Here is a 144,179-nt window from a genome sequence, read left to right as displayed (position 1 = left end):
AGTTCTGTCTCAGCTTTAGGATGGCACAGAGAAGGTAATTTCCTACTTCAGTAAATCTATGAACAATCATGAACAGCGGTATTGTATCACTAGAAAGGAGCTGTTGGCTGTGGTTTGCGCCCTGAAGAATTATCATTGCTACTTGTATGGCCAGGAAATACTCCTGCGGACGGACAATGCAGCTGTAACATGGATGAGGAATCTGAAGAACCCTACCGGCCAGGTAGCTCGATGGTTACAAGAACTTGCTACATACAATTTGTCAGTGGTACACCGTCCTGGACTTAAACACTCCAATGCCGATGCTCTTTCTAGGCGCCCATGTAACACCTGTAGACGTCAGCAAAGCTTGGATGATGAACATGGCGCCGAGGAGTGTGGTGATGTAGAGGAATGTAACTATGTCAAAGCTGTTACCAGGGGTCACAAAAGCAAACAAATTCAGGAGACTATTCGCAATCAAGCTCTGCTGCCAGGTTGGGAGCCAGAAGTTATTCACCATCTCCAACTTCAGGATCCAAAGATATCCACGATAATGGTTCATAAGGAAGCTGATGAAGTCAGACCTGAATGGAGCAGCATTTCTGGGATGACAAGCGACGTGAAATGTTTGTGGCGCCAGTGGGAACGACTTGAGATTAGATCTGGCATGCTATACAGGAAGTGGCTGAATGACAATGGGGGATCTTGCCTTCAACTTGTAGTTCCTGAAGAGAAGAAACTGGAAGTTCTGAAATTTTATCATGATGTTCCAACAGCTGGTCATTTGGGAGTTGAGAAAACTTTGGAGAGAATAAAAACCGCATTCTATTGGCCAAATATGAAAGCAACTGTTGAAGAATATTGCAGGACCTGCGGATGTTTTGCACGTAAGACAGGAAGAAACAACAAACCTGCTCCTATGAGGCAATTTATTACCGGTGGACCTATGGAGAGAATTGAAATTGATATCCTGGGTCCGTTGCCTTTGACAAACAAGAATAACAGATATATTCTAGTAGTTTGTGATTGTTTCACAAAGTGGACAGAGGCGTATCCTCTGCCAAACCAGGAAGCTATAACGGTGTGTAGGGTGCTTGTAGATGAATTCATTTGTAGGTTTGGAACTCCACTCCAGATACACTCAGACCAGGGTAGGAATTTCGAGTCCGAGACTTTCCAGCAGATGTGTAAGCTCCTGAAAATAGACAAAACAAGAACAACAAGTATGAGACCACAGAGTAACGGCAATGTTGAACGCTTTAATCGAACACTGACAGCTATGTTGACAATGTACTGTGAGAGGAAACAGTCCACATGGGATGAGTTGTTGCCACAGGTCATGATGGCCTATCGGTCGTCAGTTCACAGCAGTACCCACAGGACTCCAAACATGATGGTCTTTGGTCGAGAGATTGTGATGCCTCTGCAAGCTGTTGTCGCCCAACCTGAAATTCAGACAGATAATGAAGATGATGAAAATGAATATGTTCTTAACTTACAGAAAACTCTTAGCAAGACTCACGAGATGGCCCGTAAAGCATTGAAACGGAGCAGTGAATATCAGAAGAGACAATATGATGTACGAGCCAGTAGGAGACATGGGTTGGATGTTGGTCAAGTTGTTTGGTTGTATGAGCCATTACAGAAGACAGGTGTTTGTAAGAAGCTGACATGTGCATGGAAGGGTCCTTGTGTAATCCTGGAAAGGATTGATGATACGACATATAAGGTCCAGAGGTCAGCGAAGAAGCAACCAAACTTGTACCATGTTGACCGCCTGCTTCCATATAAAGGACGATCATTGCCGGTGTGGGTTAAGAAATTATTGAGGGAGGTTAGAGCAACGGAGTGACGCAGTTGCAGTATTTATTTGTTGACGGAGGACAGTTACGGACTGGGCTTGCCGTATTGAACGCATGAGGTGGAATTCTATTCTAGCTCGGAAGTATTGACTGTATGCCTAGGTGCCGCGCACACGCTAGAGGAAAAGAGAGCTCTCGATGGATGTGCGACTGGCTTGATCACCCAGTCGGGTCTCATCCGGCTCGGCAGGTCCATAATGGCGTTGGATAGCCGAGCAGTTAGTCATGTAAAGCTTGAAGCTAGAGGGGAGTAAAGAATTGCCACGCGTTTTATTTTGTTGTAAATATGTAGCTGATATACTGTATGATTGTATTAACCAGCCTTCCTCTTCGTCCACGCCGTGTAGATGTATCAAATCCGTGTAACCGAAGAATCTCGTTGAGTAGCTTACCCGAAGATGTACCACCTTAGGGATGCGTTAGGTTAGATTGATGAAATTAACTTAAAGATCAATTGTATCTCATTCACAGATGACTTCAACTGTTACGAAGGTGTTCACCTGCTGGTTGTGCTCATCACACACATCATTTCCTTCAAACCGAGATCTAAAGACTCACTTGATGTCGTCACCACACTCTGTACTACGAGTAGTATGCCCCTGGTGCTATGACGAGGAGAAAACATTCCGGAGAGTAGCAGATTTACAGCCCCATTGTCAGAAGAAGCATAAGACGTTTTTGAAAGCCACATTAGATGCTTTCCTGACAGAGGCCAACGGGTTCTGGTTGTCCGTCCACCCGGAGGACTACAGAAGAGTAGTCACCCCTACTAGGTGGGAATCTCCTGAGGCGTTGCAGGCTAGGGAAGCTGTTCTAGATTGGCTTCGGAAATGCCGGAAGACAGACAAGACGCAGACATCATTCCGGTCAGGTTGGGACACGTCCCGCCGAATCCAGAGGTCGCCATCGACCGAGAGCCAGTTTGTGCCAGACTACGACGAAGACACCAGGGGATATTCACCTTCCAACCCCCAGATAGGTGCACCGGATGTTATCATCGGGCATATATCCTTAACAAGCCGCCACGCCAAGGTAGAGATGTATTCCCGGGACCAGAGGACCTTCTGGTCCATTGAGCTGGAAGAGAAGGCTCTACAGAACAGCACGACCATGGCCAGCCTCGCCCGGAGGATATCAACGACAGTTCCTTCAACGCTGTCCAGTACACCAGTCCGGCGGGTACTGAAAGGAAGTCAAACAGCTCTCCGGCTTAAACTATCGGCGGTGCTGGGTATTGCCCCCAAGGCCATCAAGACTCTCATGCAGGGTGAGATATCAATTCCGGTCGCTCGCCGTCGTCATGGCAGTCCGTCCCCAGCAAAGAGAAGGAGACTGGAACCAAGGGTGGAACCAAGGGTTGAATCAAGTGGAGATAAAAACGGAGTGCTCACTGCAGAGGCCGCCGGGGAAAGGGACTAACAACTCAATGAGAATCAAAGCCAAACTGCAGGAGACGTGTGCGAGGTCGCTTGTTCATCTATGCAGGAAGCCAATCTCCCAGATGACTCCCATGAGGAAGTTATGAACCTCAGTGTGGATGGTGATTCATCTGAGACAAGACCCGTTGTTAGGCCAGAAGAGGCAGTGGAAGCCCCAGAGACAGCAGCAATTACACCAGTAGTTTTGCAGAAGACGGAAACCAAGCTATCTTCCGAGCCCCAAGACTTGTCCAGTACTGCTGTACTTGATTTAAGTCGTCCAGTCAGCAGGTCCGAGGATGGTGGCAGCCAGGAGACAGTCCTCGACCTCCGTCGCATTCCAACACCAAGCGCTCCACCAGCCAACATTAGCGACAGTAGTGTACCAACAGCTGACAACCCAAGTAGATGCAAGGGAGTAGCCAACGAAGAGAAGGGTCGTCACCAACCAAACTGTGATGGAATGAGAGCGCAGCACATGTTAAGAACGGGATGCATGCCATTAGTTGCTCCATCGAGAAGAGCTTGGACTGAGAAACAGACAGTGATATCTTCCATTAGATGGCCGCCTCTTGGCTGGAAATCGTTCACAGCGGACCAGAAGCTGAGGGCCTGGGAGTTTGCAGCCATGACACTCGAGAGAGGCGTGACTGACGAAGTCGTAGTACCACGCAGTCGGGGAGATCTTCTTGACAAGTATAATATGTTGGGCCTACCTGGAACAGATCTGCCGCCAGTAGAAGGGGTGACCAGGAAATCTCGCTACTATACATATGAGGCCTTGAGGGAGATCATTAACTCTCGTCAGCACTCTCCAGATCAACTGCTGTTCCTGAGACAGGTTGAAGCCTCATCATCGATTAGGGACCAGTCCACAGACTATCTTGTTGACATATTAGATAAGGCTGGGGTACCGTTACGCCTTTAATCTGGTCTGCCCTCAACCTTGATGAGACAACAATGGGAGCTGTGTTTAAGGTACAGTCTGCCCTCAACCTTGATGAGACAACAATGGGAGCTGTGTTTACATATTAGATAAGGCTGGGGTACCGTTACGCCTTTAATCTGGTCTGCCCTCAACCTTGATGAGACAACAATGGGAGCTGTGTTTAAGGTACAGTCTGCCCTCAACCTCGATGAGACAACAATGGGAGCTGTGTTTAAGGTACAGTCTGCCCTCCACCTCGATGAGACAACAATGGGAGCTGTGTTTAAGGTACAGTCTGCCCTCAACCTTGATGAGACAACAATGGGACTGTGTTTAAGGTACAGTCTGCCCTCAACCTTGATGAGACAACAATGGGAGCTGTGTTTAAGGTACAGTCTGCCCTCCATCTCGATGAGACAACAATGGGAGCTGTGTTTAAGGTACAGTCTGCCCTCAACCTTGATGAGACAACAATGGGAGCTGTGTTTAAGGTACAGTCTGCCCTCAACCTCGATGAGACAACAATGGGAGCTGCGTTTAAGGTACAGTCTGCCCTCCACCTCGATGAGACCCTAACGGGAATTGTGTCTAAGGAACAGTGAACTTATCGTGGATGGTGAAGGAATATCTGAAATTAACAAGAACTTTCATCAATAGATAAAATTCGGGAGAATTTTCAGCTTGGGAGGGGGGAAGTTGTAATAAACGTGGGACTTGTATTTACCAGTAACGTTTATACTCTGGCCATTTGCAATGTGCGTGTGTGTCATGAGAGATTCTGATCGTTATTTAGATCTTAGGATACCAAATTAATGTACATGGGAAATGTTGGGAAGTCAGGACATAGATTTTTACCTATATATATATTCACATTATAGTAATAGTTTACCGATAATCACAGTTGTGATGCATCTAGTGGATTTTCGTGGACGACATGGATTTGTGAACTGAAGGAATTCGGAGCAACAAAGTCTGTTAATCTTCTTATTTTATATCAAAATAGACTTTCGTCAGTTGGAAGGACTTATACATACTTGTGATATTGGATTCTCATCCTGATACTACAACCTGGAAGTGTAACTGAGGCGTTATCGTCAGTCTATGCGCGATTACCAGAGTTGTCCGATTCGCGGGCGCCATCTTTGTTTATGTAGTGACTAAGTAGCAGAATAGGGATAAGGAAAGCCTGGCTAAATAACTTATTATACTATATAGTAATATCGTAAGAGTGATTTGGAAGAATGTTGTATCAAAGTGTGAGAACGATGCGTTGTGTAACGCATACATTTAGAGTAAAGTATGCGGACTATATTTCGTGTCAGAGAGCATCAGTGTACTTCCGGTACTATAATAGTATCTATACCAAAGTGCCGGACAAGTTAGTAGAAACATTGTTATTGTGTAAATTCTGACGGACACGTTATATTCTAGTACTTTATTATGTGTAAATTAATCGTAGATCAAACGGACATGCGATAGTTAATTACTTAGAGATTTTGTCATGTTATTGATTTTATTGTCCGGCGAAGAGATTATTGTACGGCGCCGGACAAGCGGCGATTGGTCAGATTCGGTCACGTGATCGCTGGAAAGTTTATATAAGCGCGCGATTTCAACTGTCTTGTCAGATTTGCTCAGCCAGCGACAGCAGCATACACTGATACGGCAAGGTACTTACCCTAACATAATGGCTTGGGATTTTTGGATATTATATATATATTCAATAGGTTTTTATATACCTATACATAAATGAGTCAAAGAGAAAGTAACTAAATTCTAAATAAGATGAATATTTCCTCTTAATTCGTGGAGTTATCTCCCATTTACTAATACTATATACCGAGGTGGTACATCCGGTCATTCCACGTTTCTATATTCAAAACTATGATGGTATCTGACCAGTCAACGCGCCCGTATATTCGTCATATGTCAATTACAATGCTGTAGAGCTATCTCCTACTACACTAGCGACTTTGAGAGAAAGAGAGAGACTTAGAGGAAGGCCAAAACTGTTATGTAATTTTAAACATGTTCCACCTAAATAAATTGATAGACTAAAAAGAAGTTTGTCTATTGTCTTTGAGAAGCGGCCTTGGAGGGATCAACGAATCGGCTAATTCCTGTTACAAATGGTGTCAGAAGTGGGATATCAGACTTTTTACGATATCTAGGATACGGACCTCGCCTTGACAACTTGCTAGTGTAGTGGAACTTTGTACATATTTTTAAAGTTATCCAACTTATGTTATAGTTATCCGAGTCTTACAATTTATGATGGCGAACTCACCGGATCGCGACATAGTTTTCCGACATGACATGGAACCTGATGAGCAAGGTCAAGGGGACAGGGATGATATAGCTAATGATGAAACAGTGGAATTTGAGGAATTCGAAGACGCATCTGGCTATGTAGAGCCAAATCGCATTCCAGAGCCAAGTGGTCGCTTCCAACCAAGGAAGACTATCCAGATGAAGCCAGAGAAGTATACAGGGACTGAAGACTGGCAGGAGTACATATCCCATTTTGATGCATGTGCTGAACTTGGTAGATGGGGAGACAATGAGAAAGTATTGGCCCTAGCAGCATGCCTTCGTGGACCAGCACGAACCTTTTATATCAGTTTGCCTTCGGCCGACCGGAAGACATACCAGAGTCTTATTGATAAGCTGGAGTTACGATTTGGGAGTTCTAGACAACAGAATAGGTGGCTGTCAAGGTTTGAAGCTCGTAAACGCCAACCAACTGAAACTATTGCTGCCCTTGGGGATGACCTTCGACAGATGTCACAGCGAGCCTATGTAAATCTCAGTGCAACTGCACAGGAAGCGTTAGCTTTGAATCAACTTTATAAAAGCATTACTTTAGAGATGAAATGTCGGTGTATTGATAAAGATTGTAAAACTGTAGAACAAGCTGTAGAGGTGGTGGAGAGATACGAAGGAATTCTTGGAGAAGATGACAAGAAGAGGTCAACAGTTAGAGCAGTCAGTGAGCAAACCCAACACTCCCAAGACAATATGCCAGTTGACAGATCAAGCAACTCTGGAGGAATAGAAAGTATGCTTAAAAGGCTGGAGGAACGACTTGCGAGACTTGAGAGTGGCAATAAGAAGTCATACCGTGGCACCGGACAACCGAACGGGAACCGGACTTGTTATATCTGTCAATCTCCAAATCATTTCATGAGGGATTGTCCTGATAAGAAGAATCCAAGTAATAATCAACAGATTCAGGGAAACTCCAATCCGTCAGCTCAGAGGGCCTAGGTATGACGGAAGAAAGGCCCAGCGGAAACGAAAGTGTGATGTGGCTAGGAAATGTTGGAGAACCATACAAGAAATGGGACAATGGCCTATACATACAAGGAAATCTTTGTGGAATTCCTGTAAACTTTTTGATTGACACCGGCTCAACAGCTACTTTAATCCCGACATCTGTTTTCCATTCTTTAAGCAGTGACTACCATCTTACCTCAAATTCACGAAGGTTGTTAGATGTAAATGGTAATGAAGTAAAAGTTCAAGGCCGTACGGAACTTGATATCCTAATTGGCGATACCATATATCACACACCCGTTACTGTTTGTGACATCAATGGGGATGCCATACTGGGACAAGATTTTCTTCTGAAACACATAACCAGGATAGATTATAGGAAATTGGCACTTTGTACAAACACCGGCGACATTCCTTGTTGGCTTGGCGGAGAAACACAGATGGTATGTAAAGTTTCTGCAACTGAGACTACCGTAGTTCCACCTTTTTCACGTGTTGGTGTACCTATTTCTATATCGGGTTCAACTCATTTAGCTGATGCTGGACTTATTGAGATGACGACGGATACTTTTGCTGATCAAGATGTACTCTTGCTTCCAGGCATTGTCAATACTCGTATGGAAGAAAAGTCTGTAACTATTGTTAACTTTGGGAGTGTACCCGTGACCTTGTATCCAAATATGCGGTTGGGAACCTGCGAGTCCTACTATGAGGAAGCTGCCCCAGACATTGTCCAGGCTGTGACATCCGCAGAGTATAACGACAACCATTCCAGTGACCAAGAGGTTCCATCGCATTTAACAGATTTGCTGGAGAGAAGCTCTGTTCACATCTCAGCTGATGAGAGAAGACAATTGGCGTTATTGCTGACGAAATATGAGAATGTTTTCTCACAGTCATCTAGTGATCTTGGCCGTACAGATAGAGTTCAACATAGAATCAATACTGGAACTGCCCATCCCATACGCCAACCAACACGCAGACTACCCTTTGGTAAGCGGGACATCGAAAAAGCAGAGTTGGAAAAGATGATAGAACGTGGTGTTGTAGAACCCTCAAGTAGCGCCTGGTCCTCGCCTATCGTTCTAGTTTCAAAGAAGGATGGTAGTACTCGGTTTTGTGTGGATTATCGGAAACTGAATGATGTCACAGTAAAAGACGCATACCCTTTGCCTCGGATTGACGAATGTCTAGATTCTTTATCCGGAGCAAAGTGGTTCAGTTGCATGGATCTTAATTCGGGATTTTGGCAGATAGGCATGAATGAAGAGGATAAAGAGAAAACAGCCTTTTCCACCAGTCAAGGATTGTACCAATTTAAAGTTATGCCTTTTGGTCTGGCAAACTCACCATCCACATTCGAAAGACTCATGGAGGATGTATTGCGTGGACTCCAGTGGGAAATTTGCTTGCTGTATATGGATGATATTATTGTACCAGCTGTCAGTTTTGCACAGACCCTATCAAGACTTGAGTTTGTCTTTGTGAGACTACTCAATGCCAATTTAAAGCTAAAACCATCCAAATGTCATTTCTTCCAAAAACACATCCAAGTCCTAGGCCACGTTGTCTCTGAGGAAGGAATACACACAGATCCAGCAAAGGTTGATGCAGTTCAGAACTGGCCCAGACCCACTAGCACAAAAGAAGTACGAAGCTTCTTAGGACTATGCAGCTATTATCGTCGCTTTGTTAAAGGTTTTGCTAACATTGCCCGTCCGTTGCATAAGATAAGTCAAAAGAACCAAAAGTATCACTGGAACGATGATCATGCATCAGCTTTTCAACAGCTAAAGGCAGCCTTGGTTTCTCCACCAATTTTATCATATCCTATCCCCGGTGTAGGATTCATCCTCGACACTGATGCTAGTGATCATGCAGTTGGAGCAGTTCTGTCTCAGCTTCAGGATGGCACAGAGAAGGTAATTTCCTACTTCAGTAAATCTATGAACAATCATGAACAGCGGTATTGTATCACTAGAAAGGAGCTGTTGGCTGTGGTTTGCGCCCTGAAGAATTATCATTGCTACTTGTATGGCCAGGAAATACTCCTGCGGACGGACAATGCAGCTGTAACATGGATGAGGAATCTGAAGAACCCTACCGGCCAGGTAGCTCGATGGTTACAAGAACTTACTACATACAATTTGTCAGTGGTACACCGTCCTGGACTTAAACACTCCAATGCCGATGCTCTTTCTAGGCGCCCATGTAACACCTGTAGACGTCAGCAAAGCTTGGATGATGAACATGGCGCCGAGGAGTGTGGTGATGTAGAGGAATGTAACTATGTCAAAGCTGTTACCAGGGGTCACAAAAGCAAACAAATTCAGGAGACTATTCGCAATCAAGCTCTGCTGCCAGGTTGGGAGCCAGAAGTTATTCACCATCTCCAACTTCAGGATCCAAAGATATCCACGATAATGGTTCATAAGGAAGCTGATGAAGTCAGACCTGAATGGAGCAGCATTTCTGGGATGACAAGCGACGTGAAATGTTTGTGGCGCCAGTGGGAACGACTTGAGATTAGATCTGGCATGCTATACAGGAAGTGGCTGAATGACAATGGGGCATCTTGCCTTCAACTTGTAGTTCCTGAAGAGAAGAAACTGGAAGTTCTGAAATTTTATCATGATGTTCCAACAGCTGGTCATTTGGGAGTTGAGAAAACTTTGGAGAGAATAAAAACCGCATTCTATTGGCCAAATATGAAAGCAACCGTTGAAGAATATTGCAGGACCTGCGGATGTTTTGCACGTAAGACAGGAAGAAACAACAAACCTGCTCCTATGAGGCAATTTATTACCGGTGGACCTATGGAGAGAATTGAAATTGATATCCTGGGTCCGTTGCCTTTGACAAACAAGAATAACAGATATATTCTAGTAGTTTGTGATTGTTTCACAAAGTGGACAGAGGCGTATCCTCTGCCAAACCAGGAAGCTATAACGGTGTGTAGGGTGCTTGTAGATGAATTCATTTGTAGGTTTGGAACTCCACTCCAGATACACTCAGACCAGGGTAGGAATTTCGAGTCCGAGACTTTCCAGCAGATGTGTAAGCTCCTGAAAATAGACAAAACAAGAACAACAAGTATGAGACCACAGAGTAACGGCAATGTTGAACGCTTTAATCGAACACTGACAGCTATGTTGACAATGTACTGTGAGAGGAAACAGTCTACATGGGATGAGTTGTTGCCACAGGTCATGATGGCCTATCGGTCGTCAGTTCACAGCAGTACCCACTGGACTCCAAACATGATGGTCTTTGGTCGAGAGATTGTGATGCCTCTGCAAGCTGTTGTCGCCCAACCTGAAATTCAGACAGATAATGAAGATGATGAAAACGAATATGTTCTTAACTTACAGAAAACTCTTAGCAAGACTCACGAGATGGCCCGTAAAGCATTGAAACGGAGCAGTGAATATCAGAAGAGACAATATGATGTACGAGCCAGTAGGAGACATGGGTTGGATGTTGGTCAAGTTGTTTGGTTGTATGAGCCATTACAGAAGACAGGTGTTTGTAAGAAGCTGACATGTGCATGGAAGGGTCCTTGTGTAATCCTGGAAAGGATTGATGATACGACATATAAGGTCCAGAGGTCAGCGAAGAAGCAACCAAACTTGTACCATGTTGACCGCCTGCTTCCATATAAAGGACGATCATTGCCGGTGTGGGTTAAGAAATTAGTGAGTAAGGGAGGTTAGAGCAACGGAGTGACGCAGTTGCAGTATTTATTTGTTGACGGAGGACAGTTACGGACTGGGCTTGCCGTATTGAACGCATGAGGTGGAATTCTATTCTAGCTCGGAAGTATTGACTGTATGCCTAGGTGCCGCGCACACGCTAGAGGAAAAGAGAGCTCTCGATGGATGTGCGACTGGCTTGATCACCCAGTCGGGTCTCATCCGGCTCGGCAGGTCCATAATGGCGTTGGATAGCCGAGCAGTTAGTCATGTAAAGCTTGAAGCTAGAGGGGAGTAAAGAATTGCCACGCGTTTTATTTTGTTGTAAATATGTAGCTAATATACTGTATGATTGTATTAACCAGCCTTCCTCTTCGTCCACGCCGTGTAGATGTATCAAATCCGTGTAACCGAAGAATCTCGTTGAGTAGCTTACCCGAAGATGTACCACCTTAGGGATGCGTTAGGTTAGATTGATGAAATTAACTTAAAGATCAATTGTATCTCATTCACAGATGACTTCAACAGTTACGAAGGTGTTCACCTGCTGGTTGTGCTCATCACACACATCATTTCCTTCAAACCGAGATCTAAAGACTCACTTGATGTCGTCACCACACTCTGTACTACGAGTAGTATGCCCCTGGTGCTATGACGAGGAGAAAACATTCCGGAGAGTAGCAGATTTACAGCCCCATTGTCAGAAGAAGCATAAGACGTTTTTGAAAGCCACATTAGATGCTTTCCTGACAGAGGCCAACGGGTTCTGGTTGTCCGTCCACCCGGAGGACTACAGAAGAGTAGTCACCCCTACTAGGTGGGAATCTCCTGAGGCGTTGCAGGCTAGGGAAGCTGTTCTAGATTGGCTTCGGAAATGCCGGAAGACAGACAAGACGCAGACATCATTCCGGTCAGGTTGGGACACGTCCCGCCGAATCCAGAGGTCGCCATCGACCGAGAGCCAGTTTGTGCCAGACTACGACGAAGACACCAGGGGATATTCACCTTCCAACCCCCAGATAGGTGCACCGGATGTTATCATCGGGCATATATCCTTAACAAGCCGCCACGCCAAGGTAGAGATGTATTCCCGGGACCAGAGGACCTTCTGGTCCATTGAGCTGGAAGAGAAGGCTCTACAGAACAGCACGACCATGGCCAGCCTCGCCCGGAGGATATCAACGACAGTTCCTTCAACGCTGTCCCGTACACCAGTCCGGCGGGTACTGAAAGGAAGTCAAACAGCTCTCCGGCTTAAACTATCGGCGGTGCTAGGTATTGCACCCAAGGCCATCAAGACTCTCATGCAGGGTGAGATATCAATTCCGGTCGCTCGCCGTCGTCATGGCAGTCCGTCCCCAGCAAAGAGAAGGAGAGTGGAACCAAGGGTGGAACCAAGGGTTGAATCAAGTGGAGATAAAGACGGAGTGCTCACTGCAGAGGCCGCCGGGGAACAACTCAATGAGAACCGAAGCCAAACTCCAGGAGACGTGTGCGAGGTCGCTTGTCCATCTACGCAGGAAGCCAATCTCCCAGATGACTCCCATGAGGAAGTTATGGACCGCAGTGTGGATGGTGATTCATCTGAGACAAGACCCGTTGTTAGGCCAGAAGAGGCAGTGGAAGCCCCAGAGACAGCAGCAATTACACCAGTAGTTTTGCAGAAGACGGAAACCAAGCTATCTTCCGAGCCCCAAGACTTGTCCAGTACTGCTGTACTTGATTTAAGTCGTCCAGTCAGCAGGTCCGAGGATGGTGGCAGCCAGGAGACAGTCCTCGACCTCCGTCGCATTCCAACACCAAGCGCTCCACCAGCCAACATTAGCGACAGTAGTGTACCAACAGCTGACAACCCAAGTAGATGCAAGGGAGTAGCCAACGAAGAGAAGGGTCGTCACCAACCAAACTGTGATGGAATGAGAGCGCAGCACATGTTAAGAACGGGATGCATGCCATTAGTTGCTCCATCGAGAAGAGCTTGGACTGAGAAACAGACAGTGATATCTTCCATTAGATGGCCGCCTCTTGGCTGGAAATCGTTCACAGCGGACCAGAAGCTGAGGGCCTGGGAGTTTGCAGCCATGACACTCGAGAGAGGCGTGACTGACGAAGTCGTAGTACCACGCAGTCGGGGAGATCTTCTTGACAAGTATAATATGTTGGGCCTACCTGGAACAGATCTGCCGCCAGTAGAAGGGGTGACCAGGAAATCTCGCTACTATACATATGAGGCCTTGAGGGAGATCATTAACTCTCGTCAGCACTCTCCAGATCAACTGCTGTTCCTGAGACAGGTTGAAGCCTCATCATCGATTAGGGACCAGTCCACAGACTATCTTGTTGACATATTAGATAAGGCTGGGGTACCGTTACGCCTTTAATCTGGTCTGCCCTCAACCTTGATGAGACAACAATGGGAGCTGTGTTTAAGGTACAGTCTGCCCTCAACCTTGATGAGACAACAATGGGAGCTGTGTTTACATATTAGATAAGGCTGGGGTACCGTTACGCCTTTAATCTGGTCTGCCCTCAACCTTGATGAGACAACAATGGGAGCTGTGTTTAAGGTACAGTCTGCCCTCAACCTTGATGAGACAACAATGGGAGCTGTGTTTAAGGTACAGTCTGCCCTTCACCTCGATGAGACAACAATGGGAGCTGTGTTTAAGGTACAGTCTGCCCTCAACCTTGATGAGACAACAATGGGAGCTGTGTTTAAGGTACAGTCTGCCCTCAACCTTGATGAGACAACAATGGGAGCTGTGTTTAAGGTACAGTCTGCCCTCCATCTCGATGAGACAACAACGGGAGCTGTGTTTAAGGTACAGTCTGCCCTCAACCTTGATGAGACAACAATGGGAGCTGTGTTTAAGGTACAGTCTGCCCTTCACCTCGATGAGACAACAATGGGAGCTGCGTTTAAGGTACAGTCTGCCCTCCACCTCGATGAGACCCTAACGGGAATTGTGTCTAAGGAACAGTGAACTTATCGTGGATGGTGAAGGAATATCTGAAATTAACAAGAACTTTCATCAATAGATAAAATTCGGGAGAATTTTCAGCTTGGGAGGGGGGAAGTTGTAATAAACGTGGGACTTGTATTTACCAGTAACGTTTATACTCTGGCCATTTGCAATGTGCGTGTGTGTCATGAGAGATTCTGATCGTTATTTAGATCTTAGGATACCAAATTAATGTACATGGGAAATGTTGGGAAGTCAGGACATAGATTTTTACCTATATATATATATTCACATTATAGTAATAGTTTACCGATAATCACAGTTGTGATGCATCTAGTGGATTTTCGTGGACGACATGGATTTGTGAACTGAAGGAATTCGGAGCAACAAAGTCTGTTAATCTTCTTATTTTATATCAAAATAGACTTTCGTCAGTTGGAAGGACTTATACATACTTGTGATATTGGATTCTCATCCTGATACTACAACCTGGAAGTGTAACTGAGGCGTTATCGTCAGTCTATGCGCGATTACCAGAGTTGTCCGATTCGCGGGCGCCATCTTTGTTTATGTAGTGACTAAGTAGCAGAATAGGGATAAGGAAAGCCTGGCTAAATAACTTATTATACTATATAGTAATATCGTAAGAGTGATTTGGAAGAATGTTGTATCAAAGTGTGAGAACGATGCGTTGTGTAACGCATACATTTAGAGTAAAGTCTGCGGACTATATTTCGTGTCAGAGAGCATCAGTGTACTTCCGGTACTATAATAGTATCTATACCAAAGTGCCGGACAAGTTAGTAGAAACATTGTTATTGTGTAAATTCTGACGGACACGTTATATTCTAGTACTTTATTATGTGTAAATTAATCGTAGATCAAACGGACATGCGATAGTTAATTACTTAGAGATTTTGTCATGTTATTGATTTTATTGTCCGGCGAAGAGATTATTGTACGGCGCCGGACAAGCGGCGATTGGTCAGATTCGGTCACGTGATCGCTGGAAAGTTTATATAAGCGCGCGATTTCAACTGTCTTGTCAGATTTGCTCAGCCAGCGACAGCAGCATACACTGATACGGCAAGGTACTTACCCTAACATAATGGCTTGGGATTTTTGGATATTATATATATATTTCAATAGGTTTTTATATACCTATACATAAATGAGTCAAAGAGAAAGTAACTAAATTCTAAATAAGATGAATATTTCCTCTTAATTCGTGGAGTTATCTCCCATTTACTAATACTATATACCGAGGTGGTACATCCGGTCATTCCACGTTTCTATATTTAAAACTATGATGGTATCTGACCAGTCAACGCGCCCGTATATTCGTCATATGTCAATTACAATGCTGTAGAGCTATCTCCTACTACACTAGCGACTTTGAGAGAAAGAGAGAGACTTAGAGGAAGGCCAAAACTGTTATGTAATTTTAAACATGTTCCACCTAAATAAATTGATAGACTAAAAAGAAGTGTTGTCTATTGTCTTTGAGAAGCGGCCTTGGAGGGATCAACGAATCGGCTAATTCCTGTTACAAATGGTGTCAGAAGTGGGATATCAGACTTTTTACGATATCTAGGATACGGACCTCGCCTTGACAACTTGCTAGTGTAGTGGAACTTTGTACATATTTTTAAAGTTATCCAACTTATGTTATAGTTATCCGAGTCTTACAATTTATGATGGCGAACTCACCGGATCGCGACATAGTTTTCCGACATGACATGGAACCTGATGAGCAAGGTCAAGGGGACAGGGATGATATAGCTAATGATGAAACAGTGGAATTTGAGGAATTCGAAGACGCATCTGGCTATGTAGAGCCAAATCGCATTCCAGAGCCAAGTGGTCGCTTCCAACCAAGGAAGACTATCCAGATGAAGCCAGAGAAGTATACAGGGACTGAAGACTGGCAGGAGTACATATCCCATTTTGATGCATGTGCTGAACTTGGTAGATGGGGAGACAATGAGAAAGTATTGGCCCTAGCAGCATGCCTTCGTGGACCAGCACGAACCTTTTATATCAGTTTGCCTTCGGCCGACCGGAAGACATACCAGAGTCTTATTGATAAGCTGGAGTTACGATTTGGGAGTTCTAGACAACAGAATAGGTGGCTGTCAAGGTTTGAAGCTCGTAAACGCCAACCAACTGAAACTATTGCTGCCCTTGGGGATGACCTTCGACAGATGTCACAGCGAGCCTATGTAAATCTCAGTGCAACTGCACAGGAAGCGTTAGCTTTGAATCAACTTTATAAAAGCATTACTTTAGAGATGAAATGTCGGTGTATTGATAAAGATTGTAAAACTGTAGAACAAGCTGTAGAGGTGGTGGAGAGATACGAAGGAATTCTTGGAGAAGATGACAAGAAGAGGTCAACAGTTAGAGCAGTCAGTGAGCAAACCCAACACTCCCAAGACAATATGCCAGTTGACAGATCAAGCAACTCTGGAGGAATAGAAAGTATGCTTAAAAGGCTGGAGGAACGACTTGCGAGACTTGAGAGTGGCAATAAGAAGTCATACCGTGGCACCGGACAACCGAACGGGAACCGGACTTGTTATATCTGTCAATCTCCAAATCATTTCATGAGGGATTGTCCTGATAAGAAGAATCCAAGTAATAATCAACAGATTCAGGGAAACTCCAATCCGTCAGCTCAGAGGGCCTAGGTATGACGGAAGAAAGGCCCAGCGGAAACGAAAGTGTGATGTGGCTAGTAAATGTTGGAGAACCATACAAGAAATGGGACAATGGCTTATACATACAAGGAAATCTTTGTGGAGTTGTTCCTGTAAACTTTTTGATTGACACCGGCTCAACAGCTACTTTAATCCCGACATCTGTTTTCCATTCTTTAAGCAGTGACTACCATCTTACCTCAAATTCACGAAGGTTGTTAGATGTAAATGGTAATGAAGTAAAAGTTCAAGGCCGTACGGAACTTGATATCCTAATTGGCGATACCATATATCACACACACCCGTTACTGTTTGTGACATCAATGGGGATGCCATACTGGGACAAGATTTTCTTCTGAAACACATAACCAGGATAGATTATAGGAAATTGGCACTTTGTACAAACACCGGCGACATTCCTTGTTGGCTTGGCGCAGAAACACAGATGGTATGTAAAGTTTCTGCAACTGAGACTACCGTAGTTCCACCTTTTTCACGTGTTGGTGTACCTATTTCTATATCGGGTTCAACTCATTTAGCTGATGCTGGACTTATTGAGATGACGACGGATACTTTTGCTGATCAAGATGTACTCTTGCTTCCAGGCATTGTCAATACTCGTATGGAAGAAAAGTCTGTAACTATTGTTAACTTTGGGAGTGTACCCGTGACCTTGTATCCAAATATGCGGTTGGGAACCTGCGAGTCCTACTATGAGGAAGCTGCCCCAGACATTGTCCAGGCTGTGACATCCGCAGAGTATAACGACAACCATTCCAGTGACCAAGAGGTTCCATCGCATTTAACAGATTTGCTGGAGAGAAGCTCTGTTCACATCTCAGCTGATGAGAGAAGACAATTGGCGTTATTGCTGACGAAATATGAGAATGTTTTCTCACAGTCATCTAGTGATCTTGGCCGTACAGATAGAGTTCAACATAGAATCAATACTGGAACTGCCCATCCCATACGCCAACCAACACGCAGACTACCCTTTGGTAAGCGGGACATCGAAAAAGCAGAGTTGGAAAAGATGATAGAACGTGGTGTTGTAGAACCCTCAAGTAGCGCCTGGTCCTCGCCTATCGTTCTAGTTTCAAAGAAGGATGGTAGTACTCGGTTTTGTGTGGATTATCGGAAACTGAATGATGTCACAGTAAAAGACGCATACCCTTTGCCTCGGATTGACGAATGTCTAGATTCTTTATCCGGAGCAAAGTGGTTCAGTTGCATGGATCTTAATTCGGGATTTTGGCAGATAGGCATGAATGAAGAGGATAAAGAGAAAACAGCCTTTTCCACCAGTCAAGGATTGTACCAATTTAAAGTTATGCCTTTTGGTCTGGCAAACTCACCATCCACATTCGAAAGACTCATGGAGGATGTATTGCGTGGACTCCAGTGGGAAATTTGCTTGCTGTATATGGATGATATTATTGTACCAGCTGTCAGTTTTGCACAGACCCTATCAAGACTTGAGTTTGTCTTTGTGAGACTACTCAATGCCAATTTAAAGCTAAAACCATCCAAATGTCATTTCTTCCAAAAACACATCCAAGTCCTAGGCCACGTTGTCTCTGAGGAAGGAATACACACAGATCCAGCAAAGGTTGATGCAGTTCAGAACTGGCCCAGACCCACTAGCACAAAAGAAGTACGAAGCTTCTTAGGACTATGCAGCTATTATCGTCGCTTTGTTAAAGGTTTTGCTAACATTGCCCGTCCGTTGCATAAGATAAGTCAAAAGAACCAAAAGTATCACTGGAACGATGATCATGCATCAAGCTTTTCAACAGCTAAAGGCAGCCTTGGTTTCTCCACCAATTTTATCATATCCTATCCCCGGTGTAGGATTCATCCTCGACACTGATGCTAGTGATCATGCAGTTGGAGCAGTTCTGTCTCAGCTTCAGGATGGCACAGAGAAGGTAATTTCCTACTTCAGTAAATCTATGAACAATCATGAACAGCGGTATTGTATCACTAGAAAGGAGCTGTTGGCTGTGGTTTGCGCCCTGAAGAATTATCATTGCTACTTGTATGGCCAGGAAATACTCCTGCGGACGGACAATGCAGCTGTAACATGGATGAGGAATCTGAAGAACCCTACCGGCCAGGTAGCTCGATGGTTACAAGAACTTACTACATACAATTTGTCAGTGGTACACCGTCCTGGACTTAAACACTCCAATGCCGATGCTCTTTCTAGGCGCCCATGTAACACCTGTAGACGTCAGCAAAGCTTGGATGATGAACATGGCGCCGAGGAGTGTGGTGATGTAGAGGAATGTAACTATGTCAAAGCTGTTACCAGGGGTCACAAAAGCAAACAAATTCAGGAGACTATTCGCAATCAAGCTCTGCTGCCAGGTTGGGAGCCAGAAGTTATTCACCATCTCCAACTTCAGGATCCAAAGATATCCACGATAATGGTTCATAAGGAAGCTGATGAAGTCAGACCTGAATGGAGCAGCATTTCTGGGATGACAAGCGACGTGAAATGTTTGTGGCGCCAGTGGGAACGACTTGAGATTAGATCTGGCATGCTATACAGGAAGTGGCTGAATGACAATGGGGGATCTTGCCTTCAACTTGTAGTTCCTGAAGAGAAGAAACTGGAAGTTCTGAAATTTTATCATGATGTTCCAACAGCTGGTCATTTGGGAGTTGAGAAAACTTTGGAGAGAATAAAAACCGCATTCTATTGGCCAAATATGAAAGCAACTGTTGAAGAATATTGCAGGACCTGCGGATGTTTTGCACGTAAGACAGGAAGAAACAACAAACCTGCTCCTATGAGGCAATTTATTACCGGTGGACCTATGGAGAGAATTGAAATTGATATCCTGGGTCCGTTGCCTTTGACAAACAAGAATAACAGATATATTCTAGTAGTTTGTGATTGTTTCACAAAGTGGACAAAGGCGTATCCTCTGCCAAACCAGGAAGCTATAACGGTGTGTAGGGTGTTTGTAGATGAATTCATTTGTAGGTTTGGAACTCCACTCCAGATACACTCAGACCAGGGTAGGAATTTCGAGTCCGAGACTTTCCAGCAGATGTGTAAGCTCCTGAAAATAGACAAAACAAGAACAACAAGTATGAGACCACAGAGTAACGGCAATGTTGAACGCTTTAATCGAACACTGACAGCTATGTTGACAATGTACTGTGAGAGGAAACAGTCCACATGGGATGAGTTGTTGCCACAGGTCATGATGGCCTATCGGTCGTCAGTTCACAGCAGTACCCACAGGACTCCAAACATGATGGTCTTTGGTCGAGAGATTGTGATGCCTCTGCAAGCTGTTGTCGCCCAACCTGAAATTCAGACAGATAATGAAGATGATGAAAACGAATATGTTCTTAACTTACAGAAAACTCTTAGCAAGACTCACGAGATGGCCCGTAAAGCATTGAAACGGAGCAGTGAATATCAGAAGAGACAATATGATGTACGAGCCAGTAGGAGACATGGGTTGGATGTTGGTCAAGTTGTTTGGTTGTATGAGCCATTACAGAAGACAGGTGTTTGTAAGAAGCTGACATGTGCATGGAAGGGTCCTTGTGTAATCCTGGAAAGGATTGATGATACGACATATAAGGTCCAGAGGTCAGCGAAGAAGCAACCAAACTTGTACCATGTTGACCGCCTGCTTCCATATAAAGGACGATCATTGCCGGTGTGGGTTAAGAAATTAGTGAGGGAGGTTAGAGCAACGGAGTGACGCAGTTGCAGTATTTATTTGTTGACGGAGGACAGTTACGGACTGGGCTTGCCGTATTGAACGCATGAGGTGGAATTCTATTCTAGCTCGGAAGTATTGACTGTATGCCTAGGTGCCGCGCACACGCTAGAGGAAAAGAGAGCTCTCGATGGATGTGCGACTGGCTTGATCACCCAGTCGGGTCTCATCCGGCTCGGCAGGTCCATAATGGCGTTGGATAGCCGAGCAGTTAGTCATGTAAAGCTTGAAGCTAGAGGGGAGTAAAGAATTGCCACGCGTTTTATTTTGTTGTAAATATGTAGCTAATATACTGTATGATTGTATTAACCAGCCTTCCTCTTCGTCCACGCCGTGTAGATGTATCAAATCCGTGTAACCGAAGAATCTCGTTGAGTAGCTTACCCGAAGATGTACCACCTTAGGGATGCGTTAGGTTAGATTGATGAAATTAACTTAAAGATCAATTGTATCTCATTCACAGATGACTTCAACTGTTACGAAGGTGTTCACCTGCTGGTTGTGCTCATCACACACATCATTTCCTTCAAACCGAGATCTAAAGACTCACTTGATGTCGTCACCACACTCTGTACTACGAGTAGTATGCCCCTGGTGCTATGACGAGGAGAAAACATTCCGGAGAGTAGCAGATTTACAGCCCCATTGTCAGAAGAAGCATAAGACGTTTTTGAAAGCCACATTAGATGCTTTCCTGACAGAGGCCAACGGGTTCTGGTTGTCCGTCCACCCGGAGGACTACAGAAGAGTAGTCACCCCTACTAGGTGGGAATCTCCTGAGGCGTTGCAGGCTAGGGAAGCTGTTCTAGATTGGCTTCGGAAATGCCGGAAGACAGACAAGACGCAGACATCATTCCGGTCAGGTTGGGACACGTCCCGCCGAATCCAGAGGTCGCCATCGACCGAGAGCCAGTTTGTGCCAGACTACGACGAAGACACCAGGGGATATTCACCTTCCAACCCCCAGATAGGTGCACCGGATGTTATCATCGGGCATATATCCTTAACAAGCCGCCACGCCAAGGTAGAGATGTATTCCCGGGACCAGAGGACCTCCTGGTCCATTGAGCTGGAAGAGGCTCTACAGAACAGCACGACCATGGCCAGCCTCGCCCGGAGGATATCAACGACAGTTCCTTCAACGCTGTCCAGTACACCAGTCCGGCGGGTACTGAAAGGAAGTCAAACAGCTCTCCGGCTTAAACTATCGGCGGTGCTAGGTATTGCACCCAAGGCCATCAAGACTCTCATGCAGGGTGAGATATCAATTCCGGTCGCTCGCCGTCGTCATGGCAGTCCGTCCCCAGCAAAGAGAAGGAGAGTGGAACCAAGGGTGGAACCAAGGGTTGAATCAAGTGGAGATAAAGACGGAGTGCTCACTGCAGAGGCCGCCGGGGAACAACTCAATGAGAACCGAAGCCAAACTCCAGGAGACGTGTGCGAGGTCGCTTGTCCATCTACGCAGGAAGCCAATCTCCCAGATGACTCCCATGAGGAAGTTATGGACCGCAGTGTGGATGGTGATTCATCTGAGACAAGACCCGTTGTTAGGCCAGAAGAGGCAGTGGAAGCCCCAGAGACAGCAGCAATTACACCAGTAGTTTTGCAGAAGACGGAAACCAAGCTATCTTCCGAGCCCCAAGACTTGTCCAGTACTGCTGTACTTGATTTAAGTCGTCCAGTCAGCAGGTCCGAGGATGGTGGCAGCCAGGAGACAGTCCTCGACCTCCGTCGCATTCCAACACCAAGCGCTCCACCAGCCAACATTAGCGACAGTAGTGTACCAACAGCTGACAACCCAAGTAGATGCAAGGGAGTAGCCAACGAAGAGAAGGGTCGTCACCAACCAAACTGATGGAATGAGAGCGCAGCACATGTTAAGAACGGGATGCATGCCATTAGTTGCTCCATCGAGAAGAGCTTGGACTGAGAAACAGACAGTGATATCTTCCATTAGATGGCCGCCTCTTGGCTGGAAATCGTTCACAGCGGACCAGAAGCTGAGGGCCTGGGAGTTTGCAGCCATGACACTCGAGAGAGGCGTGACTGACGAAGTCGTAGTACCACGCAGTCGGGGAGATCTTCTTGACAAGTATAATATGTTGGGCCTACCTGGAACAGATCTGCCGCCAGTAGAAGGGGTGACCAGGAAATCTCGCTACTATACATATGAGGCCTTGAGGGAGATCATTAACTCTCGTCAGCACTCTCCAGATCAACTGCTGTTCCTGAGACAGGTTGAAGCCTCATCATCGATTAGGGACCAGTCCACAGACTATCTTGTTGACATATTAGATAAGGCTGGGGTACCGTTACGCCTTTAATCTGGTCTGCCCTCAACCTTGATGAGACAACAATGGGAGCTGTGTTTAAGGTACAGTCTGCCCTCAACCTTGATGAGACAACAATGGGAGCTGTGTTTACATATTAGATAAGGCTGGGGTACCGTTACGCCTTTAATCTGGTCTGCTCTCAACCTTGATGAGACAACAATGGGAGCTGTGTTTAAGGTACAGTCTGCCCTCAACCTTGATGAGACAACAATGGGAGCTGTGTTTAAGGTACAGTCTGCCCTTCACCTCGATGAGACAACAATGGGAGCTGTGTTTAAGGTACAGTCTGCCCTCAACCTTGATGAGACAACAATGGGAGCTGTGTTTAAGGTACAGTCTGCCCTCAACCTTGATGAGACAACAATGGGAGCTGTGTTTAAGGTACAGTCTGCCCTCCATCTCGATGAGACAACAACGGGAGCTGTGTTTAAGGTACAGTCTGCCCTCAACCTTGATGAGACAACAATGGGAGCTGTGTTTAAGGTACAGTCTGCCCTTCACCTCGGTGAGACAACAATGGGAGCTGCGTTTAAGGTACAGTCTGCCCTCCACCTCGATGAGACCCTAACGGGAATTGTGTCTAAGGAACAGTGAACTTATCGTGGATGGTGAAGGAATATCTGAAATTAACAAGAACTTTCATCAATAGATAAAATTCGGGAGAATTTTCAGCTTGGGAGGGGGGAAGTTGTAATAAACGTGGGACTTGTATTTACCAGTAACGTTTATACTCTGGCCATTTGCAATGTGCGTGTGTGTCATGAGAGATTCTGATCGTTATTTAGATCTTAGGATACCAAATTAATGTACATGGGAAATGTTGGGAAGTCAGGACATAGATTTTTACCTATATATATATTCACATTATAGTAATAGTTTACCGATAATCACAGTTGTGATGCATCTAGTGGATTTTCGTGGACGACATGGATTTGTGAACTGAAGGAATTCGGAGCAACAAAGTCTGTTAATCTTCTTATTTTATATCAAAATAGACTTTCGTCAGTTGGAAGGACTTATACATACTTGTGATATTGGATTCTCATCCTGATACTACAACCTGGAAGTGTAAACTGAGGCGTTATCGTCAGTCTATGCGCGATTACCAGAGTTGTCCGATTCGCGGGCGCCATCTTTGTTTATGTAGTGACTAAGTAGCAGAATAGGGATAAGGAAAGCCTGGCTAAATAACTTATTATACTATATAGTAATATCGTAAGAGTGATTTGGAAGAATGTTGTATCAAAGTGTGAGAACGATGCGTTGTGTAACGCATACATTTAGAGTAAAAACGTATGCGGACTATATTTCGTGTCAGAGAGCATCAGTGTACTTCCGGTACTATAATAGTATAATCTATACCAAAGTGCCGGACAAGTTAGTAGAAACTTACCCTAACATAATGGCATTGTTATATATAATATTCAATAGGTTTTTATATACCTATACATAAATGAGTCAAAGAGAAAGTAACTAAATTCTAAATAAGATGAATATTTCCTCTTAATTCGTGGAGTTATCTCCCATTTACTAATACTATATACCGAGGTGGTACATCCGGTCATTCCACGTTTCTATATTCAAAACTATGATGGTATCTGACCAGTCAACGCGCCCCCCGTATATTCGTCATATGTCAATTACAATGCTGTAGAGCTATCTCCTACTACACTAGCGACTTTGAGAGAAAGAGAGAGACTTAGAGGAAGGCCAAAACTGTTATGTAATTTTAAAACATGTTCCACCTAAATAAATTGATAGACTAAAAAGAAGTTTGTCTATTGTCTTTGAGAAGCGGCCTTGGAGGGATCAACGAATCGGCTAATTCCTGTTACAAATGGTGTCAGAAGTGGGATATCAGACTTTTTAACGATATCTAGGATACGGACCTCGCGCCTTGACAACTTTGCTAGTGTAGTGGAACTTTGTACATATTTTTAAAGTTATCCAACTTATGTTATAGTTTATCCGAGTCTTACAATTTATGATGGCGAACTCACCGGATCGCGACATAGTTTTTTCCGACATGACATGGAACCTGATGAGCAAGGTCAAGGGGACAGGGATGATATAGCTAATGATGAAACAGTGGAATTTGAGGAAATTCGAAGACGCATCTGGCTATGTAGAGCCAAAATCGCATTCCAGAGCCAAGTGGTCGCTTCCCAACCAAGGAAGACTATCCAGATGAAGCCAGAGAAGTATACAGGGACTGAAGACTGGCAGGAGTACATATCCCATTTTGATGCATGTGCTGAACTTGGTAGATGGGGAGACAATGAGAAAGTATTGGCCCTAGCAGCATGCCTTCGTGGACCAGCACGAACCTTTTATATCAGTTTGCCTTCGGCCGACCGGAAGACATACCAGAGTCTTATTGATAAGCTGGAGTTACGATTTGGGAGTTCTCTAGACAACAGAATAGGTGGCTGTCAAGGTTTTGAAGCTCGTAAACGCCAACCCAACTGAAACTATTGCTGCCCTTGGGGATGACCTTCGACAGATGTCACAGCGAGCCTATGTAAATCTCAGTGCAACTGCACAGGAAGCGTTAGCTTTGAATCAACTTTATAAAAGCATTACTTTAGAGATGAAATGTCGGTGTATTGATAAAGATTGTATAAAACTGTAGAACAAGCTGTAGAGGTGGTGGAGAGATACGAAGGAATTCTTGGAGAAGATGACAAGAAGAGGTCAACAGTTAGAGCAGTCAGTGAGCAAACCCAACACTCCCAAGACAATATGCCAGTTGACAGATCAAGCAACTCTGGAGGAATAGAAAGTATGCTTAAAAGGCTGGAGGAACGACTTGCGAGACTTGAGAGTGGCAATAAGAAGTCATACCGTGGCACCGGACAACCGAACGGGAACCGGACTTGTTATATCTGTCAATCTCCAAATCATTTCATGAGGGATTGTCCTGATAAGAAGAATCCAAGTAATAATCAACAGATTCAGGGAAACTCCAATCCGTCAGCTCAGAGGGCCTAGGTATGACGGAAGAAAGGCCCAGCGGAAACGAAAGTGTGATGTGGCTAGGAAATGTTGGAGAACCATACAAGAAATGGGACAATGGCCCGTATACAATACAAGGAAATCTTTGTGGAATTCCTGTAAACTTTTTGATTGACACCGGCTCAACAGCTACTTTAATCCCGACATCTGTTTTCCATTCTTTAAGCAGTGACTACCATCTTACCTCAAAATTCACGAAGGTTGTTAGATGTAAATGGTAATGAAGTAAAAGTTCAAGGCCGTACGGAACTTGATATCCTAATTGGCGATACCATATATCACACACCCCGTTACTGTTTGTGACATCAATGGGGATGCCATACTGGGACAAGATTTTCTTCTGAAACACATAACCAGGATAGATTATTATAGGAAATTGGCACTTTGTACAAACACCGGCGACATTCCTTGTTGGCTTGGCGGAGAAACACAGATGGTATGTAAAGTTTTCTGCAACTGAGACTACCGTAGTTCCACCTTTTTTTTTTTTTTTTTTTTTTTTCACGTGTTGGTGTACCTATTTCTATATCGGGTTCAACTCATTTAGCTGATGCTGGACTTATTGAGATGACGACGGATACTTTTGCTGATCAAGATGTACTCTTGCTTCCAGGCAATTGTCAATACTCGTATGGAAGAAAAGTCTGTAACTATTGTTAACTTTGGGAGTGTACCCGTGACCTTGTATCCAAATATGCGGTTGGGAACCCTGCGAGTCCTACTATGAGGAAGCTGCCCCAGACATTGTCCAGGCTGTGACATCCGCAGAGTATAACGACAACCATTCCAGTGACCAAGAGGTTCCATCGCATTTAACAGATTTGCTGGAGAGAAGCTCTGTTCACATCTCAGCTGATGAGAGAAGACAATTGGCGTTATTGCTGACGAAATATGAGAATGTTTTCTCACAGTCATCTAGTGATCTTGGCCGTACAGATAGAGTTCAACATAGAATCAATACTGGAACTGCCCATCCCATACGCCAACCAACACGCAGGACTACCCTTTGGTAAGCGGGACATCGAAAAAGCAGAGTTGGAAAAGATGATAGAAAACGTGGTGTTGTAGAACCCTCAAGTAGCTGCCTGGTCCTCGCCTATCGTTCTAGTTTCAAAGAAGGATGGTAGTACTCGGTTTTTGTGTGGATTATCGGAAACTGAATGATGTCACAGTAAAAGACGCATACCCTTTGCCTCGGATTGACGAATGTCTAGATTCTTTATCCGGAGCAAAGTGGTTCAGGTTGCATGGATCTTAATTCGGGATTTTGGCAGATAGGCATGAATGAAGAGGATAAAGAGAGAAAACAGCCTTTTTCCACCAGTCAAGGATTGTACCAATTTTTAAAGTTATGCCTTTTGGTCTGGCAAAAAACTCACCATCCACATTCGAAAGACTCATGGAGGATGTATTGCGTGGACTCCAGTGGGAAATTTGCTTGCTGTATATGGATGATATTATTGTACCAGCTGTCAGTTTTGCACAGACCCTATCAAGACTTGAGTTTGTCTTTGTGAGACTACTCAATGCCAATTTAAAAAGCTAAAACCATCCAAATGTCATTTCTTTCCAAAAACACATCCAAGTCCTAGGCCACGTTGTCTCTGAGGAAGGAATACACACAGATCCAGCAAAGGTTGATGCAGTTCAGAACTGGCCCAGACCCACTAGCACAAAAGAAGTACGAAGCTTCTTAGGACTATGCAGGTTAGCTATTATCGTCGCTTTGTTAAAGGTTTTTGCTAACATTGCCCGTCCGTTGCATAAGATAAGTCAAAAGAACCAAAAGTATCACTGGAAACGATGATCATTGCATCAGCTTTTCAACAGCTAAAGGCAGCCTTGGTTTCTCCACCAATTTTATCATATCCTATCCCCGGTGTAGGATTCATCCTCGACACTGATGCTAGTGGATCATGCAGTTGGAGCAGTTCTGTCTCAGCTTCAGGATGGCACAGAGAAGGGTAATTTCCTACTTCAGTAAATCAATGAACAATCATGAACAGCGGTATTGTATCACTAGAAAGGAGCTGTTGGCTGTGGTTTTTGCGCCCTGAAGAAATTATCATTGCTACTTGTATGGCCAGGAAATACTCCTGCGGACGGACAATGCAGCTGTAACATGGATGAGGAATCTGAAGAACCCTACCCGGCCAGGTAGCTCGATGGTTACAAGAACATACTACATACAATTTGCAGTGGTACACCGTCCTGGACTTAAACACTCCAATGCCGATGCTTCTTTCTAGGCGCCCATGTAACACCTGTAGACGTCAGCAAAGCTTGGATGAAGAACATGGCGCGCGAGAGTGTGGTGATGTAGAGGAATGTAACTATGTCAAAAGCTGTTTACCAGGGGTCACAAAAGCAAACAAATTCAGGAGACTATTTCGCAATCAAAGCTCTGCTGCCAGGTTGGGAGCCAGAAGTTTATTCACCATCTCCAACCTTCAGCGATCCCAAAGATATCCACGATAATGGTTCATAAAGGAAGCTGATGAAGTCAGACCTGAATGGAGCAAGCATTTCTGGGATGACAAGCGACGTGAAAATGGTTGTGGTGGCGGCCAGTGGGAACGACTTGAGATAGATCTGGCATGCTATACAGGAAGTGGCTGAATGACAATGGGGCCATCTTGCCTTCAACTTGTAGTTCCCTGAAGAGAAGAAACTGGAAGTTTCTGAAATTTTATCATGATGTTCCCAACAGCTGGTCATTTGGGAGTTGAGAAAAACTTTGGAGAGAATAAAAACCGCATTCTATTGGCCAAATATGAAAGCAACCGGTGAAGAATATTGCAGACCTGCGGATGTTTTGCACGTAAGACAGGAAGAAAACAACAAACCTGCTCCTATGAGGCAATTTATTACCGGTGGACCTATGGAGAGAATTGAAATTGATATCCTGGGTCCGTTGCCTTTTGACAAACAAGAATTAACAGATATAATTCTAGTAGTTTTGTGATTGTTTCACAAAGTGGAACAGAGGCGTATCCTCTGCCAAACCAGGAAGCTATAACGGTGTGTAGGGTGCCTGTAGATGAATTCATTTGTAGGTTTGGAACTCCACTCCAGATACACACACTCAGACCAGGGTAGGAAATTTCGAGTCCGAGACTTTTCCAGCAGATGTATATGGTCAGCTCCTGAAAATAGACAAAACAAGAACAACAATGTATAGAGACCACAGAGTAAAACGGCAATGGTTGAACGCTTTAATCGAACACTGACAGCTATTTGACAATGTACTTGTGAGAGGAACACAGTCTACATGGGATGAGTTGTTGCCACAGGTTCATGATGGCCTATCGGGTCGTCAGTTTGCACAGCAGTACCCACTGGACTCCAAACAACTCCAAACATGATGGTCTTTGGTCGAGAGATTGTGATGGCCTCATGCACAGCTGTTTGTCGCCCAACCTGAAACATTCAAGGACAGATAATGAAGATGATAGAAAACGAATATGTTTCTTAAACTTACAGAAAACACTTAGGCAAGACTCACGAGATGGCCCGTAAAGCATTGAAACGGAGCAGTGAAATAATCAGACAAGAGACCAATATGATGTACGAGTGCCAGTTAGGAGAAATGGTTTGGATGAAGGGACAAGGTGTTCTTTGGTTGAATGAAGCCATTACAGATAGAACAGGTTGTTTTGTAAGAAGCCTGAAAAACATGGTGCCTGGAATGGTCCTTGTATGTAATCCTGTAAAGTAATAGATGATCACACGTACATTTTAAGATAAGGTTCCAGAGGTCAGCGAAAATGAGATATTCTATACAATACGTCGTCGTCCATCAACTCTCAGGACATTGTAATAACATTATAAAAAACAATGAGATATTCTACTACAATACGTACGTCGTGTCCATCAACTCTCAGGCCATTGTATAACATTATAAAAAAATGAGATATTCTACACAATACGTCGTGTCCATCAACTCTCAGACCATTGTATAACATAAAAAATGAGATAATTCTACTACAATACGTCGTGTACCATCAACTCTCAGACCATCTTCTGCAACATTATAAAAATGAGATATTCTACTACAATACGTCGTGTCCATCAACTCTCAGGCCATTGTATAACATTATAAAAATGAGAGTTATTCTACCCACAATACGTCGTGTCCATCAACTCTCAGGCGATTGTATAACATATATAAAAATGAGATATTCTACCCACAATACGTCGTGTACCATCAACTCTCAGGCCATTGTATAACATTATAAAAAATGAGATATTCTACTACAATACGTCGTGTCCATCAACTCTCAGGCCATTGTATAACATTATTAAAATGATATATTCTCTACTACATTACGTCGTGTCCATCAACTCTCAGGCCATGTATAACATTATTAAAAAAATGAGATATTCTACTACAATACGTCGTGTCCATCAACTCTCAGGCCATTGTATAACATTATTAAAATGATATATTCTACTACAATACGTCGTGTTCATCAAACATCAGGCCATTGTATAACATTATAAAAATGAGATATTGTACAACAATACGTCGTGTCCATCAACTCTCAGGACATTGTATAACATTATAAAATGAGATATTCTACCAGAATACGTCGTGTCCATCAACTCTCAGGCCATTGTATAACATTATAAAAATGAGATATTCTACTACAATACGTCGTGTCCATCAACTCTCAGGCCATTGTATAACATTATAAAAAAATGAGATATTCTACTACAATACGTCGTGTCCATCAACTCTCAGGCCATTGTATAACATTATAAAAATGAGATATTCTACTACAATACGTCGTGTCCATCAACTCTCAGGCCATTGTATAACATTATAAAAATGATATTCTACTACAATACGTCGTGTCCATCAACTCTCAGGCCATTGTATAACATTATAAAAATGAGATATTCTACTACAATACGTCGTGTCCATCAACTCTCAGGCCATTGTATAACATTATAAAAATGAGATATTCTACTACAATACGTCGTGTCCATCAACTCTCAGGCCATTGTATAACATTATTAAAATGAGATATTCTACTACAATACGTCGTGTCCATCAACTCTCAGGCCATTGTATAACATTATAAAAATGAGATATTCTACTACAATACGTCGTGTCCATCAACTCTCAGGCCATTGTATAACATTATAAAAATGAGATATTCTACTACAATACGTCGTGTCCATCAACTCTCAGGCCATTGTATAACATTATAAAAATGAGATATTCTACTACAATACGTCGTGTCCATCAACTCTCAGGCCATTGTATAACATTATAAAAAATGAGATATTCTACTACAATACGTCGTGTCCATCAACTCTCAGGCCATTGTATAACATTATAAAAATGAGATATTCTACTACAATACGTCGTGTCCATCAACTCTCAGGCCATTGTATAACATTATAAAAATGAGATATTCTACTACAATACGTCGTGTCCATCAACTCTCAGGCCATTGTATAACATTATAAAAATGAGATATTCTACTACAATACGTCGTGTCCATCAACTCTCAGGCCATTGTATAACATTATAAATTATATTTCTACTAAAAATACGAGTCCATCAACTCTCAGGCCATTGTATAACATTATTAAAATGAGATATTCTACTACAATACGTCGTGTCCATCAACTCTCAGGCCATTGTATAACATTATAAAAATGAGATATTCTACTACAAATACGTCGTGTCCATCAATCAACTCCCAGGCCATTGTATATCATTACAAAAATGAGATATATTCTACCAGAATACGTCGTGTCCATCAACTCTCAGGCCATTGTATAACATTATAAAAATGAGATATTCTACTACAATACGTCGTGTCCATCAACTCTCAGGCCATTGTATAACATTATAAAAATGAGATATTCTACTACAATACGTCGTGTCCATCAACTCTCAGGCCATTGTATAACATTATAAAATGATATATTCTACTACAATACGTCGTGTCCATCAACTCTCAGGCCATTGTATAACATTATTAAAAAAATGAGATATTCTACTACAATACGTCGTGTCCATCAACTCTCAGGCCATTGTATAACATTATAAAAATGAGATATTCTACTACAATACGTCGTGTCCATCAACTCTCAGGCCATTGTATAACATTATAAAAATGATATTCTACTACAATACGTCGTGTCCATCAACTCTCAGGCCATTGTATAACATTATAAAAATGAGATATTCTACTACAATACGTCGTGTCCATCAACTCTCAGGCCATTGTATAACATTATAAAAATGAGATATTCTACTACAATACGTCGTGTCCATCAACTCTCAGGCCATTGTATAACATTATAAAAAAATGAGATATTCTACTACAATAATACGTCGTGTCCATCAACTCTCAGGCCATTGTATAACATTATAAAATGATATATTCTACTACAATACGTCGTGTCCATCAACTCTCAGGCCATTGTATAACATTATAAAAATGAGATATTCTACTACAATACGTCGTGTCCATCAACTCTCAGGCCATTGTATAACATTATAAAAATGAGATATTCTACTACAATACGTCGTGTCCATCAACTCTCCAGGCCATTGTATAACATAAAAAATTATTCTACTAAAAATCGTGTCCATACAAAACTCTCAGAACTTGTATAACATTATAAAAATGAGATAATCCTATATCTACAATACGTCGTGTCCATCAACTCTCAGGCCATTGTATAACATTATAAAAATGAGATATTCTACTACAATACGTCGTGTCCATCATCTCACTCTCAGGCCATTGTATAACATTATAAAAAATGAGATATTCTACTACAATACGTCGCCGTCCATCAACTCTCAGGCCATTGTATAACATTATAAAAATGAGATATTCTACTACAATACATTGTGTCCATCAACTCTCAGGCCATTGTATAACATTATAAAAATGAGATATTCTACTACAAATACGTCGTGTGCCATCAACTCTCAGGCTATCTGTATAACATTATAAAATGAGATATTTCTACTACAATACGTCGTGTCCATCAACTCTCAGGCCATTGTATAACATTATAAAATGATATATTCTACTACAATACGTCGTGTCCATCAACTCTCAGGCCATTGTATAACATTATAAAATGAGATATTCTACTACAATACGTCGTGTCCATCAACTCTCAGGCCATTGTATAACATTATAAAAATGAGATATTCTACTACAATACGTCGTGTCCATCAACTCTCAGGCCATTGTATAACATTATTAAAAAAAAGAGATATTCTACTACAATACGTCGTGTCCATCAACTCTCAGGCCATTGTATAACATTATAAAAATGAGATATTCTACTACAATACGTCGTGTCCATCAACTCTCAGGCCATTGTATAACATTATAAAAATGATATTCTACCAGAATACGTCGTGTCCATCAACTCTCAGGCCATTGTATAACATTATTAAAATGAGATATTCTACTACAATACGTCGTGTCCATCAACTCTCAGGCCATTGTATAACATTATAAAAATGAGATATTCTACTACAATACGTCGTGTCCATCAACTCTCAGGCCATTGTATAACATTATTAAAAAAATGAGATATTCTACTACAATACGTCGTGTCCATCAACTCTCAGGCCATTGTATAACATTATAAAAATGAGATATTCTACTACAATACGTCGTGTCCATCAACTCTCAGGCCATTGTATAACATTATAAAATGAGATATTCTACTACAATACGTCGTGTCCATCAACTCTCAGGCCATTGTATAACATTATAAAAATGAGATATTCTACTACAATACGTCGTGTCCATCAACTCTCAGGCCATTGTATAACATTATAAAAATGAGATATTATACTACAATACGTCGTGTCCATCAACTCTCAGGCCATTGTATAACATTATAAAAATGAGATATTCTACTACAATACGTCGTGTCCATCAACTCTCAGGCCATTGTATAACATTATAAAAATGAGATATTCTACTACAATACGTCGTGTCCATCAACTCTCAGGCCATTGTATAACATTATAAAAATGAGATATTCTACTACAATACGTCGTGTCCATCAACTCTCAGGCCATTGTATAACATTATAAAAATGAGATATTCTACTACAATACGTCGTGTCCATCAACTCTCAGGCCATTGTATAACATTATAAAAATGATATTCTACCAGAATACGTCGTGTCCATCAACTCTCAGGCCATTGTATAACATTATAAAAATGAGATATTCTACTACAATACGTCGTGTCCATCAACTCTCAGGCCATTGTATAACATTATAAAAAATGAGATATTGTACTCACAATACGTCGTGTCCCATCAACTCTCAGGCCATTGTATAACATTATAAAAATGAGAAATTCACGTACAATACGTCGTGTCCATCAACTCTCTCAGGCCATTGTATAACATTATAAAAATGAGATATTCTACTACAATACGTCGTGTCCATCAACTCTCAGGCCATTGTATAACATTATAAAAATGAGATATTCTACTACAATACGTCGTGTCCATCAACTCTCAGGCCATTGTATAACATTATAAAAATGATATATTCTACTACAATACGTCGTGTCCATCAACTCTCAGGCCATTGTATAACATTATAAAAAATAGATATTTTACCACAATACGTCGTGTCCATCAACTCTCAGGCCATTGTATAACATTATAAAATGAGATATTCTACTACAATACGTCGTGTCCATCAACTCTCAGGCCATTGTATAACATTATAAAAATGATATAATTCTACAAATACGTCGTGTCCATTCAACTCTCAGGCCAGTGTATAACATAACATTATAAAATGAGATATTCTACTACAATACGTCGTGTCCATCAACTCTCAGGCCATTGTATAACATTATAAAAATGAGATATTCTACTACAATACGTCGTGTCCATCAACTCTCAGGCCATTGTATAACATTATAAAAATGAGATATTCTACTACAATACGTCGTGTCCATCAACTCTCAGGCCATTGTATATAACATTATTATAAAAAAATGAGATATTCTACTACAATACGTCGTGTCCATCAACTCTCAGGCCATTGTATAACATTATTAAAATGAGATATTCTACTACAATACGTCGTGTCCATCAACTCTCAGGCCATTGTATAACATTATAAAAATGAGATATTCTACCACAATACGTCGTGTCCATCAACTCTCAGGCCATTGTATAACATTATAAAATGATATATTCTACTACAATACGTCGTGTCCATCAACTCTCAGGCCATTGTATAACATTATAAAAATGAGATATTCTACTACAATACGTCGTGTCCATCAACTCTCAGGCCATTGTATAACATTATAAAAATGAGATATTCTACTACAATACGTCGTGTCCATCAACTCTCAGGCCATTGTATAACATTATAAAAATGAGATATTCTACTACAATACGTCGTGTCCATCAACTCTCAGGCCATTGTATAACATTATAAAATGAGATATTCTACTACAATACGTCGTGTCCATCAACTCTCAGGACATTGTATAACATTATAAAATGAGATATTCTACTACAATACGTCGTGTCCATCAACTCTCAGGCCATTGTATAACATTATAAAAATGAGATATTCTACTACAATACGTCGTGTCCATCAACTCTCAGGCCATTGTATAACATTATAAAAATGAGATATTCTACTACAATACGTCGTGTCCATCAACTCTCAGGCCATTGTATAACATTATAAAAATGAGATATTCTACTACAATACGTCGTGTCCATCAACTCTCAGGCCATTGTATAACATTATAAAAATGAGATATTCTACTACAATACGTCGTGTCCATCAACTCTCAGGCCATTGTATAACATTATAAAAAAATGAGATATTCTACTACAATACGTCGTGTCCATCAACTCTCAGGCCATTGTATAACATTATAAAAATGATATATTCTACTACAATACGTCGTGTCCATCAACTCTCAGGCCATTGTATAACATTATAAAAATGAGATATTCTACAATACGTCGTGTCCATCAACTCTCAGGCCATTGTATAACATTATAAAAATGAGATATTCTACTACAATACGTCGTGTCCATCAACTCTCAGGCCATTGTATAACATTATAAAAATGAGATATTCTACTACAATACGTCGTGTCCATCAACTCTCAGGCCATTGTATAACATTATAAAAATGAGATATTTTACTACAATACGTCGTGTCCATCAACTCTCAGGCCATTGTATAACATTATAAAAATGAGATATTCTACCACAATACGTCGTGTCCATCAACTCTCAGGCCATTGTATAACATTATAAAAATGAGATATTTCTACTACAATACGTCGTGTCCATCAACTCTCAGGCCATTGTATAACATTATAAAAATGAGATATTCTACTACAATACGTCGTGTCCATCAACTCTCAGGCCATTGTATAACATTATAAAAATGAGATATTCTACAACAATACGTCGTGTCCATCAACTCTCAGGCCATTGTATAACATTATAAAATGAGATATTCTACTACAATACGTCGTGTCCATCAACTCTCTGGCCATTGTATAACATTATTAAAATGATATATTCTACTACAATACGTCGTGTTCATCAAACATCAGACCATTGTATAACATTATAAAAATGAGATATTCTACTACAATACGTCGTGTCCATCAACTCTCAGGCCATTGTATAACATTATAAAAATGAGATATTCTACTACAATACGTCGTGTCCATCAACTCTCAGGCCATTGTATAACATTATAAAAATGAGATATTCTACAAATACGTCGTGTCCATCAACTCTCAGGCCATTGTATAACATTATAAAAATGAGATATTCTACCAGAAAACGTCGTGTCCATCAACTCTCAGGCCATTGTATAACATTATAAAAATGATATTCTACTACAATACGTCGTGTCCATCAACTCTCAGGCCATTGTATAACATTATAAAATGAGATATTCTACCAGAATACGTCGTGTCCATCAACTCTCAGGCCATTGTATAACATTATAAAAATGAGATATTCTACTACAATACGTCGTGTCCATCAACTCTCAGGCCATTGTATAACATTATAAAAATGAGATATTCTACTACAATACGTCGTGTCCATCAACTCTCAGGCCATTGTATAACATTATAAAAATGAGATTTTCTACAATACGTCGTGTCCATCAACTCCCATGCCATTGTATAACATTATAAAAAATGAGATATTCTGCTACAAATACGTCGTGTCCATCAACTCTCAGGCCATTGTATAACATTATAAAATGATATATTCTACTACAATACGTCGTGTCCATCAACTCTCAGGCCATTGTATAACATTATAAAAATGAGATATTCTACTACAATACGTCGTGTCCATCAACTCTCAGGCCATTGTATAACATTATAAAAATGAGAAATTCTACTCTCACAATAACGTCGTGTCCATCCAGGCCAATACGTCGTGTCCATCAACTCTCAGACCATAGTATAACATTATAAAAATGACGTCGTCACATCAACTCTCAGGCCATTGTATAACATTATAAAAATGAGATATTCTACTACAATACGTCGTGTCCATCAACTCTCAGGCCATTGTATAAAAATTATAAAAAATGAGATATTCTACTTGTTTACATTGCCATACTACAATACGTCGTGTCCATCAACTCTCAGGCCATTGTATAACATTATAAAAATGAGATATTCTATACAATACGTCGTGTCCATCAACTCTCAGGCCATTGTATTATAAAAATGAGATATTCTACTACAAATGATATTCTAGGCCATTGTATCTGAGAAAATGATGATATACTACAATACGTCGTGTCCATCAACTCTCAGGCATTTATAACATTATAAAAATGAGATCTACACAGAATCGTGTCCATCAACTCTCAGGCCATTGAATATTATAAAATGAAAATTCATACATTAAACTCTCAGATGTTATTATAAAAATCTATTCATTCAAATACGTCGTGTCCATCAACTCTCAGGCCATTGTATAACATTATAAAAATGAATATATTCAGAATACGTCGTGTCCATCAACTCTCAGGCCATTGTATAACATTATAAAAATGAGATATTTACTTACTATATTCTACTACAATACGTCGTGTCCATCAACTCTCAGGCCATTGTATAACATTAAAAAAATGAGAATATTCCATACTTGTATAATACGTCGTGTGTCCATCAACTCTCAGGCCATTGTATAACATTATATGAGATATTCTACCAAATACGTCGTGTCCATCAACTCTCACTAACATTAATAGATATTCTAAAAATACGTCGTCAACTCTCAGCCATTGATAAATTATAAAAAATGAGATATTCTACTGAATACGTCGTGTCCATCAACTTCACATTGTATAACAACATCTACTACAATACGTCGTGTCCATCAACTCTCAGGCCATAATAACATTATAAAATGAATGAGAATTCTACTACAAATACGTCGTGTCCATCAACTCTCAGGGCCATTGCATGATATTCTACTACAATACGTCGTGTCCATCAACTCTCGGCCATTGTATAACATATATAAAATGAGAGATTCGTTCTACTCAAGTCGTGTGTCCATCAACTCTCAGGCCATTGTATAACATTATAAAAATGAGATATTCTACCAGACATACGTCGTGTCCATCAACTCTCAGGGCCATTGTATAGGAGTGACACGTGCCAATGTCGTAAACTCTCGACATTTATAACATTATACAAATGAAGTTGGCCTATGAGCTTACGGCGTTTTACAACTCTCAGGCCATTGTGGATAATTATAAAAATTACAAGATATCTACTACCATACGTCGTGTCCATCAACTCTCAAACCATTGTATAACATTATAAAATGAGATTATTACGTTCCAACTCAATTGTAAACATTCGATATTTTACTACACAATACGGTGTCCATCAACTCTCAGGCTGCATGGTAAAAATATATACGAACAATGAGCATGCCCACGTGGCTTTTACCAGGAATGATAATGGGGTTCAGTTCATTTTGATTCGAAATATCCTTTAGTCGGTTCAGTCTTCCTCCAACTCTCATGACACCGTTTGAATCAATGTATGGTGAAAGCGAAATGATGGGACTGTCACGTCTCAGTTTTTCTTCCCTAGTAAGTTGCATGAAATCGTCCATATAGAAATCCTTTTGAGTTTCCATAATGATCAAGCTCTTGGCCTGGTGAAAAGGGACGGAACCCCTGTAATCCTGATAATTATTCGTATGTTGAGTGCTGTTCGGATTCGTTTTCTTACTGAAAGATCTAGCGACGTGTTTGAGGATAGATATGCTACGTATCAGCGAGATCCAGTCGGAGAATTTCTCAAACCGATGCGAGCCGTGGTTGGTGGCTGGCTTCTCCGAAGTATTGGTTTTCACAACCTGGACCAGGGGCCTGATTTCTTTAGAAAGATTAGAAAGTGTCAGGAATGGAGGACCTTTCAGCCAGACACTCCCTTGAATTTTCGTTGACGGAATGGAACGTGTACCCTGATCGGCAGGATTCTGGTCGGTGCTTATGTACAGCCACTGTTCTGGTGTAGTGATCCTTCTGATCCGTTCAACCCTGTTAGCAACGTAGACGTAGAATCTTCTGGTCGTGTTATGGATGTACCCAAGGACCACCCTGCTATCGGAGTACAACTTAACCTCGTCGAACTCGATTTCGGAGTTGTCCAACACAGTTTGCAGGATTTGAGTGGCAAGGACGGCCGTGCAAAATTCAAGGCGGGGTATGGTATGTCATTCCATCGGCGCAACCTTAGCTTTTCCTAATACATGAGAAATATGAATCTTGTCCTCGTAGTCAAAAGTTTTGAGATACGCTACGGCTGCGATAGCTTCGACAGAGGCATCAATAATATGTGCAGTTCCTTTCTGACCTCGCTGCGAGGATTGGCAGTGTACGTGCGTGGAATACAAACGCCTTCCAACTCGCGCAAAGATTCCCTCCAGGTCTCCCATTCACCCTTCGACTCGTGAGGTAGGGGGTCGTCCCAGGCCAAGTCCTTGGCGTTCATCAACTTCCTGAGGAATAGTTTGCCGCGGATGATGACAGGGGGCAGGAAGCCAAGGGGATCATAAAGGCTGTTGACTGTGGACAGGACGCCTCGTTTAGTGAATGGTTTTTCCTCGGCAGAGACTTTAAACGTAAATTCATCAGAGACGATATCCCAGTATATTCCCAGACTTCTCTGAAGCGGGGGTGATTCAGAATCGAAGTTCAAGTCCTGTAGGTCTTGGGCTAGATCGTCTGAAGGAAAGGCGTCCATGACCATGCGAGAGTTTGACGATATTTTGTGAAGTCGGAGATTGCCTCCCTCAAGGAGGGATTTCTGTGTCCTTTTCAGGAGGTCGATCGCTGATTCGGCATCAGGACGGGACGATAGGCCATCATCAACGTACAAATTGTTGTTGACGAATTCATAAACGTCCTCACCATATCTGTCCTTGTTGATTTCAACTGATTTCCGAAGGCCAAACGTTGCTATGGCCGGTGAGGGGGCGTTGCCAAATGTATGTACCTTCATCCGGTATACAGTCAGTGGTTTGTCTGGGTCATTTTCAGAATGCCAGAGAAACCGAAGAAAGTTCCTGTGTTCTTCCGTAACAAAAAAACAGTGAAACATTTGTTGAATGTCTGCTACAAAGGCCACTCTTTCCTTGCGAAAACGAACGAGAATACCGAGAAGGCTGTTGGTGAGGTCAGGTCCTGTGAGAAGAGCACTGTTGAGGGAGACGCCTTGGTATGTGGCCGAGGAGTCAAATACAACGCGAATCTTTGATGTCTTCTTCTTATGGTATACTCCAAATATGGGTAGATACCATTGTTCCAATGAGTTCGAAATAGGTGGCGCTATCTCTGCATGACCACGATCCAACATATTCTTCATGAACAAACAAAAGTGTTCCTTTTTTTCTTGGTTCCTTCTTAGGTTTCGAGTCAAGGATTTGGCTCTGTCCATGGCTTGTGACTTGTTGTTCGGAAGGGGCTGTCCATTGCGGCGAAAGGGGAGAGGGGCTTCCCAGTTTCCGTTTTTATTTCTTTTGATTTTTCCTTCCATGATTTCCATAAATTCTCTATCTTCGACGGAAAGGCCAGGCTTGTCGTCGTCTGGGGTCCTACGAAAGACCGAGTCATTTACGTGGAGTGACCTTGTGCATGGTGCCAGGATTGTAGGACGACCCTTTCCGAGTATTTGAGTTTTACTAACTTGGACGAAGTTCGGATCATGGGTGATCCCTAAGCAGACTTCTCCGATGACAACCCATCCTAGATTTAGTCTTTGGGCAAAAGGAGTGCCTTTGGGACCCAGACGCTGATCTAATACGTGATGGGCTTCAATGAGGTCACGGCCTATAAGCAGCATGATTTCTCTCCCATCATGGAGTTGCGGGATATCCTTTGATATGTCTCTTAAGTGATAATGATACAAAGCGACTTCTGGGGTTGGTATTTCATCCCGGGCATTAGGAATCTCGTTACATTCAATCAGAGTAGGTAGGTTCATGCTTGCTGATCCATCCGTGGATTCGATCATGTAGCCAGATGCCCTGCGTCCAGAAGTAACGAATTGACCGGAACATGATGAGATCACGTATTCTGATTCACAACCGCATTCCTGGAATGTTTCAAAGAAGCTTGTGGTAGCTAGCGACCTGTTACTTTGATCGTCTATAATAACATATAGGAGTATTTGGCGTGGAGATTCTTTGGGGTAGACTCTAGCAAGAACTGTCTTTGCGCATGATTTTCCGTTTTTGTTTTTACCACACAACTGTGTACATTTGGCATTAACATCCGATGAAATATCCTTGCTTGGTAGATCCTCACCACCATGGTCGTTCACGATGTTGGAAAAAGAAGGTTGTCCTTTAGTAGTCGTGCTAGTTGGGCTAGAAACATGTAGGGCAGTACAGTGCGAAGTACTTTTACAGCGGGAACAGAACACAAATTTTTCTTTGCAATCTTTCGCAATATGGCTTTTTGCCTTGCAACACCGAAAACAGATACCCTTTTCCTTCATAAACTGGCGCCTTTCTGCTATTGGTTTTTGTTGGAAGGCTCTGCATTCATTGAGGGTATGTCTAATATTATGAACAGGACACAGGTTCTCCTGTTGAATATAAGGCTGTGAGATGTTATCACTCTCGGATGGAATGTCTGTTTTCCGTGTAGATACGAGAGGAATAGTCGATTTCTTGCCTTTCTCGGTGTGTACCTGAGTTTTGTTTTCATTTTTGTAGATTAGGCTAGGCTCGTTGGCTCGACTACTAAATTCGAGCACAAAGTTGCAGAAAACCTTGAATGGCGGGAATCCCACAGTGTTATCCTTCTTATAACGTGCCGCGCGATCTGTCCACTTGGATTGCATGTAGGGGGAAGTTTCTCAACAATACGCCGACTGATGAGTCGTAGTAGGCCATAAGGGAACAGTAGTTCCCTTGCTCCTTTATTGATTCAATCTCTGATAGGATATCCGCTAGATAATATAGGCGTTTTGTGTCTTTATCATTAAGTTTAGGGAAGTTTGTGAGCTTATCACCCATCGAGGCCTCAACAAGTTCTGGGGCACCATATCTCTCATCGAGTCGTTGCCAGACCCTGATGAGTCCGGAAAATGGGTTGGCGGCATTAGAGGATCTAAGGCTCTCAGCGTGTCGTTTTGACTCGTTACCGAGATATTTTACGAGCAGTTCTATTTCCTCGGCTGGGGTCACTTCCAGGTCAGAGATAACTGCTTTGAAACCACTTTTCCATTCTAAGTAGTGTTCTGGCTTATCATTATAGGTTGTTAGCCTGTGAAGAAGGAGATCTCTTTTCATTATATATTTGGTAATTTCACGCATGCCGGATGAAGTGACAGTATCTGTTGGGTCGGACTCCTGTTTGCGATTTAAGTCTAGGTTTGGCGGAGAGTGAGGTGCATTGGTAGAGAGGAGTAGTGGCGATGCATAGGTGCGAGAGGCACATGTTGGGGGATCAGCCTCAAGTTCATGGTTCGATGCCGGAGCATAGGGACGCTTGTCCGTAGGTTTCAAACCTAGTTGCTTAGGAGGACTGAACTCCTGAGCCGTAGCGCGTAGTTCACTGATAGGGCCCAAAACATTTTCCCGACCGTTAGAATTAGGATTCATATCAGGTATGGGCTCGATGTTTGAGGGTTGGTCCTTTTGTATACTCACGTTACAGACAGACTGTTCATTAAAATGTTCCTGTATGTAATGTTCAGTACGTTTTATCGAGTCCAGTTCTGGCACAGAGCTTAATCTGGTACTGCCCTCGCCTTCAGAATCTTCTTCGCAGGCTCTTAGATTTGCTTGGGCAGCTGCGACCTCCTTTTTCTGATTTAGAAGATGAATGTCTGCAGTGAGTTGTGCCTTCTTTCTGTCAGATGTAGCTTTTTGTTTTGTATCTTCCTCCTCAAGTATAGCTTTCTGCAGCTTAAGTTTGTATTCAAGTTTTTCGAAGTCTAAGCGAGCTTTAGCTTCCAGGGCTTTGGCTCTGTGCCTAGCTAGGCTTGAGCTGGACTAACTTCGCATGCTGGTACCAGAGTTACTACTTCTTACAGATGACTCTTGTAGTACATCGAGAGATTTACTGGTTTTAATTGAAAGGGGTTTGTCCACTGTGCCCTTAATGCTAACACAAATATGGTCAATCTCATTTAAGACTGTAGACATCTTAGCTTCTATACTATTATGTATCATCTTTTGTGACGTGTATTCCAGTCTGCTTTCTTCTGTGTTTTTTCTCTCGAGGAATTCGATAATACAATGTATATGAGAAGCATAGATCTTGGCTGTGCGAAGAAGATTTTCACGGTGTTGAAGCACGAGGCTTGTGTTAGTTTTTGAACTGGTGGCATAGTTCAGGATTACACTTTCTATATCATTGCGAATAGATCTTAACTTCGCGGTATCACTTTCTATATCATTGCGAATAGATCTTAACTTCGCGGTATATTTCTGTATTTCCTGTTCATATATATCTTGAGCCTTTTCTGTAGGTTTAATGACACGACGCTCAGGGTTGATATGAGGGGACTGAAATAGCTTGTTAATTTCATAATTTTCCTCCGAATTATCGTGTGATGGTTCAGCACTGAGCTGGTTCTGAGAGATAGTATGATCAGGGACAGTTTCTGAGGTAAGTTCGTTATATGGGGGCCGCGAGGCGCGAGTAGACGAAATATCACTCATGTTTGGGGCGAGATGTATCGGGGTTTCAGTGTGACGAGTCCTACTTTCGTCTAGGTTTTTTTTTACTGTACTGACAAAGTCTGGGTTCTAAGTTTTCAAATTCTTTATTCAATTTCTTTTGATTGTCAGCAGCTCTGTCCTGAGACAGAGTAAAAAACTGTAAACAGAAACAAACATAGTATTACCTTACAGTAGCGTGTAACACGTTTTCAGTTGACGCTGAATTAAGCTATAGCTATGTAAACAACGCGGCATAGTAATACGAATGTAAATCACACAATTAGAGATAATATCTTATAGAGTATCATTCACAATCACAGTTTGTATTTACCCTTTAGACGATTAAGGACTCTGTTGTAATTCTGTCCAAAACATGACGTTTCTCTTTCCCAGTTCTTTTTCGTGCGGTCGATAAAAGACCACTTCCGGAACCGGACTCCGTAATGGGTATTCCGGAATTTAAATTTATTACAAAAGGGTGAGACACGACATACAACATTATAAAAATGAGATATTCTACTACAATACGTCGTGTCCATCAAATCTTAGGACATTGTAAAACATTATAAAAATGATATTCTACCAGAATAAGTCGTGTTCATCAAATCCCAGACCATTGTATAACATTATAAGAATGAGATATTCTACTACAATACGTCGTGTCCATCAACTCTCGGGCCATTGTATAACATAATAAAAATGAGATATTCTACTACAATACGTCGTGTCCATGAACTCTCAGGCCATTGTACAACATTATAATATGATATATTCTACTACAATACGTCGTGTCCATCAACTCTCAGGCCATTGTATAACATTATAGAAATTAGATATTTTACAACAATATCTAATTTCTATCAATTCGCAGGCCATTGTATAACATTATAAAATGAGATATTCTACCAGAATACGTCTTGTCCATCAAATCTCAGACCTTTGTACGACATTATAAAAATGAGATATTCTACTACAATACGCCATGTCCATCAACTCTCAGGCCATTGTATAACATTATAAAATGATATTCTACCAGAATACGTTATGTTCATCAACTCTCAGGCTATTGTATAACTTTATAAAAATGAGATATTCTACTACAATACGTCGTGTCCATCAACTCTCAGGCCATTGTATAACAGTATATAAATGAAATATTCTACTACAATACGTCGTGTCCATCAACTCTCGGACCATTGTATAACATTATAAAAATGATATATTCTACTACAATACGTCTTGTCCATCAACGCTCAGGTCATTGTATTACATTATTAACAATTCTACCATAATACGTCGTGTTCATCAACTGTCAGGCCATTGTATAACATTATATAAATGAGATATTCTACTACAATACGTCATGTCCATCAACTCTCGGGCCATTGTATAACATTATAAAAATGAGATATTCTACTACAATACGTCGTGTCCATCAACTCTCAGGCCATTGTATAACATTATGAAAATGAGAAATTCTACCAGAATACGTCGTGTCCATCAACTCTCAGACCTTTGTACAACATTATAAAAATGAGATATTCTACTACAATACATCGTGTCCATCAACTCTCAGGCCATTGTATAACATTATAAAAATGATATTCTTCCAGAATACGTCGTGTTCATCATCTCTCAGGCCATTGTATAGCATTATAAAAATGAGAAATTCTACCAGAATACGTCGTGTCCATCAACTCTCAGACCTTTGTACAACATTATAAAAATGAGATATTCTACTACAATACGTCGTGTCCATCAACTCTCAGGCCATTGTATAACATTATAAAAATGATATTCTACCAGAATACGTCGTGTTCATCAACTCTCAGGCCATTGTATAACATTATAAAAATGAGAAATTCTACCAGAATACGTCGTGTCCATCAACTCTCAGACCTTTGTACAACATTATAAAAATGAGATATTCTACTACAATACATCGTGTCCATCAACTCTCAGGCCATTGTATAACATTATAAAAATGATATTATAGTGTCCATCAACTCTCATGCCATTGTATAACATTATTAACAATTCTACCACAATACGTCGTGATTATCAACTCTCAGGCCATTGTATAACATTATATAAATGAGATATTCTACTACAATACGCCATGTCCATCAACTCTCGGGCCATTGTATAGCATTATATAAATGAGATATTCTACTACAATACGTCATGTCCATCAACTCTCGGACCATTGTATAACATTATAAAAATGAGATATTTTACTACAATACGTCGTGTCCATCAACTCTCAGGCCATTGTATAACATTATATAAATGAGATATTATACTACAATACGTCGTGTCCTTCAACTCTCGGGCCATTGTATAACATTATGAAAATGAGAAATTCTACCAGAATACGTCGTGTCCATCAACTCTCAGACCTTTGTACAACATTATAAAAATGAGATATTCTACTACAATACATCGTGTCCATCAACTCTCAGGCCATTGTATAACATTATAAAAATGATATTCTTCCAGAATACGTCGTGTTCATCATCTCTCAGGCCATTATATAGCATTATAAAATGAGAAATTCTACCAGAATACGTCGTGTCCATCAAATCTCAGGCCATTGTATAACATTATAAAAATGATATTCTTCCAGAATACGTCGTGTTCATCATCTCTCAGGCCATTATATAGCATTATAAAATGAGAAATTCTACTACAATACATCGTGTCCATCAACTCTAAGGCCATTGTATAACATTATAAAAATGATATTCTTCCAGAATACGTCGTGTTCATCATCTCTCAGGCCATTGTATAGCATTATGAAAATGAGAAATTCTACCAGAATACGTCGTGTCCATCAACTCTCAGACCTTTGTACAACATTATAAAAATGAGATATTCTACCAGAATACGTCGTGTCCATCAACTCTCAGGCCATTGTATAACATTATAAAAATGATATTCTTCCAGAATACGTCGTGTTCATCATCTCTCAGGCCATTATATAGCATTATAAAATGAGAAATTCTACTACAATACATCGTGTCCATCAACTCTCAGGCCATTGTATAACATTATAAAAATGATATTCTTCCAGAATACGTCGTGTTCATCATCTCTCAGGCCATTGTATAGCATTATAAAATGAGAAATTCTACCAGAATACGTCGTGTCCATCAACTCTCAGACCTTTGTACAACATTATAAAAATGAGATATTCTACTACAATACATCGTGTCCATCAACTCTCAGGCCATTGTATAACATTATAAAAATGATATTATAGTGTCCATCAACTCTCATGCCATTGTATAACATTATTAACAATTCTACCACAATACGTCGTGATTATCAACTCTCAGGCCATTGTATAACATGATATAAATGAGATATTCTACTACAATACGCCGTGTCCATCAACTCTCGGGCCATTGTATAGCATTATATAAATGAGATATTCTACTACAATACGTCATGTCCATCAACTCTCGGACCATTGTATAACATTATAAAAATGAGATATTTTACTACAATACGTCGTGTCCATCAACTCTCAGGCCATTGTATAACATTATATAAATGAGATATTCTACTACAATACGTCGTGTCCATCAACTCTCGGTATAACATTATGAAAATGAGAAATTCTACCAGAATACGTCGTGTCCATCAACTCTCAGACCTTTGTACAACATTATAAAAATGAGATATTCTACTACAATACATCGTGTCCATCAACTCTCAGGCCATTGTATAACATTATAAAAATGATATTCTTCCAGAATACGTCGTGTTCATCATCTCTCAGGCCATTATATAGCATTATAAAATGAGAAATTCTACCAGAATACGTCGTGTCCATCACCTCTCAGACCTTTGTACAACATTATAAAAATTAGATATTCTACTACAATACATCGTGTCCATCAACTCTCAGGCCATTGTATAACATTATAAAAATGATATTCTACCAGAATACGTCGTGTTCATCAACTCTCAGGCTATTGTATAGCATTATAAAAATGAGATATTCTACTACAATACGTCGTGTCCATCAACTCTCAGGCCATTGCATAACATTATAAAAATGAGATATTCTACTACAATACGTCGTGTCCATCAACTCTCGGGCCATTGTATAACATTATAAAAATGAGATATTCTACTACAATACGTCTTGTCCATCAACTCTCGGGCCATTGTATAACATTATGAAAATGATATATTCTATTACAATACGTCTTGTCCATCAACGCTCAGGCCATTGTATTACATTATTAAAAAAATGAGATATTCTACTACAATACGTCGTGTCCATCAACTCCCATGCCATTGTATAACATTATTAACAATTCTACCACAATACGTCATGTCCATCAACTCTCAGGCCATTGTATAACATTGTAAAAATTGGATATTCTACCACAATAAGTCGTGCCTATCAATTCCGTCGTGTCCCAAGATCCACTAAACATCAATTTCAAGTTATCAAACATTTAAAAAATCTTAGTTGTCAGCAGAAATATTTAAAAAGTATTTAGTGCTGAAATAAAATAAATACTTTTGGAATTTTTCATCAGTTTTCTGAACTGAACTTCACAAACCCAATATTTACAGGCAAAATCTGCATATGATATCTATTCTAATATTTAAAGATGCTCCACCGCCAACAAAGCATAAACGATATTCATTAATTGAACAATAATTGGTGTTTAATCTTGTATAAATATATTTAATTAACACATTAAAAATAATATGAAAGAATTAATTTTGATTTTGGTGCATGCACAATCAGTATTTCATTCCATATAGGACATAGTGTCACAGATTTTTTTCGGGATGCAAATAATTATTTTCAATATTTTTATCTTGAAGTAAAATCAGAAGCTCAAACTTTTCAATGGTGGTAATGAGGTAAAGTAAGTAACTTTTGTAACTGATGAAAATTACAAAGTCGCCTGTTTTTGTTTTTGATAGCGAAAAAATGACGTTTGTCAGCGGTGGAGCATCTTTAATTAATTAGGACTTAAACAATGAAAATAGGAATTTTCACCCTTTGTCCGATTATAGGACAAAGGACGTTTTTATGATAAATTTGAAGTGGTAGATCGTTTTTGTTCTATCCTAATTCTTCATTCGACATCTTATCTTAATGATATGCATCCGATATCTTTGAGATATTTTTATATTTTCACGCATTTTCTCAATTTTGTACGGAAATACAATCCAGGTTACATGTTTAAATACAAAAAGGAGACTTTATTCTCATTATCACATACAATTGTGGGACATATCAAAATTTTAAGCTTTCAACTGTTCTAGTTTTTGATAGGTTTCGATAAACAAATGAAATAATATCGAGTTTTTGAAACGATTTAGCACGTACCCCTCTCATTTTTTTGGGTACGATTTTTCCGGAAGTAGATATCAAACAAACGGGGCCGGATCCCGTTACCATACAGTGAGGACGGCGGAACAAAATGGCGGCCTCTACTGGATTTTTGGAATACATTTTGACGTGAAATTCTTTGTTATGTAGGTATTTGTAGACATGTGATAAAACGTATCTTAAATTTGTGTTCATTTCATATGAAATTTTATGAAACTCGTCTCGAAGTTTTAATTTTTGCTCGTTAAGGATAGCAAAATATAAACTTCTTAGACTCGTTTCATAAAATCTCATATGAAATGAACACTCATGTAAGATCCTATATATCTGTAGATGGAATGTTAAGATACAACGATGTAAGTCTCTTTTGTCTGCCCAGCAGTCCTACCTTTTAGACCAGAACCCTATCACCCACACAAAGCTTGGATTCTTATACACGGGCATCATAAGTAGCTTTATTCTGCTCAGCTTGCTTACCAGCAACTTAAGCTGCTGTGTTATAGGCATTATTTAGCCTTTGCCTTAGGCGTCATGACCGTTGTCTGACTCACCTATACCCAGAAATGCGTCAAAGGATAACCTTGAAGATGTTTTCAAAACCAACCTTAGACCTCTATAAGCTCAGGAATTTTACACATAGCAACATAAGTGGCCTTGTGGTCTCGATAGGAACTAAACCAGCTACTGGCCTCACCTCAGTTTTCCTCCTAATACACCTACCGCACCTCTCTACCTTGTCTTGGACATCTTTTTCCAACCATGACCAATAAAATATACGCCTAACTAACAATAGGGTTTTGCGAGGTTGAACATAGAGTAGAGACGCTAACCGAGTCTGCGAGTGGCACTGACACTGTGGCAGCTTGGCAAAGGTGTCTGCGAAAACCGTTGGGGAGCGAGAAAACCCGTCTGTATCAGAGTTGTTCTTCCAAGGCCTAAACGATATAGTGAAGAAGGTAGCTATCCAGTGCTGGTTCATGGCATCTAACTTGCCTTAGTGAGGCCACAAGTGAGTGGATTATTCTCAGTTATCATCTGAAATTTTATACCATAAAGGTAGTCATGAAATTTATCGATGACTGCCCACTTTAATGACAGAAAGCTGGATCATTCTTTTCGCCGGACCGGAGCCCCCTACTTGCGTATGCTATTTAAATTTTATATTTTCTCATGCATGATGCATGAGCGAGACCTATGCTGCAATCTCATTGGCTGACTGAAATGAAAAGTTGTTATGCTCCTTTTGGGGCACCTCGTCATTTTCCTTTGGCGTAATCCACACGTCAGAGACACCCGAAGAGATAATGGCATGATGGATTTCGATCGGCCCATATTTCTGTTATAACGGGGCTGTTATCGTCTTAGTGACGGCACTTTGTATATATGTGTAGGGTGATTTTGAAAGGAAAATCATTGCTCTTCCATACGATACTAACCGTTTCTGTATATGCTAGAAATGTAATGTTTGAGCCGCTAAAGCTAGGCGAGGTATACGTTTTGTATCGGTGAACTTTCCACCATTTACGTTAGAGTATGATTTTTACCGATTTTTGGTCTAGACCTATAAAACGTCTAAAATGGTCTTAGGGCACTCTGGTGGGTCCATAATTATGTAAACTGTAACTAATTCTCAGATCATTGTGCGCGAAACTGCATCAGTAACTTCCTAACATAGGTGATAGGCTGATTAAGGACGTTCCGAACAGTGATCGAATGCGCCATTCGTTCGGACCTCCTCGGGTCAATGCATGCATTCGGAACTGCACATGAAAACTCTTTTGTGACTAAGATTATGAAGAATAGCGATCTATGTATCATCCGTCTAACGATATCTTACCTTTTAACGTTAAAATCAGGATAGTATAGTCGATAAACGAAGTATTTGTCGATATTGTACTTAGTTCGGTTTGCCGAAAGCTTGATACCGGGTGAAAATCAAAGTTTGTACGGTAGGTGTAGGACCTAGTTTCGACATGGGCCTACAAGAAAAAATAATATTATCAAATATTTTAATTTGGCAAGGCTAATATAACATAAAGCTACATGTATCTTTTGAGATGCAAATTACATAACTCATACAAACGGACTAATATATGCCGATACGGTCTTGATCTTGTACTGAATAAAATGAGATTTCATAACAATCAAGTGATGAAAATATTTTCAGTTCAACTCCGTATTATATCTGTGATGTAGAAACTAAACATGTACATGCAGGCATAGACTAATTATTTTCCTGTCTACAGTAATGAGCTGAACGTAGATCGAGGATTCAGAATAAGAGATTTTTTTCTTAGGCGTACACTTGCCGTATAGTTTATATCGAGGCTCCAAAAATCTGTTTTAGTTTACTTCGGATAATAAATATATATCTACATGTATTAGATATGCAGATATTTCCTCAAAAAACATACAAAGACATACAGTTGTGTATGATGACATCGATTTTATCGACATTGTTGTGATCAAGTTGAAGTTATCAACTTCGATCGTTGTCACGTAGACGCTTTTCATCGCTACAATTTTGGCGCCAAATTCAAATTTATGCTTGAATATGTGCCTCAAACGACTATTGAAGCTAAGATATCTTGACGATGGAAAGATAGATTTTGATAAAATATTTTTAAACAATATAAAATCATGGATTGTCTAAAGGGTAATTGAAGTAGAATCTTTACACGGAATTTTCCATATTCATTTTTCAGATATTATATCCAGGCAAAATAATGGCTTATTTGTGCCATTTCTTAGCTTTGTATAGCATCAAATCGGTGACATCGAGACATAAAATTAACAGGTATAACAATTTATATTATCCTGCAACTGTCCCACATACTGACCGATAACTACTGCCGGATAAACTTGTGCTTTATCCGTCAATACGATATGCTTTATCCGTCAATACGATCACGTGAATTTGTTCCATATCTGACGGAACTTTTTCTAACTTGACCCAGAACTTGAACTTTCCGGTGAATGAAACGTCATTCAGTCCCGCTAAAACGTGACGTCACATTCATCGAAATGACGTCATTTTTACGATATCGAAAATCTCGTATGGCGGTGTCGTCTTTTTCTTGGCTCATGACAAAGGTATGTATTGTTAAGTAATTCTTTAATGGGTATTGGTTGTTATTTGAGTATTTTCCTTTCCTTTCAGTGATATATCACCCTGAATAGAACAAGTACTGATTGTAATGGACGCCATTACATAGTCCCCCAAACGCATCCCCAATTGCAACAAATCAAGAATGCAGTTGCACAGTGTATATGAACATCTTGTGAGAATTTTGATGTACTTTGATATAGGAATTCAGGTTCTCCTAAAATGTACATAACTTACATAACTCGGTGATCATGACCCAGGACCTGGTCATGCCTTGTACCTGCGTAAATTTTAAGTGAAAACCCCCATTTACCAATTTTCAATGAATTGCTGACGAAAAATTGAAAACAGGAAGTTGGCCCCGCGACAATCTTATAAATTGTTTATCATATTGATCAGTATCCCTTAATACCCCTATATTCTAATTTTTATTGAAATCAGAGACCAAAATATAAAAACAGGAAGTTAGTCCAGCGGCCATCTTGGAATACCAAAAATCTTTATGAAAATCTCTTTATGTTGTTCGCCATCCCTTAAAACCTCTGTAGACCAATTTTCGTTGAGATCGGAGATCGAAACCTGATGAACAGGAAATGAGCCAGCGGCCATCTTGGAATACCAAAATCTTTACGAAAACGTTTGCATGTTCTTCGCCATCCCTAAATAATCCAATAGACCAATTTTCATTGAGATCGGGGACCGAAACCTGAAAACAGGAAGTGGGCCAGCGGTCATCTTGGAATACCAAAATCTTTAAAAAAAATGTTTGCATGTTGTTCGCCATCCCTTAAAACCCCTATATACCAATTTTCATTGAGATAGAAGACCGAAACCTGAAAACAGGAAGTGGGCCAGCGGCAATCTTGGAATACTAAAATCTTTACGAAAATGTTTGCATGTTGTTCGCCATCCCTTAAAACCCCTACAGACCAATTTTCTTTGAGATCGGAGACCGAAACCTGAAAATAGGAAGTGGGCCAGCAGCCATCTTGGAATACCAAAAATCTTCACGAAAATGTTTTCATGATGTTCGCCATCCCTTAAAACCCCTATAGACCAATTTTCATTGAGATCGAAGACCAAAACCTGAAAACAGGAAATGGGCCAGCGGCCATCTTGAAATACCAAAACCTTTTCAAAATTGTTTGCATGTTGTTCGCCATGCCTTAAAACCCCTACAGACCAATTTTCTTTGAGATCGAAGACCAAAACCTGAAAACAGGAAGTGGGCCAGCGGCCATCTTGAAATACCAAAACCTTTTCAAAATTGTTTGCATGTTCGCCATGCCTTAAAACCCCTATAGACCAATTTTCATTGAGATCGGAGACTGAAACCTGAAAACAGGAAATGGGCCCTGGCGGCCATCTTGGACTTCCGGTCCCGAAAAAAAAAAACCTTTATGCACCACCCCACACCCTATAGAGTCTGTCTACCAAGTTTAGTGATCATCGGCCCAGTAGTTTCTGAGAAAAGCTGCAGAAACCCGCGCGGCGGAAGAAAGTGGAAGAAATAAGAATAAAAATAATAATAAAAAGAGTAATTACTTACATAATATATACTAATAATAATAAAAATACTGTTAGAGGTATCTTCATAATTTCAACTGTTCCGAATTCAGAATTATTTTTTTAGTGTTCCAGCAAAATTAATGTATTTTATTTTTCTTACTTTTTGAGAAAATCAACTTTTTATGTACCTGTTCCTCCGATGCAAAAATTCCCTTGGAAGGCCTTTATCCCTACGATGTTGATTCCGGTTGAAAATAAGCGTTCTGACGCCCTTCGAATTTGCGAATTCAAACTCAACAAAAGTAGCGGAACAATATCAATAAACCAGATATTTTCAGCACTAATATCGAGATTAACCAGGCATAAAACTCGATACCAGGTAATTAGAATTTCCTGTAACAGTTGCGATATGAAAATATTGCGATATGAGTAAATAAATGATTAATTTCTTTATTCTGATTACCATTTCTAAATTTGACGATTTGATCCCGAACATTCCAATGACGTAACTTTTTTGTCCTCTATGAGCCCGGGTGATTCGACCTTGCAAGCTGACGTTTTGAAGGATTGAATAAGCATTTATTTGTGGTATTATGGTGGCAATTTGCACTCATATACAGCTTAACATAGTTTAAAATAATAGTGTTACTTTATCGTGAAACATTTCATCATTTAAACGTCACTTTGACAAAATGAAAAAGAAACAGTAGGCCTACGTAAGGCTACAATTTCAATCTTACAGCGTTTGTGGATACAGTGCTTCGTTTAGTAAATGAAATTCATGAAATATTGCACAAAAACATCATTAACATGCTTCTGAAACATATAATTAATGATTCGCATTGAATATGTTTGACATTGTGTGTAAAAAATCTCTTTTGGTCTTTCGCCGTCGAAAACCGATGAAACCGCGGTACCACTGGGTTGCGAGCAACTATCGTGATTTTTTCGTGTTTTTTTTTCTTATTCATTAAAAAAGAAGCGATATTTGAAGACTTAAGACTATCTGTATTCCAAACAAATTCGGCAATAGCATAAATTCATTTTTTATATTTGAGTTGAATGCATCAAATCGGATCTGTTCCCGACATCGACTATGCATTGTATTTTCATGCAACTTAGTAGAATTTTACGATGCATACGCAGTAGAAAGATATAATCTAAAAAAAAATTGCATTGTACAATTTCCCATTGCATATAACTTTGATATTCCACGGTATAAAATATAAACTGTCGTTTTCTCCGTATCAACGTAACACGAGCCTGTGCTTCGTCTCGGCGAAATCTAACTCATTCCCCTCAGGGGGTGTCTTCACCGACGTTCGAGCATTTCAGAAAAAAAATCAATAAAATAACAAACAAAGATTAACAACAAAAAACTTTTTATAAATATATAAAGATATATAAATAATTATATATCTGAGGATTTCCATCGGATACACCGTCAGTATCTTACAGTAGGCCAGGACGTATCCTTGATCATGAATAGGTCTGTTAGTTTTATTTTGGTGTTGACATGGAAAGACGGGATAACTCCTGTCTCCTGGACATTAAAACAAATCATTTATTACATCTAGGCAAATACTAATTTGAAAATTTCATATAACGCCTGCAAGGAGACGTCCTAGGCTATCGCTACCCACAATGCACTCGATAGTTGTCTTATACAAATGTATTATGTAACTTTTCATCGATAATTTGATCCAGATATATCTGTCTTCGACAATTATATTTAGAATTATGAATATGTAGAAGGAAAGCGTATACAAGATAAAAAACAACCCATCTCAACTGTTATTCTGGGACCGTGAAATGTAATATTGGTCACCTCAGCCCAAGCACAGGGGCACGCAAATTATTCATCATGTAAAATAATTGCTATGTACGTCATGTCCACATGACTAAAAATTGCGAAAAATGAATTATATATTATGTAAATATCGGTTAGCTTGTAATTAACTTACATAATATATAATAATAATAATAAAAATACTGTTAGAGGTATCTTCATAATTCCAGCCGTTCCGAAATGAGAATGATATTTTTAGTGTTCCTGCAAAATTACTGTATTTTATTTTTCTCACTTTTTGAGAAAATCAACTTTTTATGTCCTTGTTCCCCCGATGCAAAAATTTACTTGGAAGGTCTTTATCACTACGTTGTTGATTCCGGTTGAAAACAAGCGTTCTGACGACCTTGGAATTTGCGAATTCCAACTCAACAAAAGTAGCGGAACAAAATCAATAAACAAGATATTTTCTGCACTGATTTCTGGATTAATCAGGCATAGAACTCGATACCAGGTAAGAAGAATTTCCTGTAACAGTTGCGATAGGAAAATATTGCGATGTGTGTAAATAAATGTTTAATTTCTTTATTCTGATTACCATTTCTAAATTTGACGATTTGATCCCGAACATTCCAATGACGTCACTTTTTAGTCCTCTATGAGCCCGGGTGATTCGACCTTGCAAGCTGACGTTTTGAAGGATTGAATAAGCACTCATTTGCGGTATTATGGTGGCAATTTGCACTCATATATACAGCATAACATAGTTTAAAATAATAGTGTAAGTTTATCTTGAAACATTTCATTATTTAAACGTCACTTTGATAAAAAGAAACAGTAGTGGATACAATACTTCGTTTAGTAGATGAAAGTCATGAAATATTGCACAAAAACATCATTAACATGCTTCTGAAACATATAATTAATGATTTGAATTGAATATTTCGCCGTCGAAAACCAATGAAACCGCGGTACTGGGTTGCGAGCAGCTATCGTGATTTTTTCGTGTTTTTTTCTATCTTATTCATTAAAAATGAAGCGATCTTTGAAGACTTAAACATTCACATGAACTATCTTAAGTCCATAACGTTTCGGCAATAGCATTCATTTTTTTTTATATTTGAGTTGAATGCATGAAATCGGATCTGTTCCCGGCATCGACTGTATAGGCCTACATATGTACCTGCAGTTATCGTGAGTTTTCATGCAATTTAGTAGAATTTTACGATGCATAAGCAGTAGGCTCGATCGAAAGATATAATCTTAAAAGATAGTATTGTACAATTTCTCACTTCATATATAAGTTTGATATTCTATGGTAACGTTATAAAATAAAATGTCGTTTTCTCCGTATCAACGTTAACGTAACACGAGCCAGCTGTGCTTCGTCTCGGCGAAATCCGACTCATTCCTCTCAGGGGTGTCATCAGCGACGTTCGAGCATTTCGGAAAAAAATCAATAAAATAACAAACAAACAAAGATTATCGTATACCAGGTATATTAAAGAACAACAAAAAACTTTGTGATTTGTGATCTATGTGTTATTATCATTTTTTCACATTTCTTCATGTTGAAACAACAGCTACATGCACATTACATTTACAAAAGATTTTTTTCCTATTAGGAAATACTAAATCGTACATCATGAAATGTTTGCTATTAAAGATAGGTGATTAAAACAACAATGTTATCTGCTTCTAATAAAAAAATCATTGTATATAGAAAAGCAGAATCTGGCTTAGTGTTAACGTGCAGATCTTCTGATCTTTCGATTCTCACCACCGACGACAATTTTCTTTTCTTTTCTTTTATATATCATGCAAACATGACTATTCAAACTATTCACAAAATCTTGTGAGGGCTACGTACATGTACAGGTAGCTATTACTACAAAAGAAATAATTATATATCTGAGGATTTACATCGGATACACGGTCAGTATCTTACAGTAGACCAAGGACGTATCCTTGAATATGCCTGTTAGTTTTAATTGGTGTCGACACGGGAAGACGAGATGACTCCTGTCTCCTGGAAATTAAAACAAATCATTTATTTCATCTAGGCAAATAATAATTTGAAAATTCCATATACCGCCTGCAAGGAGATGTCCTAGGCCTATCGCTAGCCACAATGCACTCGATCTTGGTCTTATACATATGTATTATGTAACTTTTCATCGATAATTTTATCCAGATATATCTGTCTTCGACAGTTATATTTAGAAATATGAATATGTGGAAGGAACGTGTGTACAAGATATAAACAACCCATCTCAACTGCTATTCCGGGACAGTGAAATGTAATATTGGTCACCTCAGTCCAAGCACAGGAGCACGCAAATTATTCATCATGTAAAATAATTGCTAATTACGTCATGTCAACATGACTGAAAATTGCGAATAATGAATTACATGTATGTATATATTATGTAAATATCGGTTAGCTTGTAATAATAATAATAAGAAGAAGAAACGGAGCAAAAACAATATGCCCCCCCCCCACTTCGTTTGGGGGACATAATTACGGTTACTGTTCAAATTTGTGAATGCGCTTATTTATTTCCCACGGCAGTAAAAAGAAGTACACTCTCATTCGGTTAAGTGAATGAATCTTTACCTCCGCATCAAAGAAGCGTCTCGCTTCGAGCGAAACAAAGTAAGGAACTGTCAATTTGCTTTCGTTTTGAAAGCCATAATGGTGGCAGGATAAACAGAATACACGGTTAGTATCTTACAATACAAGTTTTATTTTGGTGCTCGACACGGAAAGCCGATATGACTCGGCAAAGCCTCGTCATCTCGGCTTTCTTAAGTCTCGCACCAAAATAAACCTTGTATTGTAAGATACTAACCGTGTATTCTCTATTTATCAGACAATTACACTTTATGATATTCAATATATAAGATGTTCTTTATAAAAATATTACCGCTCGATTTCGGTCTAATAATATAATTGTGAAAAAAGTCATTTTTTAGGGGGTAGGGGTATAGAAAGGCTAATTACTCAAAAATTCCGTGGTCATTTTTTTATATTCTTTCATCATAACCCAAACAACTGTTTTATTATGTGGACAAAAATTAAAGAAAATTAAACGACACTATTTTTTGAAATTAGGTGTTTAAGTTGCAAAAATTGGCCCTTTTTAGGCCTAATTTACACGCATTCGCGTGAAAAATTCACAATCATTGTATTTTTAAGAGTGGAAACGACATTGAGGTCATTGATAGCCATATAAAATTACATATTAAAGATAAAAAATGTTGTTGTTGTAATATTTCAGTCAATTATCAAGCTTTGAATATATGTATGTAAAATTGTATTTTGAGAAAAACAGACGGTAAAGTAGGGTTATTGAGAGTACAATATTTCCAAAACCGCACGGTCAAATTTCAAATAAAAGCCTTAATAAACAGTTTATCAACCAATCTTTCAGTGAGCAAATTTTAAAGAAAATTAAACGAGAGGAAATTTTTAGGCCTAACTGTATCGAACCACCTTAAGGCCGCTGTTGTCGCGTTTTTTGGAATAGTTGAATATGATGTAGATTCATCCGTAGAGACCCCGTTACTGATAATCATTATACAACTCGCAGTAATTTATTTTACACCTATTAAATGGTAAGAACTCATTTTGACCCCCCTCTTGAATTTCATGATATTTATTAAAAAGTGTTACCTTTCGAAATGGTTCTGATCAGACTCGATAGTTCTGCACATGTACTCCAGTACATGAATGTCAAAGTGACTGTGATGCGTATGGGTAGATGGGAGCTGCCGTTTAAGTAGCCACCAACTATGTTCTCTAAATAACTTCGCGATGGCCCAGAGGTCATACACATTAATTTTGGTATAAACTGTATTTGTGCCAAGTTTCATGCTTTTATCAATCAAAATGTGCCAATTTATACAACACAATGTTGTCAAAGCCTTACGAGGATATCTCATTAACTAAAGGAAGATATCTCAATAATTGAAGAAGGATATCTCAATAACTGAAACAACACAGTGTTGTCAAACTCTTACGAGGATATCTCAATAACCGATACAACACAATGTTGTAAAATTAAACCATTAAGAGGATATATCTTGTACTGAAAAAACACAGTGTTGTCAAACTCTAACGAGGATATCTCAATTACTGATACAACACAATGTTGTCAAACCCTTACGAGGATATCTCAATAACTGATACAACACAGTGTTGTCAAACCCTTACGAGGATATCCCAATAACCGATACAACACAATGTTGTCAAACCCTTACGAGGATATCTCAATAACTGATACAACACAGTGTTGTCAAACCCTTACGAGGATATCCCAATAACCGATACAACACAATGTTGTCAAACCCTTACGAGGATATTCCAATAACCGATACAACACAATGTTGCCAAACCCTTACGAGGATATCCCAATAACCGATACAACACAATGTTGTCAAACCCTTACGAGGATATACCAATAACTGATAAAACACAGTGTTGTCAAACTCTTACGAGGATATCCCAATAACTGATAAAACACAATGTTGTCAAACCCTTACGAGGATATCTCAATAACCGATACAACACAATGTTGTCAAACCCTTACGAGGATATCCCAATAACCGATAAAACACAATGTTGTCAAACCCTTACGAGGATATCTCAATAACCGATACAACACAATGTTGTCAAACCCTTACGAGGATATCCCAATAACCGATACAACACAATGTTGTCAAACCCTTACGAGGATATCTCAATAACTGATACAACACAATGTTGTCAAACCCTTACGAGGATATACCAATAACTGATAAAACACAGTGTTGTCAAACTCTTACGAGGATATCCCAATAACTGATAAAACACAATGTTGTCAAACCCTTACGAGGATATCCCAATAACCGATACAACACAATGTTGCACAATGTTGTCAAACCCTTACCAGGATATCCCAATAACCGATAAAACACAATGTTGTCAAACCCTTACGAGGATATCCCAATAACCGATACAACACAATGTTGTCAAAGCCTTACGAGGATATCCCAATAACCGATACAACACAATGTTGTCAAACCCTTACGAGGATATCTCAATAACTGATACAACACAATGTTGTCAAACCCTTACAAGGATATCCCAATAACTGATAAAACACAGTGTTTTCAAACTCTTACGAGGATATCCCAATAACTGATAAAACACAATGTTGTCAAACCCTTACGAGGATATCCCAATAACCGATACAACACAATGTTGTCAAACCCTTACGAGGATATCTCAATAACTGATACAACACAATGTTGTCAAACCCTTACAAGGATATCCCAATAACTGATAAAACACAGTGTTTTCAAACTCTTACGAGGATATCTCAATAACTGATACAACACAATGTTGTCAAACCCTTACGAGGATATACCAATAACTGATAAAACACAGTGTTGTCAAACTCTTACGAGGATATCTCAATAACTGATACAACACAATGTTGTCAAACCCTTACAAGGATATCTCAATAACTGATACAACACAATGTTGTCAAACCCTTACAAGGATATCCCAATAACTGATAAAACACAGTGTTTTCAAACTCTTACGAGGATATCCCAATAACTGATAAAGCACAGTGTTGTTAAACCCTTACGAGGATATCTCAATAACTGATACAACACATCTCAATAACTGATACAACACAGTGTTATCAAAACCTTAGGAGGATATTTCAATCACTGATGAAGGATATCTCATGAACTAATGCAACACAATGTTGTCAAACTCTTACGAGGATATCTCACTAACTGAAGGTGGATATCTCACTAACTGAAGGTGGATATCTCACTAACTGAAGGTGGATATCTCAATAAATGATACAACACACGATTGATCGTTTTAGAATGTTTTTATTCCATGTGGTGTACAAAATTCTGTAACACTAATATAGTCTATGATAGAACACACAGATGTTTACAATACATATTCTACTCTATTCCATTGGCATTCAGTGTCCTTTGGATAATAGTACAACATGGCGCCTATTTAAATGATCGATATCATTCTTGATTACTAAAGATTTCATTCATCGACGAAATATCGATAAAAAATCAAAATGAAGTCTCAGACTTTTCGTAAAGAACAGGTTATCTAAAATTATTGTCAGAGAGCAATAACTCAATTTTAGAATACTCCGACATTTGGTTTTAATAGCGCATCTGTTTCGATATAATGATGTTAATGTAGTCTAAATAAATATCAGTAAATTACTGTGCACGTACTATTCGGTTGTATTTTGTGATATTTTCGCTGTACTTTTGAGTTAACAACCGATTGATATAATTAAAGATGCTACATCGCTGACGAATGTTATGTTTTTCCATCAAAAACAGGAGCAGACGAATAAGCGTATTTCATTAGTTACAAAAGTTACTTACTTTACACTATTACCACCATTGAAAAGTTTCAGCTTCTTTTTCTACTTCAAGATAAAATATTAAAATAGTTATTATATCCCGAAAAGAAATCCATGGCACTATGCTCTTTATGGAATGAGGTACTAATTGAGCATGTACCAAAAGCGAAACAAATTATTTTTGTATATTTTTTTTTGTGTTGATTAGTGATACATCGTTTATGTTCTGTCGGGGGTGGAGCATCTTTAATACAGGATATGGGCTATGAGATATTCTCTTTAAGGCATATCGTGATTTTATAATAAAAAAGATAATCCTGAAATTATCATCCGCTAACATAACCAGCTATATATATTTGGTGTATTGGTGCACAAGTCATTACTACATCAGTATTCCTGTACAACCGGACATTCCAACAAGATGCGCACTAGAGTAGAGAATACAATATTAACGTCCCCTATTCTTTAAATGATGCATTGCTGTAATTTGCAATAGGCGATATTTATGTTAATATTGACATTATACAGACTGATAGGACAAGGCGGTCTGTTTATTTCAGTAATTATGGTACAGTATAATTAGTCTCAGCATGTCCCCAGTAAAATGACAAACACATGTTTTCAGTTCTGAACACTATGCTTCATGATCACCGAATTTCAGATTTCCCTAATTTGCTCCTTCTGCAAATGATATTAGGAGAATTTTACCAAATTGTGGCATGTCGTCTCTGAGTTTTGTACTTCCCAGCCAGATAGAGATCTGTCCTGAAGGCTTCAGGCCATGATTGTTATTTTCTGTTTTAGGTCAACATGATAGTAGGTTTTAGGTCACGAGAGTGAAAAACAAACACAAATAACAATATACTTGTGCATCTTGGAAAGTAATATTTCATTCGGTTAAAACAATCTAATTTTGGAAAACAATGTTCAAAAAAATCGGTACAAATTCAAACGCCTAAAACCTTGAATTCGTCAGGAAGATTTTGTGTTTTATTACCATGTGTGTATTTTTGCGCCTGGGTAGTAGGTTTCAGAAAATCACGTGGACGTAAAACAGAAAAAGCACACCCGTGGCCTTATTGTGATGTGAGGACGATCACAGCCGCCCGCCCAGCTCTATCACCTGCATTATATATATCACATTATAACATATCCACTATAATCAGTATTTCACAATATCCAGTATTTAAATTACAAACAATGTTATTTACAAAGTTTTGCTGTGTATTTACAATGTTGTACGATATTTACTATGTATTGAACTACTCACAACAACTGCTATTAGGAATGCCCCCACACAAACCATCTTTTGTTGTCTAAGACTCACATCAATGGCCGTTAAGATCATTGCTCATTAGATCCACAATCAGAAAGTAATCTCCCCATATACAGTTACATCGATACCTCAACTTCTAAATCTAGAAAATGATAGATGGATATCTATTTCATCATACTTATTAAAGTTATATGTGCCGTATTTTTCGTACTCACGAATCAAGACGAGCTTTTAATATGTTATTCATCACCAAAAATTACCGACTTTTTGAAAATTACAGTGCTTTCAATGCATAGGTTTTAATTTTACATGTACAAATAAGAGCTGAAAATGATTTTTGGCAGTACTGCCAAAAATCATTTATTTACATCAATAGTGAAGTGAAATGAGTACATACGGTGAGGTCATGAAGTTAAATTGTGGTCTACAATTTCATTACACATTTATACAATGTTTGTAGTAATTGTAAAGTGACCTCTGCAGGTATGTTTTCATTTCAACATATTTAAGGCATAAAAACAACAATTTTACAGTACAAAATTTCTGTGATATAACTAACGTTTATAAGTCATGTGAAGCCATTTGAATGGTTTTTACAGCTTTATTCATCAAACCTTATGGTATTTAATACATTAATGATGAAAAAATAGCATGTCAAAATTATAGCCCAGTTACGGCACATGTAACTTTAATCTTCTCCGAAATAATTTCTCCTCAGAATTGGTAATTACGAGTAGAACCTCATGGTTACCATCAGTCATATGTCTACTAATACTGTGTTTCATCATCTAAAATGATACACCCCATTGATTAAATACAAGCATTAAAAAACCCAGAGGTAAACTTTTAAAATGTTATAGGATGAGGAATAGAAACGCCATCCACGATAAGAGGAAATATTTTTCCTTCGTCCTATTTTGATGTTCAGATAAACAATTCAGAATGTGTCCTTCTCCATATCTTAATATTGATATAAACAATTCAGAATATGTCTTTATATCGTAATATTGATATAAACAATTCAAAGCCTGTCCTTGTATCTTAATATTGAGATAAACTATTCAAAACATGTCCTTATATCTTAATATTGATATAAACAATTCAAAGCCTGTCCTTATATCTTGATATTGATATAAACAATTCAAAGCCTGTCCTTATATCTTAATATTGATATAAACAATTCAAAGCCTGTCCTTATATCTTAATATTGATATAAACAATTCAGAATATGTCTTTATATCTTAATATTGATATAAACAATTCAAAGCCTGTCCTTATATCTTAATATTGATATAAACAATTCAGAATATGTCTTTATATCGTAATACTGAGATTCAAAGAATTCAAAGCCTGTCCTTATATCTTGATATTGATATAAACAATTCAAAGCCTGTCCTTATATCTTAATATTGATATAAACAATTCAGAATATGTCTTTATATCTTAATATTGATATAAACAATTCAGAATATGTCCTTATATCTTGATATTGATATAAACAATTCAGAATATGTCTTTATATCGTATTACTGAGATTCAAAGAATTCAAAGCCTGTCCTTATATCTTAATATTGATATAAACAATTCAGAATATGTCCTTATATCTTGATATTGAGATAAACAATTCAAAGCCTGTCCTTTTATCTTAATATTGATATGAACAATTCAAAGCCTGTCCTTATATCTTAATATTGATATAAACAATTCAGAATATGTCCTTATATCTTGATATATGTCCTTATATCTTGATATTGATATAAACAATTTAAAGCCTGTCCTTATATCTTAATATTGATATAAACAATTCAGAATATGTCTTTATATCTTAATATTGATATAAACAATTCAGAATATGTCCTTATATCTTGATATTGATATAAACAATTCAGAATATGTCCTTATATCTTGATATTGATATAAACAATTCAAAGCCTGTCCTTATATCTTAATATTGATATAAACAATTCAAAGCCTGTCCTTATATCTTGATATTGATATAAACAATTCAAAGCCTGTCCTTATATCTTGATATTGATATAAACAATTCAATGCCTGTCCTTATATCTTAATATTGATATAAACAATTCAGAATATGTCTTTATATCGTAATATTGATATAAACAATTCAAAGCCTGTCCTTATATCTTGATATTGAGATAAACTATTCAGAATATGTCCTCATATCTTAATATTTAGATAAACAATACAGAATATTTATTTCATATCTTAAAATTGATAAAAACAATACAGAATATTTACTTCATATCTTAATATTGAGAAAAACAATTCAGAATATTTACTTCATATCTTAATATTCAGAAAAACAATTCAGAATATGTCCTCATATCTTAATATTGAGATAAACAATACAGATCAATGTTGTGGTAAATGACTAGAGGAGTGTGCTTTTTACTACCTTTCTCTTACATTTCGGTACTTTATGCTTGTAAAACTTTATGGTTACCATGGAAACAGTTCCCACGTGAAGACTGTAATGGCATGTGATATGTGAGGTAGCATTGGGATATAAAGTTGTCGGTGATGGTGTAAGACAACGTCTGATTATCAGTGAAAACTAATTAATTGACACAATGCCCATTCACATTTCACGCCATTTTAACTTATGAGTTATCGTCGGAACAGTGTCAAACACATCTTCATTCAGAACGTCAGACGGATCTCAGAGTGGGATCAATGGTTGTGTTCTAAGACGTCACGTGACTTCACGGTTATTTAAGACAACAGGTGACATTATGGTGGTTTAGGTTGTCCCATGACTTCATCATCATGCTTTATCAATTCCATCTAATTAGATGTATGACGTCACATGTTATCCGACATTGAGCTGACCCATGGATCAGGACTTACGTCACGTGGAATCAAATTGCGTCACATTGGTGTAGGAATCCGGATATTCACGTCTCCACCAGTGTAATTATGACGTCATATCAACCAGGTGTTGCCTGGTGTAGGATAATGCTATATGTCATATGATTGAGTGACAGTAGTGATATTCCTGATAGCGCTATGAATCCTTTACAGTTTTATACAAGATGCAGCTCACAGCTCAAGACGACAACAAAAGTTTCAATGACGTCACGATACGAATGACGCCATGCTGATGCTGTTTGAGGACTAAATTCTATTGGTCTTTGCTGATTACGACTGATGCTGTTAAGGACTAAAGTCTAATGGTCTTTGCATAACTACACAGCTGCATAGTTCTACAGTTACAACACAGATCTATACGACTACGTCATAGACTACGGGGTTCTGTAGTATAATAGGATTCATTGGAGCTCGCACATACGCTTCGCAGTTACAAACTCTTCAACATTCGAGCTTCCTTAGTCTCACCATTTACAACAAAATGTCCATCCGTTTAACATTTCCGAAACTCAACATTAAATACAAATTATTTCTTCCTTTAAACCATTTTCCATTCCTAACTTCATAAAGATGCTACTCAGGAGAGTTCTCTCCCTTCCCGTATAGGTCCCGCTACCATGGTGAGTGTATGACGTGCTCCCTGTTATTTTCCCGCTCGTTTATCCACGATATTCCAGGCACATGTTACATCACTATAAAACTGTGTCGGCTGACTAAGTGCAAGAATTATACCCGGTCTCCAATCGCTCCACCATTCAGCCTGACATCAGTCCAGTTCGAGGCTGTGTGTCGATTTCTATCATTTTTAGGTGTCACCAGAATACGTATTCTCTAAAATATATATATAAGATAAACGTTACTTCTACAGCATATAATGTAATTCGTTTCAGGGACGGAATATGAATCCAGTAAACAACTGAAGTCTATACAAGACGTCATACAATAAAGGAGGGATATCGCATTGATGTAATGTAAAAATGACTGGATATCAGACGGAATAAGTTACAGATTTCAAATGACTGGATATCAGACGGAATAAAAATAACAGATTTCAAATGACTGGATATCAGGCGGAATAAGTTACATATTTCAAATGACTGGATATCAGACGGAATAAGTTACAGATTTCAAATGACTGGATATCAGACGGAATAAGAGACAGATATCAAAACACTACATATCAGGCGGAATAAGTGACAGATATAAAATCACTGAATATCAGGCGGAATAAGTGACAGATATCAAATGACCGGATATCAGGCGGAATAAGTGACAGATATCAAAAGACTGGATATCAGGCGGAATAAGCGACAGATATCAAATGACTGGATATCAGACGAAATAAGTGACATATGTCATATGAGCGGATATCAGGCGGAGTAAGTGACATATGTCAAAAGACAGGATATCAGGCGGAATAAGTGACAGATATCAAATGAATCGTTGCCTCACCTCAGATAAGGTACCGGGGGTTGTTAATATTCCATAGACAGCGAATCCAGGTATACATAAAATAGAGGAGAGAGCGACACACCAGCCAATCATGTTAGCAGGCCAGGGGTACTCGTAATCCTCGTAAGTCAGGGGCTGGTACATCACTAGGCCAAATATCATGATGAACTACAACAAAAAATGGTACATCACAGGGTAAAACAGCATACATAATACAATTATGGCCCTCTGTGGATGGGGATACATCTAGAATTGTCTCCCTTGAAAGAGTAAATTAGAATAAACCCAATTTTGTTATATTCAACATCAATAAGCTATTGAAATCTCTAGTAAAATAACACATAAAAATATTCCCCAATAACGTTGCTAAATTCTTTGTCCTGCAAAAAAAGAAGCAACAATGTTGAAATTGTTGGTTGACGTTGCAGACGATGTCAACTTCCGGTCATGTGTCTTCCAAAGGGTCATTTCCTCGCCTTCCATTTCCGGTGTAATATCTTACTTATTCAATGTCATGTGATCAAACTTAATTCAATCAGAACATTCTAAGTGAAAGTGAGATATATATAATAATGAGGGTTGTTGAATAGATCATGTCTGAAGGGGGTTTATATAGCTCCATAACAAATCATCCTAACAATGCAGGAAAACTTTTTTATTAGGGTTTTCATTAGATTCAGCTAATCAGAAGCGACATTACAAACGGCAGTATCAACATTTAAGCCAATGGAATTGTTCGTTACATACAAAATTGAATTATTACACACTAACAATTAATCCATGTACAAGCAAACATTGAAAGTTAAAACGATTAATGAAATCTGATACTTCATAGGTTTTATTCAACTCGCATAATCAGAAAAAAAATAAACTGAAGTAAGATGTTTCAACACGAGATCAAAGGAGGATCTTTGCGCAAAGAATGATCTTTGTCAGATAATGGGAAAAAGGGATCTTTTCCATTTTTTTTTTCTTTTTTCTCCCTTCCTTTGAAATATTGAATACACGTAGTTAGTTAAACTTCTTAGTAACTGCTTAGCAAAACACACTTCAATTATTGAAATTAATATGGCTACTCTTTGCCACGTTGTGCGCGGATTTGTTCCAAAATGAATATGCAGAACTCAAGGGTAAAAAGTAAAAAAAAATAAATTTCAGCTGAATGGTTTCAACTTGCAAAGAAAACTGACTTACCAGTAAAAAGACCGGTGCCACGTATTTCCAGCAAATTCTCCAGTAATGACCAGGAGGAAAGCCTACCATCAAGCGGATATCTTCGGAAAACCTCTCCGTACCTGATAAATCCATATCATTGCTTATTTAACATTTCGGACATATTTCGATAACTGATATTATTTTATGGATCTTACTATAGAGAATAATGCCATTAAAACACATCATGTCACGACGTTACACATAATGATATTTCATTGTTAAGCAATATATTTGACCCGGAAAAAAATCAGTACCTTTTCACCGCAGAGGGATCTGAGAATTAGTTACAGTTTATATAATTAGTGACACACAAGAGTCCCCATTGACCATTTTTAGACGTTTTAGAGGTCTAGATAAGAATCGGTAAAAATCCTCTTTCACACTGTACTATACACGTAAAGGGTAGAAAGCTCCCCGAGACAAAACTTCTACACTGTACTATACACGTAAAGGGTGGAAAGTTCCACCAGACAAAACTTCTACACTGTACTATACACGTAAAGGGTAGAAAGCTCCCCGAGACAAGACCTCTACACCGTACCATACACGTAAATGGTGGAAAGCTCCCCGAGAGCAGACTTCTACACTGTACTATACACGTAAAGGGTAGAAAGCTCCCCGAGACAAGACCTCTACACTGTACTATACACGTAAAGGGTGGAAAGCTCCCCGAGACAAAACTTCTACACTGTACTATACACGTAAAGGGTGGAAAGCTCCCCGAGACAAGACCTCTACACTGTACTATACACGTAAAGGGTGGAAAGCTCCCCGAGACAAGACCTCTACACTGTACTATACACGTAAAGGGTAGAAAGCTCCCCGAGACAAGACCTCTACACCGTACTATACACGTAAAGGGTGGAAAACTCCCCGAGACAAGACCTCTACACTGTACTATACACGTAAAGGGTAGAAAGCTCCCCGAGTAAAGGGTGGAAAGCTCCCCGAGACAAAACTTCTACACTGTACTATACACGTAAAGGGTGGAAAGTTCCACCAGACAAAACTTCTACACTGTACTATACACGTAAAGGGTAGAAAGCTCCCCGAGACAAGACCTCTACACCGTACCATACACGTAAATGGTGGAAAGCTCCCCGAGAGCAGACTTCTACACTGTACTATACACGTAAAGGGTAGAAAGCTCCCCGAGACAAGACCTCTACACTGTACTATACACGTAAAGGGTGGAAAGCTCCCCGAGACAAAACTTCTACACTGTACTATACACGTAAAGGGTGGAAAGCTCCCCGAGACAAGACCTCTACACTGTACTATACACGTAAAGGGTGGAAAGCTCCCCGAGACAAGACCTCTACACTGTACTATACACGTAAAGGGTAGAAAGCTCCCCGAGACAAGACCTCTACACCGTACTATACACGTAAAGGGTGGAAAACTCCCCGAGACAAGACCTCTACACTGTACTATACACGTAAAGGGTAGAAAGCTCCCCGAGACCAAACTTCCACACTGTACTATACACGTAAATGGTGGAAAGCTCCCCGAGACAAAACTTTCACACTGTACTATACACGTAAAGGGTGGAAAGCTCCCCGAGACAAGACCTCTACACTGTACTATACACGTAAAGGGTGGAAAGCTCCCCGAGACCAGACTTTTACACTGCACTTTACACGTTAAGAGTGGAAAGCTCCCCGAGACAAGACCTCTACACTGTACTATACACGTAAAGGGTGGAAAGCTCCCCGAGACAAGACCTCTACACTGTACTATACACGTAAAGGGTAGAAAGCTCCCCGAGACAAAACATTTACACTGTACTAAACACGTAAAGGGTGGAAAATTCCATCAGACAAAACTTCTATACTGTACCATACACGTAAAGGGTGGAAAGCTCCCCGTGACAAAACCTCTACACTGTACTATACACGTAAAGAGTGGAAAGCTCCCCGAGACCAAACTTCTACACTGTACTATACACGTAAAGGGTGGATAGTTCCACCAGACAAAACTTTTACACTGTACTATACACGTAAAGGGTGGAAAGCTCCCCGAGACAAGACCTCTACACTGTACTGTACACGTAAAGGGTGGAAAGCTCCCCGAGACAAAACTTCTACACTGTACTATACACGTAAAGGGTGGAAAGCTTCCCGAGACAAGACCTCTACACCGTACTATACACGTAAAGGGTAGAAAGCTCCCCGAGATAAAACTTCTACACTGTATTATACACGTAAAGGGTAGAAAGCTCCCCGAGACAAAACTTCTACACTGTACTATACACGTAAAGGGTAGAAAGCTCCCCGAGACAAAACTTCTACACTGTATTATACACGTAAAGGGTAGAAAGCTCCCCGAGACAAGACCTCTACACCGTACTATATACGTAAAGGGTGGAAAGCTCTCCGAGACCAAACTTCCACACTGTACTATACACGTAAAGGGTGGAAAGCTCCCCGAGACAAGACCTCTACACTGTACTATACACGTAAAGGGTGGAAAGCTCCCCGAGACCAGACTTCTACACTGTACTATACACGTAAAGACTGGAAAGCTCCCCGAGACAAGACCTCTACACTGTACTCTACATGTAAAGGATGGAAAGCTCCGCGAGACAAGACCTCTACAAAGTACTATACACGTAAAGGGTGGAAAGCTCCCCGAGACAAGACCTCTACACTGTAGTATATACGTAAAGGGTCGAAAGCTCCCCGAGACAAAACTTTTACACTGTACTAAACACGTAAAGGGTGGAAAGTTCCACCAGACAAAACTTCTATACTGTACCATACACGTAAAGGGTGGAAAGCTCCCCGTGACAAAACCTCTACAATGTACTATACACGTAAAAAGTGGAAAGTTTCACCAGACAAAACTTTTACACTGTACTATACACGTAAAGGGTGGAAAGCTCCCCGAGACAAGACATCTACACCGTACTATACACGTAAAGGGTGGAAAGCTCCCCGAGACAAAACTTCACACTGTACTATACACGTAAAGAGTGGAAAGCTCCCCGAGACAAAACTTCCACACTGTATTATACACGTAAAATGTAGAAAGCTCCCCGAGACCTGACTTCTACACTGTACTATACACGTAAAGGGTGGAAAGTTCCCCGAGACAAAACTTCTATACTGTACCATACACGTAAAGGGTGGAAAGCTCCCCGTGACAAAACCTCTACACTGTACTATACACGTAAAGAGTGGAAAGCTCTCCGAGACCAAACTTCTACACTGTACTATACACGTAAATGGTGGAAAGCTCCCCGAGACCAGATTTCTACACTGTACTATACACGTATAGGGTGGAAAGCTCTCCGAGACGAAACCTCTACACTGTACTATACGCGTAAAGGGTGGAAAGCTCCCCAAGACAAAACTTCTACATTGTACTATACACGTAAAGGGTGAAAAGCTCCCCGATATTTCTACACTGTACTATACGCGTAAAGTGTGAAAAACTCCCCGAGACCAGACTTCTACACCGTACTATACACGTAAAGGGTGGAAAGCTCCCCGAGACAAAATTTCACACTGTACTATACACGTAAAGAGTGGAAAGCTCCCCGAGACAAAACTTCCACACTGTATTATACACGTAAAAGGTAGAAAGCTCCCCGAGACAAGACCTTTACACCGTACTATACACGTAAAGGTGGAAAGCTCCCGGAGACCAAACTTCTACACTGTACTATACACGTAAAGGGTGGAAAGTTCCCCGAGACAAAACTTCCACACTGTATTATACACGTAAAAGGTAGAAAGCTCCCCGAGACTAGACCTTTACACTGTACCATACACGTAAAGGGTGGAAAGCTCCCCGTGACAAAACCTCTACACTGTACTATACACGTAAAGAGTGGAAAGCTCTCCGAGACCAAACTTCTACACTGTACTATACACGTAAATGGTGGAAAGCTCCCCGAGACCTGACTTCTACACTGTACTATACACGTATAGGGTGGAAAGCTCTCCGAGACGAAACCTCTACACTGTACTATACGCGTAAAGGGTGGAAAGCTCCCCAAGACAAAAGTTCTACATTGTACTATACACGTAAAGGGTGAAAAGCTCCCCGAGACTTCTACACTGTACTATTCACGTAAAGTGTGAAAAACTCCCCGAGACCAGACTTCTACACTGTACTATACACGTAAAGTGTGGAAAACTCCCCGAGACCAGACTTCTACACTGTTCTATACACGTAAAGGGTGGAAAGCTCCCCGTGACTTCTACACTGTACTATACACGTAAAGGATGGAAAGCTCCCTGAGACAAAACTTCTACACTGTACTATACGCGTAAAGGGTGGAAAGCTCCCCGAGACTTCTACACTGTACTATTCGCATAAAGTGTGGAAAACTCGCCGAGACCAGACTTCTACACTGTACTATACACGTAAAGGGTAAAAAGCTCCTCGAAACAAAACTTCTACACTGTACTATACACGTAAAGGGTGAAAAGTTCCCTGAGACAAAACTTTCACACTGTACTATACACGTAAATGGTGGAAAGCTCCCCGAGACAAAATTTCTACACTGTACTATACACGTAAAGGGTGGAAAGCTCCCCGAGACAAAATTTCTACACTGTACTATACACGTAAAGGGTGGAAAGCTCCCCGAGACAAAACTTCTACACTGTACTACGGGTAGCTACATTTTAGCTAAATAATTACATTTCTAACATGTGTTCATAAAAACGGCTACTACCGTTGGAAAGAGCGATACTTTTCCTTTTCAAAATCTTTCTACACAACTGAATTAAGTGCCGTCAATAAAACGATACCAGTCCCGTTTCAACAAAAATGTAACAAAAATGTCCTCTATAGGGCCGTGGTAATTCATGGTGGCACTTTCTCATGCATTATGCATATATTTTTACCTGGTGTCTCTGGTATGTGGGTTACGCCAAAGGTAAATTAAAAGGTGTCCCGAAAGGAGCATAACAACTTTTCATTTCAGACAAGAAATGAGATTGCAGCGGAGGTCTCGTTCATGCAAAATGAATGAGAAAGTGCCATGATGAATTTCCACGACCCAACATTTGTGTGCTATTTTTGTTGAGACGGGGTCGTTATCGTGTTATGGACGACACTTGGTATAGTTGTGTAGCGTGACAGAGGGACCGTCTTACCACTGACAGACAGTGACAACAAATCTAAGTGGGTCATCACGAAGACTGACGTGCTTGAACATACCGTAAGCCCACGAAACAACAAGAGTTTCAAAGAACACTGCCCAGAGTATCGAATATCCAGCCGCAAATTTGTCCATTAGCTGCACCACGAGTGCACCTCCCTGTCAGCAAAAGTAATGCATTAATTACAATTATTGTTCAAAGTGCAATCCGTGCTGATATGTATAATTTGTTATGTATACAGATGTATAAGCTTAATAAGAGATTTACAGTAACCCACGTAAACTCGTTATTTCTCTAAAGTTTTAAAAACGAGATTTAGTGTCTACAAACGGGTCCCTTAATATATTCATTTCGTCATCTAAGAATACAAGAGGCCCGAAAGCCTCGACGGTCATCTTACCAAATTAATCTAATTAATGACTGAAAGATAACATACTGGATTTTACAGCAAAACAATATGAAAATATCCCGTGTTTGGAGACCCTGTCCCTCATTTAGAATGTTTCACACCACATTAGTTTTACACCCCACGTTGAGGAGCAAGTCGTGTAAAGTATTACAAACAAAGTCTATAACATGCTGACATTTAGATCTGTGGTATACCTACCCCTGTACACACTATGTATACCTACCCCTGTACACACTGTGTATACCTTCACCTGTACACACTGTGTATACCTACCACTGTGTATACCTACCCCTGTATACACTGTGTATACCTACCCCTGTATACACTGTATATACCTACCCCTGTACACACTGTGTATACCTACCACTGTGTATATCTACCACTGTGTATACCTACCCCTGAACACACTATGTATACCTACCCCTGTATACACTGTGTATACCTACCCCTGTACACACTGTGTATACCTACCCCTGTACACACTGTGTATACCTACCACTGTGTATACCTACCCCTGTGCACACTATGTATACCTACCCCAGTACACAATGTGTTTACCTACCCCTGTACACACTATGTATACCTACCCCTGTACACACTGTGTATACCTACCCCTGTACACACTGTGTATACCTGCCACTGTGTATACCTACCCCTGTATACACTGTGTATACCTACCCCTGTATACACTGTATATACCTACCCCTGTACACACTGTGTATACCTACCATTGTGTATACCTACCACTGTGTATACCTACCCCTGTACACACTATGTATACCTACCCCTGTATACACTGTGTATACCTACCCCTGGACACACTGTGTATACCTACCCCTGTACACACTGTGTATACCTACCCCTGTACACACTGTGTATACCTACCCCTGTATACACTGTGCATACCTACCCCTGTACACACTGTGTATACCTACCCCTGTATACACTGTGTATACCTACCCCAGTAACCATTATGTATACCTACCACAGTGTATACCTACACATGTACACACTGTGGTACCTACCCAAGTACACACTGTGTATACCTACCATTGTGTATACCTACCCCTGTACACACTGTATATACCTACCACTGTGTATACCTACACATGTAGACACTGTGTATACCAACCACTGTGTATACCTACCCCTGTGCACACTGTGTATATCTACCCCAGTACACAATGTGTATACCTATCACTGTGTATTCCTACACATGTAGACACTGTGCATACCTACCACTGTGTATACCTACCCCTGTGCACACTGTGTATACCTACCATTGTGTATACTTATCCCTGTACACATTGTGTATTCATACCCCAGTACACACTGTGTATACATACACATGTACACAATGTGTATACCTACCACTGTTTATACCAATAATTGTGTATGCCTATCCCTGTACACACTTTATAAACCTACCCCTGTACACACTGTGTATACCTACACATGTACACACTGTGTATACCTACCACTGTGTATACCTTCCCCTGTACACACTGTGTATACCTACCACTGTACACACTGTGTATACCTACCCCTGTGTATACCAACCACTGTGTATACTACCCCTGTACACACTGTGTATACCTACCCCTGTACATACTGTGTATACCTACCCCTGTGTATACCTACACATGTACACACTGTGTATACCTACCACTGTGTATATCCTTCCCCTGTACACACTGTGTATATCTACACACTGTGTATACTACCCTGTCCCCCTGTACACACTGTGTATACTACCACGTGTATACCTACCACTGGTTACCTACCTGTACATACTGTTTATACCTACCCCTGTCGTGTATACCTACACATATACACACTGTGTATACCTACCACTGTGTATACCTAACCATGTACACACTGTGTGTACCTACACATGTACACACTGTGTATACCCACCCCCTCATGTACACACTGTGTATACCTACCACTGTGTATATCTACCCCTGTACACACTGTGTATACCTACCACTGTGTATATCTACCCCTGTACACACTCTGTATAATACCACTGTACACACTGTGTATACCTACCACTGTGTATATCTACCCCTGTATACACTGTGTATACCTACCACTGTGTATACCTACCACTGTGTATATCTACCCCTGTACACACTGTGTATACCTACCATTGTGTATATCTACCCCTGTATACACTGTGTATACCAACCACTGTGTATATCTACCCCTGTACACACTGTGTATACCTACCACTGTGTATACCTACTCCTGTACACACTGTGTATACCTACTCCTGTACACACTATGTATACCTACTCCTGTACACACTGTGTATACCTACCCCTGTACACACTGTGTATACCTACCCCTGTATACATTGTGTATACCTACCCCTGTACACACTGTGTATACCTACCCTGTACACACTGTGTATACCTACTCTAGTACACACTGTGTATACCTACTCCTGTACACACTGTGTATACCTACCACTGAGTATACCTACCACTGTGTATACCTACTCATGTACATACTGTGTATACCTACCCCTGTATACACTGTGTATACCTACCCCTGTACACACTGTGTATACCTATCCCTGTACACACTGTGAATACCTACCCCTGTACACACTGTGTATACCTACCACTGTGTAAACCTAAACATGTACACACTGTGTTTACCTACCACTGTGTATACCTACCCCTGTACACACTGTGTATACCTACCCCTGTACACACTGTGTATACCTACCCCTGTATACACTGTGCATACCTACCCCTGTACACACTGTGTATACCTACCCCTGTATACACTGTGTATACCTACCCCAGTAACCATTATGTATACCTACCACAGTGTATACCTACACATGTACACACTGTGGTACCTACCCAAGTACACACTGTGTATACCTACCATTGTGTATACCTACCCCTGTACACACTGTATATACCTACCACTGTGTATACCTACACATGTAGACACTGTGTATACCAACCACTGTGTATACCTACCCCTGTGCACACTGTGTATATCTACCCCAGTACACAATGTGTATACCTATCACTGTGTATTCCTACACATGTAGACACTGTGCATACCTACCACTGTGTATACCTACCCCTGTGCACACTGTGTATACCTACCATTGTGTATACTTATCCCTGTACACATTGTGTATTCATACCCCAGTACACACTGTGTATACATACACATGTACACAATGTGTATACCTACCACTGTTTATACCAATAATTGTGTATGCCTATCCCTGTACACACTTTATAAACCTACCCCTGTACACACTGTGTATACCTACACATGTACACACTGTGTATACCTACCACTGTGTATACCTTCCCCTGTACACACTGTGTATACCTACCACTGTACACACTGTGTATACCTACCCCTGTGTATACCAACCACTGTGTATACTACCCCTGTACACACTGTGTATACCTACCCCTGTACATACTGTGTATACCTACCCCTGTGTATACCTACACATGTACACACTGTGTATACCTACCACTGTGTATACCTTCCCCTGTACACACTGTGTATATCTACCACTGTGTATACCTTCCCCTGTACACACTGCGTATACCTACCCCTGTACATACTGTTTATACCTACCCCTGTGTATACCTACACATATACACACTGTGTATACCTACCACTGTGTATACCTAACCATGTACACACTGTGTGTACCTACACATGTACACACTGTGTATACCCACCCCTGTACACACTGTGTATACCTACCACTGTGTATATCTACCCCTGTACACACTGTGTATACCTACCACTGTGTATATCTACCCCTGTACACACTCTGTATAATTACCACTGTACACACTGTGTATACCTACCACTGTGTATATCTACCCCTGTATACACTGTGTATACCTACCACTGTGTATACCTACCACTGTGTATATCTACCCCTGTACACACTGTGTATACCTACCATTGTGTATATCTACCCCTGTATACACTGTGTATACCAACCACTGTGTATATCTACCCCTGTACACACTGTGTATACCTACCACTGTGTATACCTACTCCTGTACACACTGTGTATACCTACTCCTGTACACACTGTGTATACCTACTCCTGTACACACTGTGTATACCTACCCCTGTACACACTGTGTATACCTACCCCTGTATACACTGTGTATACCTACCCCTGTACACACTGTGTATACCTACCCCTGTACACACTGTGTATACCTACTCTAGTACACACTGTGTATACCTACTCCTGTACACACTGTGTATACCTACCACTGAGTATACCTACCACTGTGTATACCTACTCATGTACATACTGTGTATACCTACCCCTGTATACACTGTGTATACCTACCCCTGTACACACTGTGTATACCTATCCCTGTACACACTGTGAATACCTACCCCTGTACACACTGTGTATACCTACCACTGTGTAAACCTACACATGTACACACTGTGTATACCTACCACTGTGTAAACCTAAACATGTACACACTGTGTTTACCTACCACTGTGTATACCTACCCATGTACACACTGTGTATACCTACCCTTGTAGACACTGTGTATTCCTACCACTGTACACACTGTGTATACCTACCCCTGTACACACTGTGTATACCTACCCCTGTATACACTGTGTATACCTACCCCTGTACACACTGTGTATACCTACCCCTGTACACACTGTGTATACCTACTCTAGTACACACTGTGTATACCTACTCCTGTACACACTGTGTATACCTACCACTGAGTATACCTACCACTGTGTATACCTACTCATGTACATACTGTGTATACCTACCCCTGTATACACTGTGTATACATACCCCTGTACACACTGTGTATACCTATCCCTGTACACACTGTGAATACCTACCCCTGTACACACTGTGTATACCTACCACTGTGTAAACCTACACATGTACACACTGTGTATACCTACCACTGTGTAAACCTACACATGTACACACTGTGTTTACCTACCACTGTGTATACCTACCCATGTACACACTGTGTATACCTACCCTTGTACACACTGTGTATTCCTCTCACTGTATATATCTACCCCTGTACACACTGTGTATACCTACCACTGTGTATACATACACATGTACACACTGTGTTTACCTACCACTGTGTATACCTACCCATGTACACACTGTGTATACCTACCCTTGTAGACACTGTGTATTCCTACCACTGTACACACTGTGTATACCTACCCCTGTACACACTGTGTATACCTACCCCTGTATACACTGTGTATACCTACCCCTGTACACACTGTGTATACCTACCCCTGTACACACTGTGTATACCTACTCTAGTACACACTGTGTATACCTACTCCTGTACACACTGTGTATACCTACCACTGAGTATACCTTCCACTGTGTATACCTACTCATGTACATACTGTGTATACCTACCCCTGTATACACTGTGTATACATACCCCTGTACACACTGTGTATACCTATCCCTGTACACACTGTGAATACCTACCCCTGTACACACTGTGTATACCTACCACTGTGTAAACCTACACATGTACACACTGTGTATACCTACCACTGTGTAAACCTACACATGTACACACTGTGTTTACCTACCACTGTGTATACCTACCCATGTACACACTGTGTATACCTACCCTTGTACACACTGTGTATTCCTACCACTGTATATATCTACCCCTGTACACACTGTGTATACCTACCACTGTGTATACATACACATGTACACACTGTGTATACCTACCACTGTGTATACCTACCCCTGTACACACTGTGTGTACCTACTCCTGCACACACTGTGTATACCTACCACAGTGTATACCTACCCCTCTACACACTGTGTATACCCACCCCTGTACACACTGTGTATACCTACCACTGTGTATACCTACCACTGTGTATACCTACCCCTGTACACACTGTGTATACCTACCCCTGTACACACTGTATACCTATCCCTGTATACACTGTGTATACCTTCCCCTGTATACACTGTGTATACCTACCACTGTGTATACCTACCCCTGTACAAACTGTGTATACATTCCCCTGTACACACTGTGTATAACTACCACTGTGTATACCTTCCCCTGTACACACTGTGTATACCTACCACTGTGTATACCTACCACTGTGTATATCTACCCCTGTACACACTGTGTATACCTTCATCTGTACACACTGTGTATACCTACCCTTGTACACACTGTGTATTCCTACCACTGTATATATCTACCCCAGGACACACTTTGTATACCTACCACTGTGTATACCTACACATGTACACAATGTGTAAACCTACCACTGTGTATACCTACCCCAGTACACACTGTGTATACCTTCCCAGATACACACTGTGTATACCTACCCATGTACACACTGTGTATTCCTACCCCAGTGCACACTGCGTATACCTACCACTGGTTATACCTACCCCTGTATTGTGTATCATCTATGGGGTTAACCTACCTCGGTACAGAAGGACAAACCGACGATAAAATACACTGAAAAAAGAGCCCCCACAAAGAGTTCTCTGTGTCGACGTAAAATCGGAAACTCGTCGGACAGTGCAGTGAGAATAGCTTCAGATCCACCGAACTGAAAATCAAATATCATATATAAGCCACGAAATCAATATTGTAAAAAATATATATTGTATAAAATAATTTCAATACAAATTCATGTGTGTATTTGCAGGAATCCGATCTTTTTTTTTATTTTCCTTTGTATGGCAAATCTGGTAATGATGGTATAAAAAACTTGATAGCTCCCGACACATCTTTTAAGTTTTACTTACCGAACTATCCAACCCTAGGGTCAACAACATCAGGAAAAATATTATTGCCCAAAATGGTGCCCCTGGTAACGTCGCGATGGCTTCTGGGTAAACAACGAAGACGAGTCCAGGTCCTGTTCCAATATAAACTCGGACTTTTAAGACAATACTTCGGTACACTGTTTAATATGTATTCGCTTTTAAGACTCCTAAAGAAGAGTATAGAGCAATTATCATGTTCCAGAAAAGTAGATGTTGTCTGCTTTTATACTAATCTGAGAATATCTACTTTTACAGAGATATAATCTAAACATTTGTTGGATACCTAGTATAAACTTTAAAGTGATATTCCTTCGGTAAGCTACACCAGTGTATAAGCTTATATTGTATTCATCAAAATCGAGATAGTCAACAAATCTTTTGAAGGATCAACATGTGCTTAATATGTTGTAATTTTGTATTTATCATTATCAACTTTAACAAGAATAAGGAAATGAAAATTTATTTTCAGATTTTTTTTGCGCTCACATGCGAAGCCTTCATATTTGTTTCTATATGTAAACCATCCTTATTTAATTGATGGCACAGGACATGTGTATACCCATGACGTCACTAACCGTCAGTTGCTACGTCCTTAATATCCTGCTTTGTCCTCTGGGCCATGTAACCAAGGATCATAAAGATAACGAAGCCTGAGAAGAAGCTCGTCAGGCAGTTCACAGCACTAGTTACCAAGGCGTCCCTAAAGCAAAAGTCATGAATATTCATTAATAATTCAATTAAACGTTGATGTCACTATATCTTAACTTCATCGTGGTATGAAAGGAATTTTTGTCTGCAAACTGTGTGAGTCCGCGCAGCGGATTCTCACAAAAGTTTGCAAACTTATTTTTTCCTAACTCGAGGAAGTTAAATAATAGTGACATCAATGCTTACAATTAATTTATCAGACTACATGATAACATAAAATACGTTAAAACGTACTATTCTATTGATTTTCCAATGCATTATTTTTCCAAATCAATACGCAACTCCGACGTCTCTATTGTAACGTCATGCATGATAACGTCGAGTTTTCGCGCCATTTTCGGATTTTCTCATTATAGTAGTATGAAGAAAAAGTATCTGCCAATCAGAAAGTCGGATTCAGTATGAACATAAATAAAAGTTAATTATAGAGATACCTGTTATTATAACACAAAATATCTTACTGTACTCTCCTCATAAACACTCAGAACAGAAAAAACACTAAGAGTATATCCAACCAGGTGTTGATGCAAGCTAAATGTTTATTAATTTTACAGAGAAAAGAAGGAAAACGAAAAAGTAACTGAATTCGCCTGACAATTTTCTACATAAAACAGCGTTCAAGTTGATTTGGGAGGACAAGAAAGGACCATAATCACCAATCTAGTGAAACATTATTACTCCAGAGTCTGATGTGTAAACAAATCAGTGTATTGCATGATGTTTCAAGTGTTAAGTGAATGCTGATGTTTCAGCTAATCTCATGATGTTATATTTTTCTTGCTGAATAGTGAATAACAACAAGACGGAAGCTGTATATTTCTGCGTGTAATCTGGCCATCTAAGATGATTGTAGCCGGGTATGTCTGCAGCAATTCTAGGTCAGTGTTATACACTTAAATGGCGAGAGGCAATAATGTGATGAAAATAAAACTTTCAGAGGATTTGGTGGATCATGGTTAAAACGTCGCTTTGTTTAACGAACCGGAACTAGTAGTAAAAGGCTTCATTAGTAAATCTTGTTACTATGCTCCGGGCCCGTTTCCGGTTGCATCTAGCCGACATTTAAGCTTGGTGGATTTAGGGCGAAAGAAATGTGTTAATTCTGTTTTAGTAGCTATCGATAAGCACTAGTGTACTAGAGAAACATCGTTTAAGTAGTTAAGGGCTCTATAAAGCCAAAAGCGAGGTCTATTTTACGGGTTGTTTATCCTGGTGTAATGGCCAGAAGAGACTCATAGTTTAGGCTCAATTAATCGAGTGATTGCCTTCGAACTGTTGGACAAACTACCAAGTTATCCCTAGGAGTCTGTATTTCTATATGGACACGGCGAACGGGACACGGTGTACAGGTGTACAGGTACAGGACAAGGTGTAAAGGACAAGGTGTACAGGACACGGTGTACAGGACAAGGTGTAAAGGACAAGGTGTACAGGACAAGTTGTACAGGACACGGTGTACAGGACAAGGTGTACAGGTCATGGTGTACAGGACAAGGTGTAAACAAGGTGTAAAGGACAAGGTGTAAATGACAAGGTGTACAGGACATGGTGTACAGGACAAGGTGTACAGGACACGGTGTAAAGGACAAGGTGTACAGGTCACGGTGTACATGTGTACAGGTACAGGACAAGGTGTAAAGGACACGGTGTAAAGGACAAGGTGTACAGGACACGGTGTACAGGACAAGGTGTACAGGACACGGTGTAAAGGACAAGGTGTACAGGTCACGGTGTACATGTGTACAGGTACAGGACAAGGTGTAAAGGACACGGTGTAAAGGACAAGGTGTACAGGACACGGTGTACAGGTGTACAGGTACAGGACACGGTGTACAGGACAATGTGTACAGGACAAGGTGTAAAGGACACGGTATAAAGGACAAGGTGTACAGGACAAGGTGTACAGGACACGGTGTACAGGACAAGGTGTACAGGACAAGGTGTACAGGACAATGTGTAAAGGACACGGTATAAAGGACAAGGTGTAAAGGACACGGTATACAGGACAAGTTGTACAGGACACGATGTACAGGACAAGGTGTACAGGACACGGTGTACAGGTGTACAGGACACGGTGTACAGGACAAGTTGTACAGGACACGGTGTACAGGACAAGGTGTACAGGTCATGGTGTACAGGACAAGGTGTAAAGGACAAGGTGTAAATGACAAGGTGTACAGGACATGGTGTACAGGACAAGGTGTACAGGACACGGTGTAAAGGACAAGGTGTACAGGTCACGGTGTACATGTGTACAGGTACAGGACAAGGTGTAAAGGACACGGTGTAAAGGACAAGGTGTACAGGACACGGTGTACAGGACAAGGTGTACAGGACACGGTGTAAAGGACAAGGTGTACAGGACATGGTGTACAGGACAAGGTGTAAAGGACAAGGTGTAAAGGACAAGGTGTACAGGACATGGTGTACAGGACAAGGTGTACAGGTCACGGTGTAAAGGACAAGGTGTACAGGTCACGGTACAGGTACAGGACAAGGTGTAAAGGACAAGGTGTAAATGACAAGGTGTACAGGACACGGTGTACAGATAAGGTGTACAGGACACGGTGTAAAGGACAAGGTGTACAGGTCACGGTGTACATGTGTACAGTACAGGACAAGGTGTAAAGGACACGGTAAGGACAGTGTAAAGGACAAGGTGTACAGGTGTACAGGACACGTGTACAGGTGTACAGGACAAGGTGTACAGGACACAAGGTGTACAGGACAGACAGGTGTACAAGGTGAAGGACAAGGTGTAAAGACAAGTGTACAGGTGTACAGGACAAGGTGTAAGGACACGGTGTAAAGGACAAGGTGTACAGGACAAGTGTACAAGGTGTACAGACAGGTGTACAGGACAGGAAGAAGGTGTACACACGTGTACAGGACAAGGTGTACAGGACAAGGTGTACAGGACAAGGTGTAAAGGACAAGGTGTACAGGACACGGTGTACAGGACAAGGTGTACAGGACAAGGTGTACAGGACAAGTTGTACAGGACAAGGTGTACAGGACAAGGTGTACAGGTCACGGTGTACAGGTGTACAAGGTGTACAGGACAAGGTGTACAGGTGTACAGGACAAGGTGTACAGGTACACACGGTGTAAAGGACAAGTGTACAGGACACGTTGTACAGGACAAGGTGTAAAGGACAAGGTGTAAAGGACAGGTGTAAAGGACAAGGTGTACAGACACGGTGTACAGGACAAGGTGTAAAGGACACGGTGTAAAGGACAAGGTGTACAGACAGGTGTACAGGACAGGTACAGGACAAGGTGTAAAGGACAAGTGTACAGGACACGGTGTACAGGACAAGGTGTACAGGACAAGGTGTACAGGACAAGGTGTACAGGACAAGGTGTAAGGACAAGGTGTACAGGACACGGTGTACAGGACAAGGTGTAAAGGACAAGGTGTAAAGGACAAGGTGTACAGGACAAGTTGTACAGGACACGGTGTACAGGACAAGGTGTACAGGTCACGGTGTACAGGACAAGGTGTACAGGACACGGTGTACAGGACAAGGTGTACAGGACAAGGTGTATGTACAGGACAAGGTGTACAGGACACGGTGTAAAGGACAAGGTGTACAGGACATGGTGTACAGGACAAGGTGTACAGGACAAGGTGTAAAGGACAAGGTGTACAGGTCACACGGTGTACAGGACAAGGTGTACAGGACACGGTGTAAAGGACAAGGTGTACAGGACACGGTGTACATGTGTACAGGACACGGTGTACAAGGTGTAAAGGACACGGTGTAAAGGACACGGTGTACAGGTACAAGGTGTACAGGACAAGGTGTACAGGACACGGTGTACAGGACAAGGTGTACAGGACAAGGTGTACAGGTGTACAAGGTACAGGTGTACAGGACAAGTGTACAGGACAAGGTGTAAAGGACAAGGTGTACAGGACAAGGTGTACAGGACAAGGTGTAAAAGGACAAGGTGTACAGGACAGGTGTACAGGACAAGGTGTACAGGACAAGGTGTACAGGACACGGTGTACAGGACAAGGTGTACAGGACACGGTGTACAGGTGTACAGGACATGGTGTACAGGACAAGGTGTAAGGACACGGTGTAAAGGACAAGGTGTACAGGTGTAGGACAAGGTGTACAGTGTACACAGTGTACAGGACAAGGTGTAAAGGACACGGTGTAAAGGACAAGGTGTACAGGGTGTACAGGACATGGTGTACAGGACAAGTGTACGAAGATGTACAGTACACGGTGATAAAGGACAATGTGTACAGGTCACGGTGTACATGTGTACAGGTACAGGACAAGGTGTAAAGGACACGGTGTAAAGGACAAGGTGTACAGGACACGGTGTACAGGACAAGGTGTACAGGACACGGTGTAAAGGACAAGGTGTACAGGTCAGGTGTACATGTGTACAGGTACAGGACAAGGTGTAAAGGACACGGTGTAAAGGACAAGGTGTACAGGACACGGTGTACAGGACAAGGTGTACAGGACACGGTGTAAAGGACAAGGTGTACAGGTCACGGTGTACATGTGTACAGGTACAGGACAAGGTGTAAAGGACAAGGTGTAAAGGACAAGGTGTACAGGACACGGTGTACAGGATAAGGTGTACAGGACACGGTGTAAAGGACAAGGTGTACAGGTCACGGTGTACATGTGTACAGGTACAGGACAAGGTGTAAAGGACACGGTGTAAAGGACAAGGTGTACAGGACACGGTGTACAGGACAAGGTGTACAGGACAAGGTGTAAAGGACAAGGTGTACAGGTCACGGTGTACAGGACAAGGTGTACAGGACAAGGTGTAAAGGACAAGGTGTACAGGACAAGGTGTACAGGACAAGGTGTACAGGACAAGGTGTACAGGACACGGTGTAAAGGACAAGGTGTACAGGACACGGTGTACAGGACAAGGTGTACAGGACAAGTTGTACAGGACAAGGTGTAAAGGACAAGGTGTACAGGTCACGGTGTACAGAACAAGGTGTAAAGGACAAGGTGTACAGGTCACGTGTACAGGACAAGGTGTACAGGTCACGGTGCAAAGAACAAGGTGTACAAGGACACGGTGTACATGTGTACAGGACAAGGTTTAAAGGCCACGGTGTAAAGGACATGGTGTAAAGGTAGTGCAGGTACATGACACGGTGTACAGGACAAGTTTGTAAAGGACAAGGTGTACAGATCACAGTGTACAGGACAAGGTGGAAAGGACAAGGTGTACAGGTCACGGTGTACAGGACAAGGTGTACCGGAACGGTGTACAGGACAAGGTGTACAGGACACGGTGTACAGGTGTACAGGACATGGTGTACAGGACAAGGTGTACAGGACACGGTGTAAAGGACAAGGTGTACAGGTCACGGTGTACAGGACAAGGTGTAAAGGACACGGTGTAAAGGACACGGTGTACAGGACAAGGTGTACAGGTCACGGTGTACAGGTGTACAGGTACAGGACACGGTGTACAGGTGTACAGGACAAGGTGTAAAAGACAAGGTGTACAGGACAAGTTGTACAGGACACGGTGTACAGGACAAGGTGTACAGGACACGGTGTACAGGTGTACAGGACAAGGTGTAAAGGACAAGGTGTAAAGGACACGGTGTAAAGGACAAGGTGTACAGGTCACGGTGTACAGGACAAGGTGTAAAGGACACGGTGTAAAGGACACGGTGTACAGGACACGGTGTACAGGTGTACAGGTACAGGACACGGTGTACAGGTGTACAGGACAAGGTGTAAAAGACAAGGTGTACAGGACAAGTTGTACAGGTCACGGTGTACAGGACAAGGTGTACAGGTCACGGTGTACAGGACACGGTGTAAAGGACAAGGTGTACAGGTCACGGTGTACAGGACAAGGTGTACAGGACACGGTGTACAGGACAAGGTGTAAAGGACAAGGTGTAAAGGACACGGTGTACAGGTGTACAGGTACAGGACACGGTGTACAGGACAATGTGTACAGGACAAGGTGTAAAGGACACGGTATAAAGGACAAGGTGTACAGGACAAGGTGTACAGGACAAGGTGTACAGGACAAGGTGTACAGGACAAGGTGTACAGGACAAGGTGTAAAGGACAAGGTGTAAAGGACACGGTGTACAGGACAAGGTGTACAGGACAAGGTGTACAGGACAAGGTGTACAGGACACGGTATACAGGACAAGGTGTACAGGACAAGGTGTACAGGACACGGTGTACAGGACAGTACAGGACAAGGTGTACAGGACAATGTGTAAAGGACACGGTGTAAAGGACAAGGTGTACAGGACACGGTGTAAAGGACAAGGTGTAAAGGACACGGTATACAGGACAAGTTGTACAGGACAAGGTGAAAATGACACGGTGTACAGGTGTACAGGTACAGGACACGGTGTACAGGACAATGTGTACAGGACAAGGTGTAAAGGACACGGTATAAAGGACAAGGTGTACAGGACAAGGTGTACAGGACAAGGTGTACAGGACACGGTGTACAGGACAAGGTGTACAGGACAAGGTGTACAGGACAATGTGTAAAGGACACGGTATAAAGGACAAGGTGTAAAGGACACGGTATACAGGACAAGTTGTACAGGACACGATGTACAGGACAAGGTGTACAGGACACGGTGTACAGGTGTACAGGACACGGTGTACAGGACAATGTGTAAAGGACACGGTATAAAGGACAAGGTGTACAGGACAAGGTGTACAGGACAAGGTGTAAAGGACAAGGTGTAAAGGACAAGGTGTACAGGTCACGGTATAAAGGACAAGGTGTACAGGACAAGGTGTACAGGACAAGTTGTACAGGACAAGTTGTACAGGTGAACGGGGCACGGTGTACAGGTGTACAGGACACGGTGTACAGGACAAAGTGTACAGGACACTGTGTACAGGACAAGTTGTACAGGTGTACAGGACACGGTGTACAGGACAAGGTGTATAGGACAAGGTGTATTGGACAAGTTGAACAGGTATACAGGACACGGTGTACAGGACACGGTGTACAGGTTAAGTTGTACAGGACACGTTGTACAGAACACGTTGTACAGAACACGGTTACAGTGGCCGGCTATAAAAAGTCTCTCTTTTCGGGACGTTATACATCTATATATGGATTTTTCCGTTACTATTCAAACATATACAACGGTGGTCTTTTTATATCCGGCCAATGAGATTGAAGCCTCGCTCATGCATATTATATCGGCCACACAGACAGTATGGATATTAATTAGATCATTTTCAAGATGTTTGTCATAATGGGGATGATTTTGAAAGGAAAAGTATCGCTCTTTTCGACGGTAGTAATCGTTTCTATGAAGATGTTCTAGAAATGTGTTTTATAGCCGCTAAAAGTAGGCGGGTTAGACATTTTGAGTCTGTGAGTTACCACCCTTCTCGTATATATAGTACCATGTAGAGTATGTTTTTATCGGTTTTTGATCTAGACCTCTAAAGCGTCTAAAATGATCTTAGGGCACTCTAGTGGGTCCATGATTAAATAATCTGTAACAAATTCTCAGATCCCTGTGATCATTAAACGAATCCTCATCGGCCAAGTGAAGGAGGTCCTAAGTTCACTTGTAACAACGCATTGTATCTGGGAAATTATAATTTCAGTCCTTATGCAGTTTTCACAATCGGACAGCTACAGTGTTTTCAATGGAAGTTGACGAGTCTAGATACCTAATACACTATAATAGACCAGAGAAAGCAATGTATTCTTATGTCTGGTGGTGATTGTGATGAACTACCTTGTCCTGATTTATCAAAAATCAAGTTTATACTATTGCTTAAACACGCGACTAAAGGTAACAGTGATGATACAGAAAAGTAAGAATATAAGACACTTGTTTGTTACCTGTACACATTGTTGTTGAGTTTGTTATAACTAGCAAATGCAAGAAGAACACCAAATCCGGGTCCTAGTGAGAAGAAAACTTGTGTAGCGGCATCCACCCACACCTTAAACAAACACATGAATGTGATTACAGCAGCATCAACCAATACCTTAAACAAACACATGACTGTGATTACAACAGCATCCACCCACACCTTAAACAAACACATGACTGTGATTACAACAGCATCCACCCACACCTTAAACAAACACATGACTGTAATTACAACAGCATCCACCCACACCTTAAACAAACACATGACTGTAATTACAACAGCATCCACCCACACCTTAAACAAACACATGACTGTGATTACACAACATCCACCCACACCTTAAACAAACACATGACTGTGATTACAACAGCATCCACCCACACCTTAAACAAACACATGACTGTGATTACAACAGCATCCACCCACACCTTAAACAAACACATGACTGTGATTACAACAGCATCCACCCACACCTTAAACAAACACATGACTGTGATTACAACAGCATCCACCCACACCTTAAACAAACACATGACTGTGATTACAACAGCATCCACCCACACCTTAAACAAACACATGACTGTGATTACAACAGCATCCACCCACACCTTAAACAAACACATGACTGTGATTTACAACAGCATCCACCCACACCTTAAACAAACACATGACTGTGATTACAACAGCATCACCTGTGATTACAACAGCATCCACCCACACCTTAAACTTAAACAAACACATGACTGTGATTACAACAGCATCCACCCACACCTTAAACAAACACATGACTGTGATTACAACAGCATCCACCCACACCTTAAACAAACACATGACTGTGATTACAACAGCATCCACCCACACCTTAAACAAACACATGACTGTGATTACAACAGCATGTGTTTTGGGAGTCTGTGATTACAACAGCATCCACCCACACCTTAAACAAAACTTAAACAAACACATGACTGTGATTACAACAGCATCCACCCACACCTTAAACAAACACATGACTGTGATTACAACAGCATCCACCCACACCTTAAACAAACACATGACTGTGATTACAACAGCATCCACCCACACCTTAAACAAACACATGACTGTGATTACAACAGCATCCACCCACACCTTAAACAAACACATGACTGTGATTACAACAGCATCCACCCACACCTTAAACAAACACATGACTGTGATTACAACAGCATCCACCCACACCTTAAACAAACACATGACTGTGATTACAACAGCATCCACCCACACCTTAAACAAACACATGACTGTGATTACAACAGCATCCACCCACACCTTAAACAAACACATGACTGTGATTACAACAGCATCCACCCACACCTTAAACAAACACATGACTGTGATTACAACAGCATCCACCCACACCTTAAACAAACACATGACTGTGATTACAACAGCATCCACCCACACCTTAAACAAACACATGACTGTGATTACAACAGCATCCACCCACACCTTAAACAAACACATGACTGTGATTACAACAGCATCCACCCACACCTTAAACAAACACATGACTGTGATTACAACAGCATCCACCCATACCTTAAACTTAAACAAACACATGACTGTGATTACAACAGCATCCACCCATACCTTAAACTTAAACAAACACATGACTGTGATTACAACAGCATCCACCCACACCTTAAACAAACACATGACTGTGATTACAACAGCATCCACCCACACCTTAAACAAACACATGACTGTGATTACAACAGCATCCACCCACACCTTAAACAAACACATGACTGTGATTACAACAGCATCCACCCACACCTTAAACAAACACATGACTGTGATTACAACAGCATCCACCCACACCTTAAACAAACACATGACTGTGATTACAACAGCATCCACCCACACCTTAAACAAACACATGACTGTGATTACAACAGCATCCACCCACACCTTAAACAAACACATGACTGTGATTACAACAGCATCCACCCACACCTTAAACAAAACACATGACTGTGATTACAACAGCATCCACCCACACCTTAAACAAACACATGACTGTGATTACAACAGCATCCACCCACACCTTAAACAAACACATGACTGTGATTACAACAGCATCCACCCACACCTTAAACAAACACATGACTGTGATTACAACAGCATCCACCCACACCTTAAACAAACACATGACTGTGATTACAACAGCATCCACCCACACCTTAAACAAACACATGACTGTGATTACAACAGCATCCACCCATACCTTAAACTTAAACAAACACATGACTGTGATTACAACAGCATCCACCCACACCTTAAACAAACACATGACTGTGATTACAACAGCATCCACCCACACCTTAAACAAACACATGACTGTGATTACAACAGCATCCACCCACACCTTAAACAAACACATGACTGTGATTACAACAGCATCCACCCACACCTTAAACAAACACATGACTGTGATTACAACAGCATCCACCCACACCTTAAACAAACACATGACTGTGATTACAACAGCATCCACCCACACCTTAAACAAACACATGACTGTGATTACAACAGCATCCACCCACACCTTAAACAAACACATGACTGTGATTACAACAGCATCCACCCACACCTTAAACAAACACATGACTGTGATTACAACAGCATCCACCCACACCTTAAACAAACACATGACTGTGATTACAACAGCATCCACCCACACCTTAAACAAACACATGACTGTGATTACAACAGCATCCACCCACACCTTAAACAAACACATGACTGTGATTACAACAGCATCCACCCACACCTTAAACAAACACATGACTGTGATTACAACAGCATCCACCCACACCTTAAACAAACACATGACTGTGATTACAACAGCATCCACCCACACCTTAAACAAACACATGACTGTGATTACAACAGCATCCACCCACACCTTAAACAAACACATGACTGTGATTACAACAGCATCCACCCACACCTTAAACAAACACATGACTGTGATTACAACAGCATCCACCCACACCTTAAACAAACACATGACTGTGATTACAACAGCATCCACCCACACCTTAAACAAACACATGACTGTGATTACAACAGCATCCACCCACACCTTAAACAAACACATGACTGTGATTACAACAGCATCCACCCACACCTTAAACAAACACATGACTGTGATTACAACAGCATCCACCCACACCTTAAACAAACACATGACTGTGATTACAACAGCATCCACCCACACCTTAAACAAACACATGACTGTGATTACAACAGCATCCACCCACACCTTAAACAAACACATGACTGTGATTACAACAGCATCCACCCACACCTTAAACAAACACATGACTGTGATTACAACAGCATCCACCCACACCTTAAACAAACACATGACTGTGATTACAACAGCATCCACCCACACCTTAAACAAACACATGACTGTGATTACAACAGCATCCACCCACACCTTAAACAAACACATGACTGTGATTACAACAGCATCCACCCACACCTTAAACAAACACATGACTGTGATTACAACAGCATCCACCCACACCTTAAACAAACACATGACTGTGATTACAACAGCATCCACCCATACCTTAAACTTAAACAAACACATGACTGTGATTACAACAGCATCCACCCACACCTTAAACAAACACATGACTGTGATTACAACAGCATCCACCCACACCTTAAACAAACACATGACTGTGATTACAACAGCATCCACCCACACCTTAAACAAACACATGACTGTGATTACAACAGCATCCACCCACACCTTAAACAAACACATGACTGTGATTACAACAGCATCCACCCACACCTTAAACAAACACATGACTGTGATTACAACAGCATCCACCCACACCTTAAACAAACACATGACTGTGATTACAACAGCATCCACCCACACCTTAAACAAACACATGACTGTGATTACAACAGCATCCACCCACACCTTAAACAAACACATGACTGTGATTACAACAGCATCCACCCACACCTTAAACAAACACATGACTGTGATTACAACACACCCCCACTTAAACAAACACATGACTGTGATTACAACAGCATCCACCCACACCTTAAACAAACACATGACTGTGATTACAACAGCATCCACCCACACCTTAAACAAACACATGACTGTGATTACAACAGCATCCACCCACACCTTAAACAAACACATGACTGTGATTACAACAGCATCCACCCACACCTTAAACAAACACATGACTGTGATTACAACAGCATCCACCCACACCTTAAACAAACACATGACTGTGATTACAACAGCATCCACCCACACCTTAAACAAACACATGACTGTGATTACAACAGCATCCACCCACACCTTAAACAAACACATGACTGTGATTACAACAGCATCCACCCACACCTTAAACAAACACATGACTGTGATTACAACAGCATCCACCCACACCTTAAACAAACACATGACTGTGATTACAACAGCATCCACCCACACCTTAAACAAACACATGACTGTGATTACAACAGCATCCACCCACACCTTAAACAAACACATGACTGTGATTACAACAGCATCCACCCACACCTTAAACAAACACATGACTGTGATTACAACAGCATCCACCCACACCTTAAACAAACACATGACTGTGATTACAACAGCATCCACCCACACCTTAAACAAACACATGACTGTGATTACAACAGCATCCACCCACACCTTAAACAAACACATGACTGTGATTACAACAGCATCCACCCACACCTTAAACAAACACATGACTGTGATTACAACAGCATCCACCCACACCTTAAACAAACACATGACTGTGATTACAACAGCATCCACCCACACCTTAAACAAACACATGACTGTGATTACAACAGCATCCACCCACACCTTAAACAAACACATGACTGTGATTACAACAGCAAATCCACCACACCAAACAAACACCAGACTTAAACAACACATAAACACAAAAGCACATGACTGTGATTACAACAGCATCCACCCACACCTTAAACAAACACATGACTGTGATTACAACAGCATCCACCCACACCTTAAACAAACACATGACTGTGATTACAACAGCATCCACCCATACCTTAAACTTAAACAAACACATGACTGTGATTACAACAGCATCCACCCACACCTTAAACAAACACATGACTGTGATTACAACAGCATCCACCCACACCTTAAACAAACAAACACATGACTGTGATTACAACAGCATCCACCCACACCTTAAACAAACACATGACTGTGATTACAACAGCATCCACCCACACCTTAAACAAACACATGACTGTGATTACAACAGCATCCACCCACACCTTAAACAAACACATGACTGTGATTACAACAGCATCCACCCACACCTTAAACAAACACATGACTGTGATTACAACAGCATCCACCCACACACAAACACATCTCAAACAAAACACATGACTGTGATTACAACAGCATCCACCCACACCTTAAACAAAACACATGACTGTGATTACAACAGCATCCACCCACACCTTAAACAAACACATGACTGTGATTACAACAGCATCACCCACACCTTAAACAAACACATGACTGTGATTACAACAGCATCCACCCACACCTTAAACAAACACATGACTGTGATTACAACAGCATCCACCCACACCTTAAACAAACACATGACTGTGATTACAACAGCATCCACCCACACCTTAAACAAACACATGACTGTGATTACAACAGCATCCACCCACACCTTAAACAAACACATGACTGTGATTACAACAGCATCCACCCACACCTTAAACAAACACATGACTGTGATTACAACAGCATCCACCCACACCTTAAACAAACACATGACTGTGATTACAACAGCATCCACCCACACCTTAAACAAACACATGACTGTGATTACAACAGCATCCACCCACACCTTAAACAAACACATGACTGAACAGCATCCACCCAACCTTAAACAAACACATGACTGTGATTACAACACATCACCCACACCTTAAACACACCTGACTGTGATTCACAACAGCATCCACCCACACCTTAAACAAACACATGACTGTGATTACAACAGCATCCACCCACACCTTAAACAAACACATGACTGTGATTACAACAGCATCCACCCACACCTTAAACAAACACACTGTGATTACAACAGCATCCACCCACACCTTAAACAAACACATGACTGTGATTACAAACAGCATCCACCCCCACACCTTAAACAAACACATGACTGTGATTACAACAGCATGTCCACCCACACCTTAAACAAACACATGACTGTGATTACAATAGCATCCACCCCACACCTTGTTTGTGGAACACATGTTGTGTTTTGGACTTGTGATTACAACAGCATCTGCCAACACCTTAAACAAACACATGAGTCATGTTGTGTTTTGGGAGTCTGTGGCATGTTCATGTTGTTTTGGAGTCTGTGGATTCATGTGTGTTTGGGGAGTCTGCGGTAATGTTGTTTTTGGGGCTGGGATGTGCATGTTGTGTTTTGGAGTCTGTGTTTGTGGGAGTCTGTGGTATGTTCATGTTGTGTTTTGGGAGTCTGTGGTATGTTCATGTTGTGTTTTGAGAGTCTGTGGTATGTTCATGTTGTGTTTTGGGAGTCTGTGGTATGTTCATGTTGTGTTTTGGGAGTCTGTGGTATGTTCATGTTGTGTTTTGGGAGTCTGTGGTATGTTCATGTTGTGTTTTGGGAGTCTGGCATATGTTCATGTTGTGTTTTGGGTCGTTGTGTGTTTTTGTCTGGGTACATGTTTGGATGTTGTGTGTTTGGGAGTCTGTGGTATGTTCATGTTGTGTTTTGGGAGTCTGTGGTATGTTCATGTTGTGTTTTGGAGTCTGTGGTATGTTCATGTTGTGTTTTGGGAGTCTGTGGTATGTTCATGTTGTGTTTTGGGAGTCTGTGGTATGTTCATGTTGTGTTTTGGGAGTCTTGTGGATGTTCATGTTGTGTTTTGGGAGTCTGTGGGTATGTTCATGTTGTGTTTTGGGAGTCTGTGGTATGTTCATGTTGTGTTTTGGGAGTCTGTGGTATGTTCATGTTGTGTTTTGGGAGTCTGTGGTATGTTCATGTTGTGTTTTGGGAGTCTATTGGTATGTTCATGTTGTGTTTTGGGAGTCTGTGGTATGTTCATGTTGTGTTTTGGGAGTCTGTGGTATGTTCATGTTGTGTTTTGGGAGTCTGTGGTATGTTCATGTTGTGTTTTGGGAGTCTGTGGTATGTTCATGTTGTGTTTTGGGAGTCTGTGGTATGTTCATGTTGTGTTTTGGGAGTCTGTGGTATGTTCATGTTGTGTTTTGGAGTCTGTGGTATGTTCATGTTGTGTTTTGGGAGTCTGTGGTATGTTCATGTTGTGTTTTGGGAGTCTGTGGTATGTTCATGTTGTGTTTTGGTTGAGTCTGTGGTATGTTCATGTTGTGTTTTGGGAGTCTGTGGTATGTTCATGTTGTGTTTTGGGAGTCTGTGGTATGTTCATGTTGTGTTTTGGGAGTCTGTGGTATGTTCATGTTGTGTTTTTGGGGGTCTGTGGTATGTTCATGTTGTGTTTTGGGAGTCTGTGGTATGTTCATGTTGTGTTTTGGGAGTCTGTGGTATGTTCATGTTGTGTTTTGGAGAGTCTGTGGTATGTTCATGTTGTGTTTTGGGAGTCTGTGGTATGTTCATGTTGTGTTTTGGGAGTCTGAGGTATGTTCATGTTGTGTTTTGGGAGTCTGCGGTATGTTCATGTTGTGTTTTGGGAGTCTGTGGTATGTTCATGTTGTGTTTTGGGAGTCTGTGGTATGTTCATGTTGTGTTTTGGGAGTCTGTGGTATGTTCATGTTGTGTTTTGGGAGTCTGTGGTATGTTCATGTTGTGTTTTGGAAGTCTGCGGTATGTTCATGTTGTGTTTTGGGAGTCTGTGGTATGTTCATGTTGTGTTTTGGAGTCTGTGGTATGTTCATGTTGTGTTTTGGGAGTCTGTGGTATGTTCATGTTGTGTTTTGGGAGTCTGTGGTATGTTCATTGTTGTGTTTTGGGAGTCTGTGGTATGTTCATGTTGTGTTTTGGAGTCTGTGGTATGTTCATGTTGTGTTTTGGGAGTCTGTGGTATGTTCATGTTGTGTTTTGGAGTCTGTGGTATGTTCATGTTGTGTTTTTGGAGTCTGTGGTATGTTCATGTTGTGTTTTGGGAGTCTGTGGATGTTCATGTTGTGTTTTGGGAGTCTGTGGTATGTTCATGTTGTGTTTTGGGAGTCTGTGGTATGTTCATGTTGTGTTTTGGGAGTCTGTGGTATGTTCATGTTGTGTTTTGGGAGTCTGTGGGTATGTTCATGTTGTGTTTTGGGAGTCTGTGGTATGTTCATGTTGTGTTTTGGGAGTCTGTGGTATGTTCATGTTGTGTTTTGGAGTCTGTGGTATGTTCATGTTGTGTTTTGGGAGTCTGTGGTATGTTCATGTTGTGTTTTGGGAGTCTGGGTATGTTCATGTTGTGTTTTTATGGGTATGTTCATGTTGTGTTTTGGGAGTCTGTGGTATGTTCATGTTGTGTTTTGGGAGTCTGTGGTATGTTCATGTTGTGTATGTTTTTGGGAGTCTGTGGTATGTTCATGTTGTGTTTTGGGAGTCTGTGGTATGTTCATGTTGTGTTTTGGGAGTCTGTGGTATGTTCATGTTGTGTTTTGGGAGTCTGTGGTATGTTCATGTTGTGTTTTGGGAGTCTGTGGTATGTTCATGTTGTGTTTTGGGAGTCTGCGGTATGTTCATGTTGTGTTTTGGGAGTCTGTGGTATGTTCATGTTGTGTTTTGGGAGTCTGTGGTATGTTCATGTTGTGTTTTGGGAGTCTGTGGTATGTTCATGTTGTGTTTTGGGAGTCTGTGGTATGTTCATGTTGTGTTTTGGGAGTCTGTGGCATGTTCATGTTGTGTTTTGGGAGTCTGCGGTATGTTCATGTTGTGTTTTGGGAGTCTGTGGTATGTTCATGTTGTGTTTTTGGAGTCTGCGGTATGTTCATGTTGTGTTTTGGGAGTCTGTGGTATGTTCATGTTGTGTTTTGAGAGTCTGCGGTATGTTCATGTTGTGTTTTGGAGAGTCTGTGGTATGTTCATGTTGTGTTTTGGGAGTCTGTGGTATGTTCATGTTGTGTTTTGGGAGTCTGTGGTATGTTCATGTTGTGTTTTGGGAGTCTGTGTATGTTCATGTTGTTTGTGTTTTTGTGGAGTCTGGATGTTCATGTTGTGTTTTGGAGAGTCTGTGGTATGTTCATGTTGTGTTTTGAGAGTCTGTGGTATGTTCATGTTGTGTTTTGGGAGTCTGTGGTATGTTCATGTTGTGTTTTGGGAGTCTGCGGTATGTTCATGTTGTGTTTTGGGAGTCTGTGGCATGTTCATGTTGTGTTTTGGGAGTCTGTGGCATGTTCATGTTGTGTTTTGGGAGTCTGTGGTATGTTCATGTTGTGTTTTGGGAGTCTGCGGTATGTTCATGTTGTGTTTTGGGAGTCTGTGGTATGTTCATGTTGTGTTTTGGGAGTCTGTGGTATGTTCATGTTGTGTTTTGGGAGTCTGTGGTATGTTCATGTTGTGTTTTGGGAGTCTGTGTCATGTTCATGTTGTGTTTTGGGAGTCTTGTTGTATGTTCATGTTGTGTTTTGGGAGTCTGTGGTATGTTCATGTTGTGTTTTGGGAGTCTGTGGTATGTTCATGTTGTGTTTTGGCATGTTGTGTTTTGGAGTCTGTGGTATGTTCATGTTGTGTTTTGAGAGTCTGTGGTATGTTCATGTTGTGTTTTTTGGGAGTCTGTGGTATGTTCATGTTGTGTTTTGGGAGTCTGTGGTATGTTCATGTTGTGTTTTGGGAGTCTGTGGTATGTTCATGTTGTGTTTTGGGAGTCTGTGGTATGTTCATGTTGTGTTTTGGGAGTCTGTGGTATGTTCATGTTGTGTTTTGGAGTCGTGTATGTTCATGTTGTGTTTTTGGGAGTCTGTGGTATGTTCATGTTGTGTTTTGGGAGTCTGGGTATGTTCATGTTGTGTTTTGGAGTCTGTGGTATGTTCATGTTGTGTTTTGGAGTCTGTGGTATGTTCATGTTGTGTTTTGAGAGTCTGTGGTATGTTCATGTTGTGTTTTGAGAGTCTGCGGTATGGTCATGTTGTGTTTTGGGAGACTGTGGTATGTTCATGTTGTGTTTTGGGAGTCTGTGGTATGTTCATGTTGTGTTTTGGGAGTCTGTGGCATGTTCATGTTGTGTTTTGGGAGTCTGTGGTATGTTCATGTTGTGTTTTGGGAGTCTGTGGTATGTTCATGTTGTGTTTTGGGAGTCTGTGGTATGTTCATGTTGTGTTTTGGGAGTCTGTGGTATGTTCATGTTGTGTTTTGGGAGTCTGTGGTATGTTCATGTTGTGTTTTGGGAGTCTGTGGTATGTTCATGTTGTGTTTTGGGAGTCTGCGGTATGTTCATGTTGTGTTTTGGGAGTCTGCGGTATGTTCATGTTGTGTTTTGGGAGTCTGTGGTATGTTCATGTTGTGTTTTGGGAGTCTGTGGTATGTTCATGTTGTGTTTTGGGAGTCTGTGGTATGTTCATGTTGTGTTTTGGGAGTCTGTGGTATGTTTATGTTGTGTTTTGGGAGTCTGCGGTATGTTCATGTTGTGTTTTGGAGTCTGTGGGTATGTTCATGTTGTGTTTTGGGAGTCTGTGGTATGTTCATGTTGTGTTTTGGGAGTCTGTGGTATGTTCATGTTGTGTTTTGGGAGTCTGTGGTATGTTCATGTTGTGTTTTGGGAGTCTGTGGTATGTTCATGTTGTGTTTTGGCATGTTGTGTTTTGGGAGTCTGCGGTATGTTCATGTTGTGTTTTGGGAGTCTGTGGTATGTTCATGTTGTGTTTTGGGAGTCTGTGGTATGTTCATGTTGTGTTTTGGGAGTCTGTGGTATGTTCATGTTGTGTTTTGAGAGTCTGTGGTATGTTCATGTTGTGTTTTGGGAGTCTGTGGTATGTTCATGTTGTGTTTTGGGAGTCTGTGGTATGTTCATGTTGTGTTTTGGGAGTCTGTGGTATGTTCATGTTGTGTTTTGGGAGTCTGTGGTATGTTCATGTTGTTGTGTTTGGCAGAGTTGTGTTTTGGTATGTTCATGTTGTGTTTTGGGAGTCTGTGGTATGTTCATGTTGTGTTTTGAGAGTCTGTGGTATGTTCATGTTGTGTTTTGAGAGTCTGCGGTATGTTCATGTGTTGTTTGTTTTGGAGTCTGTGGTATGTTCATGTTGTGTTTTGGGAGTCTGTGGTATGTTCATGTTGTGTTTTGGGAGTCTGTGTATGTTCATGTTGTGTTTTGGGAGTCTGTGGATGTTCATGTTGTGTTTTGGGAGTCTGTGGTATGTTCATGTTGTGTTTTGGGAGTCTGTGGTATGTTCATGTTGTGTTTTGGGAGTCTGTGGTATGTTCATGTTGTGTTTTGGGAGTCTGTGGTATGTTCATGTTGTGTTTTGGGAGTCTGCGGTATGTTCATGTTGTGTTTTGGGAGTCTGTGGTATGTTCATGTTGTGTTTTGGGAGTCTGCGGTATGTTCATGTTGTGTTTTGGGAGTCTGTGGTATGTTCATGTTGTGTTTTGGGAGTCTGTGGTATGTTCATGTTGTGTTTTGGGAGTCTGTGGTATGTTCATGTTGTGTTTTGGGAGTCTGTGGTATGTTCATGTTGTGTTTTGGGAGTCTGTGGTATGTTCATGTTGTGTTTTGGGAGTCTGTGGTATGTTCATGTTGTGTTTTGGGAGTCTGTGGTATGTTCATGTTGTGTTTTGGGAGTCTGTGGTATGTTCATGTTGTGTTTTGGGAGTCTGTGGTATGTTCATGTTGTGTTTTGGGAGTCTGTGGTATGTTCATGTTGTGTTTTGGGAGTCTGCGGTATGTTCATGTTGTGTTTTGGGAGTCTGTGGTATGTTCATGTTGTGTTTTTGGAGTCTGTGGTATGTTCATGTTGTGTTTTTGAAGTCTGCGGTATGTTCATGTTGTGTTTTGGGAGTCTGTGGTATGTTCATGTTGTGTTTTGGGAGTCTGTGGTATGTTCATGTTGTGTTTTGGGAGTCTGTGGTATGTTCATGTTGTGTTTTGGGAGTCTGTGGTATGTTCATGTTGTGTTTTTGGAGTCTGCGGTATGTTCATGTTGTGTTTTGGAGTTGGGAGTCTGTGGTATGTTCATGTTGTTTTTGGGAGTTGTGGTATGTTATGTTGTTTTTGGAGTTGTATGTTCATGTTGTGTTTTTGAAGTCTGCGGTATGTTCATGTTGTGTTTTGGCAGTCAGTGGTATGTTCATGTTGTGTTTTGAGAGTCTGCGGTATGTTCATGTTGTGTTTTGGGAGTCTGTGGCATGTTCATGTTGTGTTTTGGGAGTCTGTGGTATGTTCATGTTGTGTTTTGGGAGTCAGTGTCATGTTTATGTTGTGTTTTGGGAGTCTGTGTCATGTTCATGTTGTGTTTTTGGGAGTCTGTGGAATGTTCATGTTGTGTTTTGGGAGTCTGTGGTATGTTTATGTTGTGTTTTAGGAGTCAGTATCATGTTCATAATGTGTTTTGGGAGTCTGTGTCATGTTCATGTTGTGTTTTGGGAGTCTGTGGTATGTTTATGTTGTGTTTTAGGAGTCTGCGGTATGTTCATAATGTGTTTTGGGAGTCTGCGGTATGTTCATGTTAAGTTTTGGAAGTCTGTGGTATGTTCATGTTGTGTTTTGAGAGTCTGCGGTATGTTCATTTTGTGTTTTGGAAGTCAGTGGTATGTTCATGTTGTGTTTTGGGAGTTTGTGATATGTTTATGTTGTGTTTTGAAAGTCTGCGGTATGTTCATGTTGTGTTTTGGAAGTCTGCGGTATGTTCATGTTTTGATTTGGAAGTCTGTGGTATGTTCATGTTGTGTTTTGGGAGTCTGCGGTATGTTCATGTTGTGTTTTGGAAGTCAGTGGTATGTTTTTGTTGTGTTTTGTAGTAGATTGAAATCCTATTAAAAGATATTCGCAATGAAACCTTTCCACTATGTATGATAGAAGTACATTGTGCCCTTTTCCTCCGAAAATTTTGGCTAAGCTTTAACAATTAACATATATGTAGTAAGCATGATTACCTACCTCTGAATTAGCGAGTCGAGCGAAGTCCGGTGTAAGGTAGTATTCAATGCCTTTGCCAGCTCCTGGAAGCGTAGCTCCCCGGATCATCAGTATAAAGAGTACTACGTACGGAAAGAGCGCCGTAAACCACACCACCTGTATAATTACAAAAGGATGAAAAAGTATGTAACATCAGCCACGTACAAAATCACCTGCAAAATACAAACAGCATGAAAACAAGACACTGTCACTGGACAATTTGACGGGCTTTCCACCAATAACGAATTACGGTCAAGGTCATATATCTTAACAAACTTGGTAGTCCTTTATCTCAACATTCTACAAAATTGCACTTTTGAATATTGACCCTTATTTCCAACTGGAAGTTGAAAAGCATTAAAAACTTGTTTGTTCCATTTTTTAAATTTACATGACAAAACTGAAAAAAATGCGTCAAGCCTTTAACGAATATTGACATTTTTAAATCCGGAAGTGAGACCATAGCGGCCTTTCTGGATTTTCGACCTACTTAAAGCTGACAATGCAAGTTAAAATTATTAACATGATTTTTTTTTAAAATAAGTATACTCGTTTTTCCAAGAATCGTTTATGAGACATTCCCCGGTTGAGGACAGCCATTTTTGTTTTACATTCCGACGACTCACCGACCCCTATATAAAGCGCGTGAATCGACACACGTGCGCTCATTCATGTACCTATACACCTAGCAGTCCACAGGTTATATCACCTACAAATAGGTAAACAAAACCCTCACCTGTAAAACTATATGGGACTTTTTTAGCAAGAAAACATGTCAACTCCTCTAAGTTGTCATTTAGATGTTTCTCAAAATAAAATTCCAACGCAAGTGAATAGAAATCCAAAAATAATCCGTCCACATATCTCCACGTATATCATCGTACCCGACGCACTCAACTGACCATATACACGTGACTATGTACCTGACCCGAACGAGCGACAACTATCAAGGACACACACGTGTCGTTGTACATGTACGTGTAAAACTTAGTGTATATTGAAGTGTTTTATTAGTTCGTATTGGACATATGTTGGGATATAGCTGACAACACATTCATCTATTACTTCAATGAAATATTGTCAGGTGAGTGCAGTGTTTATTTTCAATTTGACATTGTTCTGAGACAAGATATGCTTAGAATGATACACGTGTGTCAAGTGTCCCGTGCTTTATATAGGGGGTTGGCCAGTGAAGGTTACTAAGCAGAGCAAAAGAAAAATGGCTGCCACTTCCTTAGATACCACACTGTCATAACTAGGGGATGTCTCAGAAACAATTTTTGAAAAAAAATATATTTCGTTAATATTTTTTTTTTAATTTCAACTGCATGTTTTTAACTTGCATTGTCAGCTTTAAGTTTGTTCGTGTGACACCTTCAGACCCTGCCTTACAATATACTAAAATACTTATTTTCACTTATCATCTGGCAGAGACTCAACAAAATCAAAGTGCCAAGGCCACTCATAGATGCTGTGAATGAAGGACTCAAACAAAGGAATAAAAGAATTGGTTTATCATTTATATTAAATTTAGTTAACATGTTGTAGAACATTGTATTGATATAATGTACAATGATGAATTTTAGAGTTAAACAAAAGATATCTATTATTTTATTATAATCAAAGGTTGATTCAACCACCACAAGTTAATTTTTTTAGATGACTGAAATACATTTTATATATTAAAATTTCTTATTTCTGAAATAAGTAGATTTATTAAACCTATAAATCTGGTAAAGATCTGAGTGCCATTTTCGTTTAATAGCCTACATGTAAGTAATCTATGTCTCTTTAAAAGAACAGAAAATAAGTTAATTAATTGCTCCATTTAGTAACAACAGAAATATTGCGATTTCCGGATTATGTAGTAATTTCTTTGTTAGAAAGACCAGAGATTTAAATAGTAATTATATTTAAATCTCTGGAAAGACTAACATGGGTGCTTGTATGTGTATCCCTTTGCTTTGCCGACTTTTGACTTATAAATCATGGCCAGATACTTTTATCAAATAAAAAGTCATAATTTGGTTACCTATTACAACAATCCTTTGATGTTATGAAACATTGTTGCAAATATGTTGTGCAAGTCGAACAGCAAGTGCTATGCAGTGCACTTTCACTACACGGTAATATATTAATGACCTTTAAAGGGAGGCAACTAGAGCTTTCACATCTCTAGATGGAAGAGAGCGTAGTAATTTCATTAGATATAGCAGTGTTACGGTCGTACATGTTTTCAGAAAAAGGAAATGGAATTAATGTTGACTAGAGATTGACACCTCATGTAAAATTTCGATATGTATTTGTTTGATTTGATCTTAGTTAAATATTTAAACGGTAGCTATGAATAATAAATTCCTGCAATGAAAGGCCTAAAAGCAATGATGTTTAGAGTAATTTCACATCTCTAGATTGAAGAGAGCGTAGTAATTTTAACAGATATAGTTCGCAACGTCAACTAAATAAGACTTTTGCAAACACATTTAAATCTTATTTTTGTATAAATCATTAAAACAAATATGATTAATCATCATTTATAGCATCAATTTTGTATCATTCAACTAGATAGATCCGAAACAAGCTCAAAACGAAATAGTTCTAAGTAAACATTGGAAAACATCACTGATTGCGTAATTGTACACAACGATTATCGATATAAAACAGTATTTGATTATCATCACGGATTCTTATCATTGTTTTGATGTGCTCAGACTTGCTTAGCATACCTATGCATCACAGCATCAAAAAAGAACGAATAATAATAATAATAAGAAGAAGAAGAAGAAGAAGAAGAAGAAGAAACTAAACGAAAACAAGAGGTCTATTTTACCACAGGTGAAAAAAACCCAAATCACATCATGCGATAAAAGAGTTATGTATCAAACTTTCTGTTAAATAACATTATAATGAACCTACAAAGAGCAAAGTAACATTTAGACAAGATAAAGTGAAATGGAGAGATTATAAGATGGACACGATGACGGACACTAACCTTTCCGGAAGTTGAAATGCCCTTCCACAGACTGAAGTAACATATAACGTAGACGCCTAGGAGACACAAGACAATCTGCCACTGAATAGCGCCTGCCCCAAATATCCCGTGGCTTCTGTGAAGTCCGAGGAAACTGCGCCTGTAAGTGTACCATTGGCTGGTTAGAATTCTATGGACTCTTTTCATTGGTCGGAAGATCTATGTGAGGCCTTCTTATGTCTGGTATTACCCATGGGTTGAACCCAATTTCGATTTGCCACCAAAACACAATTGCATTGTTAAATTCATTGCGTATCACTTACAAAGGAACGATACCGACAATAAATAAAACCAGCCGCCTAAATGAACTGGATCTCTCGCCGGGCATCAATATGATATTCTCAACATTATTGCTAGAGAGTGAGGTGGAAGTGAACCATAGGGCCCACACCTTAGTTTATACAAAAGTCACGGTTTATGTAGACAACTATGAACCAAATCTGTCCATTCTTACAGCAGAGAACTTTTAAAGAATTTATTTATTTCCCCTATCAGGCCCAGCCCCTCCAGCCGCTAGGGATAAGAGTCTTGATTTATACAAAATTGATTTCCTGTCAGTATTCGATACTGAAGACCAAATATGAACAAAATTATCTTATTCTTACACCGTAAGAAGGCTAAATCAGAAGTAGAATTTTAAAGAGTTTGGAAAATGTGCCCTATCGATCCCGCCCCATCCGAGTTCATGTACAACTACATTCCCATCCCCATCCCCAATGATGCCCCAGAGTAACATTTAACCCTGTCGTTCGTAACAAAGGAAATATTGAAGTATGATGGACGGGCAACCAGATAGATAGACGGATACATAGTCGAATGCCGCACCATGACATAAACTCACAGGCCATCGAAGCAGGTAAGCTAAAAATAAACCGCGGTGGTACTCACACGAAATATTCCTCGGCGGGGGAGTACCGCGGTACTCGAGTTACGTTAACTAGGGTTTCATTCAACAAAGATCCGACAGTACTCATCCCGGCCAGTGTCGGTACAGGGGAGGTAAGTTCGTCTGTCATATTTACACTAGAGTTATCTGCCTTTGTTCTATTTTTACCGTCATAACAAAACTCTGTGTTCCATTCATTACCACATGATGCCCAAGGGAGCTCACTCGTGAACGACTTTATCAGGTAATGAAGAGCCCATGCGATAATCACGTTATAGAAAAAGTCTGTGTAAAACGCTATCAACACTACTGCCCATCCGATACCTGAAAATGGAAAGAAAAGTGCATCAAGAATTGATAAAAAAAAACATTACACAGAAAGAAATAAGTTGAATGAACCGTATATTTAAGTCATAACTGGGAGAAAAACTGGGTAATCTAAAGAAAACTAAACTTGTTTAACTGTACATTTCTTTTTGCTTATTTTGCAAAAGATACAAGCTCAACCACTGTAATACCTAAGCATTGACCCAATGCATACACACTTTTTATCAACTTATTTATAATCAACACCTGAAAAGTAATAAATAGGAATGAATATGAAATATCACTAGTTTAGATAAGGGTCTCAAATCATGTATACTGTTCACTTGCTGACTGTAATGGGACAAGTCCAAACGCCGACCAAGGAATGGGTCTCAAAAATGTTCATTTTAAATAGGGGCCGAGATCTGACGAATCTGTTATGTATCGTCGAACCACAGGGACTTGTAACGTAGGTTGTGAGAAAGTTTGCTGTGTATACATGTGTACTGTATTATATAAAAGGACAAGGTAACCAATGATTTTCTTGGAAAATGTACACCTGCCTCTTCAAAAGTAATTCGTATTCCGTCAAGCATGGATAGATATGTACATATTTAATACCAATATATTCTTAAATAAATTATCTACATAGAATACACAACTTCAAATACGAAATAATATATTAATCTCCCAAGCGAGTCGTTGGTTCCCTTGTAGGTTATATGGTATATAGTACACAGCAGACTTTCTCACAACCTACGTTACAAGTCCCTGTGCGTCGGACGACATGAATCTGTGTTTACCTTTGAACAGTGGGCACAGTCTCCCCCAACAAGTAATGGCACCGGACTTGTTGTACTGGCCAAGAGCCAGCTCCATATAAAATAACGGTATACCTCCCATTAGCAACATTAGTCCATACGGAATTAGAAAGGCACCTGAAGCAGAATATATATATATCAATGGTAACAATTGATATTCCATATACTATACTGAAACAGACTATATATATATATATATATCCGTGGTTCATACACTAGATCTACCATAGACTTTTCTGAAACAGAGTATATATATCCATGGTTTATACACATGACCTACCATAAACTTTACTAAAACAGAGTATATATATCCATGGTTAGTACAGTTGATCTACCATAGACTTTACTGAAACAAACTATATTTATCCATGGTTAATACACTTTATCTACCACAGACTTTACTGAAATAGAGTATGAGTATAAAAAATCACTGTTATTACACTTGATCTACCATAGACTATACTGAAACTAGTATATATATATATATATATATATATATGACGAATTCTGACCCACATACATATGTATCGGCAGATATTATCTTCTATGAACCTTTATTTTTGTAAATATGGACTAAGAGACAAAGTGATGATGAATGAAAACGACATGACACGGACTTACCTCCTCCATTTTTGTAACATAAATATGGAAACCGCCATACATTGGCCAAATCCACAGCGAATCCGATCACTGAAAGAAGAAAATCCGCCTTTTTGCCCCAAGTTTCTCGTTCCTCTTGCTGATCCGCTTCCATTCCGGCTGGCTTTTCCAAGAGTGTGCCTGTAACGAGAATTGCTTCTACATTAAGATATTCCAGCAGCTGAAATAATCAGTGCAGATCCCTGAAATCGTAAGACTAGTATTATATCGAATTGAAAAAAAAATGAAAAAAAACCCCTCAAAATTAGGACGTAGGTGATCCTATCGCCATGTCCACAGAGCAATATCTCTTTTTGTATGACCTGATCTTGTCATGTTGTTATTTGACCGCTGGGGAGGGAGGTACAATATCATTGACCTACGGTTAATACAAATGTCTTAGTTTTCAAGAAAAGGGTAATATCCACTATCACATCGAGACACATCACAAATATACAGCAGTTTTAAAGCACTATCACATCGAGACACATCACAAATATACCGCAGTCTCCTACAAACACACACAACTGCGCGAATAAATCAATCTACATGGCCAAATATTTTGTCAACGAGCAAAATAATTCAATTAACCAATCATAATCAGAGAGAAAGTAATGAAAAGTACTAGAATAACGATGCCGTCTACTGTAAAAACCAAGAAGGAACAAATATATGTGGATCTGTGCTTAGTCTGGAATCCTTACTATTGATCATTGATTCCTGCCTTAATCAAGGCAATCACACACCTAACTTTCCGATCTACGCTACCTTATATCATTTTGTGTTAAATAAGGTCTTCACAAATAGATTAAGGAGAGGAATCGATGTAAATCTTTTAGATGGTTAACAGTTGCCTTTCTAGTTTAAGATTGAAAAACAAACGGAGACAGTTATTGATCAATGCAGGGTGTAGATAATTAGATATTTCGTACTTTAGAAGTTCAATCTAAAAAAAGTATTTTTTGAAAATTCTTAAATTATTAAAAGGCTTACACTAGGGCAACAATACTGAATAATAATTTAATATCAAAGCGTTCCTCTCATTAGCGCGTACTTGATAAATCTTACTATGACATAAACAAAATCAGTACTCTGTAAATATCTTAATTCATTGTTCCTAAGCTATGTACAAACACTGGCCCTAAGATGGAAAGGCCTTCAGTTGAGAAAGATATTGCCGAAGCTGTGAAACAACTATTACATAGTACATAATACAAGTATAGAAAGCTGAATGCTTTTAGGCTAAATTCTCTGAAAACTAATGATGGTTACATGTGTTAGAGACACTCATTGCATAAACACTATCAGACAGATATATTAGAAATATCTATAAGCCAAATGAGCCGAATAAACAAAATATCAAACACAAAATTGATCAAGTAAATCCAATTTAATCAGTTTGTCCATTTCAACGATTGCACAGAAAACTGATACGGCTTTCCAGGCGTAGTTTGGTAAATTGACAAATGTTTCTCCCGGATTCACCGAATTGTCAATCAAACGTTACGCTTCCTTAGATACAGTAGATGGACGAGTGTGTCAACTACATCTCCCCTTAGTTTATTGTTATTGCACGGAACCAAACGATCAAGGTTTCGTTCTGCTTTTAATAATCGTCTTGGCGTTCAATACAGCGGTATGATTGCCGAGTTAAATACTGTAAGTTCTCCTCATATGTTTGTTCCGTAGTTTGAACACGTATATGGAATCAATATTATTTTTTTTTATGATTTTAAATACTCCATGTTTATCAGACCAGCATGAGGCTGTTAGTTATGTAATCATTAATTGTAAAATTGATAATCACAAAAAATAATTTGTTAAGAAAAACCTTAACAAACTACTGTCATCTTTATTTTCACGGCATAAGCTCTGCAAATCAACTTGAGATTCTTAGCTATTGTAAAACAGATCCCTGTTGTTTGTCCGGAGCTTTGACGTTGTGATAATGGTGATATGCCTGGTTTAGTATGTGTTCTGTGTCCTATAAACAGACAGGCGTAATGTAAGTGTGGTGTAGCATACTACAATACAATACAATACAGTGCAATACAATACAATATATTGTATTTAAGTGTCAAATGTCAATTTACATCAAAACAAGAAAGTAACTGTACAAAATATTCAAATTTAAAATTGACACCCAGCCTATATTATTAAGGCTTACGAGACACTGATATCTGTATTTGTATTTACATGTATCTATCACTTGTTGAATTAATTGCATTTATTAATGAAGAAAATCAGTTTATCTTGATTGTTTAAAAGTCTTAAACATGGAAGATTTGATTCAGCCAAAGTAAGAAAATTTCTTCGTAAATCTGAATAAAATCACATACAATTAAAAAATGGCATTCATCTTCCTAACAGTTTAAGCATACTTGTCAGTGCTGTCCCCGAACTTGGTCAACGGCCGACCAGTCGTCTTACTTTCAAATGCTGAAAGCAGGATCGCGTGGTTTAAAAGAAATGTCAAAATGGTTTATAGATTCTGTACTATGAACCTCAGTTGCCTACTGGCTTCTATATACCACAATAGGCGGTGTTACTCAACTATCAAATAAACAATGCAGCTGTTGATTAACAATTTGTTTATACAACACCTGGTACGCATTCTGATTGGCTGACGCTGTGAACTTTGACCGAACTACTTATTCCTCAATACTATGTCATCATTCTTCAACGTCATCAATAATAAAGTGACGTCATCCTATGTTTTGATCGCCACTTAACGTCAAAACTGCTGTTGGAGAGCGGACAGTATGTGACGTGGTCGTTGTGTCGAAAACGTCACTTTTTCTGCGTGGTGTATAGTAATATGTGTGACTCGTTTTGACGGAAAAGGAATTTACTGGTGAGTATGGTAAACGAGTCTGAAACGGACTTGACCTTGATGATTATTTGTCAGGAAGCAGACGGCACAGTCCTGTCGTGCGCATGCTTTTATTTAGTCCTACAATGAGTGTTATAATGATGAAGCCACTTTGAAAATTTAAACTCAATAAAACATTAAATGAGAAATATTTCATCCTAAAGATTCTCTCAATTAAAAGAATTTGATATCAATGGATTCAACAACATGACTTTTGAATATTAATTAGTGCCTTTTTGCTAACGAAAATATTACTACATCTTATTTGCATATTTCGGAAAATACACGTAACCTCATCCTCGTCGTATTTCTATCGGCTAAAAATGGATATAATTGTGGTAGAAACAGATCACACGACTAGTGGTTGTTGGATATGGAATTTATTTTACACTCGTAAGTTATTGTTTGGTGGTTTTCTTAAATTATTGTTCAAAAGTTTCAAAAGACAGGAGCTTTAAAAATAACTCACTCGTGTGGAATAAATTCCATATCCAACAACAACTTGTTGTGCAATTTCTATTTAAACAAGAAGTAAATAAAGATATACAAGAGGCAAAAAAGATTCAAATCCATTCAGCAACCTTCAATAACATTGGTTTTTCGGCACAAATTGTCATCACAAGTCACCAGTTCAACTTGATGAGAAAAACAACCCCTCCTCTTCATGTTTATATTGAGGTGTGATATATTCAATGAAACACCTGTTCATCTGCCATCCGAATATAATATTACTAAACTGAAAGAGGACAAATATTGATATTTCCTAAGTGAAGTATCGACGATGAGATCCACACGTTGGTGTAGACTGGCGCTAAGGTAAACTTGATCAGGTCGACATCCAATAATGGGCTGCCTAATGGCTGGACAACTCGTACAACAAAACACTCAGATTGCTAAATTAAAGCCACGCAGTGGGTCGATTGAACACTTTTTGTCGCAGGTAAACCGATACAACTCAAGTCATGTTTGTCTAAATGGTTAAGTTATTGTCGTCCCATTGACTTGTTCAATGCTCTGATTGTATTGATAAGGCCTCTCACTGTATACAGATTGCCTAGGCTGGCATTCATCACATCATTATTTCGATATTGATAAGTAATTAAGGACGTTATAGAATATCCAGCGTCGAGGTTACATCCCATTTATACGCTGCAGCTCTCAGTTGGTGAATGCTAACATTATTCACTTACATAGACACAATTAGTATTTTTGAGGATTTCCAGTGAAAATCAATTAACACCGTCATGTCCCTAGTGATACATATACGTGATTATTAAAGGTGTAAATGGGACAATATGTGATCGGGTCGAAATCATGCAGTTTGATTATACGTTTTATAACTTTAGCTTGAGTGTATCAATGCAGTGTTATAACGAGATTATGCTTTTCAGTGAAGATACTTCTTCACCCTGAAAATGTCAAAAATCGTTTTTAATAAAGGAATGCCCCTTTAATAGTTTCAGAAATCGTTTTTAATAAAGGAATGCCCTTTAATAGTTTCAGAAATCGTTTTTATAAAGGAATGCCCATTTAATAGTTTCAGAAATCGTTTTTCACGAAGGAATGCCTTTGTAAAATTTCTTATTTCGTTGGTTGATTAAGATTGCATATTCATTGTATCATACCATGATGAGCCTCGTTTTAGCCCATATCAGATTTTAACGCTATGCAATGTTCATATCATCTGTTGTGGATATTCCATAAATAGTTCATACTGAATAAAAAAACAAAAACACTAAAACAGTACGGCGAAACACCAAGTGGGGCAGGGCCGAGGGTTCATATGTCCCGACACATTACCACTTCGAATCCCATGTGGTACTGACAAATTAAAGGTGGTGTCTGAGCCAGAATTAGCTGAATAGACCTTTATAATATGTGTGTACTAATATCATATAGAAGTGGTCTCTGAGCCAGAATTAACTGAATATAGATCTTTATAATATGTGTATACTAATATCATATAGAGGTAGTCTCTGAGCCAGAATTTACTGAATAGACCTTTATAATATGTGTATACTAATATCATATAGAGGTAGTCTCTGAGCCAGAATTTACTGAATATAGATCTTTATAATATGTGTATACTAATATCATATAGAGGTGGTCACTGAGCCAGAATTAACTGAATAGACCTTTATAATATGTGTGTACTAATATCATATAGAAGTGGTCACTGAGCCAGAATTAACTGAATAGACCTTTATAATATGTGTATACTAATATCATATAGAGGTAGTCACTGAGCCAGAATTTACTGAATAGACCTTTATAATATGTGTGTACTAATATCATATAGAAGTGGTCACTGAGCCAGAATTTACTGAATATAGATCTTTATAATATGTGTATACTAATATCATATAGAAGTGGTCACTGAGCCAGAATTAACTGAATATAGATCTTTATAATATGTGTATACTAATATCATATAGAGGTGGTCACTGAGCCAGAATTTACTGAATAGACCTTTATAATATGTGTATACTAATATCATATAGAAGTGGTCACTGAGCCAGAATTAACTGAATAGATCTTTATAATATGTGTATACTAATATCATATAGAAGTGGTCACTGAGCCAGAATTTACTGAATATAGATCTTTATAATATGTGTATACTAATATCATATAGAGGTAGTCTCTGAGCCAGAATTTACTGAATATAGATCTTTATAATATGTGTATACTAATATCATATAGAGGTAGTCACTGAGCCAGAATTTACTGAATAGACCTTTATAATATGTGTGTACTAATATCATATAGAAGTGGTCACTGAGCCAGAATTTACTGAATATAGATCTTTATAATATGTGTATACTAATATCATATAGAGGTGGTCACTGAGCCAGAATTTAACTGAATAGACCTTTATAATATGTGTGTACTAATATCATATAGAGGTAGTCACTGAGCCAGAATTAACTGAATAGACCTTTATAATATGTGTGTACTAATATCATATAGAAGTGGTCACTGAGCCAGAATTAACTGAATATAGATCTTTATAATATGTGTATACTAATATCATATAGAAGTGGTCTCTGAGCCAGAATTTACTGAATATAGATCTTTATAATATGTGTATACTAATATCATATAGAGGTAGTCTCTGAGCCAGAATTTACTGAATAGACCTTTATAATATGTGTGTACTAATATCATATAGAAGTGGTCACTGAGCCAGAATTTACTGAATAGACCTTTATAATATGTGTATACTAATATCATATAGAAGTGGTCACTGAGCCAGAATTAACTGAATATAGATCTTTATAATATGTGTATACTAATATCATATAGAAGTGGTCTCTGAGCCAGAATTTACTGAATATAAATCTTTATAATATGTGTGTACTAATATCATATAGAGGTAGTCTCTGAGCCAGAATTAACTGAATAGACCTTTATAATATGTGTGTACTAATATCATATAGAAGTGGTCACTGAGCCAGAATTTACTGAATATAGATCTTTATAATATGTGTATACTAATATCATATAGAGGTAGTCACTGAGCCAGAATTAGCTGAATATAAATCTTTATAATATGTGTGTACTAATATCATATAGAAGTGGTCACTGAGCCAGAATTAACTGAATATAGATCTTTATAATATGTGTGTACTAATATCATATAGAAGTGGTCACTGAGCCAGAATTAACTGAATATAGATCTTTATAATATGTGTATACTAATATCATATAGAAGTGGTCACTGAGCCAGAATTAGCTGAATAGACCTTTATAATATGTGTGTACTAATATCATATAGAAGTGGTCACTGAGCCAGAATTTACTGAATAGACCTTTATAATATGTGTGTACTAATATCATATAGAAGTGGTCACTGAGCCAGAATTAACTGAATATAGATCTTTATAATATGTGTATACTAATATCATATAGAAGTGGTCTCTGAGCCAGAATTTACTGAATATAAATCTTTATAATATGTGTATACTAATATCATATAGAAGTGGTCACTGAGCCAGAATTAGCTGAATAGACCTTTATAATATGTGTGTACTAATATCATATAGAAGTGGTCACTGAGCCAGAATTTACTGAATATAGATCTTTATAATATGTGTATACTAATATCATATAGAGGTAGTCTCTGAGCCAGAATTTACTGAATAGACCTTTATAATATGTGTATACTAATATCATATAGAGGTAGTCTCTGAGCCAGAATTTACTGAATATAGATCTTTATAATATGTGTATACTAATATCATATAGAAGTAGTCACTGAGCCAGAATTAGCTGAATAGACCTTTATAATATGTGTGTACTAATATCATATAGAGATAGTCACTGAGCCAGAATTAACTGAATATAGATCTTTATAATATGTGTATACTAATATCATATAGAGGTAGTCACTGAGCCAGAATTTACTGAATATAGATCTTTATAATATGTGTATACTAATATCATATAGAAGTAGTCACTGAGCCAGAATTAGCTGAATATAGACTTTTTATAATATGTGTGTACTAATATCATATAGAGATAGTCACTGAGCCAGAATTAACTGAATATAGATCTTTATAATATGTGTATACTAATATCATATAGAGGTAGTCACTGAGCCAGAATTTACTGAATAGACCTTTATATATATGTATTATATTATCTAATATCATATAGAGGTAGTACTGAGCCAGAATTTACTGAATATAGATCTTTATAATATGTGTATACTAATATCATATAGAGGTAGTCACTGAGCCAGAATTTATATAGACCTTTATAATATGTGTATACTAATATCATATAGAGGTAGTCACTGAGCCAGAATTTACTGAATATAGATCTTTATAATATGTGTATACTAATATCATATAGAGGTAGTCACTGAGCCAGAATTTACTGAATAGACCTTTATAATATGTGTATACTAATATCATATAGAGGTAGTCTCTGAGCCAGAATTTACTGAATATAGATCTTTATAATATGTGTATACTAATATCATATAGAGGTAGTCACTGAGCCAGAATTACTGAATAGACCTTTATAATATGTGTTACTAATATCATATATAGAGGTAGTCACTGAGCCAGAATTTACTGAATATAGATCTTTATAATATGTGTATACTAATATCATATATAGAGGTAGTCACTGAGCCAGAATTTACTGAATATAGATCTTTATAATATGTGTGTACTAATATCATATAGAGGTAGTCTCTGAGCCAGAATTTACTGAATAGATTTATAATATGTGTATACTAATATCATATAGAAGTATCACTGAGCCAGAATTACTGAATAGACCTTTATAATATGTGTATACTAATATCATATAGAGGTAGTCCTGAGCTAGAATTTACTGAATAGAATCTTTATAATATGTGTGTACTAATATCATATAGAAGTAGTCACTGAGCCAGAATTTACTGAATATAGATCTTTATAATATGTGTATACTAATATCATATAGAGGTAGTCTCTGAGCCAGAATTTAGAATTATAGATCTTTATAATATGTGTATACTAATATCATATAGAGGTAGTCACTGAGCCAGAATTTACTGAATAGACCTTTATAATATGTGTATACTAATATCATATAGAGGTAGTCACTGAGCCAGAATTTACTGAATATAGATCTTTATAATATGTGTATACTAATATCATATAGAGGTAGTCACTGAGCCAGAATTTACTGAATATAGATCTTTATAATATGTGTATACTAATATCATATAGAGGTAGTCACTGAGCCAGAATTTACTGAATATAGATCTTTATAATATGTGTGTACTAATATCATATAGAGGTAGTCACTGAGCCAGAATTTACTGAATAGACCTTTATAATATGTGTATACTAATATCATATAGAGGTAGTCTCTGAGCCAGAATTAACTGAATAGATCTTTATAATATGTGTATACTAATATCATATAGAGGTAGTCACTGAGCCAGAATTTACTGAATATAGACCTTTATAATATGTGTGTACTAATATCATATAGAGGTAGTCTCTGAGCCAGAATTTACTGAATAGACCTTTATAATATGTGTATACTAATATCATATAGAGGTAGTCACTGAGCCAGAATTTACTGAATATAGATCTTTATAATATGTGTGTACTAATATCATATAGAGGTAGTCACTGAGCCAGAATTAACTGAATAGACCTTTATAATATGTGTGTACTAATATCATATAGAAGTGGTCACTGAGCCAGAATTTACTGAATAGACCTTTATAATATGTGTGTACTAATATCATATAGAAGTGGTCACTGAGCCAGAATTTACTGAATATAGATCTTTATAATATGTGTATACTAATATCATATAGAGGTGGTCACTGAGCCAGAATTAGCTGAATAGACCTTTATAATATGTGTATACTAATATCATATAGAAGTGGTCACTGAGCCAGAATTAACTGAATATAGATCTTTATAATATGTGTATACTAATATCATATAGAAGTGGTCTCTGAGCCAGAATTTACTGAATATAAATCTTTATAATATGTGTATACTAATATCATATAGAGGTAGTCACTGAGCCAGAATTTACTGAATAGACCTTTATAATATGTGTGTACTAATATCATATAGAAGTGGTCACTGAGCCAGAATTTACTGAATATAGATCTTTATAATATGTGTATACTAATATCATATAGAAGTAGTCTCTGAGCCAGAATTAACTGAATATAGATCTTTATAATATGTGTATACTAATATCATATAGAGGTAGTCACTGAGCCAGAATTAGCTGAATAGACCTTTATAATATGTGTGTACTAATATCATATAGAAGTGGTCACTGAGCCAGAATTTACTGAATATAGATCTTTATAATATGTGTATACTAATATCATATAGAAGTGGTCACTGAGCCAGAATTAACTGAATATAATCTTTATAATATGTGTATACTAATATCATATAGAAGTGGTCACTGAGCCAGAATTAGCTGAATAGACCTTTATAATATGTGTGTACTAATATCATATAGAAGTGGTCACTGAGCCAGAATTTACTGAATAGACCTTTATAATATGTGTGTACTAATATCATATAGAAGTGGTCACTGAGCCAGAATTTACTGAATATAGATCTTTATAATATGTGTATACTAATATCATATAGAAGTGGTCTCTGAGCCAGAATTTACTGAATATAAATCTTTATAATATGTGTGTACTAATATCATATAGAATGTGGTCACTGAGCCAGAATTAGCTGAATAGACCTTTATAATATGTGTGTACTAATATCATATAGAAGTGGTCACTGAGCCAGAATTTACTGAATATAGATCTTTATAATATGTGTATACTAATATCATATAGAAGTGGTCACTGAGCCAGAATTAGCTGAATATAGATCTTTATAATATGTGTATACTAATATCATATAGAAGTGGTCACTGAGCCAGAATTAGCTGAATATAGACCTTTATAATATGTGTATACTAATATCATATAGAAGTGGTCACTGAGCCAGAATTTACTGAATATAGACCTTTATAATATGTGTGTACTAATATCATATAGAGAGTGGTCACTGAGCCAGAATTACTTGAATAGACCTTTATAATATGTGTATACTAATATCATATAGAGATAGTCACTGAGCCAGAATTAACTGAATATAGATCTTTATAATATGTGTATACTAATATCATATAGAGGTGGTCACTGAGCCAGAATTAACTGAATAGACCTTTATAATATGTGTATACTAATATCATATAGAAGTGGTCACTGAGCCAGAATTTACTGAATATAGATCTTTATAATATGTGTATACTAATATCATATAGAAGTGGTCTCTGAGCCAGAATTTACTGAATAGATCTTTATAATATGTGTATACTAATATCATATAGAAGTGGTCACTGAGCCAGAATTAACTGAATAGACCTTTATAATATGTGTGTACTAATATCATATAGAGGTAGTCACTGAGCCAGAATTTACTGAATATAGATCTTTATAATATGTGTGTACTAATATCATATAGAGGTAGTCACTGAGCCAGAATTAACTGAATAGACCTTTATAATATGTGTATACTAATATCATATAGAGGTAGTCACTGAGCCAGAATTTACTGAATATAGATCTTTATAATATGTGTATACTAATATCATATAGAGGTAGTCACTGAGCCAGAATTAACTGAATAGACCTTTATAATATGTGTGTACTAATATCATATAGAGGTAGTCACTGAGCCAGAATTAACTGAATAGATCTTTATAATATGTGTATACTAATATCATATAGAGGTAGTCACTGAGCCAGAATTTACTGAATATAGATCTTTATAATATGTGTATACTAATATCATATAGAAGTAGTCACTGAGCCAGAATTAGCTGAATAGACCTTTATAATATGTGTATACTAATATCATATAGAGATAGTCACTGAGCCAGAATTAACTGAATATAGATCTTTATAATATGTGTATACTAATATCATATAGAGGTAGTCACTGAGCCAGAATTTACTGAATAGACCTTTATAATATGTGTATACTAATATCATATAGAAGTGGTCACTGAGCCAGAATTAACTGAATAGACCTTTATAATATGTGTATACTAATATCATATAGAAGTGGTCACTGAGCCAGAATTAACTGAATAGACCTTTATAATATGTGTATGCTAATATCATATAGAGGTAGTCACTGAGCCAGAATTAACTGAATAGACCTTTATAATATGTGTGTACTAATATCATATAGAAGTGGTCACTGAGCCAGAATTTACTGAATAGATCTTTATAATATGTGTATACTAATATCATATAGAAGTGGTCACTGAGCCAGAATTAGCTGAATATAGATCTTTATAATATGTGTATACTAATATCATATAGAGGTAGTCACTGAGCCAGAATTAGCTGAATATAAATCTTTATCATATGTGTGTACTAATATCATATAGAAGTGGTCACTGAGCCAGAATTAACTGAATATAGATCTTTATAATATGTGTATACTAATATCATATAGAAGTGGTCACTGAGCCAGAATTTACTGAATATAGATCTTTATAATATGTGTATACTAATATCATATAGAAGTGGTCACTGAGCCAGAATTAGCTGAATAGACCTTTATAATATGTGTATACTAATATCATATAGAGGTAGTCACTGAGCCAGAATTACTGAATATAGATCTTTATAATATGTGTATACTAATATCATATAGAAGTAGTCACTGAGCCAGAATTAGCTGAATATAGATCTTTATAATATGTGTGTACTAATATCATATAGAAGTGGTCACTGAGCCAGAATTAACTGAATATAGATCTTTATAATATGTGTATACTAATATCATATAGAAGTGGTCTCTGAGCCAGAATTTACTGAATATAAATCTTTATAATATGTGTATACTAATATCATATAGAAGTGGTCACTGAGCCAGAATTAGCTGAATAGACCTTTATAATATGTGTGTACTAATATCATATAGAAGTGGTCACTGAGCCAGAATTTACTGAATATAGATCTTTATAATATGTGTGTACTAATATCATATAGAAGTGGTCACTGAGCCAGAATTAACTGAATATAGATCTTTATAATATGTGTATACTAATATCATATAGAAGTGGTCTCTGAGCCAGAATTTACTGAATATAAATCTTTATAATATGTGTATACTAATATCATATAGAAGTGGTCACTGAGCCAGAATTAGCTGAATAGACCTTTATAATATGTGTGTACTAATATCATATAGAGGTAGTCACTGAGCCAGAATTTACTGAATATAGATCTTTATAATATGTGTATACTAATATCATATAGAGGTGGTCACTGAGCCAGAATTTACTGAATAGACCTTTATAATATGTGTATACTAATATCATATAGAGGTAGTCACTGAGCCAGAATTTACTGAATATAGATCTTTATAATATGTGTATACTAATATCATATAGAGGTAGTCACTGAGCCAGAATTTACTGAATATAATCTTTATAATATGTGTATACTAATATCATATAGAAGTAGTCACTGAGCCAGAATTTAGCTGAATAGACCTTTATAATATGTGTGTACTAATATCATATAGAGGTAGTCTCTGAGCCAGAATTAACTGAATATAGACCTTTATAATATGTGTATACTAATATCATATAGAGGTAGTCACTGAGCCAGAATTTACTGAATATAGATCTTTATAATATGTGTATACTAATATCATATAGAGGTAGTCACTGAGCCAGAATTAGCTGAATAGTGTCCTGACCTTTATAATATGTAATGTGTATAATATCATATAGAGGTAGTCACTGAGCCAGAATTTAACTGAATATAGATCTTTATAATATGTGTATACTAATATCATATAGAGGTGTCACTGAGCCAGAATTTACTGAATATAGATCTTTATAATATGTGTATACTAATATCATATAGAGGTAGTCACTGAGCCAGAATTTACTGAATAGACCTTTATAATATGTGTATACTAATATCATATAGAGGTAGTCACTGAGCCAGAATTTACTGAATATAGATCTTTATAATATGTGTATACTAATATCATATAGAGGTAGTCACTGAGCCAGAATTTACTGAATAGACCTTTATAATATGTGTATACTAATATCATATAGAGGTAGTCACTGAGCCAGAATTTACTGAATATAGATCTTTATAATATGTGTATACTAATATCATATAGAGGTAGTCACTGAGCCAGAATTTAACTGAATAGACCTTTATAATATGTGTATACTAATATCATATAGAAGTGGTCACTGAGCCAGAATTACTGAATATAGATCTTTATAATATGTGTATACTAATATCATATAGAGGTAGTCACTGAGCCAGAATTTACTGAATAGACCTTTATAATATGTGTGTACTAATATCATATAGAGGTAGTCACTGAGCCAGAATTTACTGAATATAGATCTTTATAATATGTGTATACTAATATCATATAGAAGTGGTCACTGAGCCAGAATTAACTGAATAGACCTTTATAATATGTGTATACTAATATCATATAGAGGTAGTCACTGAGCCAGAATTTACTGAATATAGATCTTTATAATATGTGTATACTAATATCATATAGAGGTAGTCACTGAGCCAGAATTTACTGAATAGACCTTTATAATATGTGTATACTAATATCATATAGAGGTAGTCACTGAGCCAGAATTTACTGAATATAGATCTTTATAATATGTGTTTTACTAATTATCGTATAGAAAGGTGTCTTATGAGAAAGGAATTTAGTGAATATAAATCTTTATAATATGTGTTACTTAATATCATGTAGAGGTAGTCTTGAGCCAGAATATAGCTGAATAGGACTCTTTTATAATATGTAGCTCTGTACTAAATCATCATATAGATGTGCGTCTCTGAGCCAGAATTAGCTGAATAGACCTTTATAATATGTGTGTACTAATATCATATAGAAGTGGTCACTGAGCCAGAATTTACTGAATAGACCTTTATAATATGTGTATACTAATATCATATAGAGGTAGTCACTGAGCCAGAATTAACTGAATAGATCTTTATAATATGTGTATACTAATATCATATAGAAGTGGTCACTGAGCCAGAATTAACTGAATATAGATCTTTATAATATGTGTATACTAATATCATATAGAAGTGGTCTCTGAGCCAGAATTAACTGAATATAGATCTTTATAATATGTGTATACTAATATCATATAGAAGTGGTCACTGAGCCAGAATTTACTGAATAGATCTTTATAATATGTGTATACTAATATCATATAGAAGTGGTCACTGAGCCAGAATTTACTGAATAGACCTTTATAATATGTGTATACTAATATCATATAGAAGTGGTCACTGAGCCAGAATTTACTGAATAGAGTTTTATAATATGTGTGTACTAATATCATATAGAAGTGGTCACTGAGCCAGAATTAACTGAATATAGATCTTTATAATATGTGTATACTAATATCATATAGAAGTCGTCTCTGAGCCAGAATTTACTGAATATAAATCTTTATAATATGTGTATACTAATATCATATAGAGGTAGTCACTGAGCCAGAATTAGCTGAATATAGATCTTTATAATATGTGTATACTAATATCATATAGAGGTAGTCACTGAGCCAGAATTAGCTGAATATAGATCTTTATAATATGTGTATACTAATATCATATAGAGGTAGTCACTGAGCCAGAATTAGCTGAATATAGATCTTTATAATATGTGTATACTAATATCATATAGAAGTGGTCTCTGAGCCAGAATTTACTGAATATAAATCTTTATAATATGTGTATACTAATATCATATAGAAGTGGTCACTGAGCCAGAATTAGCTGAATAGACCTTTATAATATGTGTGTACTAATATCATATAGAGGTAGTCTCTGAGCTAGAATTTACTGAATAGACCTTTATAATATGTGTATACTAATATCATATAGAGGTAGTCTCTGAGCCAGAATTAACTGAATATAGATCTTTATAATATGTGTATACTAATATCATATAGAGGTAGTCTCTGAGCCAGAATTTACTGAATATAGATCTTTATAATATGTGTATACTAATATCATATAGAGAAGTAGTCACTGAGCCAGAATTAGCTGAATAGACCTTTATAATATGTGTATACTAATATCATATAGAGGTAGTCACTGAGCCAGAATTAACTGAATATAGATCTTTATAATATGTGTATACTAATATCATATAGAGGTGGTCACTGAGCCAGAATTTACTGAATAGACCTTTATAATATGTGTATACTAATATCATATAGAGGTAGTCACTGAGCCAGAATTTACTGAATATAGATCTTTATAATATGTGTATACTAATATCATATAGAGGTAGTCTCTGAGCCAGAATTTACTGAATATAGATCTTTATAATATGTGTATACTAATATCATATAGAGGTAGTCACTGAGCCAGAATTTACTGAATAGACCTTTATAATATGTGTATACTAATATCATATAGAGGTAGTCACTGAGCCAGAATTTACTGAATATAGATCTTTATAATATGTGTATACTAATATCATATAGAGGTAGTCACTGAGCCAGAATTTACTGAATAGACCTTTATAATATGTGTATACTAATATCATATAGAGGTAGTCACTGAGCCAGAATTTACTGAATAGACCTTTATAATATGTGTATACTAATATCATATAGAGGTAGTCACTGAGCCAGAATTTACTGAATAGACCTTTATAATATGTGTATACTAATATCATATAGAAGTGGTCACTGAGCCAGAATTTACTGAATATAGATCTTTATAATATGTGTATACTAATATCATATAGAGGTAGTCTCTGAGCCAGAATTTACTGAATATAGATCTTTATAATATGTGTATACTAATATCATATAGAGGTAGTCTCTGAGCCAGAATTTACTGAATATAGATCTTTATAATATGTGTATACTAATATCATATAGAGGTAGTCTCTGAGCCAGAATTTACTGAATATAGATCTTTATAATATGTGTATACTAATATCATATAGAGGTAGTCACTGAGCCAGAATTTACTGAATATAGACCTTTATAATATGTGTATACTAATATCATATAGAAGTGGTCACTGAGCCAGAGCCAGAATTTACTGAATAGACCTTTATAATATGTGTATACTAATATCATATAGAGGTAGTCACTGAGCCAGAATTTACTGAATATAGATCTTTATAATATGTGTATACTAATATCATATAGAGGTAGTCTCTGAGCCAGAATTTACTGAATATAGATCTTTATAATATGTGTATACTAATATCATATAGAGGTAGTCACTGAGCCAGAATTTACTGAATAGACCTTTATAATATGTGTATACTAATATCATATAGAAGTGGTCACTGAGCCAGAATTTACTGAATATAGACCTTTATAATATGTGTATACTAATATCATATAGAGGTAGTCACTGAGCCAGAATTTACTGAATATAGATCTTTATAATATGTGTATACTAATATCATATAGAAGGTGGTCACTGAGCCAGAATTTACTGAATATAGACCTTTATAATATGTGTATACTAATATCATATAGAAGTGGTCACTGAGCCAGAATTTACTGAATAGACCTTTATAATATGTGTATACTAATATCATATAGAAGTGGTCACTGAGCCAGAATTAGACTGAATAGACCTTTATAATATGTGTATACTAATATCATATAGAAGTGGTCACTGAGCCAGAATTTACTGAATAGACCTTTATAATTATGTGTATACTAATATCATATAGAAGTGGTCACTGAGCCAGAATTTACTGAATAGACCTTTATAATATGTGTGTACTAATATCATATAGAAGTGGTCACTGAGCCAGAATTAGAATATGACTTTATAATATTGTGTACTAATATCATATAGAAGTGGTCACTGAGCCAGAATTAGCTGAATATACTTTATAATATGTGTATACTAATATCATATAGAAGTGGTCACTGAGCCAGAATTTACTGAATATAGATCTTTATAATATGTGTATACTAATATCATATAGAAGTGGTCACTGAGCCAGAATTAGCTGAATAGACCTTTATAATATGTGTATACTAATATCATATAGAAGTGGTCACTGAGCCAGAATTTAACTGAATATAGATTGACCTTTATAATATGTGTATACTAATATCATATATAGAAGTAGTCACTGAGCCAGAATTAACTGAATATAGACCTTTATAATATGTGTATACTAATATCATATAGAGGTGGTCTCTGAGCCAGAATTTACTGAATATAGACTTTATAATATGTGTATACTAATATCATATAGAGTAGTCACTGAGCCAGAATTTACTGAATAGACCTTTATAATATGTGTATTACTAATATCATATAGAGGTAGTCACTGAGCCAGAATTTAACTGAATATAGACCTTTATAATATGTGTATACTAATATCATATAGAGGTAGTCACTGAGCCAGAATTTACTGAATAGAGATCTTTATAATATGTGTATACTAATATCATATAGAGGTAGTCACTGAGCCAGAATTAGCTGAATAGACCTTTATAATATGTGTATACTAATATCATATAGAGGTGGTCACTGAGCCAGAATTTAACTGAATATAGATCTTTATAATATGTGTATACTATATATCATATAGAGGTAGTCACTGAGCCAGAATTAACTGAATAGACCTTTATAATATGTGTATACTAATATCATATAGAAGTGGTCACTGAGCCAGAATTTACTGAATATAGATCTTTATAAATATGTGTATACTAATATCATATAGAGGTAGTCACTGAGCCAGAATTAACTGAATAGACCTTTATAATATGTGTATACTAATATCATATAGAGGTAGTCACTGAGCCAGAATTTACTGAATATAGATCTTTATAATATGTGTATACTAATATCATATAGAGGTGGTCACTGAGCCAGAATTAACTGAATAGACCTTTATAATATGTGTATACTAATATCATATAGAAGTGGTCACTGAGCCAGAATTACTGAATAGATCTTTATAATATGTGTATATACTAATATCATATAGAGGTAGTCACTGAGCCAGAATTAACTGAATAGACCTTTATAATATGTGTATACTAATATCATATAGAAGTGGTCACTGAGCCAGAATTTACTGAATATAGATCTTTATAATATGTGTATACTAATATCATATAGAGGTAGTCACTGAGCCAGAATTAACTGAATATAGACTTTATAATATGTGTATACTAATATCATATAGAGGTAGTCACTGAGCCAGAATTTACTGAATAGACCTTTATAATATGTGTATACTAATATCATATAGAAGTGGTCACTGAGCCAGAATTAACTGAATAGACCTTTATAATATGTGTATACTAATATCATATAGAGGTAGTCACTGAGCCAGAATTTACTGAATAGACCTTTATAATATGTGTACTAATATCATATAGAAGTGGTCACTGAGCCAGAATTAACTGAATATAGACCTTTATAATATGTGTATACTAATATCATATAGAAGTGGTCACTGAGCCAGAATTTACTGAATAGACCTTTATAATATGTGTATACTAATATCATATAGAGTGGTCACTGAGCCAGAATTTAGAATAGACCTTTATAATATGTGTATACTAATATCATATAGAGGTCTCTGAGCCAGAATTTACTGAATAGACCTTTATAATATGTGTGTATACTAATATCATATAGAGTATCTCTGAGCCAGAATTTACTGAATAGACTTTATAATAAATGTGTATACTAATATCATATAGAGGTAGTCACTGAGCCAGAATTTACTGAATATAGACCTTTATAATATGTGTATACTAATATCATATAGAGTAGTCTCTGAGCCAGAATTTACTGAATATAGATCTTTATAATATGTGTATACTAATATCATATAGAGGTAGTCTCTGAGCCAGAATTACTGAATATAGAATTTTATAATATGTGTATACTAATATCATATAGAGGTAGTCTCTGAGCCAGAATTTACTGAATAGATCTTTATAATATGTGTATACTAATATCATATAGAGTGTAGTCACTGAGCCAGAATTTACTGAATAGACCTTTATAATATGTGTATACTAATATCATATAGAGGTAGTCTCTGAGCCAGAATTTACTGAATAGACCTTTATAATATGTGTGTACTAATATCATATAGAAGTGGTCACTGAGCCAGAATTTACTGAATATAGACCTTTATAATATGTGTATACTAATATCATATAGAGGTAGTCTCTGAGCCAGAATTTACTGAATAGACCTTTATAATATGTGTATACTAATATCATATAGAAGTAGTCACTGAGCCAGAATTTACTGAATATAGACTTTATAATATGTGTATACTAATATCATATAGAGGTAGTCTCTGAGCCAGAATTTAGCTGAATATAAATCTTTATAATATGTGTATACTAATATCATATAGAGGTAGTCTCTGAGCCAGAATTTACTGAATAGACCTTTATAATATGTGTATACTAATATCATATAGAAGTGGTCACTGAGCCAGAATTTACTGAATATAGATCTTTATAATATGTGTATACTAATATCATATAGAGGTAGTCTCTGAGCCAGAATTTACTGAATAAATCTTTATAATATGTGTATACTAATATCATATAGAGGTGGTCACTGAGCCAGAATTTACTGAATATAGATCTTTATAATATCATATAGAGGTGGTCACTGAGCCAGAATTTACTGAATAGACATTTATAATATGTGTATACTAATATTAATGCATACTTCCAACCTCTCACAAAGGAAAAGTGTGGCTAATAAATCTCCTGCTACCACTAGTTGAGTCCATACATATTCCCCTTTCATGGCCAATTAGGATTGCATAACCATGAAAGGGGCTGGACATGTGTACAGTCGGCCATGGTAACAAATGCTGTTAGAGAGGGGAGATAATCATTACTCAATTCAATTCTTTTATTGACTTGGGTCAATGACCCATCAGTACAAAAGTAAATATACATATTGTCTACATCATGCATGAAAACAAAAATTATAATAATTAATATTTCAAAAAGTAGTATTACAAAAAAATTACTATGTATAGTAAGCACAGAAAGAGAGTCATCATGAGATGTACCAAATTTGAACAAATATTGATCTACTCTCATGACTACTTACAAAACCAAAATACATCATATACCAGCTTTAGCTTACAGATGATGCGTCTATTTACAGGAATGATACAAATACACAAGTCGACATACTAATATTAGGAGCATAATGATCAATAAGCGAGACATAGAAAAATATAAGATAACACCATTTTATTAAAAACGACAGACGGACTCTGGAGGTATGAAATTATAATAACCCTTTTATGTAAAGAACACTATTAGAGCTAATAGGTTTATTGTTTATAGAACACCCAAGCTGTTGTCATTCGTGGCCGTCACTACGTGAAGTGATATATCTGCTGGCCATTTAAAATCCTAAATAACAGAAATGATCTACTTAATTGGATGTTTTCACGGTCATTTTCCATTTCTCAGCGTAAGACCTTAAATTATCTAAAAGGTACTGTAGGCCTTCAACTGTTTCTGAGAACAACATTAAATCATCTGCGTGCTAAAGGAGAAAAAGACTTAGTTCTTCAAAGTCGTAACTTGGGTGTCAATTTTCGACATTTTCAAAATCATCATTAAACAGAGAAAAAGTAAATATATAAAATTACCCCTTGAAGTAAACCGACCTCATTTGCAAAAAAAAAAAAAAAAAAAAAAAAAAAAAAAAAAAATTTCAATTATTATCATATGATAGTTTAAAAACAATTTTAAACTATTGTAAGGACAATTTTTAACTCTTTATAAACCTTTGAGTGTTATTTCGGACTGAAGAAGGCCCTATAGTGGCTGAATATATATTCCATAGAAATGATTTTTGATTTTTACTTTGAATTCAGTTGGGCCTTTTAGCGGATTATTAATATACTAGCTCCGGAATACTCCGGAATAAGAGGGAAAATAAAATATTTTTGAGTATACATTGTATTATATGCACGATAGAGTGAGATTTAAGTAATATAATTGTGTAGTAATGAAATTAGCATTTTTGTCTTGAAATCTAGATTACTTCTCACAATGGGAGGATTGAAAGCAATAGGTGAGGCACATCTCATCAGACATATATTTTATCCGGAACCCTCGTGTAGTTGAGTGGTACTATGTATTTATATTTACATTTTGTCACAGCGACTCCCATTACTCTCATGATAATCGTGATCTGCATTATAAGCCAATAAATGCAGCCTAGACTTGGTGTAGTAATATCTATATAAATTGATGTGAGTCTTATTTACTGACACCATGTTAGTCCGCGCGGTAAAGTTGACATTGTGGTTGAATGAACCAGTTAAGTTGTGAAACTTTTAAAAAAATCTTTTAAATGTCTGGATATTTGAAAGGAAACTGAAAAGCTATTGATAAACATAGAAATTTTGTTGTCTTTTCAATTTTTTATAGGGACTATTTTTTATCACATTGAACTTAGCTGTTGAGGTTAAATGGCTGAAGCGGGAAATTCAAATGTTCACTCGCATCTAAATTATGTTTTACTTTGAACAAGAAAGCAAAATGTAAATATAACAATTAAATGATTGTTAGATTGCATTTATTGGAGATATAAATGCAATCTGGTTGGCAGATAAATATTCATAGCGTCCAAACGGGCGCTATTCTATATATCAGGCACCCAGATTGCATTGATATCTCCAATAAATGCAATCTAACAATCCTTTAATTGTTAAATATATGTGTACATGGATTATATAAAAATGATATATTAAAAAAATCAGTAAGGTTGAAATAGTACATAAAATAGATAAGGTTGAGGGATTGGGTGTTGAATAATCTCCATCTGTTTGAGGACACTAAATGTTATGTAATATTATGATTTTTTTCTAATAAAATTTTATTTCAACCTAAAAGAATAAATTCATATATATATATATTATTTATACCGTTTTCATGTCATTATGCTTTATATCAGCAAATGACACTTTGGAATCTAAATATGTATATTGTATCAATTGAAATAGAGATGTAATTCATTTCAAATATAATTTACTTACATTTTTTCCAATCATTGAACAGAGCTAGATTATAACCCAATTGTTTCATACTGTAAAGATCCTCTAAATACTTTTGTGCAGCATTTCGCATAACAAAGTGTTTACTCTACACATGGCGAAAAATATTTTGTTCCTTGTGAAGGACAATAGCAAACTGATGTATTAACATTGAGCAAAGAATCCCTATTACTGTAAAGTGCTCACAAGTATAATGGATACAGAGAACAATGGAAGAGCAGGGACAAAGGAATGGAAAGTTGCGTAATTTTTAATCAACCTGTCTTTTTGTTCGAGATTAAAAAGTAAGTGCAGCAAGTCAGCTCTTGCATGATATCTCGTCACTCGGGACGTACTACCCACTCGCTTCGCTCGGGAGTAATAAATAACCTTTAGCTACACAGAGGTGGTCACTAAGGCATGGTATACTTGAAATCTGAGTCTATGGTTGGCCAGATGGCCATGTGCTGACCGAGGACTGTGGTCATTCTCAGACCAGTTACCCCTTACTGACCATCAGTAATAATAGAATGTGACCTACATACACACCAATAAAACGATCAGAACTATTTAGACATCTGCATAGAACACTATTAGAGCTACTAGGTTTATTGTTTATAGAACACCCATGCTGTTGTCATTCGTGACCGACACTACGTATAGTGATAGATCTATAGGTACTGCTGGCCATTTAAAATACAGTAGTGATGCGAATGGGATTAAATGTTTATCTAGAGAAATATTTACGTATTAATACTTCTATATAGTATGTATATATATAGTGTATGTAGTGGGTTAACTACGCGAGGAGAACATGGACATTTATGTACGCCAGGACTACTAACCCTGTTACTGTACAGATTAAGTAACCTCATATGTTTTGTTTTACACTTAGAGGTAGCGTCACTTTAAAATTCAGATGGAAATATGTGAATGGCACGGTCTTAATAGCAGGTGCTCTCCTTCTATTTGTATTTTGGACCACATGTAATTCTTACAGATTGATGGAATCTTACACTCCGTATGGCGTGAGATAGAAGAATTGCAACCAAGTAGTTGGTCTTGAGTTGTCCACCGCAAGGCTTGCCCCGTGTTTGAGGGCCTAAGAATCAGTCCCTGATAGTTAGGATCTCCCGTTTCAACCCAAAGGGGGGGGACATGATTATGTATCTCTTACCCCCCTCCCCCTCTTTTTCCCCGCCCACATGATGGTAAGAGAAACAGGCGTCACTGACTGGTGGACTAAAGACACTAGGCCTCAAACTACTCTACCTGATCCACCACGAATATTTTAAAATATGATACATGGCGGTCACTATCCTAGTTTTGCTAAGAACATGACCGTATTCTAAGAAGATGCACATAAATGTATGGATCGTGTCTGCTTACTTTGAGTAGCATGTTAAGGTGTGGCGATCACACACAAGGCTAGACGACATACATCGAACGCGATCAACCAGAATTGCTAGCGTTCATTGAATATTAAAGACTTCCGGTTTAGTGCGCATGACTTCCGGTAGAAGCCTCACTGCTCTACAAATGTATCGATTCTTTTATACTCATCAAAGATTTGTGAATGTTCACACGTTTATGAATTGACTTCAGAAATCAATAGGATTTATAGTCAATGAACCGAGACAATAAAGCATTTCTATCCAGCAAGAACACGAAGAGGATAACTGGAAATGCATTTGTCGATTTGCCAAAGCACGCCCATCAAGGTTATGGTATAAATTAGGAATATTTCATTTCTCTGACTTTCCACAGATGCAATATAATCCGCGATCTCAGGCTGAATTTTCGTTAGATTCTTTATCAAAGACTTGTAATCACTAGAAAGCCCGTAATTACTACATGTAAAACAACAGTTCTAATGGTTTCAGTGGTGTGGTTCCAACTTCAATGTACCGGACACGCTCGAGGAACAGGCCATCTTTTCTATTTCAACAAAATAACCATGAGTCGTGATTTTTTCTTGTTGGCTGATATCTATCACAGAAAAATAAACAAAAGAGTTCCGAAACTGAACAATTTATTTCAGCCAGTTAATGACAAAGATCTAAATAAGCTTTCATTACTAGGTCAATGAATATTTCAGGTTTTATTCGTTTGGTGTTATAGGGACAGCAAACAGGTACTGAACATACGAAATGTTACGATTAGAGTCATCTTCTGTATAAAAAAAATATAATAAAATGAAAAACTAAACAAGTCACAAACAACTTACAACTAAACTTAGAAGCTAGTTTTGAAAAATATTTAATGCTTACGTGCCAAAATTTCAACACAACTCATTCTCGGTCCTGGAACCAAATCATATCAAATACAAAGAAATAACAATTTCAAAATTGAGCTGAAAATAAAGAACAATAAAAGCTATTTGTGGTGACCATAAAATAAATAGAAAACTATAAAACATTAAGAACGGTGTTGATATTTCGGAGAAAGGTACAAGAAAATAAAACCAACCCTGCAGGTAGGACGTTATCTCTAATGCATGACTCCAAATTTGTATTATCATTTTTCTCTTCGAAATTCCTAATTAGGCGGTGTACCTTGTGAGGAAGGTTCTGGATTTTGTTCGGTGTTTTAGACAGACAGAGCATACTTCAGTGAAATAGCACAAAAATGGGCAAGAGTTCAACTATTGCAAGGAGACACAACACGGACATACTACAGTCTCCCTAAACATTACACACAGGGATGCCGGCTAAATATAGAACAGTGTAAACTAGAACTGTCGCCAGAGTAGCCGACCTATATCCCTCGTTGCACAAAGTTAGCAATTACTGTAATAATATGAGACATTGCAGAGCTCTTCATAGTTTACTCAACTCCTCTTTATGTCAATGTTCTGTGTACCGAATTCTATCAAAATCTGTCAACAAGTTTAGGAGGAGTTCGCCGGACAAAGTTGTGTCTACAGACATACGGACGTACAGACGGACAATTATATTCCAGCATACCCCCTTAACTTCGTTGCGGGGGTATGTATGATAATAGAATGCCACCAGTACATAACAGATATGATTTTACACTGTATTCCCAACAAATAATGAGGTCAGCCATAAAATGTTTCTGTAGTCGTCATCAAATCTTGTTTTAATCTGAAAATAATCTGAAGGGAGCGAGGATGATTGGTCCTTATCCTGTTAATATTGTCTTCGGTCAACACTATATACATTTCTTAATAGCAAACAACACACCGCCATTATTCACAATAATCAATGGTTTAAACAAAAACCCAACCGGAAGGGAACACCCATAAACTGTGGGATGCTCAAAGCCGTGTCCCACCATTACAAGAGAAAACATTGGCTGTTTCCCATAGTAGTATGAAGGTATTAAATTTTCCTGGACTACTTCACATTTGTTCAATGTCCAGTGGATTGGAAACATTTTATGGACGCTAGCTTGAGCTGCTGTGTCTGCTAAAGCTAGTCAGTCAAGAAAAGTAATGGCGCGACGCATCAGTTTTAACTGTCACAAGGGACGAGCCTCGTTTTGAAGATGGGCCTTTGAACAGTCGTTCAATTTTGTCAATTTATCTGACCATTGGTAAAATGTTTTAAACATGGGGAATTAAAAAAAATCAGGTCAAGGATTTTGACAAAAAAAGAAGGTGAAATTGGCTAAATATTGGATGCATTAATTTTATATTCAACAGAAAACATTTTTGTGTCACAGAGCCTCTGTGCCAATGGTAGTTATATGTACCCTCCAATGGCCCACAGGGACATGGCACGAATTTCTAACAGTACATATTATCAAGGATATGAAGTCTAAAGTAGAGAAAACCCGACAATTTTTTTTAACCCAAGATTTTTTTACAAACGTTCTCTATAAATCAATGACGCATATCTTATTTAAAGAGAAATAGTTTATCTTTCCAATGAGTGCTTCTGAACAAAATTGGCCAAGTATTGACCACGATATGGCCTCTAATGTGCACAACATTTTAGCTGGCTGTCTTCTTCATTCTCTTTAGGTTTCGGTTTAAGAGTAATAAAAAAAGTACTTACCTTGCACCGGGATATTCATGATGGGGGTGTTCTGTTCCTTTTCTAACGTTCCCTTTTCTCCCATGTTTGGTTGTTATGTCAGCCACACGTCATCAACTTTCCAGCCCTTTAACACAGACAACAACATGTAAAACCCTCACGCCTGTCAGTCATGTCTCCATCATCGTTAATATGTAACCCTTAATCGCAGACGCCTGAAATTACATTTTCGTGGAAAAGCTCCACCTGTCGATAGAGTTAATGGGCTCATTTACCTCAGCCTTTACTATTCTAGTGTATCTAATCAACAAAAAGTAGTGATGGGTCTTAAACGTTTGAATTAAATGAGAATACATCGTTCTATTTTTCTTTGAAAGCAGTATGCTAACTGTAACATTTATTGCTGACATTGTTTCTGTCACTGCGTTGTAACGCTATGGTACCAATACACCAATCATGGTTTCCATTTCACATACAGCCAAAGATCGTAAATGTGACATCACAATTTCTAGCTTGTTTAGGTATGTTACCTTCGTCTTGACACAATGGTTAGCTATTCGCTTAATTAATACGGCGCGTTTTGATTAAAAACTAGGATGACATTTGAATGATATATTGCGCCATAGTTAAGGGTTGGTGATTCTACTACATTTTTGGTAGCGGGTTCCAATTATCAATGACCCTTCTGTCAAAAGTGCCTTGTGACATCGGGTCCCGCTCCTTAACATCTGGTTGACATCACCTCTAATGTGTGTGTGATTGTGGAGAGTAAGATTGAGGTCTGGGACTGTACGCTATACTTCTACTGAAATCATTCTACTTTACTATTCAAGTTGAAAGCTAACTACTTAATTTTCAGTATAAATACATTGTTCTTTTTTCATGTGTTGCTTTGCATACAAACCACATGTTAGGAAAAGAAAAGATAATATATCTATGCACTGTACCCATCTAATTAATTCATAACATGCCTGAGCATCCCCCTCCACTTCACTTCCACCCCAACCCCATCCCCTGTTTTCATTTAAAATACTCTCACTTCTGCTTCCCTTTTTCAAATATTTTATCAGTTTTTATTAGTTTAGTCCTCATTCAACTTGTTTGCAAATCCTGTTTCTTTCTTGTATATATTTGTCACTACGGCTGTAAATTATTGTAAAGAAAACGAAACGAAATAAGATATAGTTTATATATTAATTATATGTAGACAATCTCTAGTAACTCTCTACTGACGCAATGGTGAACCACAGCTGGCCTCATGGGATAGAAAATATTCTCTATCGCCATAAGCTTATATGTGCCAAAATTGTGCGAAAATTTTAACATGATATTTTTACTTCGGTAATCTATTGAAAATCATAAGTTTGATGAATAAAGCTGTGAAAATCATTCTAATAGACAGACAAACATGTAGGATGCCGTATAAACATTACTTACACCACATAGTGTATGTGAAAGTTCTTGTTTTTATGTCTTATGCAGGTTTAGAGGAAATCATACCTGCAGGATTACACCACATAGTGTATGTGAAAGTTCTTGTTTTAATGTCGTATGCAGGTTTAGAGGAAATCATACCTGCAGGATTACACCACATAAGGTATGTGAAAGTTCTTGTTTTTATGTCTTATGCAGGTTTAGAGGAAATCATACCTGCAGGATTACACCACATAGTGTATGTGAAAGTTCTTGTTTTTATGTCTTATGCAGGTTTAGAGGAAATCATACCTGCAGGATTACACCACATAGTGTATGTGAAAGTTCTTGTTTTTATGTCTTATGCAGGTTTAGAGGAAATCATACCTGCAGGATTACACCACATAGTGTATGTGAAAGTTCTTGTTTTTATGTCTTATGCAGGTTTAGAGGAAATCATACTGCAGGATTACACCACATAGTGTATGTAAAAGTTCTTGTTTTTATGTCTTATGCAGGTTTAGAGGAAATCATACCTGCAGGATTACACCACATAGTGTATGTGAAAGTTCTTGTTTTTATGTCTTATGCAGGTTCAGAGGAAATCATACCTGCAGGATTACACCACATAGTGTATGTGAAAGTTCTTGTTTTTATATCTTATGCAGGTTTAGTGGAAATCATACCTGCAGGATTACACCACATAGTGTATGTGAAAGTTCTTGTTTTTATGTCTTATGCAGGTTTAAAGGAAATCATACCTGCAGGATTACACCACATAGTGTATGTAAAAGTTCTTGTTTTTATGTCTTATGCAGGTTTAGAGGAAATCATACCTGCAGGATTACACCACATAGTGTATGTAAAAGTTCTTGTTTTTATGTCTTATGCAGGTTTAGAGGAAATCATACCTGCAGGATTACACCACATAGTGTATGTGAAAGTTCTTGTTTTTATGTCTTATGCAGGTTTAGAGGAAATCATACCTGCAGGATTCACTTCACACTTTTTAATAACACTATAGAAATGTGAAATGAATTGTAGACCACACATTTCGAACTCTTGTTTCTACATGTAAAATTAATAGGCCGGGATCTAGGGGGGTCTACGTGCACCCCCCCCCCCCCCCACAACTTAACGAACCAATGTTTTTCTGAAGCCTTATGACCCACTGATAACGAAATCGAGAGGTAACATTGTATAAACTGGGATGAACTTCCGGTTATGACGTCATCAAGATGGCCGCCATATCGAATTTCACTAAAGATTGAAAAATAGTCATAACATTGACATTTTTCAACCGAAGAAGACAAATGAGGCATCAAAATGACCACAATAGAACAACAATTACATATCAGGACCATATAATCCAATATATGTAGTTATTTCTACGCAGGAAATGAAAAAATCGGATTTTAAGCTCAAAAATGGTAATTTTTTAGCAAATTTTTCATATTTGGCTTGACGCAGCAAAAATGTTTGCCAACAGCAAACTATTATTTCTAATCAGTTATTTGACCTCTTATCAATCAGTTAAAACAACACCAACAAAAAAAACAATGTTAACATTGTATAAGCTCCAGTTATGACGTCATCAAGATGGCCGCCATCTCGAATTTCACTAAAGATTGAAAAATAGTCATAACATTAACATTTTTCAACCGAAGTAGACAAATGAGGTATCAAAATGATCATAATAGAACACAAAATTCATATCGGAACCATATAATCCAATATATGTAGTGATTTCTACGCAGGAAATGAAAAAAATAGGATTTTAAGCTCAAAAATGATAATTTTATAGCAATTTTTTCATATTTGGCTTTACGCAGCTATAATTGTTTCCCAACAAGAAAGTATTATTCGAAATCAGTTATTTTGACCTCTTATCAATTAGCAAAAACAACAACAACAAAAATGTATAGAAATTCAAAAGAGAATTATTGTTATACCATCATTTGGTTTACAAAACATCACCGGGTGCGTATACAGGGTATATGATTGCTGTTTTTTCCAAACCGCTGACACTACAGTTTCCGGATGTCTTAGAACTTCCCGAAGATAACATTGGCAATTGACGATTCATATCTTAACACATTTGAATTTTAAGTTGGCTTAATATCTAAGTGGGACTTATTTCCTAACAAAATCCATTTTCATGTTCGAAAGTTTGTAGACTAGTAGCGTCTCAAGATGAATTTTTACTGCACAACGCCAACTAATAGGGTATCAAATTAAAACTGAAGAAAGCATTTGTTTCCGTTAATACCATGACACTTTCCGAAATTTGTTTCTTTTAGAAAAAGCGCATCGACTGTTAACTTTATTTTTCTGTGTATAACGTAAGGAAATGTCAGATGGTTACTGCAGTATCACATATTTCTTTCAATAGTTCTTAATGATAAGCATTATTTTTGTGCGTGCTATCTCGCCAGAGTGTCGATGAGCTGATGAGCTGATGTGATATTACATTACCGGTTTACCATCGTGGTTCTAACTTGTCAACCGTCCATGGCCAGAGGTAACATCAAGAACATCGGGTTCGCGGATGTGGGAGCTCGTCTTGTTTTCAACCTAGTGATTCACATATCGTATATGATGTTCCAGACCTCTCCGGTAGGATGGAAAAGACACCAGAGCCACATTCTGCGAAGGGTTGAGTTGCATCTCCTTAATTCGTATGAAGCACAATTCCTCATTCTTGTGAAAACTTTTTCTGGAGAGTCTTCAATGGTGTATCCATTTGAGGTCATAAAATGAGGTCTACAGTGAAGTTCCTCTCTTTGCCAAGTCTGGAGAGCACTGTAGAAAACTTTTTCTGGAGAGTCTTCAATGGTGTATCCACGTATACACCAGATGCGACACAACCAGTACCTTCAAGGGACATGGGAAAGTCTGACCAATGAAAAACATTTAACATTTATGACCTCATTAAAGACCTCAAGGATATCACCTGTTCCACCTATAGTCGCACGAGTGTCCACAAGGTTGATGAACGGTGCTTGAATCATTCAACCATTCGAAGAATCTGGATCTGGTGTAATTTCCTGAGAAGTCTGAAACAGCATATACGATATGTTAGAATCTGAAGGAGATCCCACATCCCTGAACCTGTTGTTCCTGATATAAACTCTGCCAATGGATGGGCCATGAAAGATGTCAGGCTAGAACACCACTGGTAATGTAGTGTCACATCATCTCATCGACATCGAAGACGAATTGGATACTGATATCTCGATTACTCCGATTTGGACTGCATGTACCAGCTACCAGACATGGCGAGTCACGTCAGAGAATAGTGCAGTGAGGTGGGAAAGCACGCACAATGATAATGGTTATAATTGAGAACCAGCGAAAGAAATATGTGACATTGTGGTACCTATCTGACATTTTGCTAATAATATGCATAGGAAATAAACGAAACTGTGATTTGTCCTACCCGAGGCTAGATATTCTGTCAATTTTACATTCATGTTTCCTACTTATAAATCGCCAATAGTCAAACTTATTTAAGGAACTTATAACACACCAGGAAACTAGTGTCAGCGGTTTGGAGTTAGAAAAATAGCATATACCCAGTATACGCACCCAGTGATGTTTTGTAAACTTAATGATGGTATAACAATAATTCTCTTTTGAATTTCTATACATTTTTGTTGTTGTTGTTTTTACTAATTGATAAGAGGTCAAAATAACTGATTTCGAATAATTCTTTCTTGTTGGGAAACAATTATAGCTGCGTAAAGCCAAATATGAAAAAATTGCTATAAAATTATCATTTTTGAGCTTAAAATCCTATTTTTTTTCATTTCCTGCGTAGAAATCACTACATATATTGGATTATATGGTTCCGATATGGATTTTGTGTTCTATTATGATCATTTTGATACCTCATTTGTCTACTTCGGTTGAAAAATGTTAATGTTATGACTATTTTTCAATCTTTAGTGAAATTCGAGATGGCGGCCATCTTGATGACGTCATAACTGGAGCTTATACAATGTTAACATTGTTTTTTTTTGTTGGTGTTGTTTTAACTGATTGATAAGAGGTCAAATAACTGATTAGAAATAATAGTTTGCTGTTGGCAAACATTTTTGCTGCGTCAAGCCAAATATGAAAAATTTGCTAAAAAATTACCATTTTTGAGCTTAAAATCCGATTTTTTTTCATTTCCTGCGTAGAAATAACTACATATATTGGATTATATGGTCCTGATATGTAATTGTTGTTCTATTGTGGTCATTTTGATGCCTCATTTGTCTTCTTCGGTTGAAAAATGTCAATGTTATGACTATTTTTCAATCTTTAGTGAAATTCGATATGGCGGCCATCTTGATGACGTCATAACCGGAAGTTCATCCCAGTTTATACAATGTTACCTCTCGATTTCGTTATCAGTGGGTCATAAGGCTTCAGAAAAACATTGGTTCGTTAAGTTGTGGGGGGGGGGGGGGGGGTGCACGTAGACCCCCCCTAGATCCCGGCCAATAAGCCTATGTCTTGCGAGTATAGTAGTATTGTAATTCCCAACATATTGCTAACTTGTAACTTGGTGAATTACATATAAAGCGCTCTTCGTTATCCATGGGAATGAGATTTACATCTTTAAACCGAAATAAAATGTGTAAATGCTTAACATTCATAAATGACGTTTCACACTCACTCTAAATTCTTAAGTGATGAACTAAACAAAGTCGAAGTACAAATCTTAAAAAATAAACTAATATTTTCAATGTTAGGGTTTAAAAACTGCGTTTTCCTAAGGCACTTTGAGTCACCGATAATCAACTCAAATTATTTTGAATAATTAGCTATCAATTAACAGCTACATCCAGTTCCATAATTGCAGAGTTACAAATGTGATAACCATGCTCAAGCATTGATAGTTTAATTATTTGGGAGAATTCCAAACGCTTACAGGACTAATACCGAATGCGAACTGATTTTAGCGTATAACACTATCGTTGTATGATTTAGCTCTAACGGAATTGTCGAACAGGTAGTATTTGAAATACGATGCCACCATCCTTGAATAATAACATTACCAACTGGAAGTACCATTTGTAATAAAAATGTCAACACTTGACAAGCTAACCATATTATGTTCTATATTAACGAAGGCTAGATCTGTAACATTATATTTCACTGTTCTATTTAAAGATGATGTGTCGAAATTTCAAAAACACAAGGGAGTTAAGGAGAGAGCTCTGTGGGATCCGTCTCTTTCAATAAACACTTAAGTATTGTGTTGATGGGAGACAATCGATATCCACTAATCACACGATAAAACGTTCCACCAAACAGAGACACGTACATTGTCTGTCACTAATGATTCCAGCTATAGAATATTCCTACTCAGCGGAGTCCCATCGAGTGTTCGGCTGTTAATATAGCGATGTGTGACAGAACATAAATATAACCACATCGCTTGTATTCTCCTTGGGCACTAAACAATTAATTGTTTAATTAGTTAAATGCCAATGCATATTTGTAATTTGATATGGTGTTATTGTGTATTTATATAATTGTCGTCAAACTTTCCGGAATTTTGGGTCGTCGTGTCGGATCATGCATTAGTGTGTGATCTAGCGTGCGTAGTAGATTGTCGAAATCGTACACTACTCACCGACTAACGTGCAATATAGCGTTGCATCCCAAGAGATCAATTTGTAAATAAGGCGTTTAATAAAGGAGTCAGACGGTCTAGAAAATCCGACCAGGAAAGATCGTGAACGGTCCTAATTGTCGTGTTCATGGTATACAACCCAAAGCTTAAAATTTCTAAATAAAATAAAAACGCTTCATTCACATGCTTAGTCCTCAGAATGGAAACAGTATATCACAAGTTGTAAAATTTTAATATGGTGACTCAAATGTTAATCTAAATAAGGTAATCAATGTGAACAAATTGTTCCATGATGGCTATGGTCACTGCTTCATGAGTTATAATCCTGTAAACAATAAACAAAAAGTAATTTATTGATGTACTTTTTGAAATGGCATAAATTGACCCCAGCAAATCGTCATTTCCTTTAAGATTATCAGAGAGCGACACCCAATTTCAAAGCCATAGAATGTGTTGTAATTAGATTCTTTTGATATATGTACATTTGTACGTCAAAAGACAACAATACTTGCATCGTCTTTTGTCTCACACAGAGCCCGGAGTTTGCTATGATATAGTCTAGGGTAACACGAGCCCGGAGTTTGTTATGATATAGTCTAGGAGTAACAAGAGCCCGGAGTTTGCTATGATATAGTCTAGGGTAACACGAGCCCGGAGTTTGCTATGATGTAGTCTAGGGGTAACACGAGCCCGGAGTTTGCTATGATATAGTCTAGGGGTAACAGGAGCCCGGAGTTTGTTATGATATAGTCTAGGGGTAACACGAGCCCGGAGTTTGCTATGATGTAGTCTAGGGGTAACACGAGCCCGGAGTTTGCTATGATATAGTCTAGGGGCAACACGAGCCCGGAGTTTGCTATGATATAGTCTAGGGGTAACAGGAGCCCGGAGTTTGCTATGATATAGTCTAGGGGTAACAAGAGCCCGGAGTTAGTTATGATATAGTCTAGGGTAACACAAGCTCGGAGTTTGCTATGATATAGTCTAGGGGTAACACGAGCTCGGAGTTTGCTATGATATAGTATAGGGTAACACGAGCTCGGAGTTTGCTATGATATAGTCTAGGGGTAACACGAGCCCGGAGTTTGCTATGATATAGTCTAGGGGTAACAGGAGCCCGGAGTTTGCTATGATATAGTCTAGGGGTAACACGAGCCCGGAGTTTGGTATGATATAGTCTAGGGGTAACACGAGCCCGGAGTTTGCTATGTTATAGTCTAGGGGTAACACGAGCCCGGAGTTTGCTATGTTATAGTCTTAGGGTAACAAGAGTGCTATCAACCACTGGAATATCGAGCATGATATGTGCCGTACATGGTCGAAAATTGTAACCTGTTGGTTTTTTTTCGTCAAAAATCTATTGTTTTGTTTGTTTGATTAATTAATTCACGTCCTAATAATAGTCAGGTTCATGTAAGGACGACCTCACATGTATGCGCTGTGTTGCGTGTATGAAATGCGGGTGCGTGTTTTGGGAGACTGTGGTATATTCGTGTTGTGTCTTCTTGTATAGTGGAACTGTTGCTCATTTTATAGTGCTATATCACTGAAGCATGCCGAAGTTTTGATGAAGTAGGCTGTAGAAGTCAGACCAATCATACACAGATAAACATGTACGGTGCTTTACAAACTAAATCTTAATAAGATCAAACATTCTTGTTTC

At 38.6% G+C, this 144,179-nt stretch overlaps 1 protein-coding gene across 1 annotated transcript; it reads right to left on the bottom strand.

Moving 5' to 3' along the window:
- Nucleotides 1-65,343: 65,343 nt before the first annotated feature.
- On the bottom strand, nt 65,344-135,604 carry LOC138331065 (sodium-dependent dopamine transporter-like). The gene is made up of 14 exons (XM_069278523.1): nt 135,496-135,604; nt 108,965-109,123; nt 108,326-108,460; nt 107,219-107,540; nt 106,292-106,430; nt 103,282-103,416; nt 90,083-90,186; nt 82,102-82,226; nt 81,506-81,618; nt 81,178-81,306; nt 74,323-74,422; nt 69,127-69,227; nt 67,933-68,100; nt 65,344-67,311 (listed from the first exon to the last, which is right to left on the bottom strand). The coding sequence occupies exons 1-14, from the start codon at nt 135,557-135,559 to the stop codon at nt 67,207-67,209; spliced, it is 1,899 nt and encodes a 632-aa protein (XP_069134624.1). The 5' UTR covers nt 135,560-135,604; the 3' UTR covers nt 65,344-67,206.
- Between the last annotated feature and the right edge of the window lie 8,575 nt (nt 135,605-144,179).

Source organism: Argopecten irradians, chromosome 9 (genome assembly GCF_041381155.1).
Source record: "Argopecten irradians isolate NY chromosome 9, Ai_NY, whole genome shotgun sequence".
Taxonomy (NCBI): domain Eukaryota; kingdom Metazoa; phylum Mollusca; class Bivalvia; order Pectinida; family Pectinidae; genus Argopecten; species Argopecten irradians.
Note: the sequence above shows the minus strand (reverse complement) of the source record. Positions and strands in the feature narration are given on the sequence as shown.

Coding starts and splice junctions, on each gene's coding strand:
- LOC138331065 (XM_069278523.1), bottom strand. CDS start 135,559: ATGGGAGAAAAGGGAACGTTAGAAAAGGAACAGAACACCCCCATCATG. Junction 106,431..107,218: donor CCCGCCGAGGAATATTTCGT/GTGAGTACCACC, acceptor GTACACTTACAG/GCGCAGTTTCCTCGGACTTC. Junction 82,227..90,082: donor CTCAACAACAATGTGTACAG/GTAACAAACAAG, acceptor CTTTTGCTTTAG/GGACGCCTTGGTAACTAGTG.